Here is a 143,059-nt window from a genome sequence, read left to right on the forward strand (position 1 = left end):
CACTCTGGTTTTGCCGTCTTTCTTCCTATATATTCCCCTATGGCAGACAGCCTCTCACCCTCTCAAAGTATCCTCCTCTCCCCTGAATCCTCCCTCATAGGGTATCACTGCCTCTAGAAAAACTTCACTCCTTTTTGAGGTCTGGGCAGGGAGCCAGAGCTGGTCCTGGGGGTGCCAGAATCACAGTAGTAGAACATTCTCTCACTTCTCCACCCATCCCCTTCCTTTTCCCTTCATTGTCCACATCTGTTATCTGTGGGGCCCAGTGGCCTTGGCCCCACCACTCCATGTCCTGGCTTCGCTCACCTAGTCAGTTCCGTTCAGTTGCTTAGTTGTGTGCAGCTCTTTGCAACCCCACGGACTGCAACACACCAGGCTCCCTTGTCCATCACCAACTTCCTGAGCTTGCTCAAACTTATGTCCATCGAGTAGGTGATGCCATCAACCATCTCATCGTATGTCATCCCCTTCTCCTCCCACCTTCAATCTTTCCCAGCATCAGGGTCTTTTCCAATGAGTTGGTTCTTCATATCAGGTGGCCAAAGTATTGGAGCTTCAGCTTCAGCATCAGTCCTTCCAATGAATATTCAGGACTGATTTCCTTTAGGATTGACTGGTTTGGTCTCCTTGCAGTCCAAGGGACCCTCAAGAGTCTTCTCCAACACCACAGCCTTCTCCATCACTCAACTAGGGCCAACACAATTGGCCATAGCCCATCACACATGTCCTTGAGTGCCAAGTATCTGGCCCTGGCTACTGGAAAATAATGACAGGTCTCCCACATCCCCCAAATCCTGAGTTGCTAGAATTTTCCTGTTCACCACCCACTTAGCTGTCCTGGAGATGATGTCTGATTGTGTACAGTCAAAAAGAGGTTCATTCACTCATTGATTCATTGAACACTGGTTAGTGCCTGTATTACATCTGGTCCTTTACTGGACACTGGGGTTGCTGAGAAGACAGAGGTACTGGCCCTCAAGGAGTTCACAGGCTTGTGGGGCAGAGATGAATAAGGAAAGTGAGAGAGTGATGTTACCAAATGGAGACATAGTTCACTTCTGACTTTGCTCCTGTCACAAGAACAACTAACAATGATTCAAGAACAAGACACCACTGAGAGGATCCTAGTGAGGCTGAAGCACCCTCCACACCACGGAGAATCAGGGCAGACCACCTTATAAGGGTAAGAAGCAGCTCCACGTAGCCCTCCTCTAGGCCAGCACAGCACCACAGGGAGAGGTCTCCTCTGAGCCTCCAGAGGGAAAAGAGAACCCTGGGGGGAACCAGAGCCTCCTCAGCATTGGGGTCAATTTGGGGGATGTCTTCTTGTTTCACAGCATGGGGACTGCCAGGGAATCTGTGAAGGTTCAACCACTCGGAAACTGACTGCTGGAGAAGGGGGAGGAAGTATTGCATGCCCAATCGCGTCTGAATCTTTGCGATCCCATGGACGGTAGCCCACCAGATTCTTCTGTCCACGGGATTCTCCAGACAAGAACACTGGTGTGGGTTGTCACTTCCTTCTCCAGGGGCTCTTTCCTGGATTGAACCCACATCTCCTATGTCTCCTTTGTTGGCAGTCAGTTTCTTTACCACTGAGCCACCTGGGAAAGGGGGAAGGGGCTTGCAAAAACAGCATGTGGATCTTGGCAGACCAAGTTCATACTTACAACATCCAAGCAGTCATCATAACCAGTGGTCCTGTCCATCTGCAGAACCAAGTTGGGGGTGCACTCTGATGAGGGAACTTGGCCAAGAGCAGTTCTACCTGATTCAAATCCTCAGACAAGGAGTTTTGCTGGTCCTAGAGCTCAGTTTATCCACGTACAGGAAGGGAGGGGAGTCCTAGCCCCACTCGCTGTGGGGAATGTCTTCTGGCCCCATCTGTCCAGAAGGGCTAATGCCAACTCCTGGAAGCTGTGCTGCCCAGCTGGAGCCTAGAGAAGGGCAGGTAGAGCCCAGAGTTTGTAAAGGAAAAGTAGTGACTCTGTTCACTCAGGAAACTTGGGGGTGTGGGTTGGTTTGAATTTAGACAACAAACAAAAAGCTTGACCAGCTTTGGAGCTGCTTCTCCTACTGTACCTGGGCAGTGAATCTAACTGATAGCCCCATTCATTGCTAAACACAGCCTTCAGCCAGTTTAGCTAGGGAATCTACCCAGAGCACACAGGAAGTTGTGTCACCCGTTCAACAGTTCTAAGTACAGGGGTATTTGAAGGGAGCACAGTTCCTGGCTTCCCTTGTTTGCAGAGCAAAACTGATGGCTTCACCTGACCAGGGGACACAGGCTTCCAAACAACAAGCTGTACAGGTACTGGGTCCTGTCCTGCTGCATCTTGTACTATGTACAGTATCAAGTCCTGATCATCTAGTAAGTCTGGCCAGAGAATCCAGGCAACCGTAGAGCCCATCTTACAGCTTCACCAAGATAGGAAATTAAGCCAGCAGTCCTTTACAGCTATCTTCAGGCAGAGGCACATCCCACCCCATCCCCATCCTCAGAGCTCAGTTGACTCACCCCAACCATTAAGCCCAAGGACATCACCAGCACACACACACACCCCAAAAAACAACTGAGCTGACTGGTGAAGAACTGTCTCTGCCAGAGCAAACCTATAAAGTCTGGAAGAGGACTCAAATGTGCAGATTCCAATGTAAGGAATCAAGGATCACACACAGAAAACCAGTGAACTATGATACCATCAAAGGAAACTAATACAGTTCTATAAATGACCCTCAAGAAACGAAGGTCTGTGAACTGTCAGACAAAGAATTCAGAATAAGCCTCTTAAGGATGTTTTATTGTTCAGTTACTCAGTCGTGTTTGACTCTTTGTGACCCCATGGACTGCAGCATGCCAGGCTTCCTTGTCCTTCACCATCTCCTGGAGTTTACTTAAACTCATGTCCACTGAGTCGGTGATGCTATCCAACCATCTCATCCTCTATTATCCCTTTCCCCTCCTGCCTTCAATCTTTTCCAGCATCAGAGTCTTTTCTAATGAGTCTAAGGAAGTTTAGTGAACTATAAGAAAACACAGACAACCAAATGAAATTAAGAAACCAATGCATGAATAAAATGAGAAGTTCAATAAAGAAATTGCAACCATAAACAACAACAACAACAGAAATCCCAGAGTTGAAAATAGAATAATTGAATTGAAAAAAGTCAATGAAAAGTTTCAAAAGTAGATTTAACCATAAGGAAGAAAGAATCAGCAAACAGGAGAATAGGACATTAGCAATTAAGCTAGTCAGAGGAGAAAAAGGAAAAAGAGTGAAGAAATTATTGATCCTTGGGTTGGGAAGATCCCCTGGAGAAGGGAAAGGCTACCCATTCCAGTATTCAGGCCTGGAGAGTTCCATGGACTGTATAGTCCTTGGGGTGGCAAAGAGTCAGACATGACTGAGTGACTTTCACTTTCACTTTCATGGAAATTATGTGACACAATGAAAAGAAATAATATTTTCATTATAGGAATTCCAGAAGGAGAAGAGAAAAAGGACAGAAAGTATATTTAAAGCGATACTAAAACTCCTAAACCTGGGGAAATGGACATCCAGACCCATGAGATCCAAAGAACCCTAAATAGACAGAATCTGAATAGATCTATATGAAGACACTTTATAATTATATCCTCAAAATTCAAAGACAAAGAAAAAATTTTAAGAGCAATAAGAGAAAAAAACCGAAGTTACATACAAGGGAATCCCGTGAGATGACTGGTGGATTTCTCAAAAGAAACCATTCTGACTGAGAGAGAATGAGGTGACATTCAAAATATTGAAAAAAGAACCGTCACCCAAGAATTCTATACCTGGCAAGACTGTCCTTCAGAAACAAACGAGGGATAAAGAAAACAGGAATAAAGTTTCTTGACATGGGTCTTGGTAATGACTTTTGGATGTGATACCTAAAACATAAGCAACAAAGTAAAAAATAAAGAAGGGAACTACATCAAACTAAAAAACTCTTCATAACACCAACAACAGCAAAAACAAACAAACAAAAAAACAGTAAAAGGAAAAGACAAGGCATGCTGTTAAAAAAATATTTACAAACCATATACCTGATAAGGGGTTAATATCTTAAATATATAAAGAATGCAAACAATTCAATAGCAATAAAAGAAAAAACAGCACATGGACGATTTTGTCCACTGCTGTGTCTATAATTACTAGGAGTTTCTTAGCACACAACAGAGGCTCAGTAAATACTTACTGAATGTATACCTGCACGCATGAATGAAAAACCCATTTGAATGGTATACTGCCCAGAATGGTTGTCTAAGCCAACTCAGATATAAAAATTGTGTTCTTATACTGGTTATTCCATACTGACAATAAATGTGTGGTATTTAATGATAAAATATTTTTAGGAAATAATAAAGATGGATCATTTTTTTCAAAACATAGGCTTTTATAATGAGAAGAAAAAAAGAAAAACAACAACACAAGAAATAAAACAAAAAATGGGCAAAAGATCTGAACAGATATTTCTCCAAAGAAGATATGTGAAAGACGAACAGGTACATGAAAAGATGCTCAACATCACTAGCAACTAGGGAAATACAAATTAAAATCACAATGAGATGTCATCTAATGCCTGTTCGAATGACCATCATCAAAATGATGAGATCACAGATGAGGTTGTGGAGAAAGGGGAACCTGTGTGCATTTGGTAAGAATATAAATTGATGTAGCCACTATGGAAAATAGTATGGAAATTCCTCAAATAATTAAAAATAGAACTATCATGTGATCTAGCAGTTCTACTTCTGGGAATAAACCCAAAAGAAATGAAATCACTAACTCAAAAAGATGTCTGCACCCCTGTGTCTATAACAGCATTATTTATAATAGCCAGCACACAGCAACACTTGTGTTCATTGATGGATGAATAAATACATAAGTTATAGTATATATACGCAGTGGAATATCATTTAGTCGTTAAAAACGAGGAAATCCTATTACCTGTGACAACATGGTTGGACCTTGAAGCATTATGACAAGTGAAATAAGTTAGAGAAAGACCTATACTATGCGATCTCACTTATGTGTGGAATCTGACAAACAAAAACACTGAACTCATAGAAAAACAGATCAGACTTATGAATATCAAAGGAGGAGGGTGAAGGAGAGGCAACTGGAAGAAGATGGCCCAAAGACAGGAACTTCCAGTTCTAAAATAAATAAGCACTAGGAATGTATTATACAACATGGTGACTATACCTAACAATGATGTATGATACGTAGGAAAGTTGTTAAGACAACAGATCCTAAGAGTTCTTATCACAAGGAAAATTTTTTCTTTTTTTCTTCTTTTCTTTTTATTGTATATGTATGAGAAGATGAATGTTAGCTGAACTTTTTGTCATAATCATTTCATAACACACACAAATCAAACTGTGGCCTTCAACTTATTTCAGCTGAATGTCAATTACTTCTCAATAAAAATGGAAAAAGGATTTTAAAAGTGTAATGAGATACTCATACTCATATGTAATAACGAGAGCTGACGCTTCCTGAACCCTCTGTCTGTATTGGACAGTAATGACAAGGTAGCTTGTTTAGACCCCCCAGCTGGAAAACACGGTCTCTTATTTTGGGAAACATTGAGGAGTGGCCCCCATTCAGCTGGGACACAACTCCTAAGCAGAGCTGTGGGGCTGAGGAGGATCGAGAAGGTGGAGGGGGAGAAGAAATGGTGGATGGAATAGTGTGCACAGGGTCAAGTGGGTGGCTGCCCAAAAGAAGTCTTGAATTTTGAAACGTTCTTCTATATTTTTTGTGGAAGTTGAAATAGTCACAAAATAGTCACAGAGGAAAACTCTGATCCATCTTCCGTGGCCAACAGGGGAAGAACCAGCTGCGGAGACTGACATCAGATGGAATCTAGTTTTGCCTCTGACCAGCTGTGTGGCCCTGGAGAAGTCACTTTACTTCTCTGAGACTCAGTTGCCACATCTACTCCAAGAACCATTCACTGCATCACTCAGTAGATATCAGAATCTAATGAGATACAGTGTATAAAGATTAAATGTGTGGTTTCTCAACATTGTTTGACAGTAATTCCAGTGGGTAGAGCCTGACTTGTGCTCACTAGTGTCAGACCCTGGAAAAGCACTTTCCACTCATTGACTCATTTAAACCTCACGACAGCACAATAAGGGAGGTTTTATTGTTAATTCTTTTTGGCAGGTGAGAGAACTGTGGTTCCAAGAGTAACTTGCTTGAGATTACACAGCTAGCAAGGGGCAGAGGCCAGGTAAGCCAAGTTCAGCTCTGTCCAACCCCTCACCCTATGCCTTGTCAGCAGCCCTGGCACAGCCTGAACTAAGGTCCGCTTTGCAGAGCTAAGGAGAGATGGTTGAAGTCTCCCGTAGGCAGCCCCAGGGGCTCAAGGGCCCCCCAAGGTGATTTGACCTTGTGAGGCAGCCTTCATCGGGTAGAAAGCTCTTGGGTGGAGTAAGCGCTCTTGCAGGCCTCTGTGTGACCCTGGCCTCTCATAACCCGAGTCTCACAAGAGGATGACGGTGGTTCTTCCCTCACAGAATTGCACACAAAGCACTGAGATGGCTGCTTAGCCAAATGGGCAAAGATTCCCTGGGCCTTTTGGCAGGAAAGTCAGGGGCCCTCCTGGATAAGAGAGGCTGCGGGGACCCTGAGGTGATAGCCTGGATCACTCCTCCAAAGAGGTGATGCAGCATGGAGTAAGGGATGTGGTCCTCTCTCTTCCAGGGCAAAGGGGAAACTGAGGGCTTCCATGTTAGGGAGGAAGAGTGGACTCAAGAGGACCTCATCAGTCCTGCTCAGAAGAGAGCAGGGCCAGGATGATGGGACCTGCTGGGGGCAGGAGAGAGGTGGCTGAGTACTGAGAACCAGGGTGTCACCTCTCTGAGCAAGTGTTCCCAGGGACATGGGTTAAAATTCTAGCCCTGCCACTTGCCACCCTGTAACCTTGATGAATCACTTGTCTTCTGTGAGCCTCAGTTTCCTCATCTGTACAATCAGGGCAAGAGCAATGTCTCCTGGCAGAAGGGTGCTGTGAGGAGGTCATGAGGTCAGGTCTGCTGGGGAAGGCAGCCCTCCATCATGGTGGTGCTGTAGGGAAGCAGAGCGAGGCTGTCTCTACGATACCTCAGGTCACTTTCTTGCCCATCCTGGGCCTCAGTTTTCCTGCTTGTAAGACAAGGAGGTGAGGCTGGATAATCCCCAAACTCCCTTTTAGCTTCAGATCCAGGTCTCTGCTTACCTGGTTGCACATATCCCACATCCCCCAAAATCCCAATGGAAGAATGCAACGGACCATACAGGAGGTGCTGAAAAGGCTTTTTATTGCTGGGGGTGGAGGGTGATGAGCATAGGGTGTCCTGACTATGAGCATGAGTATCCGAGAGTGTCCTTTGACTGGGCTCAGTTGTCATTCCTGGGGGATGGTGGCAGCACCGCCTGTCCCAGAGGGAGACGGTACAGAGATTCAGTCTAGTCCTGGAACCAATCTGGAAAGAGACCCTCGTGCGAGGCATGGACACCCTTGGGACCCTTTCCTGCTGCTGCATTCAGCATGCACAGCTCCCAGAGTACTTCCCCACAAACCCTGTGAGCTCTGAGGCTTGGGGAGGGCCTGGCACCTGTGGTTTGGGGTCTTTCTCTGGCACCTGGCACTGACCCCCCTCATCCCCTCACCCTCCCACCCCCATCACCTTAGCAACAATGGCCAATGTAAAAAGACTGATCAAGGCCCAGAGGAGCCAGGGTTCAGGGCTCAGTGTATGATCAGGATCAGGATCAGACTGAGATGCGATCTGGTCTCTATCTGTGACCAGTGTCAGGGCTCAGTCAACTGCTGGAGTCAAAGCTCAGTCTGGCTGTTCCGGGCTCAGTCAGGGAGCAGAATCAAGCACAATTTGTGTGTCTGATTTAGGGTCAGGAGTTGGTCTGTGACCGAGATCAGGGCTGAGTCTACCACTAGAGAAAGAAGAGAAGCCAAGCTTGTTTCTGCTTCTCCACAGGCCCCTGTGGGGGGTCTCATCCTCTCTCAGCCCAAGGCCCTGGGCCCAGCCCTCACCAGCAGGCGGGCATCCCAGCGGTTTCCTCATCTGCTGCCTTCAGGTTCCTGTTGGGTGGTGTCCTGAGACTCGCCTGAGGGAACACAATTAGTAGCAGTTCTCAGGCTCCAGCACTGGAAAGCCGAATACAAATTAGACACCAGTAACTGCCACCCTCCAGCAGGTCAGACTTGACAGCCACGGGACCTCTTGTGTGTCACTCCATCTATCTGTGCCTCAGCTAGTTCATCTGTAAAATGGGTATGATGACACTACCCATCCCCACAGGGTCGTTGCAAGGATCCAATGAGATAGTATATAAGAAGCACAGATCGATGGCCCAACGAACTGTGTTTGTGGCTATTTTCTAAAAAAACTGCCTCCAGGACCCTGATGCTTCACTCATCCCATTTCTGTTGCCCACAGCCCCAGCAACCCCACCAATGCCAGAGACCCAGGTCAAGGCTGGGGGTGAAACCACACCTCCTCATAAGAAGGGAAATAGAAGGGGCGGTGCTTATCATCAATGCCTACTGGATATTAGGCTTTTCCTGCTTTTTCTTTAAATCCATTCATCAGCTAAGCCATGTTTACAATCTCCTTTCACCTGGGAGGAACCTGAGGCTCAGAGAGGCGGAACCAGTTGACTAGGACTGCACAGTTGCTAAGTAGCAGATCCAGGGTTTGAATCCAGATCTGGCCTGTCCTCTTTATCACATCATTCTGGGCATCAGGTTCTGCCAGTGGGACAAAGGAGGGCAGTAAAGGCTCTCAAAGGCTGACAGAGACCCTCAGTCCGCAGGGACCCCTCCAACCACACTCTCCTGACTTGCTCAGGATGAAGGGTCCTCAGCTTCTCCAGGATCCCCTGACCAGACCTGCTGGTGCTATAAGCATAAAGCAGCATACCATCCCCGGGGAGGCTGCAGAGGGAGCCCCCTCCCCACTTCCCCAGGCTGTGACTTACCAATGAGTTTCTCAACACACTCTGCATCCAGGCTTTCAAGGAGCTCGCGGAATCGTGGGCACAGCTGAGGGTCATACAGAGCCAGCAAAAGAGAGAGAGACACATGCAGAGAGAATTGGAAAGAGGGAAGGAAAGAAAGAAGCCAGGAGGTGAGGAGGGAGAGGAGATATGGGAGAAGGAAGAGGACTGGTTATTACCTGCTACGAGCACCCTGCCTGCCACCCACAGAGATGCTCACTACTTGGGGCCTCAGAACTTCTGACCCTTAGGATTCTAGAACAGTGGAAACCTAGAAGGCCCATATCTGAGATCCAGAGGACACTAGAACCCTAAAAACCTCAGAACACTATAATCCCAGTACCTTAAGTATCTAGACTGTAAGCATCCTATATCCCTGTGCTTTTAGAAACCTTGTCCTTTGGACTCTGAAACCTCAAGGGTCAAATGGGGCCCTGGGAACCATAGAGAAGTGTTTCTCACAATTTTGTGTGCATACAATTCCTCGAGGATCTCTTTAAAAGGCAACTTAATGAGCAGCAGGTCTGGAGTGGGACCTAAGGGTCTGCATTCTAAAAAATGCCCAGGGAAGGTCAGTGCTGCTGGTCTGACAACCATAGTTTTAGCAGTGACCCTCCAGTTCAGTAAATCTCAGGGCCTCCTGGAGGATTTGAAAAAGAAAACAAAAAAAACAAAAAACCCAGATTGCAAGCCCCCTTCCAGAGTGACTAATTTAGAATCTTTGGAATTTAGGGCGCATGGTACATATGATTTTGTATATGATACATAGGAATCTGACCTGTGGCACGTACAGATTTTGTATTTAAATAAATTAAATAAAGTTGTACTGAAATAAGAAAAATATTAGCTAAAAGGCCTATTGGCAGTCCATGGGTATGGCAAATGGTTCAAGTGTGGGACCCAGTGATTTCAGCTCATGTTGGGCCCCTCTTCTCCTCCCCAGGCCAGGCTGAGTGAAGCAGGGTGGGGCGGGGGGAGTAGCAACTGACAACTCAAAGGGAAGTTGTCCCCTCAGAAAGGAAGGTGCCCAGAGAGTACAGCCCACCCATGGAATATCACACCTGCCCCCACCAGGTGTGACTCTATACCCCCAGGAGTGGGTGACTTACCTCGCCCTCCACTACAGAGGACACCACCCTTCTCGCAAGGTTGACTCCAATGTCCACGACATCGTTGAGCAGTCCAAAGCGGCTGGAGAAGAGAGGAAATTGATAAAGGTCAGTGAAGTTGGCAGAGCGGCCAAGAAGGAGCAGTGGGAAAGAGGGTGGAATATGGTGGAGCTCCTTGAAATCAGGTGACTTGAGCCTCTACCCAGGGGGATCATCACTTAGAACCCCATGGTTGACCAGCAGCTCACCCCAGTAGCTCATGAGCATCTCATCACAATCCTGAGAGCTCATCCATCCATCCATCCATTCTTTATCCATCCATCCATCTAGCCATCCATTCATTTATTCATCAGTACATATTTATAAAACACCAACTATATGCTGGGAACCAAGCCTGACTAGAACCAATACCAGACCACCTGACCGGCCTCTTGAGAAACCTATATGCAGGTCAGGAAGCAACAGTTAGAACTGGACATGGAACAACAGACTGGTTCCAAATAGGAAAAGGAGTACGTCAAGGCTGTATATTGTCACCCTGCTTATTTAACTTATATGCAGAGTACATCATAAGAAATGCTGGGATGGAGGAAGCACAGGCTGGAATCAAGATTGCTGGAAGAAATATCAGTAACCTCAGATATGCAGATGACACCACTCTTATGGCAGAAAGTGAAGAAGAACTAAAGAGCCTCTTGATGAAAGTGAAAGAGGAGAGTGAAAAAGTTGGCTTAAAACTCAACATTCAGAAAACGAAGATCATGGCATCTGGTCCCATCACTTCATGGGAAATAGATGGGGAAACAGTGGAAACAGTGTCAGACTTTATTTTGGGGGGGCTCCAAAATCACTGCAGATGGTGACTGCAGCCATGAAATTAAAAGATGCTTACTCCTTGGAAGGCAAGTTATGACCAACCTAGATAGCATATTCAAAAGCAGAGACATTACTTTGCCAACAAAGGTCTGTCTAGTCAAGGCTATGGTTTTTCCTGTGGTCATGTATGGATGTGAGAGTTGGACTGTGAAGAAAGCTGAGCACTGAAGAATTGATGCTTTTGAAGTGTGGTGTTGGAGAAGACTCTTGAGAGTCCCTTGGATTGCAAGGAGATCCAACCAGTCCATCCTAAAGGAGATCAGTCCTGGGTGTTCATTGGAAGGACTGATGCTGAAGCTGAAACTCCAATACTTTGGTCACCTTATGTGAAGAGTTGACTCATTGGAAAAGACCCTGATGCTGGGAGGGGTTGGGGGCAGAAGGAGAAGGGGATGACAGAGGATGAGATGGCTGGATGGCATCACCGACTCGATGGACATGAGTTGGGTAAACTCTGGTAGTTGGTGATGGACAGGGAGGCTTGGTGTGCTGTGATTCATAGGGTCGCAAAGAGTCAGACACGACTGAGCTACTGAACTGAACTGAGCAGGGTTTACTCTTCTTGCCTGCTCCTAACTAGAGGCAAGAAGGTAAACACAATATATTATTATTGTTATTATCATTATTTGAGGGACATTATATAATAAGAGAAGGGTCAGTTCTTCAAGTAGATGTAACAATGCTAAATGTGCATGCAACAGAGTTTCAAAAACCTTGAAGCAAAAACAAATAAAGATGAAAGGTGAAATACACAAATTCACAGCTATGGTTTGAGAGGTCAACACTCCCGTGTTGGTAATGGGAAGACCCGAGAGACAGAAAATAAGGATAGATATTACTATTACTGAAAGCTTAGTATGTGCTTGGCCAAATATTCTCCGAGTATGCTATGTATTTTCTCATTTGGTCAACATAGTAACCTATGAGTTAGGTAATGTTACCAACCTTAGTTTAAAGATGTGATAGCTAAAGCTTCTATAGGCTAAATTGATTACAAAGACCCAAGTGAGTAGCAAAGCTAGCTTGACTCCAGAGTCTGAACTTTTTTTTTTTTTTTTTAACAATACTCTGCTCCCTCCCAGGTAAGGAATAGGGCTGAAACTATGGGTCCCAGCTCCTCTGGAATTCCTTGCTCTGCTGAGATGTGTTGGGCTGACCTGTGCAGCACCGTGAGTGAGATGCTTTCTGGGTTGTTGGTGCATTCTCCCACGACCACCTGGGGGTCTTCAGTATCAGTTTCAATGCTGACAGTAGTTTGGAGGTCCACATTGAGGTCCAGGTCGACAATCTCACCCAAAAAAGGCCTACAGGGAATAAGATTCACAGTGAACAGAGGTGGAGAAGTCTCTTCATGTTGCTCACATGAGTCTCTCTAGATGGCCATTGCATGGGATATCTATGGATATAGTCAATAGTGTGTAAATTTTTTATGAAATCTACATTCTTACATTAGGTAATACTTTTCTGGCCCCATGGGTTTGGCTCGTATGAAATTTTTATGCAGTATCACACCGATAAAATAAAAATAATAGTTAACATTTCTTGAGCACAAACTGTGTTAAGTATTTCACAAAGTTTTTTACTTGAATTAAGTGATTTAATCTTGACAGCAGTACCATGAGGGAAAAATACTATCCTTATCTCTATTTTCAGACTGAGGAAATGTTTGGTATAGAGATGTTAAGTAACTATCCCAAGATCTCACATCCAATGAATGATGAAATTGCAGTACACTTAATTTATAAAGACTCTTCTACACATCTGCATTTTCCTTTCTCTTTGTATTTAAAAAGTAATTAAAATACTTAGAAATTATTGTTTCTAATATAACTTATATAATTAATGAATTAATAAAATTCCTAATATAATTATAGTTTCCATATAATTTCACATGCCCTTCATTACATACTGTACACTACTATATGGCCATACTGGTCACTGCTACTTAAAGAGAATCTTGAGAGATAAAATGATGCTGGAAGAAACTTTGCCTAAGAGTTATAAATGTTCATGTCTTCTCAATTTTCAGCTATTATGATTAGATAAGTTTTATGATTTTCGAAATATATTTCATGGAGGATTTTTTAAAAAAGAGATTTGGTTCTGGGCAGTGTTTCTTAGAACATGTTAAAGGTTAGGATTTAGGAGTTGCAAAGGCCTCCTTATTTTACTGATTGGGAGACCAAGGCAGCAGGGTGGAAAAGTGCCTGATTCCAGATTGGAGACCTATTGGCCATACCTCACTGCCTCTCCCAACCCTCAGATTCCAAGGCTACTCACAGGCTCACAGTGACGTCAGCAGTGATGGGGATCAACACGTTAGCACTGTTTTCAGAAGTCGCTTCGAATGTGATATCCGGGACCTGGACGTTCCTGATTCTCACCCTGTGTAAAAACCACAGTTCACACCTGTCACTCCTGACAGCCATTGCTTGGCTCTTCTCTGTGCCAGCTTTGTGCTGAGTTTTGAGCCTCATGGACTTTGCCTGCTTTGGTCTTCATGAGAGCCCTGCTCAGAGGCTGAATTCTCTCCATTGGATGGCGTGGCAGACTGAGGATCGGACAGCTGTGATTTCCTCAAGAGGCCAAGGGTGAATATGTGCCAGAGCCAGTATTTGCTTTTTCGTTTTTCTTTTTAGTTGAAGTATAGTTGCTCTACAATGTTGTGTTAGTTTCAGGTGGGCAGCAGAGTGATTCAGGTAGAGATATGTATATTTATAGAGGTATCTTTATTTCAGATTCTTCTACCTCATAGGCTATTACAGAATATTGAGTATAGTTCCCTGTGCTATATAGTAGATCCTTGTTGGTTGTTTTGTGTCTGTGTGTATGTATACATATATAGTTTGTATATGTTAATGCCTGGAGTAGGAAATGGCAGCCCATTCCAGTATTCTTGCCTGCACAGTCCCATGGACAGAGGAGCCTGGCGGGCTATGGTCCACAGGGTTGTAAGGAGTTGGACATGACTGAAGCAACTTAGCAATGTTAATGCCAAACTCCTAATTTCTCCCCCACATTGCTTTCCCTTCTGGTAACCATGAGTTTGTTTTTATGCTCACGAATCTGTTTTGTATAAGATCTTTTGTATCATATTTTAGATTCCACATATAAGTGGTATCATATGGTACTTGTTTGTCCTCTGTCTGACTTACTTCATTTAGTATAATAACCTCTGTGTCCATCCTTTTGTTGCTGCAGACAGCATTATTTCATTCTTTTTATGCAGAGACAGATTTTGAACCCAGAACTGCCTGACTCCAAGATGTTATGTGTGGAGCCACCTATGTGGTGTGAATTCTAGTTTTCTCTCTCCTGAGGCCATTCAGACTTTTATACTCAGCTATATTCAGAGAAGAAAAGTCTTATTCCTTAGAAAAGGGACTTTAGGCATCAGCAAACAGATAGAGGTGAGGAAGAAGAGAATCTTCATTGTGACCCTGAAATCACAGAATGAGAAGGTCCAGACCCATGAGATGCTCACAGGCCCTGCAGCCCTGACTCTAATTTCCCCAAGATCTGGCAGAGCTGGCCTCAGACCGCTTCTGCTCTGCAAAAACACACAAGGTTTATTCATCTTTCTTTCTTTTATATTAAACTTACCTCCCCAAAGATATGTATTCTCTTTTCTGGGAACAAAGATCTCCAAGATGAAGCATCAACTCACCCTGTAAGCCTGCTCACTACTTGAAAAATTCTAGAAATGAGTTGTTCCAAGAAATTCTCAGTTTCCTGTTGCTCCACAACCTCGTCTGAACACCTGGATTCCAATTCAGTCTTCAAATTCTGAAAGATAACTGCAAAAACAATCTCCGTTTAGTGTGGTACACAACTTAAGAAGCAGCTCCTAGGCACCAGGTACTAATGAGACTACTTTCCTAGGTTATTTTATTTCATCTTATAACACCTTCATAAAGTAGGTATTACTATTATCTGTGCTTTCAGATGAGGAAATAAAGGATCAAAAGATTAAGAAATGGGCCAAAGTCACACAGCTAGGAGACCTTGTTCCTAGTATGCTGCCTTCATGCTAATATATGCTCATCATTTCAACAAAGCAATCAATCCACTATTGAGCAGGCAATAGATATTGATTGTACATCAGATTCTAGTAGTGAAGATTAAGGAGATGCTCATACAAACTGAGAATAAAATAAGAAATGGAAAATGTAGAATCAAAGAAAAAACATGGCTCCAAATTATTAAAGTGGCAAGTAGGAGCCCTAGATAAGAGGCCTAGAAAGCAGTGATTCATTCAGGAGCAGGAGGACAGAGAGTCCTAACAGAGGGTCTTTCAGAGAAAAGAGGGATTTGATAGAGGAAGTGGCATGGCAGATGTAGAATGGCAGTTGAAAAGAGTTCAGAATATACATATAGAAAAGAATTCAAATGAGAAACAGGAAGGCAGCAACGAGCTCAGAAAAAACCACACAAAAGGCTACAGGAAAGGATATGTAATCAGAGTACTCCAGATTGGCTCTGCAATGGACAATATCTACCTAATTATAATGATGGAAACAGAGGCGGAAACTCCGTCTGGTCCTATCGATAATCCAGACACTTCTGCTTCTGAGCTCAGTTTTGTCAGCACTGAAACTGGAAAGTGGGTCCCTCCTATATCTTTGACATTTGCCCAAGCCCTGGCAAGGTTTGAAAGGCCATCATATACAGAAATTAGTTTCTCCTACAAAGAATGTTTCTCAGGGTAATGTTTCCAGAAATTGAAAAGAAGGCCAAGTTCTTTCAAGAAATCAGAATTACAAGGACGTATGATTAACTAGATAGGTAGGTAATTTTAAAGCTACCTAGGCTAGGTAGGCAGAGAAGGTGATGGCACCCCACTGCAGTACTCTTGCCTGGAAAATCCCATGGATGGAGGAGCCTGGTAGGCTGCAGTCCATGGGGTCGCTGAGAGTCAGGACAGGACTGAGCGACTTCACTTTCACTTTTCACTTTCCTGCATTGGAGAAGGAAATGGCAACCCACTCCAGTGTTCTTGCCTGGAGAGTCCCAGGGACTGGGGAGCCTGGTGGGCTGCTGCCTATGGGGTTGCACAGAGTCGGACACGACTGAAGCGACTTAGCAGCAGCAGCAGCAGGCTAGGTAGAAATTCCTTTCCAGTTAATTAATACAAAGTACTAAGAAAATTGAATAGCCCAGCAAAAGAATATGCTACAAATATAAATAAAATATTTAAGTTAAATATGTAAATGACTAATAAAATATGAAAAATACGAGTGAATTCTTTCATAATTAGAGAAAAGCTAAGTGACATGAATTATAACCTTTCATCTGTGAGATTGGCAAAAAATTCAGTTGTCCAAAACAGTGCTGTCAGGGAAGTGGAAAAAAAGGTAATCTCATAGTTTGGAGAAAATATTACCATAGGGTATTATTTGTCAATATCTACTGTAATTTAAAATATGCATACTTTTGAACTTTTGAAATGTCACTTTGAGGAATTTATCCTACGAATATATTAGCAATGTTTACCATGATTTAAGATGTAAAGTGATATTCAGTTAAGTGTTGCTTGTTTCTAGAAAAATAATAAATGGTGACCCAGGAACCAATTAGTCACCTCTCTTAATAAACAACCCATAAAGAGGCCCCGCTACAGCCTCTGGTGATACAGGCAGAGTATTTAGCAGGAAGCTCCCAGGCACCACTGAGCGTCCTTGTTGTTAACTCACTTTCAATTGTACTGTCAAAGGTGTCAAGTCCTCTCTCAAGACCAGATTTCAGCTTCCTCAGAACATCGTTGCCACGAATGTCAGGAAGAGACGCTGAGGTCCCGGCGAGCAGGCCGCACAAGAGAACAAGTTTCCAAAGCTGAACCATCTTGTCCTGACACCTGGACAGTCATGGGAGGAACAGGAGTGAGAATTATCCATAGGGAAAAGGGATCTTGGATGAGCACCTATCACTCTGACACTCAGCGGTGCTTGACGATAGACGTGGTTATCTCCTCTCTTTCAGATGGGCAGCCCAGGTCAGGAAGTTAGAGCAACTTGCCCAGAGAAAAACAACCAGTGAAAGAAGGAGAAACTATTTGAAAAGTCCTGCCTGACTCCAGGTCAGAGCTCTTTACCACATGCTGGCTTCTCTGCCTGGAACATTTCTCTCTTCTTTTCATTTTTACCTGAGTCACTTCCTACTGACTCTGCAAATTCAGTAAGATATCATGTCCTCTAGGAAGATCACTCTAGACTCTCCCCAGCGTCTAGGTTAGGGGGCCCCACTCCACCATCTTGCTGCCTTCATTGTATGACCACAGTCCTGGGTACCAGTTAGGGAAGACTTGGCTGCCTTTCCCATCAGGCTGTGCACAGCTTAGAGGAGGGATTGTGACTTATCTCACTATTGAATTCATCACACATAGTAAAAACCCTGCTCCTCGCTCAGTACAACAAAATAAAGTTTGCTGAATAAAAGTATGAACAAATAAATGGGCACCACATCATGACCCTGCTTTGCTTGTCAGTTTGGCACTTCTCCTAATTGAATCTATTTCTTAATTTGCTCTAATCAAGATAGAAGCTAACTGAATTAGACCAATCCCTCTGCCTCCAGCCCCAAAGCCTTCTGAAGGCCTTAGGTGGGGTGACATTAGGTGGAAAGCCCGTCAGTCACAGGTTTGGAGGAAAATACTTACGAAGTCCTTGCTCGCCTGCACAGCCTCCTGAATTCCGCTGGGTGCTGATGGCCCTTATATCCTCTGGATGGCGATGGGCAGGGAGGCTGACCCCGGAAACAAGCCCTGTGTCCAGAGCCATCCAAGGAGACTCCAATGAAAATAACCCCTGTCCAGAGTGAATAGAGAGAGACTTCCGAAGCAAAGGTCACCCAGGATGACTGAATTGGAATGGGTGGATATGGAGAGGACTTTGTGCCAAGACTAAGAGCAGGTTCTCATGCTGCCAAGACAGCGGCCATTGCAAGTGGGGGCTGGGATAAAGACCAAGAATGGATGAAGTGGAGAATGTTCTGGTAGAAGGACTTATGGTGATCATCCAGCTTCAGTCCATCAGGATTTGGAAACGCAGGCTCAGAGGGAAATTATGATACTATTCGATCAGTATTTGGAAATCAGCTTGAGGTCTTCCAGAAAGACAGGGACAGATATGGGGCTAGAACTGTGGCCCACAGAGTCAGGGTCAGTGACCAGTGAGATCATTCTTCCCAAACTTTCTCTTATGTCTGCTGCTGCTAAGTCGCTTCAGTTGTGTCTGACACTGTGCGATCCTGTAGACGGCAGCCCACCAGGCTCCCCTGTCCCTGGGATTCTCCAGGCCAAGAACACTGGAGTGGATTGCCATTTCCTTCTCCAATGCATGAAAGTGAAAAGTGAAAGTGAAGTCACTCAGTCGTGCCCGACTCTTAGCAACCCCATGGACTGCAGCCTACCAGGCTCGGCCATCCATGGGATTTTCCAGGCAAGTGTACTGGAATGCGGTGCCATTGCCTTCTCCATCTTATGTATGAGTGCTCTCCATAAAATCCCTCACAGTAGAGCCGGCCTTAGGGCAAATGTTTTCAGTTGTTCAGACAACCCTCTTCCCTGTCTGCCTACATCATTTAGTCAATAGAGTTACTTCTGTGAGTGAACAAAATCTGCCTCCACAGGTACCCTCATGTATGCAGGATTCCTATGCACATGTGCCCCTAACCCCTCTGCTCTCAATGCAGCGGCCAGAGGTTGAAGCACTCAGCTTTAAAACAGCAACCCCATCAAGGCCTTGCGGTACTGTTCACTGCCACCCCAAACTCATCTGCCTCTCCTTCCATGGCCCTACTGACTTCCTTCTGTTCCAGATGGATACCAACCCTTTTGCTGCTTTTGACCTCCCCACAAACTGTTCCCTTTTCCCAGAACTCGCCTGCCTAGCTGTCCCTGGCTCTCGACATCCCCTCGCAACCTCTGTGACGGCTCACCTGAGGTGGTCCCTCCCCATCTTCCCCGAGCTCAGCTTCTTGCTGGCTTCTGTCACAGCAGATCATTATCATTTGACTTCTTCCCTTGTTCTCTGCCCTCAGCAAGCTGTTACCACCCTTTCCTCTAGGGCTTTCCTCTCATGTGGGTCCCAAGACCCTGTCCTGGCTCTAGAATGCTCCAAGCATCTCTGTGGCATCTGATAAGGCCGTCCACTCTCTGATAAGTTGGTGAGGGTCCCATCATTAGAGATGCTTGGTAATTTGACCAGATGATTGCTAATGTCCTGTGTGACTTGATGTGACTGTGAGCCATGATTCAAAATTTCCTTGGTCTCTCGTTCGAAGATCACTGTGGCACATTTGTATGACTCTTGCTCCCAGCTTTTTTTTCTCCCTGAGTCTCGCTGCCCCATGGGGATATGGTTCCTTCAGGCTTCCTGCCTCTTTCCTTTTCTCACTATCCTATCTTCCCAAGACCCACATCCACCTGGCCATGGTCTCCTGGAGTCACACTGGCTGGTGCTGGGTAGTTTCTCATCATGGACCACATCCAGGACAAAGTCAGTTTCTTTTTTGTCTTCCGGGGGCAGCAATGAGTGGCAATCATTAGCCAAAATGCCCATCTCCTAGTAGGGGCAGGTGAGTGCCAGGGCCTGGGCTTGGCACTGCAGGTCAACTTTCCCAACTGGTGCTCAGGACAACTCTGTGAGGAGGTTCAGAAAGCCCCATTTTCTGCTGAGGAAAGAGGTTTACGGAAGGGAGGTGACTGGCCAAGATCTCACAAGGAAAGGGCCCAGCATTTGGGTCCCCAGGGAAGGACATTTCACTCAGATCACCTTGAGGCCAGCTGGTAGGGCAAGAGAGTCCTTGGACTTGAATACCCTGTTTATTCCTTGACCTCTGCTGTCTGAGTTGGTTGTAATGCCTGGTGCATTGGTCCCCTGTCAACCCGGAACATCCGGTCCGGGAAGTGCAAATGCATGCCCACTTGGCATTAGGTTGGGAGCACCCGCTAGTCACCCAGGGTCGTCTCTTCCATTTGCCCACCTGCATCTCAGTAGAAACCTGGAACCCTGTCCTGGATATGATAGCAGCCAGGAGAATGTAGGGGTATGTCCAGAGGTTTTGGGAGTTAGATTTCCTCACCCTGACTGTGGTCCTACCATCAAAACACAGGGCAGGTGTCCAAGCTTAAGCCTGGGTCATGGAGAACCCTATCCAGGACAGCCTTGGGCCCATCAACAGACCACCCTCCCAGACTGTCTGTGTCCAGTTCTGCAAATATCTGAGGCCCTTCTTCCCCTGGTTTTGGGCACAGAGCTGAGGGCTGTGCAGAAACCTTGTGCAGAGAATTGTCTCTACTGAGGACACAGCCAAGGGGACTGAGTGTGATATAGTGAGCTCAGACCTGGTGTTGGCCCCAGGCTTCAGCTGGTAAAATAGGTAATCAACCTGTGTTTGGATCCTGGTGGCAAATGGAAATTAAAATGGTACTGAGGTGCTGCTGCTCATACCCTGGCTCCAGTGCTGGGCCAGCTGAGTTTGAATCCTCTCCTCCTGTTACTGGCTGTGCAAGGAGCTTCATCTCCCTGAGCCTCAGGTCCCCTGTGTGTGAAATGGGACTAAAGATGGGATTCTCCTCCAGGTGTGTGGTGAGGATGTGGCGGGATAATGTGTATGAAGGGCTGAGCTTGAAGTAGGTCCCTGTTATGCAGTGACACCAGTGATGAAATGATGATGTCAGTTGCTCCTGTTGTCTGGTCACTTCACTCCCCTCCGGTCTATACGTGGTCCCACCCCAGAGGGTTATGGAGAAGACTAGAGAAGATAAAGCACTCAATATGCTTAGTGCTTAAGCAACGGCTACTGCATTTCTTACTTTTGTGTGCAGCAGAGACTGAAAGAGATAAAATGGGCTCAGGCATCCATATACCAATGTCCACAAGTCCTGGCTCCCTTGGGTGATGCTGTACAGCCCTGACAGGTGTGTGTCCTTGTGTGCTTCCTCATATGCCTGTTTCCCTTCTGGGGCTGAGTTAGTGAAGACAGTACCATGGTCTCAAATATGATCTGATCGAATATAGGGATTCGATGGAACTTTCTGGTAAGAAGTTTTCTCAGGCAGCTCCTGAACTTGGGGGGAAGGATTGATGAGTGATGTCTGACACGACTGAAGCGACTTAGCAGCAGCAGCAGCAGCAGCAGCCACAAGTTCAGGAGGGGAGAGTGGAGGCACTGCGTGTGTGCCACTGTGGGACCAGGTCATATCCAAGAGGCCCTTTAGCCAGCGATGGGCACAGCAACACCACACAGTCATGGACAGTGGGACTCTGGGACCTGCCTGGTGCTGGGAGAAGGAAATGGAGACCTTTATCTAGATTCCAGTCTTGGCCAGTAAATAACCTGCTTTGTGACTCTGAGTAACATGTTCATTTTCTCCCAAGGTCTCCATTGCCTCTAACTGCAGAATGAACAGAGGTTCTCTGCTAGATGGCTGACTCCTCAGGGCTCTAAGAGGTGGTCAGCAACATCTAAGGGATACTTGCTACATTCCCACCTGCCCAGGCACCCCACACTCTTGCTTTGAGCATGAATCCCATCAGCTCCTTGGGCACAGTGATAACCGCCCCCTCTCTGAAGCCATAAGGGCCAAAACCACAGGCTTCATGCCCAGACCCTGACACAGAGTGGATTTTCAATAAATATTTTTTAGAGCTTGCATAAGCATTTCTAATGCTGATTAATTAAAATGTCCCCATCCAGTAATCCATGTGTTTTATTTGTAACAGTACAATAAGCTTGCTCTTAGGTCATCCTTGGTGTACATCCCAGAAGTTTTCCTTGTTGGTGGTGTGACAGCAGGTAAATGTCATAACCTCTCTGAGCCCTGTTTTTTTCCTTTCAACCATGAAAATAAGCACTAGAATATCCTCTACCTTAGGAAGAGCTGCTGGGGGCACTAAATGAGGAAATGTCAGTAGAGAGCCCAACCCAGTCCTGGCTGAGGAAGGTGCTCCATGAATAACAGAGGTCATCATAATTACTATTACTGCAGTACATAGTAGTGAGTGGTGACCTAAGGCAGCATTCAGGAGCCCTGGAAAATAGGGAGGGAGACAAGGGGGAGTGTGCGCAGTTCTTGAAAGTATGATGAGGCTGTAAGCAAAGCAGAGTGCTCCCACTTACTAGCCTTATGATCTTTCCCTCTTCAGTCAGTTCAGTTCAGTCACTCAGTCGTGCCTGACTCTTTGTGACCCCGTGAATCGCAGCACACCAGGCCTCCCTGTCCATCACCAACTTCTGGAGTTCACTCAGATTCACGTCCATCAAGTCAGTGATGCCATCCAACCATGTCATCCTATGTTGTCCCCTTCTCCTCCTGCCCCCAATCCCTCCCAGCATCAGAGTCTTTTCCAACGAGTCAACTCTTTGCACGATGTGGCCAAAGTACTGGAGTTTCGGCTTTAGCATCATTCCTTCCAAAGAAATCCCAGGGCTGATCTCCTTCAGAATGGACTGGTTGGATCTCCTTGCAGTCCAAGGGACTCTCAAGAGTCTTCTCCAACACCACAGTTCAAAAGCATCAGTTCTTCGGCACTCAGCATTCTTCACAGTCCAACTCTCACATCCATACATGACCACTGGAAAAACTATAGCCTTGACTAGATGGACCTTTGTTGGCAAAGTAATGTCTCTGATTTTCAATATGCTATCTAGGTTGGTCATAACTTTCCTTCCAAGGAGTAAGTGTCTTTTAATTTCATGGCTGCAATCACCATCTGCAGTGATTTTGGAGCCCCCCAAAATAAAGTCTGACACTGTTTCCACTGTTTCCCCATCTATTTCCCATGAAGTGATGGGACCGGATGCCATGATCTTCGTTTTCTGAATGTTGAGTTTTAAGCCAACTTTTTCACTCTCCTCTTTCACGTTCATCAAGAGGCTTTTTAGTTCCTCTTCACTTTCTGTCATAAGGGTGGTGTCATCTGCATATCTGAGGTTATTGATATTTCTCCTGGCGATATTGATTCCAGCTTGTGCTTCTTCCAGCCCAGCGTTTCTCATGATGTACTCTGCATATAAGTTAAATAAGCAGGGTGACAATATACAGCCTTGACGTACTCTTTTTCCTATTTTGAACCAGTCTGTTGTTCCATGTCCAGTTCTAACTGTTGCGTCCTGACCTGCATACAAATTTCTCAAGAGGCAGGTCAGGTGGTCTGGTATTCCCATCTCTTTCAGAATTTTCCACAGTTTATTGTTATCCACACATCAAAGGCTTTGGAATAGTCAAAGAAAGTCATAGTCTTTCCCTCTTAGAGACTCAGTTTACTCACCTGTGAATAGGGCAAATGGGTGTACTACACCACTGAACTGGTCTGAAGGGTACACAGTTAACATGCATAAATCTGGACCGCGGTCCCTAAAGATTAGCTCTCTTCCTCATCCACCGGAGAGGGAGCCCCACTAGGCAGGGATCTCGTCTGTTTTGTTCCCTGACATGTCCCCTGTGTCATAACAATGCCTTGTGATCGTAGCTGATGAACACATGCTCCCTGACGTGTTGTTGTCACTGTTATTATAACACACAGATCGGGGACTCTGCCCATGGGTGACCCTGAGGGAGAGTACATTGCTCTGTCTCCAAGTACTTTCTGTGCATGTCTGCCTCTCCCCAGACATGGGGCGCTTCTGCTGCATTAGAACCCACCACCCGCCTTCTCTCTGGCCCCACAGGTGACCACAGGTGTGTGTAGTGGCTAATGGTGTGGGCGGGCTGGCCCAAGATTTCTCTCCTACGTATGTTGCTCCAGCTGGTGGGAATGTAGCAAGTAGCCCCCAGACATTCCTGACCACCTCTCAGAACACCAAGGGGTCAGCTGTGTAGCAGGAGGCCTCTATTCATTTTGCAGTTAGAGGAAATGGAGACCCTGGAGAAAATGAACGTCTTCCTCAGAGTCAGAAAACAGGTTATAAACTGAGCCAAGCCTGGAACCCAGATCAGGGTCCCTCCTCCACCCCACAGCACTAGGCAGGTCCCAGAGTCCCAACCTCTGTGAATATATGTGGTGTCCATGCCCCCATCACTGGCTGGAGGGGCCATTAGAAATGACCTGGTCCTGATCTGGTGAACATGCAGTCATTCCACTCTCCCTTCCTGAACTTGGGGCAGACATCACTAATCAATCCAGCCCTCCAAGTCCAGGAGTGCCTGGGAGGGCTTCTCTGCAGAAAGCTCCATCCAGTCCCTACAATTAATGAGGTGTACTTGTACTTGACATCATATTTCTTGGAATCTTTAACATGGTCCTGACAGGAAGCTGAGGCTTAGTGAGGAACTGTACCTCCCAAAGCTTATACACCAGTCACCAGGGAGCCAGAATTTATAGACACAGGTGTACTGGAAGTCTGAGCCCATCTAGGTCATGTGGTCTTTATAGTGCACAAAATAAGAAATCTGGTTTCCATTGATTAAGGATAAAGCATATTGGATGCTTGATCTCCTCCCTTCGTCCTCTCCATAACCCTGTGCAGTGGGGTCATGTACAGGTGGGACACCTGAGGTGGAAGGGAGCGAAGTGACCGGACACCAGCAATAATTATAATATCATCCTCACTGTTGTAACCATGTATTAGGAGCCTACACACATTATCCCTCCACATCCTCAAGGCACACCTGGGAGGAGACTCCCATACTTAGTCTCATTTTGCACACTAGGGACCTGAGGTTCAGGGGGATGCAGTCCCTAGTCCAGGCCATAAGCCAGCAACAGGAAAAGAGGATTAGGAAGCAGTCTGCCTGAATCCAGAACTGAGGTCTGACCACCATCCCCTTGGTACACTTTTAATCTCCATTTTGCCACGGGGATCCAGATACCAGGTTGTTAACCCATTTACAATGAGGCAGCAGAAACCTGGGGCCAACTCCAGGTCTGAGTTCATTACATCACTCTCCACCCCCTGGGTTGCAGTCTTGAGGTGAGAATAAGTCTCTCCACAAGATTTTCCTCACATCCCTCAGCTCTGTGCCCACAACCAGGGGAAGAGGGACCTCAGGTGTGTATAAATGAGGCTCAGACAGTGTGGAGGGTGGTCTGCTGATGGATCCAAGGCTCTGCTGGATGTGGTCCTTCATGTCCCAGCACCAGGCTTGGGCACCTGGGCTGCTACCTTCTTCCTACTCTGTGCTCTGATGGTGGGACCATAGTTACAGTGAGGAAGGCTAGCTCCTCAAGCCTCTAGCCCTACTTGTACTTTGTCCTAGCTGAGTTCATCAGGTTCCTACTGAGATGCAGGTGGGGGACTGGTGAAGCTGGACACAGGTGACCCAGAGGTCTCTGCTGGTGCTATAAGCCTGATGCCAAGTGGGCACCCATCTGGGCTTCCTGGACCAAGTGTTCCGGATTGACATGGGCACAATGCACCAGGCGTAACAACCAACTCAAACAGCGCATGTCGAGGAATAACATATTCAAGTCCAAGGACTCTCCTGCCCCACTAGCTGGCCTCAATGTGACCTGACTTTTTCTGCGGACGCAAATGCTGGTTTTCTGTACTTGTGAGACCTAGGACAGTCACCTCCCTTCCCTTAACTTCAGTATCCTCAACTGGAAAGTGAGGTTTGCCATGCCTACTAGGTGAGTTGACGTGAGCACCAATGGTGAGAGTGCACCTGCAGTGCCAAGGCGTTTGCCTGGGCCACAGTCTCCCTAGACTTTTCAGCCAAGAGGTGAAAATGATGACCTCTAAGCTCTCCTGTGGCTTTGATATTTGTTGTTCCCAGTGTGGTTGTGTGACCCTCGAGTAGGCATCAGATTGGAGGAGGGAGACATGGTCTACAAATGTGTTGCTAGTTTTGGATCCAGGTATCCGCTGCCCTGATTGCCCATACCTTGCTCTTTCTGAAATCTCAATGGAAGGAATGCAACGGACCACACTGGACGTGCAAAAATGGCCTTTCATTGCTGGGGGTGGAGGGTGATGAGCATAGGGTGTCCTGACTGTGAGGAGGAGTATCTGAGAGGTGTTCTTTGACTGGGTTCAGTTGTCACTCCTAGGGGATGGTGGCAGCATGGACGGTCCTAGAGGGAGACGGTACAGAGATTCAGTCAAGTTCCTGGGAACCAACCTGGAAGACGACCCTGATGTGAGGCACAGAGAGCCTGGGGCCCTTACTGGCTCCTATGTTCATGAGGCACAGCTGCAGGAGTGTTTCCCCCCAAACCCTGCGAGCTCTGAGGATCAGGGAGGGACTGGCACCTGTGATTTGGGGTCTTTCTCTGGCACCTGGCACTGAGCCCTCCTCACACCCTTACCTTAGCAACAATGGCTAATGTGAAAAGAATGACCAAGGACCTTGATGAGTCATGGTTTGGGGCTCAGCGTTTGATCAGGTTCATGGATCAGACTGAGACACAGGTCAGGTCACTATCCATGACCAGTGTCAGAGCTCAGTCAACAATGGAGTCAAAGCTCAGTCTGACTGTTCTAGGCTTAGTCAGTGAGCAGAATCAAGTGCAGTCTGGGTGTGTGATTAAGGGTCAGGACTCGGTCTGTGACCGAGATCAGGGCTCAGTCTGCTACTAGAGACAGAAGAGGAGCCAAGCTATGCTGCTTATCCACAGGCCCCTGTGTGTGTTTCTGGAGGGTCTCATCCTCCGTCAGCCCAGGGCTCAAAGCCTGGCCTTTACCAGCAGGTAGGCATCACAGAGGTTTTCCTCAACTGTTCTATGGATTTTCCAGTTAGAGTTTATAAACTTCCTCTCAAGGAACAAACAGCAGTTCTCAGGCTCCAGCACTGAAAGCTGAATAGAAGTCAGACACCAGTGGCTGAAACTCTCCAGTGGGTCAGACTTGACAGCCATGGGACCTCTTGCATGTCACTTGATCTCTCTGAGCCTCAGTTAGTTCATCTGTAAAATGGGTGTGATAACACTACCCATCCCCACAGGATCATTGCCAGGAGCCAATGAGAGAGTATATGAGAAGAACAGAGCAATCGCCCAAGGAACTGGGTCTGTGGCTATTTTCTAGAACTGCCTCCAGGACCCTAACATTGTTACTCACTCCATTTTGTTGGCCCCAGCCTTGTCAGCCTCAGTCTTTCCAGAGACCCAGGTCAAGGAGAGTCTCCAGGAGCTGGAGGTCAAACCACAGCTCCTCATAAGAAGGGAAAGAGAAGGGGCCATGTTTATTAACAATGCCTACTGGATACCATGCTCTTTCTGCTTTGTTTTTAAATCCACTCATCAGCTTGGCAGTGTTTATAATCTCCTTTCACTTGGGAAGAACCCGAGGCTCAGAGAGGTGGAGCCAGTTGACCCCGAACTCACAGTTGCTAAGAGAATACCCAGGATTTGAGCCCAGATCAGGCCCGTCCTCTTCGTCACATCATTCTGGGCAGCAGGTTCTGCCAGTGTGACAAGGGAGCACAGTAGAAGCTTTCAGAGACTCACAGGCTGCAGGGGCCCCTCCGGCCACAATTTTCTGACTTGCTCACAAGGACTTGCTTACAATTTTCTGACTTGCTCACAAGGGTCTGCAGCTTCTCCAGGATCCCCTGACCAGACCTGCTGGTGCTGCAGGCTAGAGTGTGGTGCCCTCTCCTGTAAGGCTGCAAAGGGAGTCCCCTCACTACTTTCCCAGGCTATGACTTAGCCTTGTGGTTCCTAACATAATCCACATCCAGGCTTTCAAAGTAACTGTGGACTCATGGGCACAGCTGAGGGTCACAAGGAGCCAGGGCAAGAGAGTGACACAGAGAGAAAAACGCAGAGAGGGAAGGAAGGAAACAGTTGAGCAGCTGAGGAGGGAGAGGAGAGACGGAGAAGGAAGACGACTGATTAGTACCTGCTGTGAGCATCCTGTTTGCCACCCACAGAGATGCTCAGTACTGCGGCCTCAGAACTTCTGGCCATTAGGATTCTAGAACAGTGGAAGCCTAGAAGGTCCAAATCTGAGAGCCAGAGGTCACTAGGACCCTAAAACCTCAGACTACTAGAATCCTAGAACCTTAAAGAATCTAGACTTTTAACATTCCAGAACACTATTCCCTTAGAAACCTTGACCTCTTGAGCCTGAAACTTTATAGAGTGAAATGGGGCCCTGGGAACCATAGAGAAGTGTTTTTGTGCTTTTCACAGTTTTGTGTGTCTACAGTTCCCCGAAGGTGCTGTTAAAATGCAAATTAGCAAGCAGGTCTGGGGTAGGACCTAAGAGTCTGCGTTTCTAATGAGTGTCCATGGAAGGTCAGTGCTGCTGGTCTGAGGAACACACTTTGAGCAGTGACTCAAGTTCAGTAAATCACAGAACAACATGGAGGACTTTTTAAAATATAAATCCAGATTCCCAGCCTCCTTCCAGAATGACTAATATAGAATATTTGGAATTTGGGGCACATGGTACATATGGTTTTCTTATATGATACATGTGAATCTGAACTATGATGTGTATAGTTTTTGTATTTAAATGAATTAAAATTGTGTTGAATGAAGGAATATGAGTAAAAATCCTACTGCCAGTCTGTGGTTATGGTAAATGTTTCAAGTGTGGGACCATTGATTTCAGCTAATGTCAGGCCCCTGCTCATCTCCCAGGCCAGGCTGAGTGAAGGGGGGCAGGGAGCAACTGACTGTCCCAAGGAAGATGGCCCCTCAGAAAGGAAGGTCCCTGAGAGTACAGCCCAGCCAGGAAAAGTCACCCCTCCCCCCACCAGGCCTGGCTCTGCACCCCCAGGAGTGGACAATTCACCTCGTGGTGCATTACCAGGGACAACAGCTCATTCACGAGGTTGACTGCAAAGTCCACAACCCCACTGAGCAGTCCAATGCCCCTGGAGAAGAAAGGAAACTGATAAAGGTCGGTGATCTCCCTGGTGCTATAGGCTAGGCAGGGTCCGGCGGGGCCCAGGCATTTGGACTCACATGCCAGTCTTTCCAAGTGCTGGCCAATCTTTTGCTTTGCAGTTCTGTAGGCAAACCTATGGTCAGATTGCTTGTTGAGGCAGGATGCTCTGACCTCTGCTCGTGGCTCAGCCTTGTTCCTTGCCAAGGCCAATCTGCTCCAGCCTTCAGCTTCCAAACCATTTCTCCACTTCCAGCCAGGAGCAGGATCAGCCTTTCTCCTTCCATCCTCTTCCCTGGACTAAACATGTTCTTTCAAGCACACAGTTTAAGATGTAGATTTGGTGGGTTACTGAAGATCAGCAGTTTAAATGGAGAGGATTCAGTTTTCAAGATCTCATTTTTCAAATTTCCCAGTAGGTGGATGATGATTTGGGGACACTTTGCAGGACCTGATCTACCCAGCACGGTGAGAGAGATGCTGTGTTGATCATTCCTGCATTCTTCCACCACCACCTTGGCGATATCAGGCTCTTAATCAGTTTCAATGCTGAAACTATACTGGAGGACCAAGTGGAGGGCCAAGAAGACAATCTCACCCAACACAGGCCTGCAGGGAAATAGATTCACAGTGAACAGAGGTGGAGAAGTCTCTTCACATTTCCCACTTTAGTCTCTCTCTTGTGTGGACGTTTTATGGAATGTCTATGGACAAGGACAGGCCTGGTGTGCTGCGGTCCATGGGGTCACAAAGAGCTGGATAGGACTTTAGTGGCTGAAAAATAAATGGACATTGTGAATACTATCTGTTTTCTTTATGGAATCTACATTCTTACAGTAGGAATTTCTTCTCCTGGCCTCAAGGGTTTGGCTCATGCGACATTTCTATAGATTATCACAGCGATGATTAAAAAAAAAAAAAAAAGAACATTTAAGGTATTTTTCCTGGATTAATCCATTTAATCTCTACAGGAAGACCATTTGAATAAAGTACTATCATTATCTCTGTTTTCAGAATGAAGAAACATGTGGTACAGAGAAGTTAATTAGCTATCTCAAAATCTCATAACTAAAGTGATAAAGTCATAGTGCACTTTAATTAATAAATACTCTTTTACACACCCTCATTTTTCTATCTTGTTGTATTTTCAATGTAACTAAAATACTTAGAAATTGTATTTTCCATATAATTTTCACATGTTTTTCATTAAATACTGTACACTATATGGCCCGTTCTGGTCACTGGTATTTTAAGAGAATCTTGAGAGGAAAAATGATGTTGGAATAAGTGTTCATGTCTTCTCACTTCTCAAGTTTTATAATTACATGTGTTATTATTTTAAATACGGAGGATTCTTTTTAAAGAGAGACTTGATTATGGGAAAAGTTTCTTAGAACATTTTAAAGGTGAGGATTCTAGAGCTGCAAAGGCCTCCTTATTTTACAGATTGGGAGACTAAGGTAGCAGGGTGGAAAAGTGCCTGATTTCAGATTGGAGACCTATTGGCCATACCTCACTGTGCCTCCCAAACCTGATTCTAAGGCTACTCACAGGTTCACGATGCCTTCAGCAGTGATGGGGATCCTCACATTAGCCTTGTTTTCAGAAGTTGCTTCGAATATGATATCCAGAATGTGGAGGTTACTGATACTCACCCTATACAAAACCCACAATTCACCCTTGTCGTTCCTCCTGACAGCCATTGCTGGGCTCTTCTCTATGCCAGCCTCGTGCTCAGCATTTGAGCCTCATGGACCTTGCCTGCTTTGGTCTCATGAGAGCCATGCTCAGGGGTTGGATTCTCTCCATTGGATGGCATGGCCGACTGAGGATCAGACAGCTGTGATTTCCCTCAAGACGCTAAGGGTGAATATGTGCCAGAACCAGAATTTGTTTTTTTTTTTTAATTGATATATATAGTTGCTTGACAATGTTATGTAGGTTCAGGTGTGGGGCTACCATGGTGGCTCAGAGGTTAAAGAGTCTGCTTGCAGTGCAGGAGACCTGGGTTTAATCCTGGGTTTGGGAAGATCCCTGGAGAAGGAAATGGCAACCCACTCCAGTATTCTTGCCTAGAGAATTCATGGACAGAGGAGCCTGGTGGGCTACAGTCTGTGGGGTGATAAAGGGTCAGATCAAATGAGCAACTAACACTTCCACTTTTCATTAGGTTCAGGTGTACAGCAAAGTGATATATATCTGAATATATATATATATATATATATATAGAGAGAGAGAGAGAGAGAGAGGTATTTTTATTTCAGATTCTTTACCCTTATAAGTTATTACAAAATATTGAGTTTAGTTCCCTGTGCTATATAGTAGGTCCTTGTTGGTTGTCTATTGTATATATAGTAGAGTGTGCATATTTATGCCAAACTCCTAATTTATCCTCCACACTGCTTTCCCTTTTGGTAAACATGAGTTTGTTTTTTTTTTTCTTTTTCTTTTTTTATGTCCATGAGTCTTTTGTATAAGTTCTTTAGTATCATATTTTAGATTCCATAAATTAGTGCTATCTATGATATTTGTCTTTGTCTGAAATTAAAAGATGCTTACTCCTTGGAAGAAAAGTTATGACCAATCTAGATAGCATATTCAAAAGCAGAGACATTACTTTGCCAACAAAGGTCCGTCCAGTCAAGGCTATGGTTTTTCTAGTGGTCATGTATGGATGTGAGAGTTGGACTGTGAAGAAGGCTGAGCGCCGGAGAATTGATGCTTTTGAACTGTGATGTTGGAGAAGACTCTTGAGAGTCCCTTGGACTGCAAGGAGATCCAACCAGTCCATTCTGAAGGAGATCAGCCCTGGGATTTCTTTGGAGGGAATGATGCTGAAGCTGAAACTCCAGTCCTTTGGCCACATCGTGCGAAGAGTTGACTCATTGGAAAAGACTCTGATGCTGGGAGGGATTGGGGGCAGGAGGAGAAGGGGACGACAGAGGCTGAGATGGCTGGATGGCATCACTGTATCGATGGACATGAGTCTGAGTGAACTCTGGGAGTTGGTGATGGACAGGGAGGCCTGGCATGCTGCGATTCATGGGGTTGCAAGGAGTCGGACATGACAGAGCGACTGAATGGAACTGACCTAGTTCATTTACTATGATTATCTCTACATCCATCCACTTGTTGCTGCAAATGTTATTATTTCATTCTTTTTTTTTTTAACAGAACAAATCCACACTGTTATTTATTTTCAAGAAGTTTAAATTCTCGAAGGGTACAGCATCACACGAATTCTGTGTCCAATGGCCTTAGCAGGAAGGTTGCTTCGGAATTTGGCACAAACCATGCCACTGTTTCCATGAGCTCGAGTTATCTTTCCCCAGATTACTCTGGTTTTGTTAGGTTTTCCACCAGGAGTTTCTGTGTTGTTCTTTGCTTTGTACTCATAAGCACATCTCTTGCCTAAATAGAATTCAGTTTCATCTCGAGCATATACACCTTCAATTTTCAGGAGAGCAGTGTGTTCCCTTTGGTTCTGTAGACCCCGTTTATAGCCAGCAAAAATGGTCTTGGACCACAGCCTTCCAGACATATTTGTCATTTTAGAAGTCCCGTTCCCCGCAGGCCTTCACAGGGTCCAAGATGGCTGAAAGAGCTATTTCATTCTTTTTTATGCAGAGCCAGAATTAGAACCCAGAACTGCTTGATTCCCAGACTTCACGTGTGGGCCACCTACATGGTATGAATTCTAGTTTCCTCTCTCTTGAGGCCATTCAGACTTTTATACTCACTTATATTCAGAGAAGAAAAGTCTTATTCTTGGGGAAGGGGATTTTAGGCACCAGCAAACAGGTAGAGGTAAAGGTGAAGAGAACCTTCATCCTGACCCTGATATCACAGAATAGAAAGCCTAAGCCCGTGAGATACCTGGACAGCCCCCGCAGCCCTCTAATTTTCCCAAGCTCTGGTGGAGTTGGCCTCAGACCACTTCTGCTCTGTAAGAATATGCAAGGTTTATTCATCTTCCCTGGTGGCTCAGTTGGTAAAGAATCCGCCTGTAATGTGGGAGACCTGGGCTTGATCCCTGGGTTGGGAAGATCCCCTGGAAGAGGGCATGGCACACCCCTTCAGTACTCTTGCCTGGAGAATCCCCATGGACAGAGGAGGCTGGCAGGCTACAGGCCATGGGTGTGCAAGAAGTCAGACATGATGAGCAACTAAACACAGCAGAGCACAGCACTCCAAGAAGAACCCTTTGTCTACATGAGTGACTCAACAAACTATGGGCTTCCCTGGTGGCTCAGCTGGTAAAGAATCTGCCTGCAATGTGGGAGACAGAGGGGTTTGTGTTAGGAAGATCCTGTGGGGAAGGGAATGGCTAGGCACTGCAGTATTCTGGCCTGGAAAATTCCATGATCTGTATGGTCTGTGGGGTCGTAAATAATTGGACACAACTAGGTGACTTTCAGTTTCACTTTTTGATCTTTGATATTAAACTTACGTCCCCAAAGAGATGTATTCTCTTTTTTGGGAACAAATATCTCCAAATGAGGCATCAACTCATCCTGTAAGCCTTTAAAAATTCCAGAAATGAGATGCAGTTGGGGGACTGGAGGAGATGGACACAGGTGACTCAGAGGTCTCTGCTGGTGCCAAGTGGGCACCCATTTGGGCTTCCTGGACCAGATGTTCCAGGTTGACAGGGGCCCAATGCACCAGGGCTAACAACCAACTCCAACAGCAGTAGTCGAGGAATAAACATATCCAAGTCCAAGGAACATCTTGCCCCACCAGCTGGCCTCAGTGTGCCCTGACCTTCCCTGCGGATGCAAAGACTGGGCTCCTGTCCTTGTGAGACCTAGGGCAGTCACCGTCCTTCCCTGAACCTCAATATCCTCAACCGGAAAACGAGGTATTCCATACCTATTAAGTGTGTTGTTGTGAGCACCAATGGTGAAGTGCACCTGCAGTGCCAAGCCATTCGTGCGGGCCACAGTCTCCCTAGACTTTCCAGCAAAGAGGATAAAATGATGACCTCTACGCTCTCCTGTGGCTTTGATGTCTGTTATGTTTCCAAAGTGGTTGTGTGACCCTCGTGTAGGCATCAGAATGGAGGACAAAGATATGAGTCTACAAATGTGTTGTCAGGACTCCCTGTGGATTTGAATGGTATAAGCTGACTCACACTGGCTTCAATAAAAATAAAAACAAGAAGTGAGAAATGTATTTGAACTGAAATTTTTGTGGCAAGGAGGACTTCAGGCACACTTGGATCAAGGCATTATAACAATACATTGTCTCATCCCCTTTGTACAGCTTCTTTTTCTAGTGAACTTTGCCAAAATATTTGTATATAAATACTATCTTGAGGACAAAGCAGACCCAGGCAACATGTGAAGACTTAAAGCCCCCTGTGAATCATAAGATCTAGCTAAGGGTTTTTCATTTCTTTTACATTTTCAAAGCACCAATATTAGTTTGGTTAATATTTTCAATTATTTTTCTCTTCTTATTTAATTCACTCCTGCTGTAATCTTTATTGTACTCTTTCAGTGGTAACTTAGGGCTTAGTTATTCTTCTTTTTCTAATCCCTAAGGTACAGAGGTAGGTTGTTTATTTGGGTTTTTCTTGCTTCTTTATGTAGGCATTTATTGCTACTCTTCCTAATATTTTAATACTAGGGGTATAATGTACAACATGATGACTATAGCTAGCAGTGATGTATGCTATATAGAAACTTTGTTAGCAAATTCTAAGAGTTCTCATCACAAGGAAAAATTGTTGTTCTTTTTCCTTTATTTTTTATTGTGTCTATATGAGAACTTGAATGTTAGCTGAACCTATTGTCATAATCACTTCATGGTACACAGAAATCAAACTGTTGGCTTCAACTTATACAGTGATGAATGTCAATTATTTTCTTACCAAAAATATGGGAAAAAGATGACTAAAAAAGTGTAAACCTTTTTTATGAGAGCTGACACTTCCTGAGCCCTCCGTCTGTATGGGACAATGATGACGAGGTAGCTTGGGTAGACCTACCAGCTGGAAAACATGGTCTTTTTGTTGGGGAGACAATGAGGAGTGGCCCCCACTTACCAGGAGACAGCTCCTGAGCAGAGTCTTAGGGCTGAGGAGGATTGAGAAGCTGGAAGGAGGGAAGGAATGATGACCAGGTGGATGGAACAGCCTGGACAAAGGCTCAGCACTGACCCAAGTGGGCTACTGCTCAAGAGAAGTCCTGAATTGTGAGACCTCCTTGTGTACTGTTCTGGGAGTTGGGATTGTCAGAAAATAAGATGGAGAGGAAAACTCTCATCTCTTTGCTATGGCCAGCAGGGGAAGAACCAGCTCTGACTTCAAATGGAATCCAGTTTTGCCTCTGACAGTCTGTGTTGCCCTGGAGAAGTCATTTCACCTCTCTGAGATTCAGTTGTCATGCCTACTCCAAGAACCATTCACTGCATCACTCAGTAGAAACCAGATTTGAGTGAGATACAGTGTATAAAAATTTAATACAGAATTTCTCAACACCGTGTAGCAGGGATTCCAGTGTGAGAGGCTGACATTCATCTTGTGCTCACTAGTGTCAGACTCTGGTAAAGCACTTTCCACTCATTGACTCATTTAATTCTCACATCAACACAACGGGGGAGGTTTTGCTGTTAACTCCATTGGGCTGGTTTGAGGACTGGTTCTGAGAGGTTAAGTAAGTTGCCTGAGATCACACAGCTGGCAACGGCAGAGACCAAGTCAAGCTCAGCTCTGTCCAACCTTTCACCTCACGTGTGTCAGCAGCCCCGGCACAGCCTGAACTGATGTCTCTTGGGAGAGCTGGTCCAAGGCCCCTCCAGCGGCCCCAGGGGCTCAAGGGCCCCCTATGGTGACTTGACCTTGTGGGGCATCCTTCAGACAGAAGGCCCTTGAGTGAAGCAGCGCTGGTTCAGGCCTCCGTGTGACCCTGGCCTCTCTTAACCAGAGTCTCCCATGAGGACGAGAGCCGGTTCTTCCCTCACAGAATTGCACACAGCACTGAGATGGCTCCTTGGCAACATGGGCAAATGTTCCCTGGCCCTCTTGGCAGGAAAGTCAGATGGCCTCCTGGACAGGAGAGGCGGGGGTCCCTGAGGTGATAGCTTGGGTCCATCTTCCGCAGTGGTGACACGGCTGTGAGTAAAGGGCTCTGTGCTCCAGGCTCCAGGGCAAAGGGGAAACTGAGGACTTGCACTTTGAGAAGGGCCCCGAGAGAAAACTCATCAGTCCTTGGTGGGAGAGATCAAGGCCAGGACAGCGGGACCTGCTGGGGGCTGGGGAGAGGTGGCTGAGTAGTGGAAGATGGGTCGTCTCCTCTCTGAGAAAGAGATCCCACACCCATGGGTTTAAAACCTAGTCCTGCCAGTTGTTACCCTGTAACCTCAATATCTCACTTGTCCTTATGAGCCTCAGTTTCCTCATCTGTCCAGTGGGGACAAGATTGGTGTCTCCTGCAGAAGGGTCCTTATGAGGAGGTCATGAGGTCAGGTGTGCTGGTGAAGGCAGCCCTCCATCATGGTGGTGGTGTTAGCAGAAGCAGAGTGAGGCTGTCTTCATGTGACCTTGGGTCACCTTCTTGCCCATCCTGGGCCTCAGTGTTCCTATTTTTTAAGACATGGAAGAGGGGTTGCATTATGCCCAAATTTCCTTCCAGCTACGGATCCAGGCCTCTGCTGCCCTTATTGCCCATACCTTGCCTTCCCTGAAATCCTAGTGGAAGGAGTGCAATGGGCCACACAGGATGCAGAAATGGCTCTTTATTGCTGGGGATGGAGGATGATGAGCATAGTGTGTTCTGATTGTAGGGAGGAGTATCTGAGAGTGTCCTTTGACTGGGCTCAGTTGTCACTCCTGGGGGATGGTGGCATCACCAACCATCTCAGAGAGAGACGGTACAGAGATTCAGCCACGTCCCCGGGGACCAATCTGGAAGGAGACCCTGGTGTGAGACATGGACATCCCAGGGACCTTACCGGCTCATGTGTTCACCAGACACAGTTGCAGGAGTGGTTCCACACAAGCCCTGCGAGCTCTGAGGCTCGGGGAGGGGCTGGCACCTGTGGTTTGGAGTCTCCCTCTGGCGCCTGGCACTGAGCCCTCCTCATCCCCTCACCCTCCCACCCCCTCACCTTAGCAACAATGGCCGATGTGAAAAGACTGAGCAAGGCTCAGAGGAGCCTGGGTTCAGAGCTCAATGTATGATCAGGATCAGGGGTCAGACTGAGATGCAGGTCAGCGCTCTATCCATGACCAGTGGATAGAGGCTCAATCAGGGCTCAGTCAGCAACTGGAGTGAAAGCTATGTCTGACTGTGTTCTAGGCTCAGTCAGAGAGCAGAATCAAATGCAGTCTGGGTGTGTGTCAAGAGTCAGGACTCGGTCTGTGACCAAGATCAGGGCTCAGTCTGCTAGAGAAGGAAAAGAAGCCAAACTTTGCTTCTGCTTCTCCACAGACCCCTGTGTGTGTGTCCGTGTGTCTGGCGGGGCGGGAGGAGGGGGTTGCTGCTTATCCTCCTTTAGCCCAGGGCCCAGAGCCCGGCCCCCACCAGCAGGCAGGCATCGCAGAGGCTTTCCTCATCTGTGCTCTTTATTTTGCCTCTGGGATTTCATAAAGTTCATCTGAAAGAACAAATAAGTAGCAGGTCTCAGGTTCCAGCACTGGAAGCTGAATAGAAATTAGACACTAAAGGCTGAAACCATCCAGCAGGTCAGACTTGACAGCCATGGGACCTCTCATATGTTACTCTGTCTCTCTGAGCCTCAGTTACTTCATCTGTAAAATGGGTATGATGATATTATGTATCCCTACAGGGTCATTGCAAGGATCCAGTGAGATAGTATATAAGAAGCACAGAGTGATGGCCCAATGAACTGGGTCTGTGGCTATTTTCTAGAAGAACTGCTCCAGGACTCTGACACTGTTACTCACCCCATTTCTGTTGCCCCCCCTCCCCAGCCCCAGTGACCCCAGTGTTGCCAGAGACCCAGGTCAAGAAGAGCTTCCAGGGTTTGGAGGTGAAGCCACAGCTCCTCATAAGAAATAAAAGGTGAGGGGCAGTGTTGATTAACAATGCCTACTGGATATTAAGCTCTTTCTGCTTTTTCTTTAAATCCACTCATCAGCTCGGCATTGTTTATAATCTCCTTTCACTTGGGAGGAACCCGAGGCTCAGAGAGGTGGAGCCAGTTGGCCCCACCACACAGTTGTTAAGAAAATATCCAGGATTTGAACCCAGATCTAGCCTGTCCTCTTTGTCACATCATTCTGGACAGCAGGTTCTGCCAGTGTGACAAAGGAGGGATAGAAGCTCTCAGAGGCCCACAGAGGCCATCAGTCCGCAGGGACACCTCCAGCCACACTTTCCTGACTTGCTCACAACGAAGGGTCCTCAACTTCTCCAGGGTCCCCTGACCAGACCTGCCGGTGCAGCTGGCATAGAGCAGCATGCCCTCCCCTGTAAGGATGCATAGGATGCCCCCTCACCATTTCCCCAAGCTGTGACTTAGTGATGTGGTTCTTAAGATAATCTGCATCCAGGCTTTCAAAAAAACTGCGGACCAGTGGGCACAGCTGAGGGTCACAAGGAGCCAGGGAAAGAGAGAGAGACACAGAAATGCAGGGAGGGAAGGAAAGAAAGAGGTTGGGAGGTGAGATGGGAGAAGGAAGAGGACTGGTTATTATCTGCTGTAAGCACCCTGCCCGCCACCCACAGAGATGCTCAGTACTGGGGGTCTCAGAACTTCTGACCCTTAGGATTCTAGAACAGTGGAAGCCTAGGAGGCCCAAATCTGAGAACCAGAGGACACTAGAATCCTAAAACTTTAGAACATTAGAGGAGATCGGGCGCCTTCAGGCTGATAGGGCCGGAGACAAAACTTTAGAACATTAGAATCCTAGAGCCTTGAAGAATCTAGACTTTTAACATTCCAGAACCCTATGCCCTTAGAAACCTTGACCTCTGGACTCTGAAACTTAATAGAGTTAAATGGGGCCCTGGGAATGATAGAGAAATGGTTTTGTGTTTTTCACACTTTTGTGCACCTACAGTTCCCTGAAGATGTTGTTAAAATGCAAATTACTGAGCAACAGTTCTGTGGTATGATCTGAGTCTCCGTTTCTCATGAATGTCCATGGGAGGTCAGTGCTGCTGGTCTGAGGAACACACGTTGAGCATGACTCAAGTTCAATAAACTGCAGAACAACATGGAGGACTTTTTTTTAAAATTAAGCCAGATTCCCAGCCCCCTTCCAGAGTTGAGTAATATAGAACCTTTCGAATTTTGGGCACATAGTATATATGGTTTCTTTATATGATGCACATGAATCTGAACTATGGTATGTACAGATTTCTTTTTACTTAAATGAATTAAAATTATATTTAATGAAGAAAAATATTAGCTAAAAGGCCTACCGGCAGTCCATGGGTATGGTAAATTGTTCAAGTGTGGACCCAGTGATTTCAGCTCATATCAGGCCCCTGGTCACCTCCTCCCAGGCCAGGCTGAGTGAAGGGGGGCAGGTAGCAACTGATTGCCCCAAGGAAGTTGGCCCCTCAGAAAGGAAGGTGCCCAGAGTACAGTCCAGCCAGGGGAAGTCACACCTGCCCCCACCAGACCTGGATCTGCACCCCAGGAGTGGGGGACTCACCTCGTAATGCGTTACCAGGGACAATACTTCATTCACGAGGTTGATTGCAAAGTCCACAACCTCAGTGAGCAGTCCAATGCGCCTGGAGAAGAGAAGAAACTGATGAAGGTTGGTGAAGTTGGCAGAGCACCCAAGCAAGAGCAGTGGGAAGAGAGTGGAAGATGGTGGGGCACCGTGAAGCCAGGTGACTTGGGCCTCTCCCCAGTGGGATCATTACTTAGAACACCATGGTTGACCAGCAGCCCACTCCGATAGCTCATGAGAGTCTCATCACAACCCTGAGACCTCATTGATCCAAACATCCATTCTTCTATTCATCTACCCATTCTTCCATCCATCCATTCTTCTATCCACCCATCCATCTACCCATTCTTCCATCCATCCATGCGTCTAGTCGTCCATTAATTCATTAACACATATTTAGAGAGCACCAACTCTGTGCTCAAAAGCAAGACTGACTGGTGACATACAGATGAATAAAGCACAAGCAGCTCCTAATGTGGTACCTGAATATTGGGTGGATAAAAGTTTCGTTTGGAGTTTTCTGCAAGAGCTTATGGAAAAACCCAAAAGACTTTTTGGCCTACCCAGTGTTAACAGGTTTTCCTAAGGCTGACTCCTTCCCACCTTCAGCTCTCCGCGTAACTGTCACCTCCTCAGGGCAGCCCTTGTGACTGCTTGCCTAAGGGAGGGCTTTCTGTCATAGCGCCCTGTTTGGTGTTCTGTTCTGCCCAGGGATGATAGCAATCGAACATTTTCCATGTGGGTTCTTTACTGCTGGACTGAATGCTCCCCTGTCTGCTGTTCCTTCCAGAGACTAAGCTCCATGAGAACAAGCACCTTGCCAGCAGTCACCAGTACTTTCTCCTGAGCTCAGGATGGTGCCTGCCTGTATGGAGCAGCTGCTCCACACATTTTTGGCTGAAGGAATAAATGAAGTAAACTTACGATTGAATATTTAATGACAACTTGTGACAAGTAGTGAGAAGGGCAAGAGTAGAATCTTATGAGAGAGAAAGAGAGAAACCTTATTTTAGACCCAAAACGATGAGACAAACACGGAAATGGGATGCGGGAAAGGTGTCCTAGGTGCCTGAGCAACCCGTGCACAGGTCTTGAATGGAAGGAGTTTGTCTGAGGCTCAGACCAAAAGCTAGCGGGTCCAGGGAAGAGTGGGCAAGATGTGGATCCAAATCAAGTAGAGCCTAGATGACCCTGAGAGGGCCTGAGATTGCATCCAAAGTGGAAAGAAGAGCCCCCTGAGAGTTTGGAGCAGCAGAGTGGAATCCCATTTTACAGACAGGGACACTGAGACCCGGAAGGCAGGATGGTTTCCCTGGCTCTACAGGCTACTCAGTGTCCAGTAGGGCTCAGGCATTTGGACTGACATCTCAGTCTTTCCAAGTGCTGATAGGCTGCAGACCTATCCTATCTTTTACTTTGGGGGTCTTTAGGCAAAGCTGTGATCAGACACCTGTTGGGCAGGATGAACTGACCTCTGCTCATGACTCAGCCTTGTTATCTGCTAAGGCCAACTTGCCCCAGCCTTCAACTCCAGACTAGTTCTCTCTCAGCCAGAACCAGGATCAGCCTTTCTCCTTCCACCCTCTTCCCTGGGCTAAACATATTCTTTCAAGCACACAGTTTAAGATGTACATTTGGTAGGTTACTGAAGATCAGTGATTTAAATGGAGATGACACAGTTTTTAAGATGTCATTTTTGAGAATTTTTCAGTAAGTAGAGGATGGTTTGGGGACAATCTGAAATTAGAGTCCATAGTAGACATTTACTATTCATCTTGCCCTCTCCTAGCTAGAGGCAGGAAGGTGAACACAGTGAATTATTATTATTATTGAGGGCCATTATGTAATATGAGATGGGTCAGTTCTTCAAGTAGACATAAGAATGCTAAATGTGCATGTATCTAATGACAGAGCTTCAAAAAGCATGAAGCTAAAACAGATGAAGCTGAAAGGTGAAATATAGCAATTTACAGGTATATTTGGAGAGGTCAGCACTCCGGTCTCAGTAAGGGGAAGAACAAAGAGACTGAAAGTCAGCATGGATATTATTTTTACTGAGAGCTTAGTATGTGCCAGGCTGTATGGTAAACACTTGGTTTTCTCATTTGGCTAACACAGTAGCCTGTGAGTTATGTATTCTTACCATCCTTCGTTTACCGAAGTGAAAACTGAAGCATCTAGAGGCTAAATTGATTACAAAACCGCAAGTTAGTGGCAAACCTAACTTGATTTGAGAGTCTAACCTCTTTTTTCCATACTCTGCTCCCTCCCAGGTAAGGAATAGGGCTGAAATTATGAGTCCCAACTCCTCTGACATCCCCACTCTGCTGAGATGTGTTGACCTGACCTGCCCAGCATGGTGAGTTTGGTGCTCTGTTGATCGCTCCTGCATTCTTCCACGACCACCTTGGAGACTTTAGTCTCTTCATCAGTTTCAACGCTGACACTATACTGGAGGACCAAGTTGAGGGCCAAGTCGACAATCTCACCCAATACAGGCCTGCAGGGAAATAGGTTCACAGTGAACAGAGGTGGAGAAGTCTCTTCACATTGCCCACTTTAGTCTCTCTCTTATGTGGACATTATATGGGATGTCTATGAACAAGTACAGCCCTGGTGTGCGGCGGTCCATGGGGTCACAAAGAGTTAGATAGGACTTAGTTGATGAACAACAAATGGACAATGTAAATACTATCTGTTTTTTTTTTTTTTTTAATGGAATTTACATTCTTACATTAGGAACTTCTTCTCCTGGCCACAAGGATTTGGCTCATGTGAAATTTATATAGAGTATCACACCAATGATTAAAATAAAAATGAGTTAACATTTCCTAAGAAAATACTCGGAGATGACAATGGCACCCCACTCCAGTACTCTTGCCTGGAATATACCATGGATGGAGGAGTCTGGTAGGCTGCAGTCCATGGGGTTGCTAAGAGTCCAACACAGCTGAGCGACTTCATTTTTCACGTTCCTGCATTGGAGAAGGAAATGGCAACCCACTCCAGTGTTCTTGCCTGGAGAATCCCAGGGATGGGGGAGCCTGGTGGGCTGATGTCTATGGGGTCGCACAGAGTCGGACATGACTGAAGGGACTTAGCAGCAGCAGCAGCAAGAAAATACTACGTTCAGATCAGAATACTATGTTAGGTATTTCCAAAAACATATTTTACCTGGATTAATACATTTAATCTCTACAGCAATAGCATTTGTAAAAGTACTATCATTATCTCTGTTTTCAGAATGAGGAAACATGTGGTATAGAGAATTTAAGTAACTATCTCAGGATCTCATAACTAATGAATGATGAAGTCATAGTGTACTTTAATTTATAAAGACTCCTACACATCCTCATTTCCTATATCTCTGTATCTTCAAAGTAATTAAAAGACCTAGAAATCATATTTTCCATATAATTTTCACATGCTTTTCATTACATACTGCACACTGCTCCACAGCCCATACTGGTCACTGCCATTTAACGAGAATCTTGAGAGACAAATGATGCTGGGGTAAACTTTGCCAAGAGTTATAAGTGATCATGTCTTCTCAATTCTCAAGTTTTATAATTAGAAAAGTGTTAAGATTTTGGAAATGTATTTCATAGGGGGATTTTAAAAAAAGAGAGATTTGGTTATGGGAAAAGTTTCTTAGAACATTTTAAATGTTAGGATTCTAGACTTGCAAAGACCTCCTTATTTTACAGATTGAGAGACTAAGGTAGCAGGGTGGAAATTGCCTGTTTTCAAATTGGAGATCTATCGGCCATACTGCACTGCATCTCCCAAACGTCAGATTCCAAGACATACTCACAGGTTCACTTTGACTTCAGCAGTGATGGGGATTTTCAAGGTAGCACCTTTGCCATCAGAAGCTGGTTCTAATGTGATATTCAGGATGTGCAGGTTACTGATATTCACCCTGTGCAAAACCCACAATTCACCCTTGTCATTCCTCTTGACAGCCATTGCTGGGCTCTTGTCTATGCCAGTGTTGTGCTGAGCATTTGAGCCTCATAGACCTTGCCTTTGGTCTCATGAGAGTCCTGCTCAGGGATTGGATTCTCTCCGTTGGATGGCATGGCAGACTGATGATCAGACAGCTGTGATTTCCCTTAAGACTCCAAGGGTGAATATGTGTCAGAGTCAGAATTTGTTCTTTTTTATTAAATTGATATATAGTTGCTTTACAATGTTATGCTAGGTTCAGGTGTGGGGCTTCCGCGGTGGCTCAGAGGGTAAAGAATCTGCCTGCAATGCAGGAAACCTGGGTTTTATCCCTGGCTTGGGAAGATCCCTGGAGAGGGAAACGGCAACCCACTCCAGTATTCTTGCCTAAAGATTTCATGGACAGAGGAGCCTGGTGGGCTACAGTCTGTGGGGTCACAAAGAGTCAGACATAACTGAGTGACTAACACTTTCACTTTTCATTAGGTTCAGGCATAGAGCAAAGTGATTCAAATATAGATACATATAGATGTATTTTTATTTCAGATTCTTTTTCCTTATAAGTTATTACAAAATATTGAGTATAGTTCCCTGTGCTATATAGTCGGTCCTTGTTGGTTGTCTACTGTATATATAGTAGTGTGTATATATTTATGTCAAACTCCTAATTTAGCCTCCACACTGTTTGCCTTTTGGTAACTGTGAGTGTTTTTTTTTTTTTTTTTCCATTGTCAATGAGTCTTTTTATATAAGCTCTCTAATATCATATTATAGATTCTATGTATTAGTGGTATCTATGATATTTGTCTTCTCTGTCTGACCTACTTCATTTAGTATGATTATCTCTACATCCATTTGGTTATTGATGCAAACAGCATTATTTCATTCCTTTCTTTGCAGAGCTAGAATTAGAACTCGGAACTGCTTGATTCCCAGACTTCATGTGTAAGGCTACCTACATGGTGTGAATTCTAGTTTCCTCTCTCTTGAGGCCATTCAGACTTTTATACTCACTTATATTCGGAGAAGAAAAGTCTTACTCTTTGGGAAAGGGATTTTAGGCACCAGCAAACAGGTAGAGGTAAGAGTGAAGAGAACCTTCATCCTGACCCTGATATCACAGAATAGAAAGCCTAAGCCTGTGAGATACCTGGACAGCCCCCGTAGCCCTCTAATTTTCCCAAGCTCTGGTGGAGTTGGCCTCAGACCACTTCTGCTCTGTAAGAATATGCAAGGTTTATTCATCTTCCCTGGTGGCTCAGTTGGTAAAGAATCCACCTGCAATGTGGGAGACCTGGTTTTGATCCCTGGGTTGGGAAGATCCCCTGGAAGAAGGCATGGCACATCCCTCCAGTACTCTTGCCTGGAGAATCCCCACGGACAGAGGAGGCTGGCAGGCTAGAGGCCAAGGGTGTGCAAAAAGTCAGACATGATGAGCAACTAAAGCATAGCAGAGCACAGCATTCTAAGAGGAACCTTTTTCCACATGAGTGACTCAACCAACTATGGGCTTCCTGGTGGCTCAGCTGGTAAAGAATCTGCCTGCAATGTGGGAGACCTGGGTTCAATCCCTGTGGTAGGAAGATCCCCTGGAGAACAGAATGGCAACACACTCCAGTATTCAGGCCTGGAGAGTTCCATGATATTCATAGTCAATGGGGTTACAAAGAGTTGGATGTGACTGAGAAAATTTGACTGTGTAAATCACAACAAACTGTGGAAAATTCTTCACGAGATGGGAATACCAGACCACCTTACCTGCCTCCTGAGAAATTTGTATGCAGGTCAAGATTAAACAGTTAGAACCAGACATGGAACAACAGACTGGTTCCAAATTGGGAAAGGAGTATGTCAAGACTGTATACTGTCACCCTGCATATTTAACTCATATGCAGAGTACATCATTTGAAACGCTGGGCTGGATGAAGCACAAGCTGGACTCAAGATTGCTGGGAGAAATACCAATAACTTCAGATATGCAGATGAGAGTGCCTTTATGGCAGAAAGTGAAGAAGAACTAAAGAGCTTCTTGATGAAAATGAAAGAAGAGACTGAAAAAGCGGGCTTAAAACTCAACATTCAAAAAACAAAGTTCATGGTAACTGGTCCCATCACTTCATGGTAAATAGAAGGGGAAACCATGGAAACAGTGACAGAGTTCATTTTTTGGTCTCCGAAATCACTGCAGATGGTGACTGCAGCCATGAAATTAAAAGATGCATGCACCTTGGAAGAAAAGCTATCACCAACCTAGACAGCATATCAAAAAGCAGAGACATTACTTTGCTGACAAAGGTCCATCTAGTCAAAGCTGTGGCTTTTCCAGTAGTCATGTATGGGTGTGAGAGTTCAACTATAAAGAAAGCTGAGCACTGAAGAATTGATGGTTTTGTACTGTGGTGTTGGAGAAGACTCTTAAGAGTTCCTTGGACTGCAAGAAGATTAAACCAGTCCATCCTAAAGGAAATCAGTCCTGAATATTCATTGGAAGGGCTGATGCTGAAACTGAAACTCCAATACTTTGGCCACATGAGGCAAAGAACTGACTCCGTGGAAAAGACCCTAAGGCTGATAGATTGAAGGCAGGAGGAAAAGGTGATAACAGAGGATGAAATGGTTGGATGGCATCACTGACTCGATGGACATGAGTTTGAGCAAGTTCCTGGAGTTGGTGATGGACAGGGAAACCCTGGCGTGCTGCAGTCCATGGGGTTGCAAAGATTCGGATACAACTGAGTGACGAAACTGAACTGAGCGACTTCCACCTTCACTTTTTATCTTTGATATTAAACTTATGTCCCCAAAGAGATGTATTCTCTTTTCTGGGAACAAAAATCTCCAAATGAAGCATCAACTCACCCCGTAAGCCTGTACACTACTTCAAAAATTCCAGAAATGAGTTGTTCCAACAGGCTCTTAGCTTCTTCAGTCTTCTCTGGGTCCGCCTCAGCAGTCTTCAATTGCTCCAAGATAGCTGCAAAAGCAATCTCCACTTAGTGTGGTACACAACTTATGAAGCGGCTCCTATGCACCAGGTACTAAATGAGAATATTTGCCTATGTTATTTCACTTAATCTTTGTAACAACTGCATAAACTAGGTATTACTAATATCTTCACTTTCAGTAAGGAAATAAAAGATCAAAAGTTTTAGAAATTGATCAAAGTCACACAGCTAGGAGACCTTGCTCTTTTTATGCCACCTTCATGCTAATACATACTCATTATTCATCAACAAAGCAATCACCCCACTGAGCAGACAATAGGTGTTGATTACACATCAGCTTCTAGTAGTGAAGCACTAATGAGCTGCTCATACAAACAAAACAAATGTAGAATAAAGTAAGAAATGGAAAATCTAGAATCAAAGAAAATATATGGATTGTCAAACAGGAGTCTAGGAATGACAGCTTTGCATAAGGCCTAGAAAAGGGTTGACTAAAGAAGAGAACAAGAACAGAGAATCCTAATGGACAGAGGAAAGAGGGATTTGATAGAGGAAGTGACATGGCAGATGTGGAATGGCACATTTGAAAAGTATTAAGAAAATATGTGTAGAGAATAATTCAAATGAGAAACAACGAATAAGAAAAGGCTGCAAGAAAAAGTATGTAATCAAAGTACTGCAACGTGGCTCTGCAGTGGACAGTACCTAGTTATAATGATGCAGCGATGGAAACTACATCTGGTCTTATAACTTACTAGGTGACTTTGATGCAGACACCTCTGCTTCTGTGTTCAGAAGCATTGCTGTTTTATCAGCAATGAAATTGGAAAGTGGGTCCCTCCTGTATCTATAAGGTTGCCTAAGCCCTGGCAAGGTTTGAAGGGCAGTCCTTTACAGAGGTTAGCTTCTCCTACAAAGAACATTTAGCAATGTGCCAGTAATGTTTCCAAAAAGTAAAAAGAAGACCAAGGTCTTTCAAGAAATTAGAATGACAAGGAAATATGATTCACTAGTTCAGTTCAATTCAGTCGCTCAGTCGTGTCTGATTCTTTGCGACCCCATGAATTGCAGCACACCAGGCCTCCCTGTCCATCACCAACTCCTGGAGTTCACCCATGGGGTCCCAAAGAGTAGAGCATGATTGAGGGACTAACACTTTCATTTTCATCCCTATGCCTCTTGTCCCCAAAACCTTCTGTAGGCCTTCATGTCGAGTGACATTAACAGGGAAGCCCAGGAGTCACAGGTTTGAAGAAAAATACTTACAAAGTCCTTGCTCCCCTGCATCAGTTCAGTTCAGTCACTCAGTTGAGTCCGACTCTTTGTGACCCCATGAATCACAGCACGCCAGGCCTCCCTGTCCATCACCATCTCCCGGAGCTCACTCAAACTCACGTCCATCGAGTCGGTGATGCCATCCAGCCATCTCATCGTCTGTCATCCCCTTTTCCTCCTGCCCCAAATCCCTCCCAGCATCAGAGTCTTTTCCAATGAGTCAACTCTTGGCATGAGGTAGCCAAAGTACTGGAGTTTCAGCTTTTAGCATCATTCCTTCCAAAGAAATCCCAGGGCTGATCTCCTTCAGAATGGACTGGTTGGATCTCCTTGCAGTCCAAGGGACTCTCAAGAGTCTTCTCCAACACCACAGTTCAAACCATCAATTCTTCAGCACTCAGCTTTCTTCACAGTCCAACTCTCACATCCATACATGCCCACTGGAAAAACCATAGCCTTGACTTTTGTTGGCAAAGTAATGTCTCTGCTTTTGAATATGCTATCTAGGTTGGTCATAACTTGCCTTCCAAGGAGTAAGTGTCTTTTAATTTCATGGTTGCAATCACCATTTGCAGTGATTTTGGAGCCCAAAAAAATAGTCAGCCACTGTTTCCACTGTTTCCCCATCTATTTGCCATGAAGTGATGGGACCAGATGCCATGATCTTCGTTTTCTGAATGTTGAGCTTTAAGCCAACTTTTTCACTCTCCTCTTTCACTTTCATCAAGAGGCTTTTGAGTTCCTCTTCACTTTCCGCCATAAGGGTGGTGTCATCTGCATATCTGAGGTTATTGATATTTCTCCCGGCAATCTTGATTCCAGCTTGTGCTTCTTCCAGCTCAGCGTTTCTCACAATGTACTCTACATATAAGCTAAATAAGCAGGGTGACAATATACAGCCTTGACGTACTCCTTTTCCTATTTGGAACCAGTCTGTTGTTCCATGTCCAGTTCTAACTGTTGCTTCTTGACCTGCATATAGGTTTCTCAAGAGGCAGGTCAGGTGGTCTGGTATTCCCACCTCTTTCAGAATTTTCCACAGTTTATTGTGATCAAGGTAGGTAATTTTAAAGCTACCCAGGCTAGGTAGAAATTCTTTTCCAGTTGGTTAATACAAATTACTAAGTAAATTGGATGACCCAACAGAAGAATATGCTACCAATATAAGTTAAATATTTAACTTACAATACATAAATGGCTAATAAATATGAAAAAAATGAGTGAATGCTTACATAATTATAGAAATGCTGTGATGAATTATAACCTTTCATCTGTGAGACTGGAAAAAATTTCAGTTGTCCAAACCAGTGCTGTCAAGAGAGTAGAAAAAAGATACTCTCACAAATGACTGGAGAAACTATTAATATACAGGATTATTTGTCCATATGTGCTGTAAATTAAAATATGCAAGCCTTTTGACCTTTTGAAATGTCACATTGATGATTTTATCCTGTGAATATATTAGCAAAGGTTACCGTGATAGAAGATGTAAAGTGATATTCAGCTAAGTATTTCCTGTTTCTAGAAAAATAGTAAACAAATGAACCAGGAAGCAGTTGGTCACCTCTCTCAGTAAAGCACCCATAAGGAGCTGCCCCTGCTGGCAGCCTTTGGTAATACAGGCTTAGTATTTAGAAAGCAAGCTCCCAGGTGCCACTGCCCATCCCTGTTGTTGGCTCACTTACAAGTGTACTGTCAAGGTTGTCAAGTCCTTTCTCAAGACCAGATTTCAGCTTCCTCAGACCATCCTTGCCAAGACTGTCAAGAAGAGACGCTGAGGTCCCAGGGAGCAGGCCGCACAAGAGAACACGTTTCCAAAGCTGAAACATCTTGTCCGGACACCTGGACAGTCACGGGAAGAACAGGAGTGAGAATTACCCACAGGGAAATGACATCATGGATGGGCACTTAGGACTCTGACCCTCAGCAGTCCTTGAAGATAATGTGGTTATCTCCTCTCTTACAGACCAGCAACCCAGGTCAAAAAGCCAGAGAAACTTGCCCAGAGACAACCAACCAGTGAATGAAGGAGCTACTATTTGAAAAGTCTGTTGACTCCAGGTCAGCTCTCTTCACTAGAGGTCCTTTGCACATGCTGGCTTCTCTGCAAGGAACATTTCCCTCTTCTTTTCATTTTTAGCTGTATCACTTCTTACTGACTTTCCAGCTTCAGCAGGACATCATGTCCTCTTGAACTCTCCCCAGAGACTAGGTTAGGTGTCACCACTCCACCATCTTGCTGCTTTTATTCACTGTTAAGAGTCCTGGGTCCCTATTAGTGACCACTTGGCTGCCTTTCCCACCAGGCTGTGAATTCCTTAGAGGAGGGATTGTGACTTATTTCACAAGGAGTTGAATTCCCAGCTCATAGTAAAAAACTGCCGCCAGTAAGCATAACAAAATAAAGTCTGCCAAACAAAAGTATGAACAAATAAGTGGTATCATATCATGATGCTGCATTCATCATCAATTTGACAGTTCTCCTAATTGAATCTATTTCTTGGTTTGCTCCATTCAAAGTTAGCTAATTCAAGTGGCCCCACCCCTCTGCCTCTTGCCCTTAGAGTCTTTGGAAGGGCTTCCCCGGTGCCTCAAGGTAAAGATTGCAATGGATGAGACCCAGATTCCATCTGTGGGTCAGGAAGATCCCCTGGAAAAGGAAATGGCAAACCACTGCAGTATTCTTGCCTGGAGAAATCCATGGACAGAGGAGCCTGATAGGTTACAGTCTATGGGGTCACAAAGAGTCAAACACAACTGAGGGGTTAATTTAATCTCTATGCCTCTTTTCCCCAATGCCTTCTGTAGGCCTCCATGTGGAGTGACATTAAGGTGGAGCCCACCATTCATGGTTTGAGGAAAAATACTTACAAAGTCCTTGCTCCCCTGCGCAGTCTCCTGGAATTTTGCTGGGTGCTGAGGGCTCTTTTATATTAATGGCGATGGGGTAGGAGGCTGCCTCCGGAAACAAGCTCTGCGTCCAGAGCCATCCAAGGAGACTCCAGTGAAAATAAGCTCTGTCCAGAGTGAACAGAGAGACTTCCAAAGCAAAAGTCAGCCAGGATGCTTGAATTGGATGGCTATGGAGAGGACTTTGTTCCAAGACTAAGAGCAGGTTCTCATGGAGCCTCCAGATACCAACATGGTGGCCATGTGGGTTGGGGCTGGGGCTAAAACTGTGAATGGATGAATTGGAGAATATTCTGGCAGAAGGATCCATAGTGATCATCTAGCTTAATTTTATCAGCATTTGCAAACTCAGGCTCAGAGAGGGAAAGCAGTCAGCCTGTAAGAGAGGGACAGAGATGGGGCCAGGCTTGCGGCCCATAGTAGCATCAGGGTCAGTGACCAGTGAAGTCGTTCTTCCCAAACCTTCTCTTGTGTCCAAGTGCTCTCCATAACATCCTTCACAGTAGAACCAGCCTCAGGAAAAACATTTGCAACGACTGTTTGCTCAGGACCCACCCTCCCCCATCTGCCCACTCCATTAAATCAGTAGAGTTTCTCCTGAGAGTGAATATGGTCTGCCTCCATATATATGCCCATATATGCAGTATCCCTCTGCACACTTGCCCCCAACTCCTCTACTCTCAATGCAGCTGCCAGAAGTTAAAGCTCTCACCTTAAACTGAAGTCCCCATCATAGCCCCTGTGTCATCTACTCACTGCCACCCCAAACACGCCTACCTCTCTCTCCATGGCTCTATTGTCTTCCTTCTTTTCCAGAAAAATATCAACATCATTGCTGCCTTGGCCCTCTGCACAGATCATTCCCTCTTTACAGAACTCTCCTCTTGAAGCTAGCGTGAGTTGGGTCCTGCTGTTCAAACTCACAGTAAGTCCTGACTTAACACATTTATAGATTCACATCAACTCCTCCCTTTAGGTGACAACTCCAGGGTCAACTTACCACACTGGAAATGTAACAGACATCAAAGCCACAGGAGACCTTAGAGTTCAATGTAACCTCCTTGCTGGGAAGATTGGGGTACCCATGGTCCAGAGAAGGAGAAGGACTCAGCCAAGGCTAGACGTGAATTGAACCTTACTTATTTTCCTCTTCCATTTCACGTGTTTTAGTTCTGTTGAAGTTTTCCACCTGGGCAATGTATTTTTAAAAGAAAAGATTATCGTTACCATCTTTCTAAATTCCATATATATGTGTTAGTATACTGTATTGGTGTTTTTCTTTCTGGCTTACTTCACTCTGTATAATAGGCTCCAGTTTCATCCACTTCATCAGAACTGATTCAAATGTATTCTTTTTAATGGCTGAGTAATACTCCATTGTGTATATGTACCACAGCTTTCTTATCCACTTATCTGCTGATGGACATCTAGTTTGTTTCCATGTCCTGGCTATTATAAACAGTGCTGCGATGAACATTGGGGAACACGATTCATGTTGATGTATGGCAAAACCAATATAATATTGTAAAGTAATTAACCTCCAATTAAAATAAATAAATTTATATTAAAAAAGAAAAGATTAAATAGAATTATCACATAAGTTTGCTTAAGCTGTAGATGCCCAAGCTCCTCTCTAAGTGGAGGTAACTGGACTAGGGTGGCTCAAAGCTACTTTTGACCTTGAGTTCTAAGAGCTGTGATCCTAGCACTATCCTCTGGACCCCACCTTTGCCTGGACACGACTGCACAGCACTAGGTGCTTATCTTGCTTCACCTTGCTTTTTCATCTCATGAGCAACCAGGGGAAAGTGAGGCTCAGAAGGGAAGGATGACTTGCTCAGGGTGGAATAGATGGGAAGGGGCAGATCTAGAGAGGGCACCCAGTTCTGCATCCTCTCCCATTGAGATCAGCTGTTCCAACTCTCAGCCTCTGGGAGCAGCAGCGAGTCTCACTCTGGCCCCAGTAAGTTCAGGGTAGTACCTGGCCATTTGCTTGGCACTGCAGGACTACTTTCACCATTGGTGCTCAAGACAGCTCGCTAAATAGGTTTGGAAAGCTCCATTTTCTAGTTGAGGAAACTGAGGTTCAGGGAAGGAAGGTGACTGGCCGAAGTCTCCCAAGGACAGGAGCCAGCATTTGCGATCTCAGGGAAGGACCTTTCTCTCAGATCACATTGAGGCCAATTGGTGGGGCAGGAAAGTCCTTGCACTTGAATACCCTGTTTATTCCTTGACCTCTGCTGTTTGAGTTGGTGGTAATGCCTGGTGCATTGAGCACATGTCAACCTGGAACACTCGGTCCAGGGAGCACAGATGAGTGCCCATATGGCATTAGGCTGGGAGCACCAGTAGAGCTCCAGGTCACTCAGGGTAAGTCTCCTCCGATCACCTACTTGCACCTCAGCAGGAACCTGTAACACTTTGACGTGAACACGGCCAGGTCAAAGTAGGGGTAGGACCAGAGGCGTGGGTAGCTAGTGTTCCTCTTGCTGACTATGGTCCCATCATCCGAGCACAGGGCAGCTGCCTAAGCCTGGAGCTGGGACACAGAGGACCCCATCCATCTGAGCCTTGGACTGGTCAGCAGACTCACCTCCCAGGCTGTCTGTGCCTAGTTCTGCAAACGTCCAGGCCCTTACTCCCCAGGTTGTGGGCACAGAGGTGAGGGCTGTGCAGGAATTTTGTGAAGAGAGTTTTCCCACCTCAGGAACACAGCCCAAGGAGCCGGTGTGATGTAGTGAGTCCAGACCTGGTGTTGGCCCCAGGCTTCAGTTGCCTCTTGTAAAATGCAAGACAACTCCATGTCTAGTGGCAAAATGGAAATTACAATACCCCAACTCTGGGGTTGGGCGGACTGGATTCAAATCTTCCTTTTGCCTGTTGCTGGCTGTGTGGCCTGGACAAGGAGCTTCATCTCCCTGAGCTGCAGGTCCCGTAAGTGTGAAATGGGACTAACTATGGGCCTCTCCTCCCAGGGGCGCTGTGAGAAGTGGTGGGATAATGTGTGTAGGCCCCTGACAGACAGTTGCTACAGTGATGTTGATGATTACAATTGTTGCTGGTGTCTGGTCACCTCACTCCCTTCCACCTCAGGTTTCTCATCTGTTTAATACCCCACTGCACAGGGTCATTGAGAGGCTGTAGTGGGTCGATTAAGCAGCTAATATCCTTAATCAATTGCAGCTGCATTCATTATTTTTGTCTTCTGTAAAGATTAAAAAAGCTTGAATGGGCTTATCTACAGGGCACCTATATTCACAAATTCTGCCATGCTTGGGTGCTGATATATAGCCCTTGGCACATATATTTCCTCATTCTGCTCCAGCTTCCCCTCGAGTCCAGTTAGGGAGTCTCAGTAGGATTCTCATTGATTGTAGGGCCTGGATGGAGCTTTCGGCCAAGATGCCCTCCCAGGAAGCCCCTGGGCTTGGAGGGAAGGATTGATTGGTGATGTCTGCCACAAGTTCAGGAGGAGAGAGTGGACACACTGCATGTTTCCCAGTGCAGGATCAAGTCATCTCTAAGGTCCCCGCAGCCAGTGCCAGGTACATCGACAGCACATGTCCAGGGAGGATGGGACCCTGACTTGCCTGGAGCTGGAGGAAGGGAAAGGAGACCCAGATCTGGATTCTAGTCTTGGCTCTGTTAAAAACCTGCTTTGTGAGCCTGAGCAAGACATTAATTTTCTCCCAGGGTCCGTTTCCTCTAGTTACAGAATAAGCAGTGGTTCTCTGCTAGACAGCTCACACTTCAGGGCTCTGAGAGGCGATCAGGAACATCTGGGGCTACCTGCCATACTCCTACCAGATGGCGCACCTGGAGCTCTTGCCTTGCAGGAATCCCAGCAGCTCCTTGGGCACAGAGATAACGGCCTACTCTCTGAGGCCATGAGGACCAGGACCACAGGGCATCATCCCCAGGACCTGACACGCAGATGCTCAACAATTATTTATTACAGCCTGCAGAAGCATTTTTCTTTATTGCTTATTAATAAAGTGTACACATTTAGACATTCATACATTTTGTTTATAATAGCATAGTACACTTGCTCTTAGTCAGCCTTGGGTGTGCATCCCAGACTTTTCCTTTGTTGCTTGTGTGACAGAAGTCAAGTACACTTAACATCTCTGAGCTTTGTTTGTTTTTTAACATGAATCTGGAATAAGAATGTCATCAGTCAGGTCAGTTCAGTCGCTCAGTCGTGTCCGACTCTTTGCGACCCCATGAATCGCAGCACGCCAGGCCTCCCTGTCCATCATCAACTCACGTCCATCAAGTCAGTGATGCCATCCAGCCATCTCATCCTCTGTCATCCCCTTCTCCTTCTGCCCCCAATCCCTCCCAGCATCAGAGTCTTTTCTAATGAGTCAACTCTTCGCATGAGGTGGCCAAAGTACTGGAGTTTCAGCTTTAGCATCATTCCTTCCAAAGAAATCCCAGGGCTGATCTCCTTCAGAATGGACTGGTTGGTTCTCCTTGCAGTCCTAATTACCTTAGAAGAGCTGCTCAGGTATCTGAGGAAATGTCAGTAGAGATCCCAGCCTATCCTTGGCTAGATAAGGTGCTTCATGAATAATAGAGATCATTGTCATTACTATTACTGCAATAAAGAGTACTGAGTGGTGATCAAATGTAGCATTTAGGTGCCCAGGAAAATAGGGAGAATGACAAGAGGCAGTGTGTGCAGTTCTTGAAAGTATGATGGGTCTTGGTTCAAATCCTAGCTCTGCCTTGTGAGCTCTCCCTCTCATAGACTCAGCTTACTCACCTATAAACTGGGCACAATGGATATACCTACATCACTGAACCGGTCTGAAGCGTACACACATTAGCATGTATAAACCTGGACACCTATCCCTAGAAATGTGTTCTCCTTGCTGTTCCACTGGACTGGGAGCCCCACAGGGCAGTGACCTTTTCTCTTTTGTTCCCCGATGTGTCCCCTGTGTCATAACAATGCCTGTGATCTTAGCTGATGAACACATGTTCTGTGACATGTTATTGTTGCTGTTATTATAACACACAGATCGGGGACCCTGCCCACGGGTGACTTCCCTGGAGAGCCATGCTGCTCTGTTTTCAAGTACTTTCCAGGCACATCTGCCTCTCCCCAAACACTGGGAAGTTTTGCTGCATTAAGATCCACCCCTCCCTTCTGTCTGGTCCCTCCCTGTTCAGGTGACCACAGGTATGTGTAGTGGCTAAGGGTGTAGGCTTGGCTGCTGAGGTTTCTCCCCTATGCATGTTGCTCCAGCTGGTGGGAATGTAGCCAGTAGCGCCCATTTATTCCTGACCACCTCTCAAAGTGCCAAGGGGTCAGCTGTCTAGTAGGGAACCACTGTTCATTTTGTAGTTAGAGGAAACCGAGACCCAGGAGATAATGAAACTCTTATTCAGAGTCACAAAGCAGGTTATAAACTGGGCCAAGCCTGAACCCAGATCAGGGTCCCTCCTCCATACCATAGCACTAGGCAGGTCCCAGAGTCTCAACCTCCATGACCATGTGGTGTCCATGTGCCCTCACAGGTACAGGGACCATTAGATATGACCTGGTCCTGCCCTGGTGAACATGCGGTTGTTCCACTTTCCCTTCCTGAACCATGGCAGGCATCACTAACCAATCTTGCCCTCCAAGCCCAGGACTGCCTGGGAGGGCTTCTCTGCAGAAAGCCCCATTCAGTCCCTACAATCAATGAAGTGTATTTGACACCATAGTTCTTAGAGTCTCTAAAGTGGCCTGGAAGGGAAACTGAGGCTTAGTGAAGAACCGCACCTCCCGAAGACTATACACCAGTCACCATGGGAGCCAGAATTTGTAGACAGAGGCCTACTGGAAGTCTGAGCCCATCTAGCTCATGCTGTCTTTATAGCACACAAAATAGGAAATGTAGTTGCCATTGATTAAGCATAAAGCATATGAGATGTTTAATCTCCTCACTTCATTCTCTCCACAACCCTGTGCAGTGGGGTCATGTACACATGGGAGACTTGAAGTAGAGGGGAGTGAAGTGATCAGACACAAGGAATAATTATAATATCATCATCACTGCTGTAGCCGTGTATCAGGGGCCTGCCCACATTATCCAAATGCATTTTCTCAGCATACAATGGAGAAGAATACCAAGTGTGTGAGTGCTAAGTGGCTTCAGTCGTGTCCGATTCTGTGTGACCCTAAGGACTGTAGCCTGCCAGGCTCCTCTGTCCATGGGATTCTCCAGGGAAGAATAGTGGAGTGGATTGCCATGCCCCCTTCCAAGGGATCTTCTCAACCCAGGGATCAAACCCAAATCTCTTATGTCTCATGTGCTGGCAGGCAGGTTCTTCACCATTAATGACACCTGGGAAGCCCGGAGAGTCCGATGCTGCTGCTGCTGCTGCTAAGTCACTTCAGTCGTGTCCGACTCCGTGCGACCCCATAGACGGCAGCCCACCAGGCTCCCCTGTCCCTGGGATTCTCCAGGCAAGAACATTGGAGTGGGTTGCCATTTCCTTCTCCAATGCACGAAAGTGAAAAGTGAAAGTGAAGTGACTCAGTCATGTCCGACTCTTCGCGACCCCATGGACTGCAGCCTACCAGGCTCCTCTGCCCATGGGATTGTCCAGGCAAGAGTACTGGAGTGGGGTGCCATTGCTTTCTCTGGGAGAGTCCCATACTTACTCTCATTTCACAGAGAAGGGACCTGAGACTCAGGGAGAGGAGTCCCATGTTCAGCCCACATATCCAGCAACAGGAAATGAGGGGATTTGAACCCAGTCTGCCCGAACCTAAAGCTGAGATCTGAGTACCACTTCTTCTGTACCTTTTTTCCAGGGGGATCCAGGTACCATGTAGTTTTAGCCAATTTACAGTGGGGAAGCTAAAGCCTGGGGCCTCCAGGGGATCTGAGATCACTCCATCACTCTCCAACCACTGGGCTATGATCCTGAGGCCAAAAATTCTCTTCACCAGATTTTCCCACAGCCCACACCTCTGTCCCCACACCAAGGGAAGGAGGATCCCTGATGCTTGCAGAACTGGGCACAGACAGTGGGGAGGGTGGTCTGCTGACGGTCCAAGGATCTGCTGGGTGGGTCCTCCAGGTCCCAACCCCAGACTTGGGCACCTGGGCTGCCACTTTCTCCCTTCTCTGTGCTCTGAAGTCAGAACCACAGTCAGGGTGAGGAAAGCTAGCTCCTCAAGCCTCCAGCCCCGCACTTATTTTGTCTTGGCAGTGTTCATTGAGTTCCTTCAGATGTAGGAAGGTGACCAGAGGAGATGGACCCTGGATGACCTAGAGCTCTCTACCAGTGCTCCTAGCTGATTCCAAGCGGGCATCCATCTGTGCATCCTGGACCGGGTGTTCCGGGTTGACAGCGGCCCAATGCATCAAGCGTAACAACCAACTCAAACAACAGAGGTCAAGGAATAAACAGGATATTCAAGCCTAGGATTCTCTTGCCCCACCGGGTGGCCTCGATGTGATCTGGATGAAAGGTCCATCCCTTTGGAGCAAAATGTTGGGCCCTGTCCTTGTGAGACCTGGGCCACTCACCTCCTTTTCCTGGACCTCAGTATCCTCAATTGGAAAAAGGGGTTTTTCCCTGCCTCCTTAATGGTGAAAGTGGACCCTCAATGCCAAACCCAGGGCCAGCCATTTGTATGACCCTCCTGGGTGCTGGACTGGGGTCAACAACTGTGACTTACGGTTGCTTCCAAAGGCTGTGAGCTGGAACAGTTGATCTCGATGGGAGAAGATGCAGAACTGGGAGCACTCTCCAGATCTGCCCCTTCCCATCTTTTAACGTTGAGCAATTCATCCTCCCCTTCTGAGCAATACACCCCTCAGCCAAGAAATGAGGACAGTAACACACTCTGCCTGGTTCCTGTTGAGCTGAAACAAGATGAAGATGAGAAGCACACAGGGTTGTGAGGGTCTTGTCTAGGCAGAGTCGAAGTTCAAGAGGAAGGCGGGGGTGGGGGGCGGTCACAGCTCTTAGAAATCAAAGTTGAAAGTACCTTTGGGCCACCTATTCCAGTTGTTTCCATTTCTGGCCAGACACTATGGGACCAGACTATCCAGGCACCCCTGACCCTAAGTATCTAGGAAGAGGCTCAGCATCTAAAGTTTAAGCAAACGTATCAGGTGATATTGCTTAATCTTTATGGTAAAAGGCTATTGCCCAAGTAGATAATTTTAAGAAACCTAACATATGTGAAGAGAAAGAGGAAAATAAGTGGGATTCAAGTCTCGAGCAGCCTTAGATGAGTCCTTCTCCTTCTCTGGGCTACAGTCTCCCTAGACTTTTAAGCAAAGAGGTGAAAATGACGACCTCTAAGCTCTCCTGTGCCTTCGATATCTGTTATGTTTCCAATGTGGTCGTGTGACCCTCGAGTAGATGTCACAATGGAGGAGGAAGACATGAGTCTACACATATGTTGTCAGGACTTCCTGTGGATTTGAATGGCAGGATCCAAGTCAAACTGACTTCAACAAAAATAAAAAATAAGAAGCCAGAATTGTATTTCAATTGGAACATTTCTGGCAAGGAGGGCTTCAGGCACACTTGGATCAAGGCACTAAAGTGATACATTGACTCTTCCCCTTCCTATGGCTTCTTTTTCTAGTGAACTTTGGCATATAATTATGTCTAAATTCTATCTTTGAGGACAAAGCAGAATCAGGAAACATGCGAAGACCTATAGCCCCCTTGTGAGTCATGGGAACCAACCAAGGATTTTTCAATTTTTTTTTCAAAGGACCAATACTAGTTTTATTAATATTTTGGTTAATATTTTATATTCTTTATGTCTTTTTATTTCATTTACTCCTGCTGTAATCTTTATTGTATTCTTTCAATGGTAACTTTGGGCTTAGTTTATTCTTCTTTTTAGTCCCTTAAGGTATAGTTGTAGGTTGTTCATTTGGGTTTTTCTTGCTTCTTAATGTAGGCATTTATTGCTATTCTTCCCATATTTTAGGTTCTAAATAAATGAGTACTGTGGATGTATTGCATAACTTGATGACTATTGCTAACACTTTATGATATATGTGTGTAACATCACACATCTTTTGTATATCATACATCTGTTATGATGTATGATATACAGAAATGTGGTTAAGAGAGCAAATCCTAAAGAATCTAATCACAAGTAAAAAGTGTTATTCTTTTTCATTGTTTTTTATTGCATCTACATGAGAAGATGAATATTAGCTTAACCTATTGTCAAAATAATTTCTTAATACACAGAAATAAAACTTGCCTTTAACATATACAGTGATGAATGTCAATTATTTCTCACAAAAATGGAAAAAAGTGTATTAAAAAAGTGTAAACCATAATCATGAAAGCTGACACTTCCTGCACCCTCTGTCTGTATGGGACAATGATGGCGAGGTAGCTTGGGTAGACCTACCAGCTAGAAAACATGGTCTCATTGTTGGGGGAACATTGAGGAGTGGCCCCCACTTACCAGGAGACAGCTCTTGAGCAGAGTCAGAGGGCTGAGGGGGATTGAGAAGCTGGAGGAAGAGAAGAAATGATGACCAGGGGAATGGAACAGCCTGGACAAAGGCTCAGCCCTGACCCAAGTGGGCTACTGCTCAAGAGAAGTCCTGAATTGTGAGACCTCCTTGTGCACTTTTGTGGGAGTTGGGATTGTCACAAAGTATAGACAGAGAGGAAAACTCTCATCCCTTTGCTATGGCCAGTAGGGGGAGAACCAGCTCTGGAGGAGACTGACTTCAAATGAAATCCAGCTTTGCCTCTGACCAGCTGTGTGGCCCTGGGGAAGTCACGTCACCTTTCTGAGACTCAGTTGCCACACCTCCAAAGACCATTCACAGAGTCACTCAGTAGAAATCAGAATTGATATACAGTGTATAAATATTGAATATGGGATTTCTCAACACCATTTGACAGTAATTCCAGTGTGTTGAGGCTGACATTCATCTTGTACTCACCAGTGTCAGACTCTGGTTAAGCATTTTACACACATTGACTCATTTAATCATCATGACTGTCAACGGGGAGGTTTTGCTTTTAACTCCATGGGGCAGGTGAGAAAACTGCGGTTCTTGTAAATTGCCTGAGATCCCACAGCTGGCAAAGGGCAGAGGCTAAGTCAAGCTCAGCTCTGTCCAACCTCTAACCTCATGCTGTGTCAGCATCCCCGGCACAGCCTGAACTGAGGTCCTCTTGGGAGAGCTCAGGAAGGCTGGTCCAAGGCCCCCATGTGGCCTCAGGGACTGAAGGGCTCCTTGGGGTTACTTGACCTTGCATGGCATCCTTCAGACAGAAGGCCTTTAAAGAAGCAGCCGCTCGTGCAGGCCTCTGTGTGACCCTGGCTTCTCTTAACCTGAGTCTCCCACGAGGACGACAGTGGTTCTTCCCTCACAGAATTGTGCACAGCACTGAGATGGCTCCTTGGCAACATGGGCAAATGTTCCCTGGGCCTCTTGGCAGGAGAGTGAGACGGCCTCCTGGAGAGCAGAGGCCCGGGGTCACTGAAGTGATAGCCTGGGTCAGTCCTCAGCAGAGGTGACACAGCTGTGAGTAAGGGGTGCTGTGCCTCCCACTGCAAGGCAAAAGGGAAACTCAGTGCTTACATGTTGAAGAAACAGAAGGGCCATGAGAGGACCTCATCAGTCCTGAGCAGAAGAGACCAAAGACAGGACAGTGGGACCTGCTGAGGCCTGAGGAGAGGTGGCTGAGTGCTGGGAGATGGGGTCACCTCCCTGAGCAATCAGTCCCATAGATGTGGGTTTAAATCCTAGTCCTGCAAGTGGCTACCCTGGAATTACCCTGCTACTCGATGAATCACTTGTCCTCTATGAGCCTCAGTTTCCTAATGTGTACAATGGGAACAAGAGTGGTGTCTCCTGGTAGCAAGGTGCTGTCAGGAAGTCATGAGGTCAGGTGTGCTGGCAAAGACAACTCTCCAGCATGGTGGTGATGGTAGCAGAAGCAGAGTGAGGCTGTCTCTACATGACCTCGGGTCACTTTCTTGCCCATCCTGGTCCTCAGTTTTCATGTTTGTAAGACAAGGAGGTGGGGCTGGATAATCCCCAAACTCCCTTCCAGCGCTGGATTCAGGTCTCTGCTGCCTTGGTTGCCCATACCTCATCTTCCCTGAAATCCCAATGGAAGGAATGCAATGGACCACACAGGAGGTGCAGAAATGGCTTTTTATTGCTGGGGGTGGAGGGTGACGAGCATCGGGTGTCCAGACTGTGAGGAGGAGTATCCGAGAGTGTCCTTTGACTGGGCTCAGTTGTCACTCCTGGGGGATGGTGGCAGCACCGACCGTCCCAGAGGGAGACGGTACAGAGATTCAGTCCCATCCCCGGGAACCAATCTGGAAGGAGACCCCACTGTGATGCATGGACACCCTGGGGCTCTTACCAGCTCCTGCGTTCACCAGACATGGCTGCAGGAGTACTTTCCCCAAACCCTGTGAGCTCTGAGGCTCGGGGAAGGACTGGCACTGGTGGTTTGGGGGTCTCCTTCTGGCACCTGGCACTGACGCCCCCTCATCCCCTCACCCTCCCACCCCCTCACCTCAGCAACAATGGCCGATGTGAAAAGACTGATCAGGGCCCAGAGGGAAAAGGGTACAGGTCTCAGAATATGATAAGGATCATGGATCAGACTGAGATGTAGGTTGAGTCTCTATTTGTGACCAGTGTCAGGGCTCAGTCAACTACTGGAGTCAAAGCTCAGTCTGACTGTTTTGGGCTCAGTCAGGCAGAAGAACCAGGTGCAGTCTGGGTGTGTGATTAAGGGTGAGGACTCGGTCTGTGACCAAGATCTGGGCTCAGTCTGCCACTAGAGAAAGAAGAGAAGCCAAGCTTGTTTCTGCTTCTCTTCTAGCCCCTGTGTGTGTGTGGGGTCTCATCCTCTCTCAGCCTAGGGCCCTGAGCACAGCCCTCATCAGCAGGCGGACATCGCAGTGGTTTTCCTCATCTGTGCTCTTCACTTTCTCTGTTGGGCTTCCTGAAGTTCATCTGAAAGAATTCAGTAGCAGTTCTCAACTCCAGCTCTGGAAAGTTGAATAGAAATCGGACACCAATGACTGACACCCTCCAGCCAGTCAACTGATTGCCATGGATCTCTTGCATGTCACTCCATCTCTCTGTGCTTCTGTTCAGTTCAGTTCAGTTCAGTCACTCAGTCATGTCCAACTCTTTGAGACCCCATGAACTGCAGCACGCCAGGCCTCCCTGTCCATCACCAACTCCCGGAGTTCACTCAAACTCACGTCCATTGAGTTGGTGATGCCATCCAGCCATCTCATCCTCTGTCGTCCCCTTCTCCTCCTGCCCCCAATCCCTCCAAGCATCAGGGTCTTTTCCAATGAGTCAACTCTTCACATGAGGTGGCCAAAGTATTGGAGTTTCAGCTTTAACATCATTCCTTCCAAAGAAATCCCAGGACTGATCTCCTTTAGAATGGACTGGTTGGATCTCCTTGCAGACTCTCAAGAGTCTTCTCTAACACCACAGTTCAAAAGCATCAATTCTTCAGTGCTCAGCTTTCTTTATAGTCCAACTCTCACATCCATACATGACCACTGGAAAAACCATAGCCTTGACTAGACGGACCTTTGTTGGCAAAGTAATGCCTCTGCTTTTGAATATGCTATCTAGGTTGGTCATAACTTTCCTTCCAAGGAGTTAGCGTCTTTTAATTTCATGGCTGCAATCACCATCTGCAGTGATTTTGGAGCCCCCCAAAATAAAGTCTGACACTGTTTCCACTGTTTCCCCATCTATTCCCCATGAAGTGCTTCCATTAGTTCTTCTGAAAAAATGGGTATGATGCTACTACTCACCCCCACAGGATCATTGCAAGGATCAAATGAAATGGTGTACATGAAGCACAGAGTGGTTGCTCAAGGACCAGGGCCTTTGGCTATTTTCTAGAAGAACTGTCTTCAGGTCTCTAACACTGTCATTCACCCAGCTTCTGTTACCCAGAGCCCCAGCAACCCCAACCATGCCAGAAACCCAGGTCAAGGAAAGCCCCCAAGGGCTGGAGGTAAAGCCACAGTTCCCCATAAGGAGGGAAAGGGAAGGGACATGTTTCTTAACAATACCTACTGGATATTAGGCTTTTTCTGCTTTTTCTTTAAAACCACTCATCATCTCGGCAGCATTTACAATCTCCTTTCATCTAGGAGGGACCCAAGACTCAGAGAGGCGGAGCCAGTTGATGACTCCACAGTTGCCAAGTAGCCAATCCAGGATTTGAACCCAGATCTGGCCCGTCCTCTTTCTCACATCATTCTGGGCAGCAGGTTCTGCAGACTTGACAAAGGAGGGCAGTAGAAGCTCTCAGAGGACCACAGAGGCCATCAGTCTGCAGGGACCACCCCTAGCCACACTGTCCAGACTTGCTCAGGATGAAGGGTCTGCAGCTTCTACAGGGTCCCCTGACCAGACCTGCCAGTGCTAGAGGCGTAGCATGGCATGCGCCCCGCTGTGAGGCTGCAGAGGGAGCCCCCTCCCTGCTTCCCCAGGCTGTGACTTACCGATGTGGTTCTTAACATACTCTGCATCCAGGCTTTCAAGGAGGCTGTGGATTAGTGGGCACAGCTGAGAGTCACAAGGAGGGAAAGAGAGACACACAGAGAGAAATGGAGAGAGGGAAGGAAGGAAAGAGGTTGGAAGGTGAGGAAGGAGAGGAGAGATGGGAAAGGAAGAGGACTGGTTATTACCTGCTATGAGCACCCTGCCCGCCACCCACCGAGATGCTCAGTACTGGAGGTCTCAGAACTTCTGACCCTTAGGATTCTAGAACAGTGGAAACCTAGAAGGTCCAAATCTGAGAACCAGAGGACACTAGAATCCTCAAACCTCAGAGTATTAGAATCCAAGAACCTTGAAGAATCTAGATTTTAATATTCCAGAACCCTATGCCCTTAGAAACCTTGACCTCTGGACTCTGAAACTTTATAGAGTTAAATGGGGCCCTGGGAACCATAGAGAAATAGTTTTGTGTTTTTCACAATTTTGTGTGCCTACAATTCCCTGAGATATTGTTAAAATGTAAATTACTGAGCAGCAGGTCTGGGGTAGGACCCGAGTCTGCTTTTCTAATGAGTGTCCAAGAAAGGTCAGTGATGCTGGTCTGAGGAACACACTTTGAGCGTGACTCAAGTTCAATAAATCACAGAACAACATGGAGGACTTTTTTTTTAAAATAAATCTAGATTCTCAGCCCCCCTTCCAGAGTGACTAATATAGAATCTTTGGAATTTTGGGCACATGGTATATATGGTATTTTTATATGATACAAATGAATCTGAACTATGTTATGTATATGTTTTGTATTTAAATGTGTTAAATTTGTGTTGAATCAAGAAAAGTATTAGCTAAAAGGCCTGCTGGCAGTTCATGTGTATGGCAAATGATTCAAGAGTGGGATCCAGTGATTTCGGCTCAGGTCGGGCCCCTGCTCATCTCCCAAGGCCAGGCTAAGTGAAGGGGGGTAGGTAGCAACTCACAGCCCAAATGGAAATTGGCCCTCCAGAAAGGTAGGTGCCCAGAAAGTGTAGCCTACCCAAGGAAAATCACCCCTCCCCACCACCCGGCCTGGATCTGCACCCCAGGAGTGGGGGACTCACCTCGTAGTCTGTTACCAGGGACAACACCTCATTCACGAGGTTGACTGCAAAGTTCACAACCTCACTGAGCACTCCAATATGCCTAGGAAAGGGAGGGAATTGATAAAGCTTTGTGAAGTTGACTGAGCAGCCAAGCGCGAGCAGTGGGAGGAGGCCAGAAGGTGAAGCACCTTGATGTCAGGTGACTTGAGCCTCTACCCAGGGCGCTCATCACTGAGAACCCCATGGTTGACCAGCAGCCCACACCAATAGCTCATGACAATCCTGAGACCTCATCCATCTATCCATCCATCCAACCATCCTTCCCCCATCCATCCACCTAGTCATCCATTCATTCATCAACACATATTTAGAGAACACCAACTATGTGTCCAGAACCAAGCACAAAGCAACTGTGATAAATTTGTGATAAACAAAGCACAAGCAACTCCTAACGTAGTACCTAGGATATTGGCTAATTATTGGCTTGAAGGTTCGTTTGGAGTTTTCTGTAACAGCTTATAAAAAAACCCCAAAGACTTTTTGGCCAACCCAATATTAACACATTTTCCTAAGCTTGGCTCCTTCCCACCTTCTGCTCTCAGCCTAGCTGTCCCCTCCTCAGGGCAGCCCTCATGACTGCTTGCCTAAGGGGGGGGCTTTGTGTTATAGCACCCTGTTAGGTGTGCTGCTCTGCCCAGGGGTGACTGCAACTGAACAGTTTCCTGTGGGCTTTTTAGTGCTGGACTGAGTGCCTGTCTGTCTGCCCTTCCCTCCAGAGACTAAGCTCCACAAGAACAAGCTCCTTGCCCTCAGTCACTAGTAAGTTCTCCAGAGTTCAGAATGGTAGCTGTGGCAAGGAGCAGATGCTCAAGACACTTTTGGCTGAAGGAATACATGAAGTAAACTTACGATTGAATATATAATGATACCTTGTGACAAGTATTCAGAAGAAGAAGAGTAGAATCTTACGAGAGAGAGGAGAAGGTACCTTGTTTTAGATCCCAAATGATGAGACAAACATGGAAATGGGATTCAGGAAAAGTGTCCCAGTTGCCTGAGGAGCCCGTGCACAGGTCATGAGTAGAAGGAGCTTGCCTGAGGCTCAGAGCAAAAGCTAGCACATCTAGGGCAGAGTGGGCAAGGTGTAGACCCAGACTAGGTAGAGCCTAGATGGCCCTGGGAGGGCCTGAGTTTTCACCCATAGTAGAGAGAAAGCCCCAAGAGTGTTTGGAGAAGCAGAGTGGAATTAGACACTGAGACCAAGAAGGCAGGATGGTTTCCCTGGGACTATAGGCTAGGCAGGGTCCAGCAGGGCTCAGGCATTTGGATTTACATCTCAGTTTTTCCAAGTAATGATAGGCTGCTGCTGCTGTTAAGTCGCTTCAGTTGTGTCCGACTCTGTGAGACCCCATAGATGGCAGCCCACCAGGCTCCCCCGTCCCTGGGATTCTTCAGGCAAGAACACTGGAGTGGGTTGCTATTTCCTTCTCCAATGCATGAAAGTAAAAAGTGGAAGTGAAGTCACTCAGTCATGTCCGACTCTTCACGACCCCGTGGACTTCAGCCTACCAGGCTCCTCCATCCATGGGATTTTCCAGGCAAGAGTACTGGAGTGGTGTGCCATCGCCTTCTCCGATGATAGGCTGCAAAGCCTATCTTTGGTTTGAGGGGTGTCTTAGGCAACCTGTGGTCAGATCCCTTGTTGAGGCAGGATTCACTGATGTCCGCTCATGGTTCTACCTTGTTCTTTGCCAAGGCCAACCTTCCCCAGCCTTCAGCTTCCAGATCACTTCTCCTCTCCCAGCCATGACCAGGATCAGCCTTTCTCCTTCCACCCTCTTGCCTGGGCTAAACATGCTTTTTCAAGCACACAGTTTAAGACATAGATTTGGTGGGTTACCAGAAATAAGTGATTGAAATGGAGAGGATTAAGTTTTCAAGATCTCATTTCAAGAATTTCTCAGTGGTAGAGGATGATTTGGGGACAATCTGAAATTAGAGCCCATGGTAGGCATTTACTACTCTCTTGCCATCTCTTAACTAGAGGCAAGAAGGTAAACACAGTGAATTATTATTATTATTATTGAGGGACATTATGTAATATGAGAAGGGTCAGTTCTTCGAGTGAACATAACAGTGCTAAATGTGCAGGCATCTAACAATGTAACTTCAAAAAAGCATGAAACAAAACACATAAAGTTGAAGGTGAAATACAGCAATTCACAGTCATGGTTGGAGAGGTCAACGCTCCTGTCTCAGTCAGTATGGATATTATCATTACCTGAGAGCTTAGTATGTTGCAGCCTATATGCTAAACACTCATTTTCTCATTTGGCTAACATAGTAGGCTATGAGTTAGGTATTATTACCATCGTCAGTTTACAGATGTGTAAGCTGAAGCAGCTAGAGGCTAAATTGATTACAAAACCATAAGGGAGTGGCAAAGCTAGCTTGACTCCAGAGTCTTCCTCTTCTTTACATTACTATGCTTCCTCCCAGGTAAGGAATAGGGCTGAAATTTTGGGTCCCAGCCCCTCTGAGGTCCCACAGCTCTACTGAGATGTGTGGACCTGACCTGCTCAGCACGGTGAGTGAGATACTGTGTTGATCATTCCTTCATTCGTCCATGACCACCTGGGAGACACCAGTCTCTTCATCAGTTTCAACATGGACACAAAACTCGAGGACCAAATTGACAATCTCACCCAACACAGGCCTGCAGGGAAATAGATTCACAGTGAATGGAGATGGAGAAGTCCCTTCACATTGCCCACTTTAGTCTCTCTTCTATATGGACATTATATGGGATCTCTCTGAACAAGGACAGGGAAGCTTGGTGTACTGAAGTCTGTCAAACAGGACTTAATGACTGAACAACACATGGACAATGTCCGTATTTTCTGTATTCTTTGTGGAATCTATATTCTTGAGTTAGGAGTTTCTTCTCCTGGCCACAAGGGTTTGGCTCATGAAATTTCTATAGTAATCATTTATATACCAATGATTAAAACAAAAATAAGATCTAACATTTCTTGAGAAAAATGCTGCATTAGATATTTCCAAAACAATTGTTTTACCTGAATTAATCCATTTAATCTTGATAGCAATACCATGAGAAGAAAGCACTATTATTATCTCTGTTTTCAGAATGAGGAAACATGTGGTATAGAGAAGTTAAGTCACTATCTCAAGATCTCATAACTAATGAATGATGAAGTCATAGTGCACTTTAATTTATAAAGACTCTTCTACACATCCTCATTTTCCTATCTCTTTGTACCTTCAAAGTAATTAAAATACTTAGAAATTGTATTTCCACATAATTTTCACATGCTCTTCATTACACGCTGTACACTGATTTTTTAAAATATAAATTTATCTATTTTAATTGGAGGCTAATTACTTTACAATATTGTATTGGTTTTGCCATACATCAACATGTATCCGCCACGGGTGTACACGTGTTCCCCATCCTGAACCCCCTTCCCACCTCCCTCCCCATACTATCCCTCTGGGTCACTGATTTTTAAAGAGAATCTTGAGAGACAAAATGATGCTGGAGGAAACTTTGCCAAAGAGTTATAAATGTTCATGTCTCCTCAATTTTCAAATTTTATAATTAGGTAAGTGTTTTGACTTTGGAAATATATTTCAAGGAGGATTTTTCAAAAGAGATTTGTTTATGGGCAAAGTTTCTTTTTTTTTTTTTTTAAATAAAATAATTGGTGCCAGCGCCTTTGTCCATGGGTCCGCACTCGTGCTGGACAGCCAGGAACAGAGCACTTTGCATTATCTCCCTCCCGCTGGGAATGCTGTTCTCTGGGCAAAGTTTCTAAGAACATTTTAAGGGTGAGGATTCTAGAGTTACAAAGTCCTCCTTATTTTACAGATGGGGAGACTAAGGCAGAGGCAAAGAAAAGTGCCTGATTCCAGATTGGAGATTCATTGACCATATCGCACTGCATTACCCAAACCGCAGGTTCTAAGCCATACTCACAGTTTCACGTTGATGTCAGCAGTGATGGGGATCCTCACTTCAGTGTTGTTTCCACAAGTCGCTTCTAATGTGATATCCAGGATGTGCAGGTTACTTATTTTCACCCTGTGCAAAAACCACAATGCACCCTTGTCATTTCTCTTGACTGCCGTTGCTGGGCTCCTCTCTGTGTCAGTGTTGTGCTGAGCATTTGAGCCTCATGGACCTTGTCTGCTTTGGTCTTCATGAGAGCCGTGCTCAGGGGTTGGATTCTCTCCATTGGATGGCATGGCAGACTGAGGATCAGACAGCTGTGATTTTCCTCAAGACTCCAAGGGTGAATATGTGCCAGAGGTGAATTTTCTTTTAAATTGATATATAATTGCTTTACAATGTTGTGCGAGGTTCAGGTGTGGGGCTTCCATGGTGGTTCAGAGGGTAAAGAATCTGCTTGCAATGCAGGAGACCCGGGTTTGATCCCTGATTGGGAAGATCCTCTGGAGAAGGAAATGACAACCCACTCCAGCATTCCTGCCTAGAGAAACATGGGCAGGGGAGCCTGGTGGGCTACAGTCCATGGGGTTGCAAAGAGTCAGACAAGACTGAGTGACTAACACGCTCACTTTTCTTTAAGTTCAGGTGTACAGCAAAGTGATTGAGATGTAGATATATATAGATATAGAGGTATTTTTATTTCAGATTCTTTCCCCTTATAGATTGTTACAAAATATCTCAGTATAGTTCCCTGTGCTATATAGTAGGTCCTTGTTAGTTGTCTATTGTATATACAGCAGTATGTGTATATTTATGCCAAACTCATAATTTATCCTCCACCCTGTTTTCTCTTTTGTTAGCCATGAGTTTTTTGTTTTTTTTTTTTTTTTTTTTTTACTAGAAGTAGTTTATTTTTAATTGGAGGAAAATTACAATATCACATTGGTTTCTAGATTTTTTAAAAAACACATCAATTAATTTCAATCCATTACCTAATGAGGTTACTCTCAATTTCTTCAGCATACCATTTTCTCGATGAACTATAAGCCCTGAAACAGAAACTTTTACAGTAAATCTTTGTCCTGCTCAATTTTTTAAAATTTTATTTTATTTTTAAACTTTACATAATTGTATTAGTTTTGCCAAATATCAAAATGAATCCGCCACAGGTATACATGTGTTCCCCATCCTGAATCCTCCTCCCTCCTCCGTCCCCATACCATCCCTCTGGGTCGTCCCATTGCACTAGCCCCAAGCATCCAATATTGTGCATCGAACCTGGACTGGCATCTCGTTTCATACATGATATTTTACATGTTTCAATGCCATTCTCCCAAATCTTCCCACCCACTCCCTCTCCCATAGAGTCCATAAGACTGTTCTATACATCAGTGTCTCTTTTGCTGTCTCGTACACAAGGTTATTGTTACCATCTTTCTAAATTCCATATATATGCGTTATTATACTGTATTGGTGTTTTTCCTTCTGGCTTACTTCACTCTGTATAATAGGCTCCAGTTTCATCCACCTCATTAGAACTGATTCAAATGTTTTCTTTTTAATGGCTAATACTCCATTGTGTATATGTACCATAGCTTTCTTATCCATTCATCTGCTGATGGACATCTAGGTTGCTTCCATGTCCTGGCTATTATAAACAGTGTTGTGATGAACATTGGGGTACAAGTGTCTCTTTCCCTTCTGGTTTCCTCAGTGTGTATGCCCAGCAGTGGGATTGCTGGATCATAAGGCAGTTCTATTTCCAGTTTTTTAAGGAATCTCCACACTGTTCTCCATAGTGGCTGTACTAGTTTGCATTCCCACCAACAGTGTAAGAGGGTTCCCTTTTCTCCACACCCTCTCCAGCATTTATTATTTGTAGACTTTTGGATCGCAGCCATTCTGACTGGCGTGAAATGGTACCTCATAGTGGTTTTGATTTGCATTTCTCTGATAATGAGTGATGTTGAGCATCTTTTCATGTGTTTGTTAGCCCTCTGTATGTCTTCTTTGGAGAAATGTCTATTTAGTTCTTTGGCCCATTTTTTGATTGGGTCATTTATTTTTCTGGAGTTGAGCTGTAGGAGTTGCTTGTATATTTTTGAGATTAGTTGTTTGTCAGTTGCTTCATTTGCTATTATTTTCTCCCATTCTGAAGGCTGTCTTTTCACCCTGCTAATAGTTTCCTTTGATGTGCAGAAGCTTTTAAGGTTAATTAGGTCCCATTTGTTTATTTTTGCTTTTATTTCCAATATTCTTGGAGGTGGGTCATAGAGGATCCTGCTGTGATGTATGTCAGAGAGTGTTTTGCCTATGTTCTCCTCTAGGAGTTTTATAGTTTCTGGTCTTACGTTTAGATCTTTAATCCATTTTGAGTTTATTTTTGTGTATGGTGTTAAAAAGTGTTCCAGTTTCATTCTTTTACAAGTGGTTGACCAGATTTCCCAGCACCACTTGTTAAAGAGATTGTCTTTAATCCATTGTATATTCTTGCCTCCTTTGTCAAAGATAAGGTGTCCATATGTGCGTGGATTTATCTCTGGGCTTTCTATTTTGTTCCATTGATCTATATTTCTGTCTTTGTGCCAGTACCATACTGTCTTGATAACTGTGGCTTTGTAGTAGAGCCTGAAGTCAGGTAGGTTGATTCCTCCAGTTCCATTCTTCTTTCTCAAGATGGCTTTGGCTATTTGAGGTTTTTTGTATTTCCATACAAATTGTGAAATTATTTGTTCTAGCTCTGTGAAGAATACTGTTGGTAGCTTGATAGGGATTGCATTGAATCTATAAATTGCTTTGGGTAGTATACTCATTTTCACTATATTGATTCTTCCAATCCATGAACACGGTATATTTCTCCATCTATTAGTGTCCTCTTTGATTTCTTTCACCAGTGTTTTATAGTTTTCTATATATAGGTCTTTAGTTTCTTTAGGTAGATATATTCCTAAGTATTTTATTCTTTCCATTGCAATGGTGAATGGAATTGTTTCCTTAATTTCTCTTTCTGTTTTCTCATTATTAGTGTATAGGAATGCAAGGGATTTCTGTGTGTTGATTTTATATCCTGCAACTTTACTATAGTCATTGATTGTGTCTGTTTTGTACAAGTTCTTTTCTATCATATTGTATTTCCAAATATTAGTGGTATCTATGATATTTGTGTTTGTCTGACCTACATCGTTTTGTATGATATCTCTGCTGCTGCTGCTAAGTCGCTTCAGTCGTATCTGACTCTGTGCGACCCCATAGACAGCAGCCCACCAGGCTCCCCCGTCCCTGGGATTCTCCAGGCAAGAACTCTGGAGTGGGTTTCCATTTCCTCCTCCAATGCATGAAAGTGAAAAGTGAAAGTGAAGCTGCTCAGTCGTGTCTGACTCTTCGCGACCCCACGGACTGCAGCCCACCAGGCCCCTCCATCCATGGGATTTTCCAGAAAAGATGATATCTCTACATCTATCCATTTGTTGCTGCAAATGTTATTTTATTTTTTTTTATGCAGAGACAGAATTAGAACCTGGAATGTCTTGACTCCAAACTTCATGTGGGGCTGCCTATGTGGTGTGAATTCTACTTTCTTCTCTCCTGAGACTGTTCAGACTTTTATACTCAGCTATATTCAGAGAAGAAAAGTCTTATTCCTTGGTAATGGGACTTTAGGTACCAGAAAACATGTAGAGGTGGGGGTGAAGAGAATCTTCATCCTGACCCTAAATCACAAAAGGAGAACTCCCAAACTCATGAGATCCAAATGGGGCCTGCAGCCCTGACTCTAATTTTCCCATGCTCTAGTAGAGTTGGCCTCAGACCACTTCTGCTCTGCAAGAACAGGGGATCTTCCCAACCCAGGGATCAAACCCAGGTCTCCTGTGTTGCAGGTGGGTTCTTTACCAGCTGAGCCACCAGAGAAACCAAGAATGCTGGAGTAGGTAGCCTATCCCTTCTCCAGTGGATCTTCCTCACCCAGGAATTGAACTGGGGTCTCCTGCATTGCAGGCAGATTCTTAACCAGCTGAGCTACCAGGGAAGCCTTCTGAGAGAAACACGAGGTGTATTCAACTTTCTGTCTTTCATGTTAAACTTATATCCCCAAAGAGATCTATTCCCTTTCCTGGGAACAAAGATCTCCAAATAAAACATCAACTCACCCGGTAAGTCTGTACACTACTTGAAAAATTCCAGAAATGAGTTGTTCCAATAAGTTCTTAGTTTCCTCAGCCTTCTCCTGGCCCTCCTCAGAAGTATTGGATTCCTGGGGGAGCATGAAATCAGTCTTCAATTGCTGAAAGATAGCTGCAAAACAGTCTCCATTTAGTGTGGTACACAGCTTAAGAAGCAACTCCTAGGCACCAGGTACTAAATGAAACAATTTGCCTATGTTATTTCATTTAATCTTTGTAACAAATCCACAAAGTTGGTATTACCAGGCAATGGCAACCCACTCTAGTACTCTTGCCTGGCAAATCCCATGGACGGGGGAGCCTGGTAGGCTGCAGTCCATGGAGTCGCTAGAAGTCGTACATGACTGAGTGACTTCACTTTCGCTTTTCACTTTCATGCATTGGAGAAGGAAATGGCATCCCACTCCAGTGTTCTTGCCTGGAGGATCCCAGGAATGGGGGAGCCTGGTGGGCTGCCGTCTATGGGGTCACACAGAGTCGGACATGACTGAAGTGACCTAGCAGCAGTTTCAGATGGGGAAATAAAATATCAAAAGTTTAAGAAATGAATCAAACTCACACAGCTAGGAGACCTTGTTCTTTCTACACTGCCTTCACACTAATATATACTTGTTATACATCAACAGAGCAATCAACCCACTGAAGAGGCAATAAGTTTTGATTGCACATCAGGATCTAGCAGTGAAGCACTAATGAGCTGCTCATGCAAACAAAATAAACTTAGAAGAGAATAAGAATTGGAAAATCTAGAATCAAATAAAAAATACAGAGGTAAATCATGAAAGTGGCAAAGATGAGTCCCTGAATGACAGCTTCGCATGAGGCCTAGAAAGAGATGACGCATACAGGAGAACAAGGGCAGAGTCCTAATGGGCAGAGAAAGAGGGATTTGATAGAGCAAGTGACATGGCAGATGTAGAATGGCACATTTCAAAAGTATTAAGAAAATCTCTGTAGAAAATAATTCACATAAGAAACAACAAGGCAACTAGCTGAAAGAATAAGAAAGAGCTGCACGAAAATGTAGGTAATCAAAGCACTGCAATGTGGCTTTGCAATGGGCAGTACTTAGTCATAGTGATGCAGGGATGAAAGCTACCTGGTCCTGTAACCTACTAAGTAAGTTTGATGCAGACACTTTGGCTTCTGAGCTCAGTTTTATCGGTAGAAATTGGAAAGTGGGTCCCTCCTGTATCTTTCAGGTTGTGGCTCAGATGGTAAAGAATCTGCCTCCAGTGGAGATGACCTGGGTTCAGTCCCTGGGTTGGAAAGATCCCTTGGAGAAGGCAATGGCAGTCCAGTCCAGTATTCTTGCCTGGAGAAGGCCATGGACAGTAGAGCCTGGCAGGCTATAGGCTATGGGGTCACAAAGAGTTGGATACAACTGAGCGACTATCACACAGTCCCTCTCAACCCCTGGCAAGTTTTGAAGGGCAGTAATTTTCAGAATTTAGCTTCTCATGTAAAGAATGATTAGCAGTGTGCTAGTAATGTTTCCAAAAAGTGAAAAGAAAACCAAGTTCTTTCAAGAAATCAGAATTACTAGGAAATATACACTAGAAAGTTAGGTAATTCTAAAGCTACCTGGTCTAGGTAGGAATCCTTTTGCAATTAGTTAATACAAATTACTAAGAAAATTGAATGACCCAAAAGAAGAATATGCTACAAATATAATTTAAATATTTAAATTGAAATATATAAATGGCTAATAAACTATGAAAAAAATGAGCTAATTCTTTCATAATTAGAGGAATACGGAAATGAACTATAACCTTTCATCTGTGAGCCTGGAAAAATTTCAGTTGTCCAAACCAGTGCTGTCAAGAGAGTAGAAAAAAAGATACTCTCATAGATAATTAAAGAAACTATTAACATAGGGGATTATTTGTCAATATGTTCAGTTCAGTTCAGTTGCTCAGTCATGTCTGACTCTTTGTGACCCCATGGACTGCTGCACTCCAGGCCTCCCTGTCCATCACCAATTCCCTGAGTTTACTCAAACTCATGTCCATTGAGTCAGTGATGCCATCCAACCATCTTATCCTCTGTCATCCCCTTCTCCTTTAGCCATCAATCTTTCTTAGCATCAGGGTCTTTTCAAATGAGTCAGCTCTTCGCATCAGGTGGCCAAAGTATTGGAGTTTCAGCTTTAACATCAGTCCTTCCAATGAATATTGAGGACTGCTTTCTTTTAGGATGGACTGGTTGGATTTCCTGGGAGACCAAAAGACTCTCAAGAGTCTTCTTCAACACCACAGTTCAAAGCATCAATTCTTTGGCACTCAGCTTTCTTTATAGTCCAACTCTCACAAGAATACATGACTACTGCAAAAACCATAGCCTTGACTAGATGGACCTTTGTTGGCTAAGTAATGTCTGTGCTTTTTAATATGCTGTCTAGGTTGGTCATGACTTTGTACTGTATTTTAAAATATGCATACCTTTTGAACTTTTGAAATGTCACCTTTAGGAATTTATCCTATGAATATATTAGCAAAGTTTATCATGATATAAGATGCAAAGTGATATTCAGTTAAGTAATGCCTGTTTCTAGGAACCAGTTAGTCACCTCTCTTGGTAAACCACCCATAAGGTGCACTCCTGCTGGCAGCCTTTGCTAATACAGGCTTAGTGTTTAGGAAGCAAGCTCCCAGGTGCCACTGATCATCCCTGTTGTGACTCACTTTCAAGTGTACTGTCAAGGTTGTCAAGTCCTTTCTTAAGACCAGATTTCAGCTTCCTCAGAACATCCTTGCCAAGACTGTCAAGAAGAGATGCTGAGGTCCCGGAGAGCAGGCCGCACAAGAGAACACGTTTCCAAAGCTGAAACATCTTGTCCAGACACCTGTACAGTCATGGGAGGAACAGGAGTGAGAATTTTCCACAGTGAAACAGGATCTCGGATGAGCACCTATCACTCTTACACTCAACAGTCCTTGAAGATAGACGTGGCTATCTGCTCTCTTACAGACGGGCAGCCCAGGTCAAAAAGCCAGAGAAACTTTCTTGCCCAGAGATAACCAACCAGTGAATGAAGGAGCTGTGATGTGAAAAGTCAGGTCAATTCTCTTCACTGAAGGTCCTTTGCACATGCTGGCTTCTCTGCCTGGAACATTTTCCTCTTCTTTTCATTTTTAGCTGAGTCATTTCTTACTGACTTTTCAGCTTCAGAAGGCCGTCATGTCCTCTAGACCCCTCACCAGAGTCTATGATAGGGGGCCCCACTCCACCATCTTGCTGCCTTCATTCACTGTGCAGAGTCCTGGGTACCAATTAGTGACAAATTGCCTGCCTTCCCTACCAGGCTGTGACTTCCTTAGAGGAGGGATTGTGACTTATTTCATGGTTGAAATCCCAATTTACAGTAAAAAACCTGCACCTACAACAGTGTTAATGTTGGTCACTGAGTCGTGTCCAACTCTTTGTGACCCCATGGATTGTATCCTGCCAGGCTCCTCAAACCGTAGGATTCTCCAGGCAAGAATACTGGAGTGGGTGGTGTGCCCTCCTTGAGGGGATCTTCCCATCCCAGGGACCAAACCCTCATCTCTTTTGTCCCCTGCATTGGCAGGCAATTTCTTTACCAAGTACCTAGTACAGTACAACATAGTAAATTTTGCCAAATAAAAGTATGAGCAAATAAGTGCGTACCACATCATGACATTGCATTCCTCATCAATTTGACACTTCTCCTCATTGAATCTATTTATTAATTTGCTCTATTCAAAATATTAGTGAACTCAAGTGGCCCCACCCCTCTGCCTCTTGCCCCCAGAACCTTCTGAAGGGCTTCCCTGGTGGCTCAGATGGTAAGGACTGCAATGCAGGGGAAGCAGATTCAATCCCTGGGTCGGGAAGATCTCCTAGAGAAGGAAATGGCAAATGGCTCCAGTGTTCTTGCCTGGAGAAATTCATGGACAGAGGAGCCTGGTGGGCTACTGGCCATGGGGTTGCAAGGAGTTGATCACAACTGAAAAACTAACACTTTCACTTTCATCCCTATGCCTCTTACCAAAGACTTCAGTAGGCCTCCATGTGGGGTGACATTAAGGGGGAAACCCAGCAGTCACGGGTTTGAAGAAAAATACTTACAAAGTCCTTGCTCCTCTGCACAGCCTCCTGGAATTCTGCTGGGTGCTGAGGGCCCTCATATTGATGGTGATGGGAAGGCTGTCCCCAGAAACGAGCTCTGCGTCCAGAGCCATCCAAGAAGACTCCAGTGAAAATAAGCCCTGTCCAGAGTGAACAGAGAGACTTCCAAAACAAAGGTCACCAAGGATGCTTGAATTAGATGGCTATGGAGAGGACTTTGTTCCAAGACTAAGAGCAGGTTCTCATGGAGCCTCCAGCTACGAACATGGTGGCCATGCTGGTGGGGGGCTGGGGTAAAAACTGAGATGAATTGGAGAATATTCTGGTAGAAGGATCCATAGTGATCATCCAGCTTAATTTTATCAGAGTTTGGAAACTCAGCTCAGAGAGGGAAAGCAGCCAGCCTGTAAGAGAGGGACAGAGATGGGGCTAGACTTGTGGCCCATAGCATCAGGGTCAGTGACCTGTGAGGTCATTCTTCCCAGACCTTCTCTTGTGTCTGAGTGCTCTCCATAACATCCCTCATAGTGGAACCAGCTTCAGGAAAAATGTTTGCAATGACAGGTTGCTCAGGACCCGTCCTCCCCATCTGCCCACTCCATTGAGTCAGTAGAGTTTCTCCTGAGGGTGAATATGGTCTGCCTCCATATATATCCCCATATATGCAGTATCCCTCTGCACACTTGCCCCCAACTCCTCTACTCTCAATGCAGCTGCAAGAAGTTAAAACACTGACCTTAAACCAAAGTCCCCATCATGGCCCCTGTGTCATCTACTCACTGCCACCCCAAACTCATCTGCCTCCTTCTCCGTGGCCCTATTGTCTTCCTTCTTTTCCAGAAAAATACCAACATCATTGCTGCCTTGGCCCTCTGCACAGACCATTCCCTCTTTCCAGAACTCTCCTCCTGAAGCCAGTGTGAGTTGTTTCCTGCCATTCAAACTCACAGTCAGTCCTTATTTAATACATTTGTATACTCACATCACCTCCTGCCTTTAGATGACAACTCCCAGTTCCAATAACCACACTGGAAACATAACAGACATAATCGCCACAGGAAAGCTTAGCATTCAACTTAACCTCCTTGCTGGGACAACTGAGGACCCATGGTCCAGAGAAGGAGAAGGATGAATCCATAGCCACACATGAATTGACCCCAACTTATTTTCCTCTTCCATTTCATATCTTTTTCATTTGTTGAAATTTTCTGCTTGGGTAATCACTTTTTAAGACAAAAGATTAAATAATTTTTAAATAAATTATTTTATTTTAATTGAAAGCTAATTACTTTACAATATTGTGGCGGTTTTTACCATATTGACATGAATAAGCCACAGGTGTACATGTGTTCCCCCGTTCTGAATCCCCTTCCCATTTCCCATCCTATCCCATCCCTCTGGGTTGTCTCAGAGCACTGGCTTTGAGTGCCCTGCTTCATGCATCGAACTTGCACTGGTCGTCTATTTCACATATGGTAATATACAGGTTTCAATGCTATTCTCTCAAATCATCCCACCCTCGCCTTCTCCCACAGAGTCCAAAATCTGTTCTTTACATCTGTATCTATTTTGCTGTATTGCATATAGGATGGTCATTACTATGTTTCTAAATTCCATATACATGCCTTAATATACTGTATTGGTGTTTTTCTTTCTGACTTACTTCACTCTGTATAATAGGCTCCAATTTCATCCACCTCATTAGAACTGACTTAAGTGCCTTGTTTTTTATAGCTGAATGATATTCCATTGTGTATATGCACCACAACTTTCTTATCCATTTGTCTGCCGATGGATATCAAGGTTACTTTCATGTCCTAGCTATTGTAAACGGTACTACAATGATTTTGGTGTGCACATGTCATTTTCAATTCTGGTTTCCTCGGTGTATATACCCAGCAGTGGGATTTCTGGGTCATATGGCAGTTCTGTTTCCAGTTTTTCTAAAAAGTTTGTTTAAACAATAGATCCCTGAGTTCCTCCCTAGATACTTAGGGTCAGGAACTCAGGGGTGGCTGGCCAGAATTGGAAGTAACTGGACTAGGGTGGCTCACAGGTACTTTACCTTGTGTTCTAAGAGCTGTGATCCCCACAGCATCCTCCGGAGCCCCACCTCTGCCTAGACATGACTGCACAACCCTAGGGGCTTATCCTGCTTCATCTTGTGTCACCTCATCAGCAACCAGGCAGGGATGTTACTGTCTTCATCTTGACTTTGGGGCGTGAGGCTCAGAAGGGGAGGATGACTTCCTCAAGGCCACACAGATAGGAAGGGGCAGAGCTGGCGAGTGCACCCAGTTCTGCATCCTCTCCCACTGAGATCAGCTGTTCTGACTCTCAGTCTCTGGGGGCTGCAGCAAGTCTCACTCTTTGGCCCCAGTATCCAGAATCCAGTAGGTCAAGGGCAGTACCCGGGCCGTGGGCTTGGCACTGCAGGTCTCCTTTCACCATTGGTGCTCATGACAACCCCCTAAGGAGATTTGGAAAACCCCATTTTCCAATTCAGGGTACTGATGTTCAGGGAAAGGAGGTGAGTGGCCCAGGTTTCACAAGGACATGAACCCAGCATTTGACTCCCCAGGAAGGACCTTTGACTCAGATCACACTGAGGTCGGATGGTGGGGCAGGAAAGTCCTTGCACTTGAATGCCCTGTTTATTCCTTGACCTGTGCTGTTTTAGTTGGTGGTAATGCCTGGTGCATTTGGGCGTATGCCAACCTGGAACTCCCAGGCCAGGAAGCACAGACGGGTGCCCACGTGGCAGTAGGCTGGGAGCGCTGGTAGCTCCAGGTCAGCCAAGGTCAGTCTTGTCCTTTCACCCACCGGCACCTCAGCAGGAAACTGGAACCCTGTCCTAAGGTGAACGTGGCCAGGACAAAGTAGGGGTAGGATCGGAGGCTTGGGTAGCTAGTGTTCTTCATGCTAACTGTGATCCCGTCATCAGAGCACAGGGCAAGTGCCCAGTTCTGGGGCTGGGACACAGAGGATCCCATCCAGCAGAGCCTTGGACTGGTCAGCAGACTCACCTCCCAGGCTGTCTGTGCCCAGTTCTGCAAACATCTGAGGCCCTGCTTCTCCTTGTTGTGGGCACAGAGCTGAGGGTTGTACAGAAATCTTGAGCAGAGAGTTATCCTGAATCAGGAACACAGCCCAGGGGCCCAAGTGTGATGGCCCCAGGCTACAGCTGCCTCATTGGAAAATGGTGAGACAACTCCATGCCTAGTGGCAAAATGGAAATTATAATACCCCAATTCTGAGGTTGGGCAGACTGGGTTAGAACCTTCTTTTTGCCTGTTGTTGGCTGTGTGGCCTGGACAAGGAGTTTCATCTTCTTGAACCTCAGGTCCCCTAAGTGTGAAATGAGACTAACTATGGGCCTCTTCTCCCAGGGGTGCTGTGAGGAAGTGTGGGATATTCTGTGTCTGCCCCGATAGGCAGTTACTACAGTGATGTTGATGATTACAATTGTTGCTGGTGTCTGGTCACCTCACTCCCCTCCGCCTCCGGTTTCTCATCTGTTTATGGAAAATATTGAAAGAGATGGGAATACCAGACCACCTGACCTGCCTCTTGAGAAAACCATGCAGGTCAGGAAGCAACAGTTAGAGCTGGACATGGAACAACAGACTGGTTCCAAATAGAAAAAGGAGTACATCAAGACTGTATATTGTCACCCTGCTTATTTAACTTATATGCAGAGTACATCATGAGAAACGCTGGGCTGGAGGAAGCACAGGCTGGAATCAAGATTGCCAGGAGAAATATCAATAACCTCAGATATGCAGATGACACTGCCTTATGGCAGAAAGTGAAGAACTAAAAGGCCTCTTGATGAAAGTGAAAGAGGAGAGTGAAAAAGTTGGCTTAAAGCTCAACATTCAGAAAACGAAGATCATGGCATCTGGTCCCATCACTTCATGGTAAATAGAAGGGGAAACAGTGGAAACAGTGTCAGACTTTATTTGGGGGGGCTCCAAAATCACTGCAGGTGGTGATTGCAGCCATGAAATTAAAAGACGCTTACTCCTTGGAAGGAAAGTTATGACCAACCTAGATAGCATATTAAAAAGCAGAGACATTACTTTGCCAACAAAGGTCCGTCTAGTCAAGGCTATGGTTTTTCCAGGGGTCAGGTATAGATGTGAGAGTTGGACTATAAGGAAAGCTGAGCACCGAAGAATTGATGCTTTTGAACTGTGGTGTTGGAGAAGACTCTTGAGAGTCCCTTGGACTGCAAGGAGATCCAACCAGTCCATTCTAAAGGAAATCAGTCCTGAATATTCATTGGAAGGACTGATGCTGAAGCTGAAACTCCAACACTTTGGCCACCTGATGCGAAGAGCTGACTCATTGGAAAAGACCCTGAGGCTGGGAAAGATTAAGGGCAGGAGGAGACGGGGATGGCAGAGGATGAGATGCTTGGATGGCATCACTGACTCAATGGACATGGGTTTGGGTAGACTCCTGGAGTTGTTGATGGACAGGGAGGTCTGGCGTGCTGCTATTCATGGGGTCGCAAAAAGTTGGACACGACTGAGCGACTGACCTGAATTGAACTATGACCCCACTGCACAGGGTAATGGAGAGGCTGTAGTGGGTAGATTAAGCAGCCAATATGCTAAACCAATTGCAACTGCATTTCTTATTTTTGGATTCAGTAAAGACTAAATGAGCTTAAATGGTCTTAGATCTACAGTATACCTATGTTCACAAACTGTAGCACCCTTATGTGCTGATATATAACCTTTGGCACAGATGATTCCTCGTTCTGCCCCAGTTTCCCTTCTGGGGTCAAGTTAGGGAGTCTCAAGTAGGACTCTGATTGTAGGGCCTGGATGGCATGTTGTGCCAAAATGCCTTCCCACGAAGCTCCTGGGCTTGGAGGGAAAGATTGATTAGTGGTGTCTTCCAGAGGTTCTGGAGGAGAGATTGGAGACACTACATGTTTGCCAATGCAGAACTAAGTCATCTCTAAGGTCCCTGCAGCCAGTGATGGGCACATGTTCATGGAGGGTGGGACCCTGGGATCTTTCTCCTCTGGTGCAGGAGAAAGGAGGAGACCCTGATCTCGTTCCAGTATTGGCTCTGTTAATACCTTTCTTTGTGACTCTTACCAAGACATTCACTTTCTTCCAGGATCTCCGTTTCCTCTAACTACAAAATGAACAGTGGTTCTCTGCTAGACCGCTGACACTTCAGGGTTCTGAGAGGGGATCAGGAATACCTGGGGCTACCTGCCACATCCACCAGATGGCGCACTCTTGCTTTGCAGGCATCCCTCCCGCTCCTTGGGCACAGTGATAACTGCCCACTCTCTGAGGCCATGAGGGCCAGGACCACAGGGCATCATCCCCAGGACCTGACACACAGATGCTTAATAATTATTTATTACAGCCTGCAGAAGCATTTTTCTTTAACACTGATTAATTAAAGTGTACACATGGAGAAATTCATGCATTTTATTTATAACAGCACAATAAGCTTGCTCTTAGAGTCAGCCTTGGGTGTGCATCGCAGACTTTTCCCTTGTTGATTGTGTGACAGCAGGCAAATGCCCTAACTTATCTGAGTTTTGCTTTTTTTTTTTTTCTTTTAAACATGAAGCCAGAAATGGAATGTCCTAGGATATTCAGTTACTTTAGAAGAGCTGCTCAGGGAACTAACTGAAGGAAATGTCATTAGAGAGCCCAGCCTAACCTTGGCTAGCTAAGGTGATCCATGAATAATAGCGATCATTATCGTTACTATTACTGCAATAAACAGTAGTGAGTGGTGAACAAAGACAGCATTTAGGAGCCCAGGAAAATAGGGAGTGTGACAGGAGGCAGTGTGTGCAGTTCTTGGGACTGGGTTCAAATCCTAGCTCTGCCTTGTGAGCTTTGCCTCTTGTAACTCAGCTAACTCACCTGGAATGTGGGCAGCGTGGGTGTACCTACCTCAGTGAATCAGTCTGAAGGGTACACAAGTTAACATGTATAAACCTGGACACACAGTCCCTAGAACCGTGCTCTCCTTGCTCTTCCACTGGACTGGGAGCTCCATGAGGCAGGGATCTCGTCTGTTTTGTTCCCTGACGTGTCCCCTGTGTCATAACAATGCCTTGTGATCGCAGCTGATGGACACACGCTCCCTGACATGTTGTTGGTGTTCCTATAGCACACAGGTCAGCTGCCCACTGACGACTTCCCTGTGGGAAAGCCACGATGCTCTGTTTTCAAGTACTTTCCATGCACGTCTGCCTCTCCCCACTGGGCGCTTCTGCTGTGTTAGGACCCACCCCTCCCTTCTCTCTGGTCCCTCTCTGTTCAGGTGACCACACATATATGTAGTGCTTTAGCAGGTGAGCCTGGCTAGCCCAAAGTCTCTCCCCTATGGGCATTGCTCCAGCTGATGAGAATGTAGCAAGTAGCTCCCATTTGTTCCTGTTCAGTTCAGTTCAGTCGCCCAATTGTGTCCAGCTCTTTGCAACCCCATGGACTGCAGACGCCAGGCTTCCCTGTCTATCATCAACTCTTGGAACTTACTCACACTCAAGACCATCGAGTTGGTGATGCTATCCAACCATCTCATCCTATGTCATCCCCTTCTCCTCCCGCTTTCAATCTTCCCCAGCATCAGGGTCTTTTCTAATGAGTCAGTTCTTTGCATCAGGTGGCCAAAATATTGGAGTTTCAGCTTCAGCATCAGTCCTTCCAATGAGTATTCAGGACTGATTACCTTTAGGATTCACAGGTTGGATCTCCTTGCAGTCCAAGGGACTCTCAAGAGTCTTCTCCAACACCACAGTTCAAAAGCATCAATACTTTGGTGCTCAGCTTTCTTTATAGTCCAACTCTCACATCCATACATGACTACTCTGAAAATACAGCTTTGACTAGATGAACCTTTATCGGCAATGTAATGTCTCTGCTTTTTAATATGCTGTCTAGGTTGGCCATTGGAGAAGGCAATGGCACCCCACTCCAGTACTCTTGCCTGGAAATCCCATGGATGGAGGAGCCTGGTGGGCTGCAGTCCATGGGGTCGCTAAGAGTCGGACACGACTGAGCGACTTCACTTTCACTTTTCACTTTCACACATTGGAGAAGGAAATGGCAACCCACTCCAGTGTTCTTGCCTGGAGAATCCCAGGGATGGGGGAGCCTGATGGGCTGCCATCTCTGGGGTCGCACAGAGTCGGACACGACTGAAGCGACTTAGCAGCAGCAGCAGGTTGGCCATAACTTTCCTTCCAAGGAGTAAGCGTCTTTTAATTTCATGGCTAAAGTCACCATCTGCAGTAATTTTGGAGCCCTAGAAAATAAAGTCTCTCACTGTTTCCATTGTTTTCCCCTCTATTTGCCGTGAAGTGATGGGACCAGATGCCTTGATCTTAGTTTTCTGAATGTTTAATTTTAACCCAGCTTTTCCACTCTCTTTCACTTTCATCAAGAGGCTTTTTAGTTCTTCTTCACTTTCTGCCATAAGGGTGGTATCATCTGCATATCTGAGGTTACTGATATTTCTCCTGGCAATCTTGATTCCAGCCTGTGCTTCATGCAGCCCAGCATATCACATAATGTACTCTGCATAGAAGTTAAATAACCAGGATGACAATATATAGTCTTGACATACTCCTTTCCCAATTTGGAACCAATCTGTTTTTCTATGTCCCATTCTTACTGTTGCTTCTTGACATGCATACAGATTTATCAGGAGGCAGGTCTGCTGGTCTGGTATTCCCATCTCTTTAAGAATTTTCCACCATTTCTTGTGATCCACACAGTGAAAGGCTTTGGCGTAGTCAATAAAGCAGAAGTAGATGTTTTCCTGGAACCCTCTCATTTTTTCGATGATCCAGTGGATCTTGGGGACTTGATCTCTGCTTCCTCTGCTTTTTCTAAATCCATCTTGAACATCTGGAAGTTCCTGGTTCATATAATGTTGAAGCTTCGCTTGGAGAATTTTGAGCATTACATTGCTAGTGTGTGAGATGAGTGCAATTGTGCGGTAGTTTGAACATTCTTTGGGATTGCCTTTCTTTGGGATTGGAATGAAAACTAACCTTTTCCAGTCCTGTGGCCACTGCCGTGTTTTCCAAATTTAATGGCATAATGAGTACCATATTTTCACAGCATCATCTTTGAGGATTTGAAATAGCTCAACTGGAATTCCATCACCTCCACTAGCTTTTTTCGTAGTGATGCTTCCTAAGGCTCACTTGACTTCGCATTCCAGGATGTCTGGCTCTAGATGAGTGATCACACCATTGTGGTTATCTGGGTCATGAAGATCTTTTTTGTATAAGTCTTCTGTATATTCTTGCCACCCACTAAAAATGGGGGGAAAAGATTATTTAAAAAAATGCAACCATAATCATGAGAGCTGACCCTTCTTGCCCCCTCTGTCTCTATGGGACAATGATGACAAGGTAGCTTGGGTAGACCTACCAGCTGGAAAAACAGTCTCTTTGTTGGGGCAACATTGAAGAGTGGCCCCCACTTACCGGGAGAGAGATCCTGAGCAGAGTTGTAGGGCTGAGGAGAATTGAGAAGCTGCACGGAGGCAAGCAATTATGTTCCAGGTGGACAGAATTACCTGGACAAACGCTCAGCACTGACCGAAGCGGGCTACTGCTCAAGAGAAGTCCTGAATTGTGAGACCTCCTTGTGTACAGTTGTAGGAGTTGAGATTGTCACAAAAATTAGACAGAGAGAAAAACTCTCATCCTTTTGCTATGGCCAGCAGGGGAAGAAAAATCTCTGGAGGAGGGCAACTTCACATGAAACTTAGCTTTGCCTCTGACCAGGTGTGTGACCCTGGAGAAGTTATTTCACCTCTCCTCTTGGAGATTCACTTGCCACACATTCCCCAAGAACCATTCACTGCATCACTCAGTAAAAATGAGAATCTAATGAGATACAGTGTATAAAGATTTAATACATGGTTTCTCAACACTGTTTGACAGTAATTCCAGAGCCTGACTCGTGTAGAGCCTGACTTGTGCTCAGCAGTGTCAGACCCTGGTTAAGCACTTTCCAGTCATTGGCTCATTTAAACCTCACACCAGTGTACTAAGGAAGTTTGGCTGTTCATTCTATTTGGCAGGTGAGAGAACTGTGGTTCTCAGAGTAACTTGCTTGAGATTAAACAGCTAGCAAGGGGTAGAGGCCAAGTAAGTCAAATTCACCTTTGGCCAACCCTTCACCCTATGCCTTGTCTTTAGCCCCAGCACAGCCTGACCTAAGGTCCGCTCGGCAGAGCTGAGGAGAGCTGGTTGAAGGCCCCGGACATAACCCCAGGGGCTCAAGGGTTCCCTGACGTGAGTTGACCTTGTGAGGCAGCCTTCATCAAGTAGAAAGCCCTTGGGTGAAGTAGCTGCTGGTGCAGGCCTCTGTGTGACCCTGACCTCTCCTCACCTGAGTCCCCAAGGAGGATAACAGTGGTCCTTCTCTTACAGAATGGCACAAAAACTGAGATGGTTCTATGGCACAATGGACAAAGTTTCTCTGGGTCTTTTGTCAGGAAAACCAGATGGTTTTCTGGAAATAGGAAGCCCAGGGACCCTGATGTGACAGCCTGGGTCAATCCTCTGCGCACATGATGCAGCTGTGAGTAATGGGTGCCTTGCTGCCCACTCCAGGGCAAAGGGGAAATTGAAGGCTTCCATTTTAGGGAGGAAGGGCGGACTCAAGAGGACCTCATCAGTCCTGCTCAGAAGAGAGCAGGGCCAGGATGATGGGACCTGCTGGGGGCAGGGGAGAGGTGGCTGAGTACTGAGAACCAGGGTGTCACCTCTCTGAGCAAGTGTTCCCAGGGCCATGGGTTAAAATTCTAGCCCTGCCACTTGCCACCCTGTAACCTCGATGAATCACTTATCTTCTGTGAGCCTCAGTTTCCTCATCTGTACAGTGGGGGCAAGAGCAATGTCTCCTGGCATAAGGGTGCTGTGAGGAGGTCATGTGGTCAGGTGTGCTGAGGAAGGCAGCCCTCCATCATGGCGGTGCTGTAGCGGAAGCAGAGTGAGGCTGTCTCTACATTACCTCAGGTCACTTTCTTGACCATCCTGGGCCTCAGGTTTTCCTTTTGTAAGAGAAGTTGCGGCTGGATAATCCCAAATGTTCCTTCCCTCTTCGGATCCAGGTCTCTGATGCCCTGATTGCCCGTACCTCACCTCCCCCGAAATCCCAATGGAAGGAATGCCATGGGCCACACAGAAGGTGCAGAAATGCCTTTTTATTGCTGGGGGTGGAGGGCGAGTAGCATAGGGTATCCTGACTGTGAGGAGGCGTATCTGAGAGTGTCCTTGACTGGGCTCAGTTGTCACTCCTGGGGGATGGTGGCAGCACCGACCGTCCCAGAGGGAGATGGTACAGAGATTCAGTCAAGTCCCCGGGGACCAATCTGGAAGGAGACCCCAGTGTGAGGCATAGACACCCCGTGGCCCTTACCAACTCCTGCGTTCAGCAGGCACAGTTGCCAGAGTGCTTCCCCACAAACCCTGCAAGCTCTGAGGCTTGGGGGTGGCGGACTGGCACCTGTGGTTTGGGGTCTTTCTCTGGCACCTGGCACTGACCTCTTTTCATCCCCTCACCTTCCCACCCCCTCACCTTCCCACCCCCTCACCTTAGCAACAGTGGCCGATGTGAAAAGACTGATTAGGGCCCAGAGGAGCCAGGGTTCAGGGCTCAATGTATGATCAGGATCAGGGATCAGACTGAGATGCTGGTCGTGTGTCTATCTGTGGCCAGTGTCGGGGCTCAGTCAACAACTTGAGTTAAAGTTCAACCTGACTGCATTCCAGGCTCAGTCAAGGACCAGAATCAAGCACAATCTGGGTATGATTAAGGGTCAGGACTCAGGCTGTGACCAAGATCAGGGCTAAGTCTGCTACTAGAGAAAGAAGAGAAGCCAAGACTCGCTTCTGCTTCTCCACAGGCCCCTGTGGGGAGGTCTCATCCTCCTTTAGCCCAGGGCCCCGAGTCGGATCCTCACCAGCAGGCGGGCATCACTGTGGTTTTTCTCATCTGTTCTCTTCAGTTTACAATTTGTTGTGCGGTTTTCTGAAGTATATCTGAGGGAACAAAATCAGTAGCATTTCTCCAGATCTGGATATAGCTGAATAGAAACTAGATCCCAGTGGCTGCCACCCTCCAGCAGGTCAGACTTGGCAACCAAGGGATCTCTTGCATGTCACTCTGTCTCTCTGAGCCTCAGTTTGTTCATCTGTAAAATGGGTGCACTACCCACTGCACAGTGTTTTTGAAAGAATTCAGTGAGATGCTGTATACGAAGCACAGAGCTATGGCCCAGGTAACTGGGCCTGTGGCTATTTTCTAGAAGGACCACCTCCAGGACCCTGACACTGTTACTTATGCCATTTCTGTTGCCCTACAGCCTCAGCAACCCCAGTCATGCCAGAGACCCAGATCAAGAAAAACCCCAAGGGGCTGGGGGTGAAGCCACAACTCCTGATAAGAAGGGAAAGGGAAGGGGGAGTATTCAGTAGCAATGAGTATGGGATATTAGGCTCTTTCTGTTTTTTCTTTAAATCCGCTCATCAGCTTGGCAGTGTTACAATCTTTCATTTCTGAGGAACCCAAGGATCAGAGAGGTGGAACCAGTTGACCAAGACCCCACAGTTGCTAAGAGCAAATGCAGGATTTGAACTCAGATCTGGCCTGTCCTCTTTCTTGCATCACTCTGTGCAGCTGGTTCTGCAGGTTTAAGAAAGGAGGGCAATAGAAGCCTTCAGTCTGCAGGGACACCATTCCCCCAGCCACACTCTCCTGACTTGCTCAGGACAAAGGATCCTGAACTTCTCCAAGGTCCCCTGACAGTCCTGGCTGTCGAGCAGGCGTAGAGCAGGGCGCCTGCCCCTTGGCAGGCTGCAGAGGGAACCCCCACCGCTTCCCCAGGCTGTGACTTACCGTTGAGGTTATTAACCAAATTCTCATTCAAGGAGCTGATGATGGTGCCAATTCGTGGGCACAGCTGAGGGTCACAGGAAACCAGGGAGAGACACAGCGGGAGATGGAGAGAGGAAGACAGGAATGATGTTGGGATGGAGATCGGGGAGAGGAGAGACACGAGAGAAAGAGGACTGATCATTATCCACTGGAAGCACCCTGCAAACCACCTGCAGAGGTGCTCCCTACTCGGGACCTCAGAACTTCTGACTCTTAGGAATCTATAATGATGGAAACCTAGAAGACATAAATCTGAGAGCCAGAGAATGCTAGAGTCCTAAAACTTCAGATTAAAACCTTAAAATCTAGACTTTTAACATTCCAGAATGCTATGCTCTTAGAAACCTTGACCTTTGGAACACTGGAATTCTAAGCAGTCAAATGAGGCCCTGGGAACCATCGAGAAGTGTTTCCAATGATTTTGTGTGTATACCATCCACACGGATCTCGTGAAAATGCAAATTATTGAGTCAGCAGATCTGGGGTAGGACCTGAGAGTCTGCATCTCTAACAAGTGTCCAGATGAGGTCAGTGTTGCTATTCTGAGAACCACAGCTTGAGCAGTGGCCCTCCAGTTTAGTAAGTCACAGAGCCTTCTGGAGGAATTTTTCCCCCATAAACCGTGGTCCCCAGCCAAATTCCAGAGTGACTAATTTAGAATCATTTCTGGCACGTGGTGCATGTGGTTTGCATATGAGGCACAGGAATCTTACAGTATGTGTACTTTTTATATTTAAATAAATTAAATAAAATTGTATTCAATAAAGAAGAACATTGCTAAAAGGCCTCCTGGCAGTACATGGGTATGGTATATGATTCAAGTTGGAACCCAGTGATTTCTGCTAATATCAGATCCCTCCTCCCTTTCTCCCCACATGAGGCTGAGTGAAGGAGGGGAACAGCAGCTGACAGCCCAAAGGAAGTGGGCGCCTCAGAAGGGAAGTTGCCCAAAGAGTACAGCCCACCCAGGGAATGTCACACCTGCTCCCCACCTGGCCTGGCTCTGAGCTGCCAGAAGTGGGGTACTCACCACATACTTCACTATGTAGGTCTCCACCAGATTCACGAGTGTGGTCACAGTCTTTCTGATATTGCTCATCAGTCCAGTGAGGCTGGAGACAGAACTGATAAAGACCAGTGAAGTTGGCAGAGCAGCCAAGGAGGAGTGATGGGAAGGGTGCGGGATGTGGTGGAGCACCTTGAAGTCAGGTGACTTGAGCTTCTACTCAGGGGGATCATCACCTAGAACCACATGACTGACCAGCAGCTCATGAGAGTCCCATCACAAACATGAGACCTCATCCATCCATCTATCCATCCTTCCATTCATTCATTCAGCACATATTTATACAGCAACAACCATATATGCCAGGAACCAAGCCAGACTAGGGACACAGGGATAAACAAAGCACAAGCAGCTCCCAGTCTGGTAACTAAATACAAAGTACATGTGGCTAAGGCTGGCTCCTTCCCACCTTCAGCCCCCAGCAAAACTGTCACTTCTTCAGGGCAGCCCTGCATGACTGCTGTGTAAGGGAGGGCTTTGTATCATTACTGTTAAGTGTGCTGCTCTGCCCAGGGATGGTTGCCATCTGACATTTGCCTCGTGTGCTGTTTATTGTTGGACTGAATGCTTGTTTGTCATTCCCTTAAGAGAATAAGCTCCAGGAGAGCAACTTTTTTGCCTGAAATCACGGATACATTCTCCAGAGCTCAGAATGGTGACTGCCTGGCATGGAGGATATGCTCAGCACATTTTTGGCTGAGGGAATAAATGAAGTAAACCTGCAATTAAATATATAATGACAACTTGCAGAAGGTATTCAGAAGGGCAAGAGCAGATTCTTACAAGAGCGAAGAGGAGGAACATTGTTTTAGACCCTGAGTGATGGGATGTACATTGAAATAGGATCGGGGATAAGTGTACTTGGCATCCAGAACAGCCTCTGCACAGGTCTCGAGGTGGAAGGAGTTTGTTTGAGTCTCAGAGCAAAAGCCAGTGTGTCTAGGGCAGAGTGGCAAGGGGATAGGCACAGTGAAATGAGGGTGGGTCCAGATCAGGTAGTCTGGATGGCCCTGAGGAGGGCTTGGGATTTTACCCAAAGTGGAGAGAAAAGCCCCCAGAGGGTTTGGAGCAGCAGAGTGGAATGCCATTTTACAGACACGGTCACTGAGACCCAGAAGGCAGGATGATTTCTCTGGTGCTATAGGCGAGGCAGTGTCCAGCAGGGCTCAGGCATTTGGACTTACATCTCAGTTTTTCCAAGTGATGGTAGGCTTCAGGGCCTATTTTTGGTTCTGGGGATCTGTAGGCAACCTGTGATCAGATCCCTTGCTGAGGCAGTATGGACTGACCGGTGCTCATGGCTCAGCCTGGTTCCTTGCCAAGGCCAACCTGCCCCAGCTGTCGGCATCCAGACTATTTCTCCTCACCCAACCATGACCAGGGTCAGCCCTTCTCCCTCCACCTTCTTCCCTGGGCTAAACATGGTCTTTCAAGCACACAATATAAGCTGCAGGTTTGGTGTGTTACCAGAAATCAGTGATTTAAGAGGAGAGGATTCAGTTTTCAAGATCTTATTTTGGGAATTTCCCAGTGTGTGGAGGATGATTTGGGGACAATCTGAAATTAGAGCCCATGGTAGGCATTTACTACTCCTCTTGCCCCTCGTAAATAGAGGCAAGAAGGTAAACACAGTGAATTATTATTATTATTGAGGGACATTATATAATATGAGAAGGGTCAGTTCTTCAAATAGACATAGCAATTTAAATGTGCAAGCATCTAACAAGAGAGCTTCAAAAAGCATGAAGCAAAAACAGATAAAGCTGAAAGGTGAAATATACAAATTCACAACACTCCTGTCTCAGTTAGGGGAAGAACTGAGAGACAGAAAGTCAACATGGAAATTATTATTACTGAGAGCATAGTGCCAGGCTGCATGCTAAACCCTGGCATTTTCTCATTTGGTCAACAGAGAAGCCTATGAATTAGGTATTACTACCATCCTCAGTTTAAAAATGAACACTGGAGCTCCTAGAGCTAAAATGATGATAAAAGCATAAGTTAGTGGCAAAGCTAGCTTGTCTCCAGAGTTTCATCTCTTTTTCACCATATTCTGCTCCCTCCCAGATATAGGAATAGGGCTGAAATTAGGGATTCCAACTCCTCTGGGGGTCCCGCTCTGCTGAGATATCTGGGCCTGACCTGTTCACGAAGGGGAGTGATATCTTGGCTGGTGTGTAGGTGCATTCTCCCAGGACCACCATTAAGGTACCAGCTTCATCAATTTTAAAGCTGATACTTCTCTGTAGGACAAAGTTGAGGGTCAAGTCAATGACCGCACCCAACAGAGGCCTGTAGGGAATAAGATGCACAGTTAACAGAGGTGGAGAAATCCTTTCTTGTGGCTCACTTGAGTCCCCTTCTCTGTGGACATTACATGGGGTGTCTATGGACAATGTCAATATTGTCTGCATTCTTTACAGAATCTACATTCTTATATTAGGTTTTTCTTCTCCTGGCCACAAGGGTTTCTCTCATGTGAAATTTCTATGCAGTATTACACTGATGATTAAAATAAATATAATAGTCAACATTTCTTTAGCACAAATTCTGTGTTAGGTATTTCAAACAAAAATATTTTACCTGGATTAATCCATTTAATCATGACAGCAGTACCATGACAGAAAATTACTATCTCTATTTTCAGAATGTGGAAACACAGAATGTGGAAACATTTGGTATAGAGGTTAAGTAACTATCCCCCAAGATCTCATAGCTAATAAATGATGAAATCATAGTGCATTAATTGATAAAGACTCTTCTACACATCTTCATTTTATCTCTTTGTATCTTTAAAGTAATTAAAACACTTAGAAATTATAGTTTCCATATAATTTCATATGCTCTTCATTACATACTGACAATACTATGTGGTCCATACTGGTCACCGTCATTTAAAGAGAATCTTGAGAGACAAAGTGATGCTGCAGGAAACTTTATCAAAGAGTTATAAATGTTTGATCTTCTCAGTTTTCAAGTTTTATAATTAGATAAGCATGATGATTTTGGGCATATATTTCATGGAGGATTTTTTAACAAAAAGCTTAATTATGGCCGGTGTTTCTTAGAACATTTTAAATGTTAAGATTTCAGGTGTGTTTGGCTCTTTGCAAGCCCATGGACCGTAACCCACCAGGCTCCTCTGTCCATGGAATCCTCCAGGAAAGAATACTGGAGTTGGTAGCCACTCCCTTTTCCAGGGGATCCACCCTCTGAGCCACCAGGGAAGCCCAAGAATGCTGGAGTGGGTAGCCATTTCCTTCTCAAGGGGATCCTTCCAACCCAGGGGTTGAACCCAGGTCTTCCACGTTGCAGGCAGATTCTTTACCATACGGAGCCACCAAGGAAGCCCATAGACCTGGAAAGGTCTCCTTCTTTTACAGACTGGGAGACCAAGTCAGAAGCATGGAAAGGTACCTGATGCCAGATTGGAGATCTATTGGCATACCGCACTGCATCTCTCAAACCTCAGATTCTAACCAATACTCACAGGGTCAGGGTGACCTTAGCAGTGATGGAGATACTCAGGTTAATGCTTGTGCCTCCAGGAGTCACTTGGAATGTGATATTCCCGATGCTGATGCTCCTGATTGTCAACCTGTGCAAAAACCACAATTCACCCTTGTCATTCCTCATGCAGCCATTGCTGAGCTCTTCTCTATGCCAGTCTCATGCTTAGTGTTAGAGCCTGACTGACTTTGCCTGCTTTGGTCTTCATGACAGCCCAGTTCAGAGGTTGGATTCTCTCCACTGGATGGCATGGAAGGAGACAACTCTAATTCCCCAAGACTCCAGAGTGAATATGTGCCAGAGTCAGAATTTGGTTTCTTAAAAATTAAAGTATAGTTGCTTTACAATGTTGTGTTAGTTACAGGTGTACAGCAAAGTGATTCAGATGTATATGGACAGATAGATTTGTGTGTGCTAGTCACTCTAGTCATGTCTGACTCTTTTCGACCCTACAGACTGTAGCCCATCAGGCTCCTCTGTCCACCAGGCTCCTCTTGATTCTCCAGGCAAGACTACTTGAGTGGGTTGCCTTTTCCTTCTCCAATAGATGGATGTAGATATAGGTATATATAGGTAGAGATAGAGATACTTTTCATTCCACATTTTTCCCCTTATAGGTGGTTACAAAATATTGAGCATAGTTCCCTGTGTTGTATAGTAGGTCTTTGTTGGTTGTCTACTTCATATACAGCAGTGTATATGTGTTAATGCCGGACTCCTAAGTTATCTCCCATCCTGCTTTCCCTTTTGGTGGCCATAGGTTGTTGTTTTTTGCCCACCAGTCTGTTTCTGTTCTGTGTAAGTTCATAGCATCATCTTTTAGATTCCACATGTAAGTGACATCACTTGATATTTGTCTTTCTCTGGATTCACTTAGTATGATCAGCTCTACATCCTTCCATTTGTTGCTGCCAACGGCATTATTTCATTCTTTTTTAGCAGAGCCAGATTTTGAACCCGTAACTGCTTGGCTCCCAGACTTCATGTATGGGGCCACCTATGTGGTATGAATTCTAGTTTTCTCTGTCCTGAGGTCATTCAAATTTTTACACTCAGCTATATTCAGGGAAGAAAAGTTTTATTCCTTGGAAAAGCAACTTTACACACCAGCAAATAGGTAGAGACGAGAATGAAGGGAACCTTCATCCTGAACCTGAAATCACATGAGAAGAAAGCCTAGACCTTTAAGTCCCTTGATAGGTCCTGCAGCCCTGCCTCTAATTTTCCCAAACTCTAGAAGAGCTGGCCTCACACCAGTTGCACTCTCAGGGATGCACAAGGGTTTTTTTTTGGTTTTGTTTTTTTTTACTTTTCTGTCTTTGATCTTAAACTTACCTCCCCAAAGACATGTATTCTCTTTTGGGACAAAGACCTTCAATGTGAACTCAACATCAACTCACCGTAAACACCTGACAAGTAGCTGACGATTGTTACTCTTGTCCTTGTCCAACACGATCTCAGCATCCTGGATCTTCTCGGGAAGTACCTCCTTCACAGCCATCATCTCCAAACATGTGAAATCCTGGAGCAACTCAAAATCAGCCTTCACTTTCTCAAGGACAGCTGCAAAAGCAATCTCCATTTAGTGTGATACACAACTTACGAAGCAGCTCCTGTGCACAGGCGCTAAATGAGACTGTTTGCCTCTGTTATTTCATTCAGTCTTTACAGCTCCATAAAGTTGGTGTTCCTTTTATCTGCACTTTCATATGAGGAAATAAAAGATCAAAAGGTTAAGATATGGGCCTCAAGTCCCACAGCTAGGAGACCTTGTTTCTTCTATGCTGGCTTCATACTCATGTATACTCACCATTCATCAACAAAACAATCAATCCACTTTGTAGGCAATAGATATTGATTGAACACCAGCTTCTCATAGTGAAGCTCTAATAAGATACTCAAACAAATGAAATAAATTTGGAATAAACTAAGAAATGGAAAATCTAGAATCAAGGAAAAATTATGGCTCCAACTCTTGAAAGTGGCAAATAGGACTCCCTGGAACAGTCTTGCAGCAGGCCTAGAAAGAAGTGACTCGTACAGGAGAAGAAGGACAGCGTGTCCTAAGGGGGGCCCTTCAGGGAAAAAGGGATTTGACAGAGTGATGGTAGATGTAGAATGGCACATTTGGAAAGAATTAAGAATATATGTTTCAAGAGTAAGTCAAATGAGAAACAAGGCAATAGCTAGCTCAAGGGAAAACAAAAGGCTACAGGAAAAGATATGTAATCATAGTAGTGCTACTTGGCTCTGCAACACAGAATCACCTAATGATAATGGTGCAGACAGAGATGGAAACTACATCTGGTCCTGTAACCTACTAGGTGACCTTGATTCAGACCCTCTGTTTCCGAGATCAGTTCTATCAGCAATGAAACTGGAAAGTATATTTTTGAAGGTTGCCTAAGTCCTGGAAAGGTTTAAAAGGCAGTCATTTTCAGAAGTTAGTTTCTCCTATAAAGAATGTTTGTCAGTGTGCTGGTAATGTTTCCAGGAAATGAGAAGGCCAAGTTCTCTTAAGAAATCAGAATTAAAAAGTGATATGACTACCTGGAAAAGTGGGGAGTTTTAAGCCTACTTAGGTTTGGTAGGGATTAATTTCCAATTAGATAATACAAATTATCAAGAAGATTGAATGACCCAACAGAAGAGTATGCTTCAAATATAAATAAAATATTTAATTTAAATAATGTAGATGACAAATAAAAGATGAAAAATTGAATTTTTTCAAAATTAGAGAAACAGGTGCCTCTGGTCATCCCGCTTTCTGACTCACGTTTAGATGCACTGTCATCCGTCTCGAGCTCCTTTCTAAGAGCAGATTGCAGCTCTCTCACAACGTTGTTGTCAAGAAGAGACGCTGACGTCCCAGTGAGCAGGCCACACAAGAGAACAAGTCTCCAAAGTGGAAGCATATTGTCCTGGACAGTCACGGGAGGAACAGGAGTGAGAGTCACCCACAGGGAAGTGGGATCTTTAATGAGCACCTATCAGTCTTACACTCAGCAGTCCTTGAAGGTAGACGTGGCTATCTGCTCTCTGACAGGTGGGCAGCCCAGGTCAGGAAGCTAGAGCAGCTTGCACAAAGATACACAACCACTGAGTAGAGGAGGTACTATTTGAAAAGTCACGCTTGACTCCAGGTCAATGCTCTTTACACAGAGGTCATTTGCATTTTCTGGCTTCTCTGCCTGGAACATTTCCCTCTTCTTTGCATTTTTGCATGAGTCACTTCTTCTTGAGTCTCCAGCTTCAGTAAGACATCATATCCTCTACAAAGCCCACTCTAGGCCCCTTCCCGGGGTCTAGGTCAGGGGACCCCCCTCTACCATCTTGTTGCTTTCATTCTCTGATCAGAGTCCTTGGTACAGTTAGTGATGACTTGTCTCCTTTCTCACCAGGCTGTAAACTCCTTAGATATGGACTGTGACTTTGTGAATTCCCAACTGAGAGTAAAAAACCTGCACCTAATACAGTACAACAAAATAAAAGTTTGCAGAATAAAAGTATAAACACATAAACGGGCACCACATCATGACCCCACATTGCTCACCAGTTTGAGACTTCTCCTAATGTAACTGATTTCTTAATTTGCTATACTGACAATATTAGCTAATTCACGTGGCCCTATCCCTCTGCCTCTTGACCCCAGAGCCTTCTGAAGCTCTCCATGTGGGGTCACATTTAGGGGGAAGCCCACCATTCACAGGTTTGGAGGAGAATACTTACAAAATCCTTGCTCCACTGAGCAGTCTCCTGGAATTCTGGGTGCTGATGGCCCTTATATTGTGGTGATGGGTGGGAGGCTGCCCCTGGCAACAGGCCCTGGGTCCAGGGCCATCCAAGGAGACTCCAAAGAAAATAATCCTTGTCTAGAATGAACAGAGAGAGACTTCCAGTGCAAAGGTCACCCAGGACGCTTGAATTGAAATGGGTGGATATGGAGAGGACTCTGTGCCAAGATTAAGAGTAGGTTCTCACGGAAATTCCAGCTGCCAAGATAGTGGCCACTGTAGGTGGGGTTTGGGGTAAAGACTGAGAATGGATGAATTGGAGAATGTTGTGATAGGAGGACCCATAGTGATCATCCAGCCTAATTTTGTCATCATTTGGAAACTCAGTTCAAGAGAAGGAGAGCAACCAGCTTGAGGTCACCCAGTAAGACATGGACAGAGATGTGCTAGAATTATGCCCCATGGAGTCAGGGTCAGGGACTAGTGAGGTAATTTTTTCCAACTCTTCTCTGATTTTTGAGTGCTCTCCACCACATCCTTCACAGTGGAGCCAGCCTCAGGGCAGATGTTTGTAATGATGCATTGCTCAATACCATCCTCTGAAGTCTGCCTACTCATTTAATTGGCAGAGTCCCCCCTGAGAGACAACAATATCTGCCTGCAAAATACCTTCTTATATGCGGTCTCCCTCTGCACACCTGCCCTCAGTCCCTCTACCCTCAACGCAGCAGCCAGAGGGGTCTCATTCGGTGTAAAACCGAAGTCCCCATCATGGTCCCTGTGTCATCTGCTCACTGCTACTCCAAACCATCTCCCTCTCCTTCCATGGCCCCTACTGTCTTCCTTCTGTTCTAGAAAGATTCAAGCCTCTTTGCTGCCTTGGGACTCTGCACAGACCATTCCATCTTCCAAGAACTCTCCTCCCTGACTGTCACTGGCTCTCGACATCACCTCACGAATTCTGTGACTGTTCACCTGAGGTGGTCCCTCCCTTTCCCCCTGACTCATCTTCTGGTTGGCTTTTCACAGGAAATTATCATCATTTGACTTTTTCCTCTTGTTCTCTGCCCTCAGCAACTTGTTACCATCCTTTGCTCTGTGGCTTTCCTCTCACATGGGTCCCCCAAACCTTGACCTGCCCATAGAATGCTCCAAGCCTCTCTGGAACATCCTATAAAGTCATCTACTCCCTGGGAAGATGGTAAGGGTCCCATCACCAGAAATGCTCAGGATCTTGACCAGATGGCTGCTAAGATCCTGTGTGACTTGATGTAACTGTGAGCCATGATTCTAAACTTCCTCAGTCTCTGCTAAACCACTGTTACACATTTGTATGACTCTTCTTCCCAGATTTTTTTTTCTCCCTGAGTCTGGCTCAGGGAGAGCTGTGGTTCTGAGCTATGGGAACATGGAGCTATGGTTCCCTCAGGCTTCCTGCCTCTTTCTTTTTCTCAACCTCCCTGCAGTCACAGTGGCTGGTGCTGTTTCTCATCATGGACCACACCCAGGACAAAGCCAGCTTCTGGCACTGATATCAGCCTCCTCTCATGGCTGAGCTTTGAGGTGAAATGATCTTCATGCTTGATCCTTGATGGTGAGTCTGGGGCTGGCACACAAGTTTCTACTTTCTAAGGAGCCATGTTCTCATGGCGACTCACTGCTTTAGTGGTTGCTGGCTCTAATTCACATGAAGACAGAACTTCACCATAATCAATGTCCCCATCTGCTAAAGCATTTGGGGGACTCCCTGGTCTAGTGCACACTAAGCTAAATCTACCAAAGTGGAGAGAAACCATGTCTTCCTTCTTTCTGAGGTCCTCTATCCTCTGCTCCCTACAGTGTGTTTGGAACTCTTGAAGAACCATATTCATACTTACACATGTGAACATTCAACATGCATGCATGCATACCTGCGAGACAAGACAGCATCATTAGATTCAAGGAGAAAACACCTAAATTATCCCCCTATTTTAGGGGCACTTTTACAGAATCATGGAGTCCATGTTACCAGAGTTCTGGTGAAAAAGCTCAGTACGCACAAAAGGGGCTATGGGTCTCCACAGATTGCCTGGGTTTGTTTTTGTCCTTAGAGATACAGTTAAGATACAATTCTCTGACAGAGTTCACTAGAAAATGAAGCCATACAAAGGGAAACGAGACACTGTATCCTTTCAGTGCCTGGGTCCAGCTGTGCCTGATGTCCTCTGTGCCCTAGATTTTCCAGTGCAAATACATTTCTCCCTCCCTATCTTTTTTGTTTGAAGTCAGTGTGAATTGGGTTCTGCTATTCAAACCCATAGTAAGTCCTGGCTCGGCACACTTGTAGACTCACATCTGCTTCCTCCCTTCTGATGACTACTAGAGGGTGACATGACCACACTGGAAACATAACAGACTTCAAAGCCTCAGCAGATCTTAGAATTCATCAGTTTAACCTCTTTGCTGAAAAGTCTTGGGAGCTGTGGCCCAGAGAAGGAGAAAGACTCATCCAAGACTACATCCAAGGGTTCAAAGTGATTTGAACCCCACTTACTTTCCTCTTTCATTTCATCTCTTTTGGTTTTGATGACATTTTCTACTTTGGGCATTAACTTAGGGGAAAAAAGAAAAAGATTAACCAGAATCACCTAGTAAGTTTTTTTAAATTATAGATGCCTGGGCCCCTCCCTAGGTACTTAGGCTCAGGGGCTCCATGGTGGCTGACCAGAAATGGAAGTAACTGGACTAGACGGCTCGAAGGTACTTTCTACCTTGAGTTCTATGAGCTGTGACCCCCATGCCATTCTCTGGAACCTCAGCTCTGCCTAGACATGACCCTCACAACCCAATATGCTAATGCGGCTTCATCTTCTTTCCTCTTCTCAGCAACCATGTAGAGGGTGTTACTGCCCCATTTCCCAGCTGAGAAACGTGAGGTTTAGGAGGGCAGGATGACTTGTTCAAAGTCACACAGATGGGAAGGGGCAGAGCGGATAGTGACCCAGTTTTGTGCCTTCTCCCATTGAGGTCGGCTGTTCCAGCTCCCATCCTCTGGGGGCAGCAGCGAGTTGCATTCTTTGGCCCAGATGTCCAGCACCCAGAAAGGCCACGGGTGAATGGCTGACCCTGGGCTTGGCCCCACAGGTCTGCTTTCGCCATTGGTGCTCACAACCCCATGAGGAGACTTGGAGCCCCATTTTCCAGTTGAGGAAACTGAGGCTCAGGGAAGAGAGGTGACTCACACAGGTCTCACATGGACAGGGCCCAGCATTTGAGTCACCAGGGAAAGACCTTTCACCCAGATCACATTGAGGGCAACTGGTTTGGCAAGGGCATCTTTGGGCTTGAATACCTTGTTTATTCCTCGAACTCTGCTGTTTGATTTGGTTGTAACGCCTGGTGCATTGGGCCTGTGTCAACCTGGAACACCCGGTCCAGGAAGCACAGATGGGCGCCCACTTGACATCAGACTGGGAGCACCGGCAGAGATCTCTGGGTCATCCAGGGTTTGCTCCTCCGTTCTTCCACCTGCTTCTCAGTAGGAACCTGTAAGTCTGTCCTGGATATGACTATGGCCAGGGCCGAATAGGGGTAGGGCTGGAGGCTTGGGGAGCTAGTGTTCCTCACGCTGACTGTGATCCCGCCATCAGAGCACAGAGCAGGTGCCTAAGCTTGGAGTTCGGATGTTGAGGAACTCATCCAGCAGAACCTTGGGCCCGTCAGCAGACCACCCTCCCAGACTGTCTGTGTCCAGTTCTGCAAACACTGGGGTCCCTCTTCCCCTGGTTGTGGGCACAGAGCAGAGGGCTGTGCTAAAATCTTGTGAAGAGAGTTTTCCCAACTCAGGAACACAGGCCAAGGGCCTGAGTGTGATGTAGTGAATTCAACCCGGTTTTTGCCCCAGGCTTCACCTTTTAAAATGGGAAAACAACTCTGTGCTTGGATTCTGGCGGCAAAAGGAAATTAAGAGCACGCGGAGGGGGCGGTGCTCATGCCCGGCCTTCAGTGCTAGGCCAGCTGTGTTTGAATCCTCTCTCTTCAGTTGTTACAGGCTGTGCAGCCTGGACAAGGAGCTTCATCTCCCTGAGCCTCAGGTCCCCTGTGTGTGAAACGGGACTAAAGATGGGATTCTCCTCCAGGTGTGTGGTGCGGAGGCGGTGGGATAATGTGCATGAAGGGCGGAGCATGACGTAGGTCCCTGATATGCAGTGACACCAGTGCTGAATGATGATGACAGTTGCTCCTGTTGTCTGGTCACTTCAGTCCCCTCCACCTCAAGTCTCCCATCTACACTTGGCCCTACCCCAGGGGGTTATAGGAAAGATCAAGTGAGAAGATAAAGGATCCAGTATGCTCAATGCTTAATCAGTGGCTAATGCACCTCTTATTTTCGAGTGCTGGATAAGATAAAATGGTCTCAGGTCACCAGTATACCAGTGTCCACAAATTCCAGCTCCCTTGGGTGATGGTGTATCACCTTCCTTGGCAGGTGCGCTTCCTCATAAGCCTCAGTTTCCCTTCTGGGGCTGAGTTAGCAATGACAGTACTATGGTCCCAAATACGATCTGATTGAGTATGGGAGCTCAATGAAGCTTTCTGGTAAGAATTCCTCGCAGGCAGCTCCTGGACTTGGAGGGAAGGATTGATTAGTGATGCCTGCCACAGGTCAGGAGGGGAGCACGGAGGCAGTGTGTCTTTGCCACTGCTCAGTTCAGTTCAGTTCAGTTCAGTCGTTCAGTCGTGTCCGACTCTTTGCGACTCCATGAATCGCCACTGTTGGCCCAGGTCATATCCAAGAGGCCCTTTATCCAGCGATGGGCACACCAACACCACATGTTCATGGAGGGTGGGACTCTGAGACCTGCCTGAACTGGCAGAGGAGAAGGAGACCCCTATCTGGGTTCCAGTCTTGGCTCTGTTGGTAAGCTGCTTTGTGACTCTGAGTGTGATGTTTGTTTTCTCTCAGCGTCTCTGTTTCCTCTAACTGCAAAATGAACAGAGGTTTTCTGCTAGACGACTGACCCCTCAGGGCTTTGAGAGGTGTTCAGGAACACCTGGTGGCTACTCGCTACATTCCCACCAGCTGGGGCACCCCACGCTCTTGCCCTGAGCATGAATCCCACCAGCCCCTGGGCACAGTGATTACAACCCATTCTCTCAAGCCATGAGTCAAGACCACCATCTTCATGCCCAGGGCCTGACATAGAGTAGACAGTCAAATATTTATTATAGCTTGCAGAAGCATTTTTCTTTAATGCTGATTAATTAAAATGTATACATTTAGAAACCATGCATTTCCTTATAATAAGACAGAAGCTTTGGCTAGAGTCAGCCTTGGGTGTGCATCCCAGATTTCTCCCTTGTTGACTGTGTGACAGCAGGCAAGTGACCTAACATCTCAGCATTTTTTTAACTACGAAATTAGAACTAGAGCGTCCTCTAACTTAGAAGAGCTGCTGGGGGCACTAAATAAGGAAATGTCAGAAGAGAGCCCACGGCAGTCCTGGCTGGAGAAGGTGCTCCATGAGTAACAGTGATCTTCATCACTGCTGGTATTGCGATACATAGTAGTGAGGTGACCTAAGCAGCATTAGGAGCCCAGGAAAACGGGGAGGGTGACATGGGGCAGTGCGTGCAGTTCTTAAAAGTGTGATAGGCCTGGGCTCAAGTCATGGCATTGCCACTTACTAGCCTTGTGAGCTTTCCCTCTCAGAGACTCAACTTACTCACCTGTACTTTACAGGGCACAGTGGGTTCACCCGAACCGGTCTGAAGTGTACACAGTTAGCACGTGTAAGCCTGGACGCGCATCCCTAAAGATGTGCTTTCTTCCTCTTCCACGGGAGTGGGGGCCTCACAAGGCAGGGATCTTATCTGTTTTGTGCCCTGACATGTCCCCTGTGTCATAACGATGTGATCGTCGCTGATGAACGTGTCTCCTGACATGTTGCATTTGCTGTTATTATAGCACATAGACCAGGGACCCTGCCCATGGGTGACTTCCCTGAGGGAAAGCACATTGCTCTGTTTTCAAGTACTTTCCATGTCTGCCTTTCCACAGACACTGGGACTTCTATTGCATTGAGACCCACCCCTACCTTCTCTCTGGGCCATCCCTGTTCAGATGACCACAGGTATTTGCAGTGGCCAAAGGTGTGGGCCTGACTGGCCCGAGGTTTCTCCCCTACACATGTTACTTCAACTAGTGGGGATGTAGCCAGTAGTCCGCAGATATTCCTGACCACCTCTCAGAGCCCTGAGGGTTCAGCTGTGTAGGAGGAAATCTCTGTTCATTTTCTCATTAGAGCAAATGGAGACTCTGGAGAAAATAAACATCTTACTCAGAGTCACAAAGCAGGTTATAAACTGAGCCAAGACTGGAACCCAGATCAGGGTCCCTCCTCCATCCCACAGCACTAGGCAGGTCCCAGAGTCCCACCCTCTATGAACGTGTGGTGTCCACATGCCCATCACTGGTCAGAGGGGCCATTAGGGATGACCGGTCATGCCCTGGCAAGCATGTAGTCATTCCACTCTTCCCTCTGAACTTGTGGCAGACATCACTAATCAATCCTGCCCTCCAAGCCCAGGAGTGCCTAGGAGAGCTTCTCTGCAGAAAGCTCCATCCAGTGTCTACAATCGATGAGGTGTACTTGACACCATAGTTCTTAGAGTCTCTAACATGGTCCTGGATGGGAAGATGAGGCTTAGTGAAGCCTACACTTTCCAACAAAGGGAGTCAGAATTTCTAGACACTGGTCTATACACCAGTCAGCAAGGGAGTCAGAATTTGTAGATGCAAGTCTACTGGAAGTCTGAGCCCATCTAGCTCATGTGGTCTTTATAGCACACAAATATAAGAAATGTAGTTGCCTTTGATTAAGCGTAAAGCATATTGGATGCCTGATCTTCTCACCTCATCCTCTCCATAACCCTGTGCAGTGGGGTCATTGCAGATAGGGGATCTGAGGTGGGAGGGAGTGAAGTGACCAGACACCAGAGATAATTACAGTCATCATCACTGTTGTAACCATGTATCAGGGCCTACACACATGATCCCTCCACATCCTCAAGCACACCTGGGAGGACAGTCCCATAGTTAGCTCCATTTCACACTAGGGGACCTGAGGCTAAGGGAGATGAAGTCCCTAGTCCAGGTACCACAGCCGGCAACAGGCAAAGAGAAGATTCAAACCCAGTCTGCCTGACCCCAAAGCTGGGTCTGACAACCACGCCCTCGGTATGCATTTTATTTACATTTTGCCACCAGGATCCAGGCACAAGGTTTTACTCATTTACTTACTCACATTTTACAATGGGGCAGCTGAAGCCTGGGCCAACACTGTGTCTGAATTCACTCAGACAGTTCCACTCAGAGAGTTGAACTCAGTCAACTCAGAGAGTTCACACTCTCTCTGGAACCCCTGGGCCATGGTTCTGAGGTGAGAAAAAGTCTCTTCACAAGATTTTGGCACAACCCTCAGCTCTGTGCCCACAACCAGGGAAAGAAGGACCTCTGGTATTTGCAGAACTGGGTACAGACACTGAAGAGGGTGGTCTGCTGACAGGTTCAAAGCTCTGCTGGATGGGGTCCTCCATGTCCCAGGCCCAGGCTTGGGCACCTGGCCTGCCACCATCTCCCTGCTCTGTGCTCTGATGGCAGGACCACAATCAGAGTGAGGAAGGCTAGACTCTCAAGCCTCCAGCCCAGCTCCTACTTTGTCCTGGTGGCGTTCATCCAGACCCTGTGAGATGCAGCTGGGGGACCCGAGGTGATGGGCCCTGGATGACCTGGAACTTTCCACCTGTGCTCCCAGCCTGTGCCAAGTGGGCACCCCTCTGGGCTTCCTGGATTGGATGTTCCGGTTGACAGGGGCCCAATGCATCAGGTGTAACAACCAACTCAAACAGAAGTGGTCAAGGAATAAACAAGATATTCAAGTCCATGGATGATCCTGCCCCACCAGCTGGCCTCAATGTGATCTGGGTGAAAGGTCCTTCCCCTTGAGCCCCAATTCTGGATTCCTGTCCTTGTAAGACCTGAGCGAGTCACCTTCCTTCCCTGAAACTCAGTTTCCTCAATTGGAAAATGAGGTCTTCCAAACCTTATAAGGTTGTGGTGAGCATCAGTGGCAAAAATGGATGAGCAGTGTCAAGCCTAGAGCCATGCATTCACCTGCACCTCCTGAGCGCTGGACACTGGGGCCAACAACGGGGACTTCTGCTGCCCCCAGAGATGGAAGAGCTGACCCCGATGGGAGAGGGTGCAGAAGTGGGTGCACTCTCCAGCTCCGCCCCTTCCCATCATGTGGCTGTCAGCAAGTCATCCTGCCCTTCTGAGCCCCACGTTCCTCAGCTGGGAAATGCGGCAGTAGCACCCCCCTCATGGTTGCTGAGAAGATGAAGCAGGACAAGCATGTAGGTTGTGAGGGGCATGTCTAGGCAGAGGTGGGGCTTAGAGGAAGGAGTGGCATCTCAAGCTCTTAGAACTTAAGGCAGAAAGTACCTTTGGTCCATCCAGTCCAGTTGTTGCCATTTCTGGCCAGACACCCCAGGGCAGCCTGTCTGGGAGCTGGTAACCCTAAGTATCTAAGAAGTGGCTCAGGTATCTATCATTTAAACAGACTTATTAGATAACTTTGTTGATCTCTTTTCTTTTTTTAAAAGCAAAGCTTAACATATGTGAACAGAAGAAGATAAGTGGGGTTAAAGTCACGTGTACTAGTCACGTGTACTTTGAACCCTTCTCTGGGCCATAGTCTCCCTAGACCTTCCAGCAAAGAGGTTAAAATGATGATCTCTAAGCTTTCCTATGGCTTTCATGTCTGTTATGTTTCCAGTGTGGTCGTGTGACCCTTGAGTAAGTTTCAGAATGGAGAAGAAAGATGTGAGTCTATAAATGTGCTAAGTCAGGATCTACTTACTTGGCTCCCGAATGGCAGGATCCAACCCAAACTGACTTCAACAAAAATAAAAAATAGGAAGGGAGAAATGTATTTTAACTGGAAAGTTTAGGGCATGGAGGACTTCAGGCACACTTGGATCAAGGCACTGAAGGAATACATTCTCTCATGCCCTTGGTATAGGTTCTTTTCTAGTGAATTTTGCCAAGTAATTGTGTCTAAATTCTATCTTTGAGGACAAAAGCAGACCCAGGCAATATGTGAAGACCTAAAGCTCCGTTCATGTGTCATGGGATCTAGCTAAGGGCTTTTCAATTTCTTTTACATTTTCAAACAATAAACAAAAAGCTTTACCAGCAGTAGAGCAACTTCCCCCACTGTGCTGGCACAGGAAAGCTAATTGCTGAGTGCAGCCTGTAGCCTGTTCAACTACAGAACTTAACCAGAGCACATGGGAAGCTGTGTAGCCCATTCAACAGTCTTAAGTACTGAAGCCCTTGAAGACAGCACAGCCAGTGACTTCGCTTGTTTGCAAAGCAAAACTCATTGCTTCATGGCATGGAATTCAGGATACTCAAGCTTTCAAAGAATAAATCTAGAGGTTGTGGGTCCAGTCCTGCAACATATTGTACTGCATATAACATCACGTCCCTGAATATCTAATAAGTCTGGCCAGAGAATCCAGGCAACTGCAGAGCTCATTCTACAGCCTCACCTAATTAGGGACTCAAGCCAACGTTTGGATCCAAATGTCTTCAGGCAGAGGCACACCCCTATCCTCATTCTCAGAGCTCAAACCATTGCCTCACCGGGCTCCTCTATCCACGGGGATTCTCCAGGCCAGAATACTAGAGTGGGTTGCCATGCCCTTCTCCAGGGGATCTTCCTGACCCAGGAATCAAACTGGGTCTCCTGCATGGCAGGAAGATTCTTTACCAACTGAGTTACCCGGGAAGTCCCCATTTGGCCTATAATGTTGTTCAAATCCTCTGTTTCCTTATAGATTCTCTATCTGAATGATCTACCCCGTTTTGAGAGTGGGATAGTAAAGTCCCTAGCTGCCACCGCATTGCTGTTTATTTCTCCTTGTAGCTCTATTTACTTTTGCTTCATATAGTTAGGTGTTCTAATGTTAAGCACACTAACATTTGCTATTGCTAAATCTTCCTGGTGTATTGACCCCTTTATCACTTTATAATGAGTCTCTTTGTTTCTTTTTATCATTTTTAATTTAAAGTCTATGTTGTCTGTTTTAAGTATGGCTAACCCTGCTGTTGATTTATTTGTTAACATTTTCTTGAAATGTCTTTTTCTATCCCTTTACACTCAAACTCTGTGGGTACTTAGTGTTAAAGTGAATCTCTGGTGGGCAGTATATTTTTGGACCTTGCCTTTTATTTATTAAGCCATGCTATGTATTTTAATATGATAATTTAATCCGTTCCCATTTAACTTAATTTTTGATTGGTAAGGACTTACCATTGCCGTTTTGTTAATTGTGCTTTTTTGTGGATCCATTGTTTCTTATTTCTTGTCCTGCTGTCTCTTTTTGTGTGTGTTTTAGTATCCTTTTGTTTCAGTATGATTTAAATTCTTTATGTGTTTTTTTATGTAACAACTGCAGGGCTTTCTCCTGTGATTGTTATTGTTCAATGGCTCAGTTGTGTCTGACTCTTTGCGACCCCAGGGACTGCAGACTGCCAGGTGATGATGAAGGACAGGGAAGCCTGGTGTGCTGCAGAATTCTATAAGTGGTGAAGCACAAGCTGTCCTTCAGAACCAAAGAAGGGATAAAACTATTCTGAACAAGTAGAAGCTGAGAGAGTTCATTCTTTGTCTGGCAGTTCATAGATCTCCATTTCTTGAGGATCAGTTATTAGAGCTTCTGTAGTTTCCTTTGGTGGTATCATAGTTCACTTCTGTTGTGTGATCCTTGATTCCTTATACTGGAATCGCACATTTGAGTAATCAGGCTCCTCTTCCAGATTTACAGGTTTCCTTTGGCAGAGACAGTTTTTCACCAGTCAGCTCAACTTCGTATTCTGGGTGTGTCTCTGGTGATGTGCTTGGCCAGATGGAACCTGCTATTTCGGTCTATTTGGAGGTGAGGCAATGGTTTGAGCTCTGAGAATGAGGATAGGGGTGTGTCTCTGCCTGAAGACATTTGGATCCAAATGCTGGCTTGAGTTCCTACTTAGGTGAGGCTGTAGAATGAGCTCTGCAGTTGCCTGGATTCTCTGGCCAGACTTATTAGATATTCAGGGACGTGATGTTATATGCAGTACAATATGTTGCAGGACTGGACCCACAACCTCTAGATTTATTCTTTGAAAGCTTGAGTATCCTGAATCCCATGCCATGAAGCAATGAGTTTTGCTTTGCAAACAAGCGAAGTCACTGGCTGTGCTGTCTTCAAGGGCTACAGTACTTAAGACTGTTGAATGGGCTACACAGCTTCCCATGTGCTCTGGTTAAGTTCTGTAGTTGAACAGGTTACAGGCTGCACTCAGCAATTAGCTTTCCTGTGCCAGCACAGTGGGGGAAGTTGCTCTACTGCTGGTAAAGCTTTTTGTTTATTGTTTTAATTGAAACTGACTCACACCCCAAGTTTCCTGGGTGAGTAGTCCTTAGCTTTGCTTTGCGAACTTTGGGCTCTGCCTGCTTTTTTCTTGTTTTGTGCTTGGTAAACATAGTTTCCAATAGTTGCCACCAGCCCTTCTGGTTAGATGAAACCACAAGACATTCTTCTTGGGGGAGGAAGCTGGGACTCCCCTCCCTGACTGTTCATGGACAAACTGAGCTCTAGGGCCAGTAAACTCCTTGTTTGAGGATGTGGGTCAAACAGACTTGCTTCCCACCAAGTTCTCTGCTCAGCGTGCACCCCCAGTTCAGTTCTGCAACTGGGTGAAGGCACTGGTTGTGATTACTACTTGATCGCTGCAGGTATGAACTTGGTCTGCCAACACATCCATGTGTTGCTTGTTGCAAGCCCCTCCTTCTCTGTCATTGTCAGTATCCCAGTGGTGAGCCCTCACAGGTTCCCTGGCAGTCCCTATGCTGTGAGATCATAATCGGGGCATCCCACAAATTGATCACAATGCCAAAGGTGCTCTGATTGCCTCCCAGGGTTCTCTTCTCTCTCTGGAGGATCAGAGGAAGCCTCTCCTCATGGTGCTGTACTGGCCTAGAGGAGTGACATGTGGAGCTTCTTTCTTACCCTTCTAAGGTGGTCTGTTCTGGTTCTCTGTGTTGAGGGGGATGCTTCAGTTTCACCCTTGTATTCTAGGATCCTCTCTGTGGTGTTTTGTTCTAATAATCATTAGCTGTTCTTACCAGGGGAGCAAAGTCAGGAAGGATCTTAGTCTCCATCTTGGTCACAGCACTCCCTTAATTTTCTTACCATCTCTGCCCCACCAGCTTGTGAGGTCCTTGAGGGCTGGCACCTCCCTCTTCTAAGAAACCCCATTACCAAGCAGAGGACCAGATGCAATACAGGCACTAACTGGTGTGGAATGGATGAACGCACTTCTTTTTGACTGTACACAATGAGACTGTATTCTCAGGATAGCTGAATGGGTGGTGAACTGCAAAACGCTAGCAAGGAGATTCCTTGTACCCTGGAGGTGAAGGAAGAGGCGGGATGCCCAAGGAGGAGGGAAGAGGGGGTGCGAGGCTTGATTGCTTCTCTTTCTGGGATTATATGGACAAACCAGCCTGTCTCAGATAGCCACAGAGTGTACTAACGGCCCCACACAATGCCAGCACCATCTGTGTGCCCCTTGTACACAGGCCCTGCAGGGTTTGAAGAGTTGAATCACTCAGCATGGTGCCAGGCCAGGCTGGGTTCTTCTTACCCAATGTTACAGCAGAATAGAGGAGCCTGAGACTCACAGTAATATCCAGAGTGGCTGTGTAGGGGCTGTGAGTGAGGCCTTGGCAGGCTGAGGGCTTTTCTGCTCAGCTGTGGGCCACTCTGAGCCAGTTGCTTCTCTGCTCTGGATTCTAATGCCTTGCTCAGTGCACGTGGGGTGCATCAACACCCTTGCCTGCCCGAACACTCTCCAAAACTGGAAGAGTCTGGGTTAGAGGGACATGCAAAGGGCAGGGAGCTTGGTACCCTTGGACAAGAACCAGTTAGGTGTGTCAAGGTCACCCATAGATTAGTGAACTACAAGAAAACATGGACAAGTTAAATAAAATTAGGAAAACAAGACATGAATAAAATTAGAAGTTCAACCAAGAAATAGCATTCGTAAAAAAAAAGCAAACAGATCCCACATTGAAACTACAATGCCTGAACTGAAGAACTCAATGGAAAGTTTCAAAAGTTTTAATCGACTTGACCATACAGAAGATAGAACTATCTACCTGGATGATAGGACATTAGAAACTACCCAGTCAGAAAAGCAAAAACAAAAAGAGTAAAGAAAGCCTATGGGAATTTTATGGGACAGGATGAAAAGAAATAATATTCATTATGGGAATTCCAGAAAGAGAAAACAACAAAAAGTATAATTAAAGCAACGATGGCTAAAATCATCCCAAACCTGGGAAGAAATGTACATCCAGATCCATGAGGTCCAAAAAACCCCAAATAGATTGAATCTGAATAGGTCTGCACCAAGACACATCATTATTATCTTCTCAAGAGTCAAAGAAAAAGAAAGAATTGTAAGAGCAGCAAAAGGAAAAAGAGAAGTTGCATACAAGGGGACCCTGTAAGATTATTGGTTGAGTTCTCAACAGAAACTGTTCTGACCAGCAGACAATGGAATGAGATATTCAAAATACTGAAAGAATATAACTATCAACCAAGAATTCTACAGCTGGTGAAGCACAAGCAGTCCTTCAGAAACAAAGAAGGGATAAAGATTTTATGAACAAGTAAAATCAGAGAGAGTTCATTACCATCAGACCTGACTTATAAGAAATGCTAAAGGAAGTTCTTTGAGTAGAATAAAAGTAGGCTAATTAATAGCATAAGAACATTAAAAGTAGCATAAATTTCACTGGTAGTGGTAAGTATATAGTCATAGTTAGATTCCAATATGGCAATATTGGTGCATAACTCACACAAGTTTAATTAAAAGTTAAGAAAAGAAAGAAGAAAGATAGTCATAACTATAATAATCTATTACTAGTTTTATGATATGAAAACATGTACATTGTAAAAATAACCTAAAATGTGAGGAAAAGATGAAGTAAAAGCATAAAATTTATTGATTCTACTGAAGTTGAGTTGTGATCAGTTTAAAATAGGATATTTCAAGCATAAAATGTTTTATGTTATCCTCACAGTAGCTGGAAGAGTTATTACATAAAAATAACAAGAGTTATTACATAAAAACCCTGTAGTTATTACATAAAAGAACACGGAAAGAATTCAAAGCATATGTAAGAGTTATTACATAAAAACCCTGTAGTTATTACATAAAAGAACACGGAAAGAATTCAAAGCATATGTAAGAGTTATTGCATAAAAACCCTGTAGTTATTACATAAAAGAACACGGGAAGAATTCAAAGCATACTGAAACCAAAAGACACTAAAATACACACAGAAAAGATAGCAGGATAAGAAATAAGGAGCATTAAATCTAGAGAGGAGCAGAAAACCATTCACACAATGGGGATAGTAAGTTCTTTCCAATCAATAGTTACTTTCAATGTAAATGGATCAAATTCTCCAATCAAAATACTTAGAATGGCTAAATAAATTTAAAAAACAAGATTCAAAAATGCATTTCCAAGGGAGTGGATCCAGATGGTGGAGGATTAGGACAAATTCTCACCTTTTCCCACAAATTCATCACAATACATCTACATGTGGAACACTTCTTGCAGAAAACTACTGATCTCTGGAGGAAGACCTCAGAGTGAAAGAAGAACAAGAAAATCTCTATATATCTGGGTGGTGGTGGTGGTTTAGTTGCTAAGTCGTGTCCGACTCTTGCCACCCCATGGACTGTAGCCTGCCAGGTTCCTCTGTCCATGGGATTCTCCAGGTAAGAATACTGGAGTGGGTTGCCATTTCCTTGTCCAGGGGATCTTCCCAACTCAGGAATCAAACCCGGGTCTCCTACACTGCAGAAGATTCTTCACCAACTGAGCTGTGAGAGAAACCCATTATCTGGGTAGGACAAAGCAAAAAAGAAAAAGAAAGAGAGAGAAAGGAGTGGGAATGGAACCTGTGCCCCCGGAGGGAGCTGTGAAAGAGGAGAGGTTTCCACACACTGGGAAGTCCCACCATTGGCAGGGAGATCAGCCAGGACAGAGCGGGAGCTTTGAAGCCTCAGAGGAGAACATGGCCATTGGTTTCTGGAGGGTCAGTTGGAAAGAGACCTGCACAGGTGGTTGTCATTGCTGCCAGACTCCCCAGCCTGAGATGCTCCTCTGTCAGCATGGGCGAGGGCTAGCTGCTGAGGTTTGGGCTTCAGAAGTCAGCTTGGAGAATGGACATAGATTAGGCGCCTAGAGACAGCCTGAGGGGACAAGGGTGTGGTTCTCCACAACCAAGGGGGTATGGGAAGAAGGGAAGAAGCCTGGGCCCCAATGAGGCGAGGCCCCATTGTTGGGAGGCCTTGAGGAGGGCGGTGGGATTGCCTCAGGACCTTCTTTCTCCATGAGTGTGCCCCTCAGGTGGCAGGGCACCAGCCCCGTGAACTCCGGGGGTGGGTGCAAGCCACTGCTTCCATCTCAGTCTCCAGAGGTGGGTGCGGACTGCTGATGCCATGAGGATCCCATGATTGGGCACCAGCTGCGGCCCCCACCTCCCCAGGCACTCACCCTGTCAAGGGAATAACGGCCAACATATGCTGAGGAAAGAGACAGCAAGCATCCAACCTCCAAACGTCCCTTAGGCCAAGGAAAGTTAGGCTCACACAAGCTGCACAGGGACACTCCCGTATATAAACAGTACGGGAGTGTATATAAACATTTCAAAGTCTTGCAACCTAGAATACTCTACCCAATAAGATTAGCATGTAGAAAGAGAGAGAAATAAATAGTTTCTCAGGGGAGCGAAAACTAAAAGAACATAACAGTACTAAACCTATCTGAAAAGAAATATTGAAAGATCTTCTCAAAGTAGAAAAGAAGCAAGAAGGTACAGGAGGTAGGAAATCAAAATCGGAAGTTAAATCACTTTAAAAAGCCAGTATACAGACCAAAAATAAAAATGAAACTATTTGTGAAAGCGAAGATAAACTAAGCTCAAAGTTAACAGAAGAAAGAACCTAATAAAGATCAGAACTGGAGTAAATGAAACAGCGAAGAGAAAAATTATAGAAAATATTAACCAAACTGGTAGTTGGTTCTTTGAAAAGGTAAATGAAGTTGATAAACTCTTGCTAGACTAACCAGGAAAAAAGAGAAATGACACAAATGAACAGAATTACAGGACAGGAAGGGAAGGGGATGACAGAGGATGAGATGGTTGGATGGCATCATCGACTCTATGGACATGAGTTTGAGCAAGCTCTGGGAGCTGGTGATGGACAGAGAAGCCTGAAGTGCTGGGGTCCATGGGGTCACAAAGAGTTGGACATGACTGAGCGACTGAACTGAGCTGAAGGACCTACTGTATAATACAGGGAGCTATACTCAATACTCTGTATGACCCATATGGGAGAAGAATCTAAAAAAGAGTGGGGGTGTGTATAAGTGTAACTGATTCACTTTGCTGCACAGCAAAACTAGCACTGTAAATCAATTATACTCCAATACATTAAAAAAAAATTTTAAGCGAAAAAGGAGACATTACAAGAGATTCTATAGAGATTCAAAGAATCCTAAGAGGCTACTATGAACAGCCATAATCTTAACAAACCGGACAACCTGAAAGAAATAGAAAAGTTCTTAGAAACATACAATTTTCCATGACTGAATCAGGGAAGAATAGAAAATGTGAGTAAACTGATTACTAGTAAGGAGATTGAATCAGCAATGAAAACTCTCCCAACTAACAGCCCAAAGCCATATGATTCAGCAATTTTATCAATACTTCTGGAAATACTTCCAAAATAAATGAAATCACGGACTCAGAAAGATCTCTGCGCCCCTATGTTTATAGCAGTATACTTGGAAACACTTAAATATACATTGATGGATGAATGGATAAAGAAATTATGGTATATATAATCTATCTATCTATATATATGTATATATATATATACACACATATATACACACACACACAGAGAATATTATTTAGTCATTAAAAATGATGAAATCTTACTTTTTGTGACTACATGGCTGGCTCTTAAAGGCATTATCCTAAATAAAGTAAGTTAGAAAAAGACCTATACTGTGTGATCTCATTTATAATTAGAAACTAAAAACAAAAACAAATTCATAGAAAAAGAAATCAGATGTGATAACCAGAGGTGGAGAGTAGGAGAAGAGGGAATTGGAAGAAGATGGTCAAAAGTACAAACTTACAATTCTGAACATATGAATACTGGGGATGTAATGTACAACATGACAGCTAGAGCTAACAGTGATGCATGATATACAGAAATGTTGCTGACAGCAAATCCTAGGAGGTCTCATCACAATGAAAAAATGTTTTTCTTTTTTTCTGAATTTTTTATTGTACCTATAAGAGAAGATAAATGTTAGCTGAACCTATTGTCATAATCATTTCATAATACAGAGAAATCAAACCAATGCCTTCAATTTATATAGTGATGAATGTCAATTATTTCTCACTAAAAATGGGGAAAAAAAGATTGTTAAAATGTGTAAACCATTATTATGAGAGCTGACACTTCCTGCACCCTCTGTCTGTATGAGACAATGATGACAAGGTAGCTTGGGTAGACCTACCAGCTGGAAAACATGGTCTCTTAGTTGGGGAAATGTTGAGGAGTGGCCCCCACTTACCAGGAGACAGCTCCTGAGCAGAGTTGTAGGGCTGAGGATTGAAACAGATGGAGGGAGAGAAGGAGTGATGTTCCAGCTGGTGGAACAGCCTGGACAAAGGCTCAGCACTGACCCAAGTGGGTTACTGCTCAAGAGAAGTTCTGAATTGTGAGACCTCCTTGTGCACTTTTGTGGGAGTTAGTTCAGTTCAGTTGCTCAGTCATGTCTGATTCTGTGACCCCATGAACCGCAGCACGCCAGGCTTTCCTGTCCATCACCAACTGCTGGGGTCTACCCAAACCCATGTCCATTGAGTTGGTGATGCCATCCAACCATCTCATCCTCTGTCATCCTCTTCTCCTCATTCCCTCAATCTTTCCCAGCATCAGGGTCTTTGCAAATGATTCAGCTCTTCGCATCAGGTGGCCAAAGTATTGGAGTTTTGCTTCAACATCAGACCTTCCAATGAACACCCAGGACTGATCTCCTTTAGGATGGACTGGTTGGATCTCCTTGCAGTCCAAGGGACTCTCAAGAGTCATCTCCAACACCACACTTCAAAAGCATCAATTCTTCAGTACTCAGCTCTCTTTATAGTCCAACTCTCACATCCAGTATGACCACTGGAAAAACCATAGCCTTGACTAGACGGACCTTTGTGACAAAGTAATGTCTCTGCTTTTTAATATGCTTTCTAGGTTGGTCATAACTTTCCTTCCAAGGAGTAAGCGTCTTTTAATTTCATGGCTGCAATCACCATCCACAGTGATTTTGGAGCCCCCCAAAATAAAGTCTGACACTGTTCCCACTGTTTCCCCATCTATTTGCCATGAAGTGATGGGACCGGATGCCATGATCTTAGTTGGTGGGAGTTAGGATTGTCGCAAAATATAGACTGAGAGGAAAACTCTCATCCCTTTGCTATGGCCAGCAGGGGGAAAACCAGCTCTGGAGAAGGCTGACTTCAAATGGAATCCAGCTTTGCCTCTGACCAGCTGTGTGGCCCTGGAGAAGTCACTTCACCTCTCTGAGACTCAGTTGCCACATCTACTCCAAGAACAATTCACTGCATCACTCAGTAGAAATCAGAATCGAGTGAGATAGAGTGTGTAAAGATTGAATATGGGATTTCTCAACACTGTTTGACAGTAATTCCAGTGTGTTGAGGCTGACATTCATCTTGTGCTCACCAGGTCTCAGACTCTGCTTAAGCATTTTCCACACATTGATTCATTCAATCATCACAACAGTGCAACAGGGAGGTTTTCCTGTTAAGTCCATTGGGGAGGTGAGAGAAGTGTGGTTCTAGTAAGTTGCCTGAGATCACACATCGGGACCTGCAGTGGCTGGGGAGAGGTGGCTGAGTACTGGAAGATGGGACATCACTGCTCTGAGCAAGTGATCCCATAGCCACGGCTTTAAATACTAGTCCTGCCACTTGCTACCCTGTAACCTCGGTATGTCACTTGTCCTCTATGAGCCTCAGTTTCCTCATCTGTACAATGGGGACAAGAGCAGAAGTGTGCTGTGAGGAGGTCATGTGGTCAGGTGTGCTGGGGAAGGCAGCCCTCCATCATGGTGGTGCTGTAGGGAAGCAGAGTGAGGCTGTCTCTATGACACCTCAGGTCACTTTCTAGCCCATCCTGGGCCTTAGTTTTCCTGCTTGTAAGACAAGGAGGTGAGGCTGGATAATCCCCAAACTCCCTTCCAACTTCGGATCCAGGTCTCTGCTTACCTGGTTGCACATATCCCACATCCCCCAAAATCCCAATGGAAGAATGCAACGGACCATACAGGAGGTGCTGAAAAGGCTCTTTATTGCTGGGGGTGGAGGGTGACGAGCATAGGTTGTCCTGACTGTGAGCACGAGTGTGTGAGAGTGTCCTTTGACTGGGCTCAGTTGTCACTCCTGGGGGATGGTGGCAGCACCGACCGTCCCAGAGGAAGACGGTACAGAGATTCAGTCACATCCTGGAACCAGTCTGGAAGGAGACCCTGGTGTGAGGCATGGACACCCCAGGACCCTCACCTGCTCTTGGGTTCACCAGACATGGCTGCAAGAGTACCTTCCCCAAACCCTGGGAGCTCTGAGGCTTGGGGAGGGACTGGCACCTGTGTTTGGGGTCCTTCTCTGGCATCTGGCACTGAGCCCCATTCATCCCCTCACCTTCCCACCTCCCTCACCTTAGCAAAATGGCCAATGTGAAAAGACTGATCAGGGCCCAGAGGAGCCAGGGTTCAGGGCTTAGTGTATGATCAGGATCAGGGATCAGACTGAGATGTGATCTGGTCTCTATCTGTGACCAGTATCAGGGCTCAATCAACAACTGGAGTTCAAGTTCAGTCTGACTGTTCTGGGCTCAGTCAGGGAGCAGCATCAAGCACAATCTGTGTGTCTGATTAAGGGTCAGGAGTTGGTCTGTGACCGAGATCAGGGCTCAGTCTACCACTAGAGAAAGAGGAGAAGCCAAGCTTGTTTCTGCTTCTCCACAGGCCCCTGTGGGGGGTCTCATCCTCTCTCAGCCCAGGGCCCTGGGCCCAGCCCTCACCAGCAGGCGGGCATCCCAGCGGTTTCCTCATCTGTGCACTTCAGATTTCCTGTTGGGTGGTGACCTGAGGTTCACCTGAGGGAACACAATTAGTAGCAGTTCTCAGGCTCCAGCACTAGAGAGCTGACTACAAATCAGACACCAGTGACTTCCACCCTCCAGCAGGTCAGACTTGACAGCCACGGGACCTCTTGTGTGTCACTCTATCTCTCTGAGCCTCAGCTAGTTCATCTGTAAAATGGGTATGATGACACTACCCATCCCCACAGGGTCGTTGCAAGGATCCAGTGAGATAATATATAAGAAGCATAGAGCGATGGCCCAATGAACTAGGTCTGTGGCTATTTTCTAGAAGAACTGCCTCCAGGACCCTGATGCTTCACTCATCCCATTTCTGTTGCCCACAGGCCCAGCAACCCCAGCGATGCCAGAGACCCAGGTCCAGGCTGGGGATGAAACCACATCTCCTCATAAGAAGGGAAATGGAAGGGGCGGTGTTTATCATCAATGCCTACTGGATATTAGGCTTTTTCTTTAACTATTCATCAGCTAAGCTGTGTTCATAATCTCCTTTCACCTTGGAGGAACCTGCGGCTCAGAGAGGTGGAGCCAGTTGACCAGGACTGCACAGTTGCTAAGTAGCAGATCCAGATCTGGCCCGTCCTCTTTCTCACATCATTCTGGGCAGCAGGTTCTGCCAGTGGGACAAAGGAGGGCAGTTGAAGCTCTCGAAGACTGACAGAGACCCTCAGTCTGCAGGGACCCCTTCAACCACACTCCTCCAGGGTCCCCTGGCCAGACCTGCTGGTGCTGTAGGCATAGAGTGGCATACCAGCCCCTGTGAGGCTGCAGAGGGAGCTGCTTCCCCAGGCTGTGGCTTACCAATGAGTTTCTTAATACACTCTGTATCCAGGCTTTCAAGGAGTTCACGGATTCGTGGGCACAGCTGAGGGTCACACAGAGCCAGGGTCACACAGAGAGAAATGGAAAGAGGGAAGAAAAGAAACAGGTGAGGAGGTGAGGAGGGAGAAGAGAGATGGGAGAAGTTAGAGGACTGGTTATTACCTGCTATGAGCACCCTGCCCGCCACCCATGCTCACTACTTGGGGCCTCAGAACTTCTGACCCTTAGGAGTCTGCTGCTGCTGCTAAGTCGCTTCAGTCGTGTCCAACTCTAGAGCCATGAAAACTTAGAAGGCCCATATCTGAGATCCAGAGGACACTAGAATCCTAAAAACCTCAGAACATTAGAATCCCAGTACCTTAAGTATCTAGACTATAAGCATCCCAGATCCCTGTGCTCTTAGAAACTTTGTCCTTTGGACTCTGAAACCTCAAGGGTCAAATGGGGCCCTGGGTACCGTAGAGAAGTGTTTTTCACAATTTTGTGTGTATACAACTCCTCAAGGATCTTGTTAAAATGCATTAATGAGCAGCAGGTCTGGAGTGGGACCTAAGGGTCTGCATTCTAAAAAATGCCCAGGGAAGGTCAGTGCTGCTGGTCTGACACCCACAGTTTGAGCAGTGATCCTCCAGTTCAGTAAATCTCAGGGCCTCCTGGAGGATAAAAAAAAAAAAAGCAACACAACAACCCAGATTCCTAGCCCCCTTCCAGAGTAAATAATCTAGAGTCTTTGGAATTTAGGGCACATGGTACATACAGTTTTGTATATGATACATAGGATCTGACCTATGGTGTATGTAGTTTTGGTATTTAAATAAATTAAGTAAAGTTGTACTGAAATAAGAAAAATATTAGCTAAAAGGCCTACTGGCAGTCCATGGATATGGCAAATGGTTCAAGTGTGGGACCCAGTGATTTCAGCTCATGCTGGGCCCTCTTCTCCTCCCCAGGCCAGGCTGAGCGAAGCAGGGTGGGGGGAATGGGTAACAACTGACAACTCAAAGGGAAGTTGGCCCCTCAGAAAGGAAGGTGCCCAGAGAGTACAGCCCACCCATGGAATGTCACAGCTGCCACCACCAGGCCTGACTCTGCAGCCCCAAGAGTGGGGGACTCACCTCGTGCTGCACTACAGAGGACACCAACTGTCTTACAAGGTTGACTCCAAAGTCCACAACATCGTTGAGCAGTCCAGGGCGCCTGGAGAAGAGAGGAAATTGATAAAGGTTGGTGAATGGTAGAGCACCTTGAAGTCAGGTGACTTGAGCCTCTACCCAGGGGGATCATCACTTAGAACTCCATGGTTGACCAGCAGCCCACCCAGTAGCTCATTAGAGTCTCATCACACACCTCATCCTTCCATCCATCTAGCCATCCATCCATTCTTTTATCCATCCATCCATCTAGCCATCCATTCATTTATTCCTCAGCACATATTTACAGAATACCAAATGTGCTGGGAACCCAGCCTGACTGGGCACAGTGATGAACGAAGCACAAGCAGCTCTATTGTGATACCTAAATATTAGAGCCCAAAATGCTCGTTCTGAGTTTCCTGTAACATCTTATGGAGAACCCCAAATAAATTTTTTGGCCAACCCCATATTAAACAAGCTTCCCTAAGGCTGGCTCCTTCCTACCTCAGCATACCTCTCACCACCTGAGGGCAGGCCTCCCTGACTGCTTGCCTAAGGAAGGACTTTGCAACACTTTGTACTATAGCATTCTGTTAAGCGTGCTGCACTACTCAGGGATCTTTGCCATCTGAAATTCCCCGTGTGAGCCCTTTATTGCTGTACTGAATGCTCTCCTGTCTGCCTTCCCCTCAAGAGACTAAGCTCCACGAGAACAAGCTCCTTGCCTGCAGTCACCAACAAATTCCTCAGAGCTCAGAATGGCGGCTGCCTCACGTGGAGCAGCTGCTCCACACATTTTTGGCTGGAAGAATAAATGAAGTAAACATATGATTGAATATATAATGACAACTTGTGACAGGTATTCAGAAGGGGGAGAGTAGATCTGGAAAGAGAAAATAGGAGGAACCTAGTTTTAGACCCTGAATGATGAGATGTACATAGAGATGGATGGGGGATAGGTGTTCTAGGTGCCAGAGCAGCCCATCAGAGGTCTTGAGTGGAAGGAGTTTTTCTGAGACTCAGAGCAAAACTAGCGTGTTTAGGGCAGAGTGGCCAAGAGGGAGAGCACAGTGATATGAGGGTGGACCCCGATCAGGCAGAGCCTAGATGGCCCTGGGAAGGCCTGAGATTCCACCCAAAGTGGAGAGAAAGGCCCCCTGAGGGTTTGGAGCAGCAGAGTGGAATGCCATTTCAGAGATACGGTCACTGAGACCCAGAAGGATATGATTTCCTTGGTGCTGCAGGCTGGGCAGTGTCCAGCAGAGCTCAGGCATTTGGACTTACAGTCTTTCCAAGTGATGGCAGGCTGCAGAGCCTATCTTTGGTTTTGGAGGGTTTCTAGGCAATCTATGATCAGACCCCTTCTTAGAGCAGGATGGACTGACCTCTACTCATGGCTCAATCTTGACACCTGCCAAGGCCAACCTGCCCCAGTCTTCAGCTTCCAGACCACTTCTCCTCTCCCTGCCAGGACCAGGATCGGCCCTTTTCTCTCTACCTTCACCCCTGGACTAAGCCTGCTCTTTCAAGCACACAGTTTAAGATCTAGATTTTGTTGGTTACTGGAGAGCAGTGATTTAAATGGAGAGAATTAATTTTTCACCATCTCATTTTGGGAATCTTCCATTGAGTGGAAGATGATTAGGGCAGTCTGAAATTAGAGCCCAAGGCAGAGATTACTCTTCTTGCCCACTCTTAACTAGAGGCAAGAAGGTAAACACAGTATATTATCATTATTATTTTTTGAGGGACAGTGTATAATAAGAGAAGGGTCAGTTCTTCAAGTAGATGTAACAATGCTAAATGTGCATGCAAAGAGTATCAAAAACCATGAAGCAAAACAAATAAAGCTGAAAGGTGAAATACACAAATTCATAGAAATGGTTTGAGAGGTCGACACTCCTGTCTTAGTAATGGGAAGAACCAAGTGACAGAAAATCAGGATGGATATTATTATTACTGAAAGCTTAGTATGTGCTTGGCCATATATTCTCTGAGTATGCTAAACACTTGCATTTTCTCATTTGGTCAACATAGTAGCCTATGAGTTAGGTAATGTTGCCAACTTTAGTATACAGATGTGATCCCTGAAGCTTCTATAGGCTAAATTGATTACAAAGACCCACGTGAGTGGGGAAGGAAATGGCAACCCACTCCAGTGTTCTTGCCTGGAGAATCCCAGGGACGGGGGAGCCTGGTGGGCTGCCGTCTATGGGGTCGCACAGAGTCGGACACGACTGAAGCGACTTAGCAGCAGCAAGTGAGTGGCAAAGCTAGCTTGACTCCAGAGCCTGAACTCTCTCCTTTTTTTTTTTTTTTAACCATACTCTGCTCCTTCCAAGGTTAGAAATAAAGCTGAAATTATGGGTCCCAGCTCCTCTGGAATTCCTTGCTCTGCTGAGATGTGTGGGCCTCACCTGTGCAGCACCGTGAGTGAGATGCTTTCTGGGTTGTTGGGGCATTCTCCCACGACCACCCTGGAGTCACCAGTCTCAGCATCTGTTTCAATGCTGACACTAGTTTGGAGGTCCACATTGAGGTCCAGTTTGACAATCTCACCCAACAGAGGCCTACAGGGAATAAGATTCACAGTGAACAGAGGTGAAGTCTCTTCACATTGCCCACATGAGTCTCTCTCTCTAGATGGCCATTGCATGGGATGTCTATGGATAAAGTCAATAGTGTGTACATTTTTTATGGATCCTGCATTCTTACATTAGGTATTACTTCTCCTGGCCACATGGGTTTGGCTTGTATGAAATTTCTATACAGTATCACACCAATAAATAAAATAAAAATAATAGTTTACATTTCTTGAGCACAAACCCTGTGTTAGTATTTCACAAAACTATTTCACCTCGATTAAGGCTGTTAATCTTGAGTGCAGAACCATGAGAGAGAAACACTATCATTATCTCTACTTTCAGCGTGAGGAAACGTTTGGTATAGAGAGGTTAAGTAACTATTCCAAGATCTCATATGATAGTTAAATGATGAAATCACAGTGCACTTAATTTATAAAGACTCTTCTACACATCTGCATTTTCCTTTCTCTTTCTATTTATAAAGTAATTAAAATACTTGGAAATTATAGTTTCCATATAATTTTCTCATGCCCTTCATTACGACCTGTACACTACTATATGGCCCATACTGGTCACTGCTACTTAAAGAGAATCTTGAGAGGAAAAAATGATGCTAGAGGAAACTTTGCTGAAGTGTTAAAAATGTTCATGTCTTCTCAAATTTTCAACTTTTATCATTAGATTAAGTTTTATGATTTTGGAAATATATTTCCAAAAAAATATATTCCAAAAAATATTCCAAAAAAAAATGGAGGATTTTTTAAAAAAGATTTCATTCTGGGCAATGTTTCTTAGAACAATTTAAAGGTTAGGATTTAGGAGTTGCAAAGGCCTCCTTATTTTACTGATTGGGAGACCAAGGCAGCAGGGTGGAAAAGTGCCCGATTCCAGATTGGACCTATTGGCCATACCTCACTGCCTCTCCCAACCCTCAGATGCCAAGGCTACTCACAGGCTCACGGTGACGTCAGCGGTGATGGGGATCGACACGTTAGCACTGTTTTCAGAAGTCGCTTCGAATGTGATATCCGGGACCTGGACGTTCCTGATTCGCACCCTGTGTAAAAACCAGAGTTCACACCTGTCACTCCTGCTGACCACCTTTGCTGGGCTCTTCTCTGCCAGCGTTGTGCTGAGTTTTGAGCCTCATGGACCTTGCCTGCTTTGGTCTTCATGAGAGCCCTGCCCAGGGGTTGGATTCTTTCCAACCCCTGGATGGATGGCGTGGCAGACTGAGGCTCAAACGGCTGTGATTTCCCTCACAACGCCAAGAGTAAACGTGAGGCAGAGCCAGAATTTTTTTTTGATTGGCGTATAGTTGCTTTAGAATGTTGTGTTAGTTTCAGGTGGGCAGCAGAGTGATTCAGATAGAGCGACGTATATTTATAGAGGTAATTTTATTTCAGGTTCTTTTCCCTTATAGGTTATTACAAAATACTGAGTATGGTTCCCTGTGCTATATAGTCGGTCCCTGTTGGTTGTTTACTGTATATAGAGTAGTGTGTATATGTTAATGCCTGGAGTAGGAAATGGCAGCCCATTCCAGGATTCTTGCCTGCACAGTCCTGTGGACAGAGGAGCCTGGCGGGCTATGGTCCATAGGGTTGTAAGGAGTTGGACATGACTGAAGCAACTTAGCAATGTTAATGCCAAACTCCTAATTTCTCCCCCACATTGCTTTCCCTTCTGGTAACCATGAGTTTGTTTTTATGTCCACGAGTCTGTTTTATATAAGATCTTTTGTATCATATTTTAGATTCCACATATAAGTGGTATCATATGGTACTTGTTTTTCCTTTGTCTGACTTACTTCATTTAGTATGATAACCTCTATGTCCATCTTTTTGTTGCTGCAGATAGCCTTATTTCATTCTTTTTATGCAGAGACAGATTTTCAACCCAGAACTGCCTGACTTTAAGACATTATGTGTGGAGCCACCTCTGTGGTGTGAATTCTAGTTTTCTCTCTGCTGAGGCCATTCAGACTTTTATACGCAGCTATATTCAGAGAAGAAAAGTCTTATTCCTTAGAAAAGGAACTTTAGGCATCAGCAAACAGATAGAGGTGAGAGAGAAGAGAACCTTCACCCTGACTCTGAAATCACAGAATGGGAGGGTCCAGACCCATGAGATGCTCACAGGCCCTGCAGCCCTGACTCTAATTTTCCCAGGCTCTGGTAGAGCTTGCCTCAGACTGCTTCTGCTCTGCAAGAACACACAAGGTTTATTCATCTTTCTTTCTTTTATATTAAACTTACCTCCCCAGAGATATGTATTCTCTTTTCTGGGAACAAAGATCTCCAACATGAAGCATCAACTCACCCTGTAAGCCTGTTCACTACTTGAAAAATTCTAGAAATGAGTCCTTCCAACGAATTCTCAGTTTGCTGGGTCTCCTCCACAACATCGTTCAAACACCTGGATTCCAATTCAGTCTTCAAATTCTGAAAGATAACTGCAAAAGCAATCTCCATTTAGCGTAGTATACAACTTAAGAAGCAGCTCCTGGGCAACAGGCACTAAACGAGACTACTTGCCTATGTTATTTCATCTTATAACACCTCCATAAAATAGATATTACTATTATCTGCACTTTCAGATGAGGAAATAAAGGATCAAAAGATTAAGAAATGGACCAAAGTCACACAGCTAGGAGACCTTGCTCCTGGTATGCTACCTTCATGCTAATATATGCTCATCATTTCAACAAAGCAATCAATCCACTATTGAGCAGGCAATAGATATTGATTGCACATCAGCTTCTAGTAGTGAAGATTAAGGAGATGCTCATACAAACAGAATAAACTGAGAATAAAATAAGAAATGGAAAATGTAGAGTCAAAGAAAAAACATGGCTCTAAATTATTAAAGTGGCAAGTAGGAGCCCTGGATAACAGGCCTAGAAAGCAGTGATTCATTCAGGAGCAGGAGGACAGAGTCCTAACAGAGGGTCTTTCAGAGAAAAGAGGGATTTGATAGAGGAAGTGGCATGGCAGATGTAGAATGGCACAGTTGAAAAGAGTTCAGAATATACGTGTAGAAAGGAATTCAAATGAGAAACAGGAAGGCAGCAACGAGCTCAGAAAAAACCACACAAAAGGCTACAGGAAAGGATATGTAATCAGAGTACTTCAGATTGGCTCTGCAATGGACAATATCTACCTAATTATAATGATGGAAACAGAGGCGGAAACTCCGTCTGGTCCTATAGATAATCCAGACACTTCTGCTTCTGAGCTCAGTTTTGTCAGCACTGAAACTGGAAAGCGGGTCCCTCCTATATCTTTGACATTTGCCCAAGCCCTGGCAAGGTTTGAAAGGCTGTCATATGCAGAAATTAGTTTCTCCTATAAAGCATGTTTGTCAGGGTGCTGGGAATGTTTCCAGAAATTGAAAAGAAGGCCAAGTTTTTTCAAGAAATCAGAATTACAAGGAAATGTGATTAATTAGAAAGGTAGGTAATTTTACAGCTATCTAGGCTAGGTAGGAATCCTTTTCCAATTAGTTAATACGAAGTACTAAGTAAATTGAATGGCCCAGCAAAAGAATATGGTATAAATATAAGTAAAATATTTAAGTAATTAGCCATAATTATGAAATTATGAAAAAAAATGAATGAATTCTTTCAGAATTAGAGAAAAGTTAACTGACATGAATTCTAACCTTTCATCTGTGAGACTGGCAAAAAATTCAGTTGTTCAAACCAGTGCTGTCAGGGAAGTAGAAAAAAAGGTAATCTCATAGGCTATTGGAGAAAATGTTAGCATCGGGTATTATTATTTGTCAATATCTGCTGTAACTTCAAATATGCATAGTTTTGAACTTTTGAAATGTCACTTTTAAGAATTTATCCTATGAACATATTAGGAAAGTTTACTGTGATAGAAGATGGCATCACCGACTCAATGGACATGAGTTTGTGTAAACTCCGGGAGTTGGTGATGGACAGGGAGGCCTGGCATGCTGCAGTTCACGGGGTCGCAAAGAGTCGGACACGACTGAGCGACTGAACTGAACTGAACTGAAGATGTAAAGTGATATTCAGTTAATCTTTGCTTGTTTCTAGAAAAATAATAAACAATGACCCAGGCACCAATTAGTCATCTCTCTTAGTAAACAACCGATAAAGAGAGGCCCTGCTACAGCCTCTGGTGATATAGGCACAGTATTTAGCAGGAAGCTCCCAGGCGCCACTGACCGTCCCTGTTGTTAACTCACTTTCAATTGTACTGTCAAAGGTACCAAGTCCTCTCTCAAGACCAGATATCAGCCTCCTCAGAACATCGTTGCCACGAATGTCAAGAAGAGATTCTGAGGTCCCAGCGAGCAGGCCGCACAAGAGAACAAGTTTCCAAAGCTGAACCATCTTGTCCTGACACCTGGACAGTCATGGGAGGAACAGGAGTGAGAATTATCCATAGGGAAACGGGATCTTGGATGAGCACCTTTGACTCTTACACTCAGTGCTTGGGTTGTTTCCTCTCTTTCAGATGGGCAAACCAGGTCAGAAAGCTAGAGCAACTCACCCAGAGATAAACGACTAGTGAATGAAAGAGCTACTATTTGAAAAATGATGCCTGACTCCAGGTCAGAGCTCTTTACCACATGCTGGCTTCTCTGCCTGGAACATTTCTCTCTTCTTTTCATTTTTACCTGAGTCACTTCCTACTGACTCTGCAAATTCAGTAAGATATCATGTCCTCTAGGAAGATCACTCTAGACTCTCCCCAGCGTCTAGGTTAGGGGCCCCCACTCCACCATCTTGCTGCCTTCATTGTCTGACCACATCCTGGGTACCAGTTAGGGAAGACTTGGCTGCCTTTCCCATCAGGCTGTGCACCCCTTAGAGGAGGGATTGTGACTTATATCACTATTGAATTCATTACACATAGTAAAAACCCTGCTCCTCGCTCAACACAACAAAATAAGTTAGCTGAATAAAAGTATGAACACATAAACGGACACCACATCATGAGTCAGCTTTTCATGTCAGTTTGGCACTTCTCCTAGTTGAATCCATTTTTCAATTGACGCTAGTCAAGATAATTGAGTTAGACCGATCCCTCTGCCTCCAGCCCCCAAAGCCTTCTGAAGGCCTTAGGTGGGGTGACATTAGGTGGAAAGCCCGCCAGTCACAGGTTTGGAGGAAAGTACTTACAGAGTCCTTGCTCCCCTGCACAGCCTCCTGAATTCCGCTGGGTGCTGAGGCCCTTATATCTCCCGATGGCGGTGGGGTGGGAGGCTGCCCCTGGAAACAAGCCCTGCATCCAGAGCCATCCAAGGAGACTCCAATGAAAATAACCCCTGTCCAGAGTGAATAGAGAGAGACTTCCGAAGCAAAGGCCACCCAGGATGATTGAATTGGAATAAGTGGATATGGAGAGGACTTTGTGCCAAGACTAAGAGCATATTCTTGTGCTGCCAAGAAGGCAGCCATTGTAAGTGGGGGCTGGGATAAAGACCGAGAATGGATGAAGTGGAGAATGTTCTGGTAGAAGGACTTATGGTGATCATCCAGCTTCAGTCCATCAGGATTTGGAAACGCAGGCTCAGAGGGAAATTATGATACTATTCGATCAGTATTTGGAAACCAGCTTGAGGTCCCCCAGTAAGACAGGGATAGATATGGGGCTAGAATTGTGGCCCACAGAGTCAGGGTTGGTGACCAGTGAGGTCATTCTTCCCAAACCTTCTCTTATGTCTGAGTGCTCTCCATAAAATCCCTCACAGTGGAGCCAGCTTTGGAGCAAATGTTTTCAGTTCAGGACCACCCACCGCTGTCTGCCTACTCCATTTAGTCAGTAGAGTTACTCCTGTGAGTGAACAAAATCTGCCTCCATATATACCCTCATGTATGCAGGATTCCTATGCACACTTGCCCCCAACACATCTACTCTCAGTGCAGTGGCCAGAGGTCGAAGCACTCAGCTTCAAAACAACATCCTTATCATGGCCTTGTGGCACTGTTCACTGCCACCCCAGACTCATCCGCCTCTCCTTCCATGGTCTTATTGTCTTCCTTCTGTTCCAGAAAGATGTCCCTTTCTGACTTTGACCTCTACACAAACCATTCCCTTTTCCCAGAACTCGCCTGCTTAGCTGTCCCTGGCTCTCGACATCCCCTCGCAATCTCTGTGACGGCTCACCTGAGGTGGTCCCTCCCCATCTTCCCCGAGCTCCGCTTCTTGCTGGCTTCTGTCACAGCAGATCATTATCATTTGACTTTTCCCCTTGTTCTCTGCCCTCAGCAAGCTGTTACCACCCTTTCCTCTAGGGCTTTCCTCTCATGTGGGTCCCAAGACTCTGTCCTGGCTCTAGAATGCTCCAAGCATCTCTGTAGCATCTTATAAGGCCATCCACTCCCTCATAAGGTGGTGAGGGTCCCATCCTTAGAGATGCTTGGTAATTTGACCAGATGACCGCTAATATCCTATGTGACTTGATGTGACTGTGAGCCATGATTCAAAATTTCCTTGGTCTCTCAATTGAAGATCATTGTGGCACATTTGTATGACTCTTGCTCCTAGCTTTTTTTTCCTCCCTGAGTCTGGCTGCCCCATGGGTATATGGTTCCCTCAGGCTTCCTGCCTCTTTCCTTTTCTCACCAGCCTGTCCTCCCAAGACCCACATCCACCTGGCCATGGACTCCTGGAGTCACACTGGCTGGCACTGGCCAGTTTTCATCACGGACCACACCCAGAACAAAGCCAGCTTTTTTTGTCCTCTGGGGGCAGCAGTAAGTGGCATTCATCAGCCATGATGCCCAGCTCCCAGTAGGGGCAGGTGAGTGCCAGGCCTGGGCTTGGCACTGCAGGTCCACTTTCCCAACTGGTGCTCAGGACAACTCTGTGAGGAGGTTCAGAAAGCCCAACTTTCCAGTTGAGGAAACAGAGGTTTAGGGAAAGGAGGTGACTGGCCCAGGTCTCAGGGCCCAGCATTTGGGTCCCCAGGGAAGGACATTTCACACACATCACATTGAGGCCAGCTGGTGGGTCCTTGGACTTGAATACCCTGTTTATTCTTTGACCTCTGCTGTTTGAGTTGGTTGTAATGCCTGGTGCATGGGGCCCCTGTCAACCTGGAACACCTCGTCTGGGAAGTGCAAATGCATGCCCACTTGGCATTAGGTTGGGAGCACCTGCTAGTCACCCAGGGTCATCTCCTCCATTTGCCCACCTGCATCTCAGTAGAAACCTGGAACCCTGTCCTGGACATGATAGCAGCCAGGAGAATGTAGGGGTAAGTCCAGAGGTTTTGGGAGTTAGCTTTCCTCACCCTGACTCTGGTCCCACCATCAAAGCACAGGGCAGGTGCCCAAGCCTAAGCCTGGGTCATGGAGAACCCTATCCAGCAGAGCCTAGGGCCCGTCAACAGACCACCCTCCCAGACTGTCTGTGCCCAGTTCTGCAAATATCTGAGGCCCCTCTTCTCCTGGTTGTGGGCACAGAGCTGAGAGCTGTGCAGAAACCCTGTGCAGAGAGTTGTCCCTGCTCAGGACACAGCCCAGGGGACTGAGTGTGATATAGTGAGCTCAGACCTGGTGTTGGCCCCAGGCTTCAGCTGGTAAAATAGGTAATCAACTTGCGTTTGGATCCTGGTGGCAAATGGAAATTAAAAGGGTAGCAAAGGGCTGCTGCTCATACCCCGGCTCCAGTGCTGGGCCAGCTGAGTTTGAATCCTCTCCTCCTGTTACTGGCTGTGCAGCCTGGACAAGGAGCTTCATCTCCCTGAGCCTCAGGTCCCCTGTGTGTGAAATGGGACTAAAGATGGGATTCTCTTCCAGGTGTGTGGTGAGGATGTGGTGGGATAATGTGTATGAAGGGCTGAGCTTGAAGTAGGTACCTGATATGCAGTAACACCAATGATGAAATGATGATGAGAGTTGCTCCTGTTGTCTGGTCACTTCACTCCCTCCACCTTAAGTCTCCCATCTATATGTGGTCTAACCCCAGAGGATTATGGAAGAGACTAGGTGAGAAAATAAAGCCCTCAATACGCTTAATCTTAAGCAATGGCTACTGCATTTCTTGGGCTTCCCTGATAGCTCAGACGGTAAAGCTTCTGCCTGCAATGCAGGGGACCTGGGTTTGATCCCCAGGTCGGGGAGATCCTCTGGAGAAGGAAATGGCAACCCACTCCAGTACTCTTGCCTGGAAAATTCCATGGATGGAGGAGGATGGAGGTTACAGTCCATGGGATCACAAAGAGTCAGACACGACTGAGCAACTTCACTGACTGCATTTCTTATTTTTGTGTGCAATAAAGACTGAATGAGATAAAATAGGCTCAGGTCTCCAGTATACAAGTCTCCACAAATTCTGGCTCCCTTGGGTGATTGTGTATAGCTCTTGGCAGATGTGCTTCCTCTTAAACCTAAGTTTCCCTTCTGGGGCTAAGATAGCAGAGACAGTACTATGGTCTCAAATACGATCTGATTGAATATAGGGATTGGATGGGGCTTTATGTTAAGAAGCCTGCAGGGTGGGAGACCTGGGTTCGATCCCTAGGTCGGGAAGATCTGCTGGAGAAGGAAATGGCAACCCACTCCGGTATTCTTGCCTGGAGAATCCCATGGACGGAGGAGCTTGGTGGGCTACAGTCCACAGGTCGCGAAGAGTCAGACACGACTGAGCGACTTCACTTTCACTTTATGTTAAGAAGCCCTCGTTGGCAGCTCCTGAACTTGGAGGGAAGGATTGATTAGTGATGTCTGCCACAAGTTCAGGAGGGGAGAGTGGAGGCATTGTGTGTCTGCCACTGTCATATGACCTGTGTTGGCCCAGGTCATATCCAAGAGGCCCTTTAGCCAGCAATGGGCACACAAACACCACACGTTCATGGAGGGTGGGACTCTGGGACCTGCCTGGTGCTGGGAGAAGGAGATGAAGACCCTTATCTAGGTTCCAGTCTTGGCCAGTAAATAACCTGCTTTGTGACTTTGAGTAACATGTTCATTTTCTCCAAAGGTCTTAGTTGCTTCTAACTACAAAATGAACAGAGGTTCCCTGCTACATGGCTGACTCCTTGGGGCTCTGAGAGGTGGTCAGGAACATCTAAGGGATACTTGCTACATACCCACTTGCCTGGGCACCCCACACTCTTGTTTTGAGCATGAATTCCACCAACTCCTTGGGCACAGTGATAACCGCCCCCTCTCTGAAGCCATAAGGGCCAAAACCACTGGCTTCATGCCCAGGCTCTGACACAGAGTGGATTTGCAATAAATATTTATTAGAGCTTGCATAAGCATTTTTAATGCTGATTAATTAAAATGTCCCCACCCAGTAATCCGTGCTTTTTATTTGTAATAGTACAATAAGCTTGCTCTTAGGTCATCCTTGGGTGTGCATCCCAGAAGTTTTCCTTGTTGGTGGTGTGACAGCAGGTAAATGTCATAACCTCTCTGAGCCCTGTTTTTTTCCTTTCAACCATGAAAACGAGCACTAGAATATCCTCTACCTTAGAAGAGCTGCTGGGGGCACTAAATGAGGAAATGTCAGTAGAGAGCCCAACCCAGCCCTGGCTGAGGAAGTTGGTCCATGAATAACAGAGGTCATCATAATTACTATTTCGGCAGTACATGGTAGTGAGTGGTGACCTAAGGCAGCATTCAGGAGCCCTGGAAAATAGGGAGGGAGACAAGGGGGAGTGTGCGCAGTTCTTGAAAGTATGATGAGGCTGTAGGCAAAGCAGAGTGCTCCCACTTACTAGCCTTATGATCTTTCCCTCTTAGAGACTCAGTTTACTCACCTGTGAATAGGGCAAATGGGTGTACTACACCACTGAACTGGTCTGAAGGGTACACAGTTAACATGCATAAATCTGGACCGCGGTCCCTAAAGATTAGCTCTCTTCCTCATCCACCGGAGAGGGAGCCCCACTAGGCAGGGATCTCGTCTGTTTTGTTCCCTCACGTGTCCCCTGTGTCATAACAATGCCTTGTGATTGTAGCTGATGAACACATGCTCCCTGACGTGTTGTTGTCACTGTTATTATAACACACAGATCGGGGACCCTGGCCATGGGTGACCCTGAGGGAGAGCACGTTGCTCTGTTTCCAAGTACTTTCTATGCACGTCTGCCTCTCCCCAGACATGGGGCGCTTCTGCTGCATTAAAACCACCCCCCCCTTCTCTCTGGCCCCACAGGTGACCACAGGTGACCACAGGTATGTGTATTGGCTAATGGTGTGGGCGGGCTGCCCCAAGATTTCTCTCCTACGTATGTTGCTCCAGCTGGTGGGAATGTAGCAAGTAGCCCCCAGACATTCCTGACCACCTCTCAGAACACCAAGGGGTCAGCTGTGTAGCAGGAGGCCTCTATTCATTTTGTAGTTAGAGGAAATGGAGACCCTAGAGAAAATGAATGTCTTTCTCAGAGTCACAAAACAGGTTATAAACTGAGCCAAGCCTGGAATCCAGATCAGGGTCCCTCCTCTACCCCACAGCACTAGGCAGGTCCCAGAGGCCCAACCTCCATGAACATGTGGTGTCCATGCCCCCATCACTGGCTGGAGGGGCCATTAGAGATGACCTGGTCCTGATCTGGCAAACATGCAGTCGTTCCACTCTCCCCTCTGAACTCGGGGCAGACATCACTAATCAATCCAGCCCTCCAAGCCCAGGAGTGCCTGGGAGGGCTTCTCTGCAGAAAGCTCCATCCAGTCCCTACAATTAATGAGGTGTACTTGATACCATAGTTCTTGGAATCTCTAACATGGTCCTGACAGGAAGCTGAGGCTTAGTGAGGAACTGCACCTCCCAAAGCTTATACACCAGTCACCGGGGAGCCAGAATTTATAGACACAGGTGTACTGGAGTCTGAGCCCATCTAGGTCATGTGGTCTTTATAGTGCACAAAATAAGAAATCTGGTTTCCATTGATTGAGGATAAAGCATATTGGATGCTTGATCTCCTCCCTTCGTCCTCTCCATACCCTGTGCAGTGGGGTCATGTACAGGTGGGACACCTGAGGTGGAGGGGAGCGAAGTGACCGGACACCAGCAATAATTATAATATCATCATCACTGTTGTAACCATGGATTAGGAGCCTACACACATCATCCCTCCACATCCTGAAGGCACACCTGGGAGGAGAATCCTATACTTAGTCTCATTTTGTACACTAGGGACCTGAGGTTCAGGGAGATGAAGCCTCTTGCCCAGGCCATAAGCCAGCAACAGGAAAAGAGAGGATTAGAAAGCAGTCTGCCCGAATCCAGAACTGAGATCTGACCACCATCCCCTTCAGTTCAGTTCAGTCGCTCAGTCATGTCCGACTCTTTGCGACCCCATGAATTGAAGCACGCCAGGCCTCCCTGTCCATCACCAACTCCCGGAGTTCAATCAAACTCATGTCCATCAAGTAGGTAATGCCATCCAGCCATCTCATCCTCTGTCGTCCCCTTCTCCTCCTGCCCCCAATCCCTCCCAGTATCAGAGTCTTTTTCAATGAGTCAACTCTTCGCATGAGGTGGCCAAAATATTGGAGTTTCAGCTTTAGCTTCAGTCCTTCCAATGAACATCCAGGACTGATCTCCTTTAGAATAGACTGGTTGGTTCTCCCTGTAGTCCAAGGGACTCTCAAGAGTCTTCTCCAACACCATAGTTCAAAAGCATCAATTCTTCGGCACTCAGCCTTCTTCGCAGTCCAACTCTCACATCCATACATGACCACTGGAAAAACCATAGCCTTGACTAGATGGACCCTTGTTGGCAAAATAATGTCTCTGCTTTTGAATATGCTATCTAAGTTGGTCATAACTTTCCTTCCAAGGAGTAAGCATCTTTTAATTTCATGGCTGCAATCACCATCTGCAGTGATTTTGGAGCCCAAAAAAATAAAGTCTGACACTGTTTACCCATCTATTTGCCATGAAATGATGGGACCAGATGCCATGATCTTCGTCTTCTGAATGTTGAGCTTTAAGCCAACTTTTTCACTCTCCTCTTTCATTTTCATCAAGAGGCTTTGTAATTCCTCTTCACTTTCTGCCATAAGGGTGGTGTCATCTGCATATCTGAGGTTATTGATATTTCTCCCGGAAATCTCGATTCCAGCTTGTGCTTCTTCCAGCCCAGCGTTTCTCATGATGTACTCTGCATATAAGTTAAGTAAGCAGGGTGACCATATACAGCCTTGACGAACTCCTTTTCCTATTTGGAACCAGTCTGTTGTTCTATGTCCAGTTCTAACTGTTGCTTCCTGACCTGCATACAAATTTCTCAAGAGGCAGGTCAGGTGATCTGGTATTCCTATCTCTTTTAGAATTTTCCACAGTTTATTGTGATCCACACAGTCAAAGGCTTTGGCATAGTCAATAAAGCAGAAATAGATGTTTTTCTGGAACTCTCTTGCTTTTTTGATGATCCAGTGGATGTTGGCAATTTGATCTCTGGTTCCTCTGCCTTTTCTATAACCAGCTTGAACATCAGGAAGTTCACGGTTCACGTATTGCTGAAGCCTGGCTTGGAGAATTTTGAGCATCATTTTACTAGTGTGTGAGATGAGTGCTATTGTGAGGTAGTTTGAGCATTCTTTGGCATTGCCTCTCTTTGGGATTGGAATGAAAACTGACCTTTTCCAGTCCTGTGGCCACTGCTGAGTTTTCCAAATGTGCTGACATATTGAGTGCAGCACTTTCACCGCATCATCTTTCAGGATTTGAAATAGCTCCACTGGAATTCCATCACTCCACTAGCTTTGTTCATAGTGATGCTTTCTAAGGCCCACTTGACTTCACATTCCAGGATGTCTGGCTCTAGGTCAGTGATCACACCATCGTGATTATCTGGGTCATGAAGATCTTTTTTGTACAGTTCTTCTGTGTATTCTTGCCACCTCTTCTTAATATCTTCTGCTTCTGTTAGGTCCCTACAATTTCTGTCCTTTATCAAGCCCATCTTTGCATGAAATGTTCCATTGGTATCTCTTATTTTCTTGAAAAGATCTCTAGTCTTTCCCATTCTGTTGTTTTTCTCTATTTCTTTGCATTAATTGCTGAGGAAGGTTTTCTTATCTCTCCTTGCTATTCTTTGGAACTCTGCATTCAGATGCTTATATCTTTCCTTTTCTCCTTTGCTTTTCACTTCTTTTCACAGCTATTTGTAAGGCCTGCACAGATAGTCATTTTGCTTTTTTGCATTTCTTTTCCATGGGGATGGTCTTGATCCCTGTCTCCTGTACAATGTCACGAACCTCCATCCATAGTTCATCAGGCACTGTATCTAACAGATCTAGTCCCTTAAATCTATTTCTCACTTCCACTGTATAATCATAAGTGATTTGATTCAGGTCATACCTGAATGTTCTAGTGGTTTTCCCTACTTTCTTCAATTTAAATTTGAAGTTGGCAATAAGGAGTTCATGATCTGAGCCACAGTCAGCTCCTGGTCTTGTTTTTGCTGACTGTATAGAGCTTCTCCATCTTTGGCTGCAAATAATATAATCAATCTGATTTTGGTGTTGACCATCTGGTGATGTCCATGTGTAGAGTCTTCTCTTGTGTTGTTGGGAGACAGTGTTTGCTATGACCAGTGCATTTTCTTGGCAAAACTCTATTAGACTTTGCCCTGCTTCCTTCTGTATTCCCTTGGTACCCTTTTAATTTCCATTTTGCCACAGGGATCCAGGTACCAGGTCATTTATCCATTTTGCAATGAGGCAGCAGAAGCCTGGGGCCAACTCCAGGTCTGAGTTCATTACATCACTCTCCACCCCCTGGGTTGTAGTCTTGAGGTGAGAACAAGTCTCTCCACAAGATTTTCCTCACATCCCTCAGCTCTGTGCCCACAACCAGGGGAAGAGGGACCTCAGGTGTGTATAAACCAGGCTCAGACAGTGTAGAGGGTGGTCTGCTGATGGATCCAAGGCTCTGCTGGATGTGGTCCTCCATGTCCCAGCACCAGGCTTGGGCACCTGGGCTGCTACCTTCTCCCTACTCTGTGCTCTGATGGTGGGACCATAGTTGCGGTGAGGAAGGCTAGCTCCTCAAGCCTCTAGCCCTACTTGTACTTTGTCCTAGCTGAGTTCATCAGGTTCCTACTGAGATGCAGGAGGGAGAACAGAGGAGATGGACACAGGTGACCCAGAGGACTCTGCTGGTGCTATAAGCCTGTAGCCAAGTGGGCACCCATCTGGGCTTCCTGGACCAAGTGTTCCGGGTTGACATGGGCCCAATGCACCAGGCATAACAACCAACTCAAACAGCAGCAGTCGAGGAATAAGTAGATATTCAAGTCCAAGGTCTTACCCGTCGCACCAGCTGGCCTCAGTGTGACCTGACCTTCCCTGAGGATGCAAATACTGGGTTCCTGTCCTTATAAAGCCTAGGCTAGTCACCTCTCTTCCCTGAACCTCAGTATGCTCAACTGGAAAACGAGGTTTTCCATACCTACTAAGTGTGTTGTCATGAGCACCAATGGTGAAGTGCACCTGCAGCGCCAAGCCATTTGCCCGGGCCACAGTCTCCCTAGACTTTCCAGCAAAGAGGTGAAAATGACGACCTCTAAGCTCTCCTGTGGCTTTGATGTCTGTTATGTTTCCAATGTGGTTGTGTGATCCTCGAGTAGGCATCAGATTGGAGCAGGAAGACTTGAGTCTACAAATGTGTTTTCAGGACTTCTGGAGGATTTGAATGGCAGGAGCTGACTCACACTGGCTTCAATAAAAATAAAAAATAAGAAGCGAGACACATATTTGAACTGGAATTTTTGTGGCAAGGACTTCAGGCATACTTGGATCAAGGCACTATAACGATACATTGTTTTATCCCCTTTGTACAGCTTCTTTTTCTAGTGAGCTTTGCCAAAATATTTGTATATAAATAGTATCTTGAGGACAAAGCAGACCCAGGCAACATGTGAAGACCTAAAGCCCCCTTGTGAGTCATGAGATCTAGCTAAGGGTTTTTCATTTCTTTTACATTATCAAAGCACCAATATTAGTTTGGTTAATATTTTCAATTATTTTTCTCTTCTTATTTAATTTATTCCTGCTGTAATCTTTATTGTAGTCCTTCAGTGGTTACTTAGGGCTTAGTTATTCTTCTTTTGCTAATCCTTTAAGGTACAGAGGTAGATTGTTTATTGGGTTTTTCTTGTTTCTCTATGTAGGCATTTATTGCTATTCTTCCTCACATCTTAGTACTAGGGATATAATGTACAACATGGTGACTATAGCTAGCAGTGATGTATGATATACGGAAACTTTGTTAAGAGAGAAAATTCTAAGAGTTCTGATCACAAGGAAAAACTGTTTTTTTTTTTTTAATTGTTTCTATATGAGAACTTGAATGTTAACTTAACCTATTGCACAGAATCAAACTGCTGTCTTCAACTTATATAGTGATGAAGTGTCAAATTTTTCTGACCAATAAATGGGGAAAAGATTACTAAAAAAAATGTAAACTGTTCTTATGAGAGCTGAAGCTTCCTAAACCCTCTGTCTGTATGGGACAATGATGACAAGATAGCTTGGGTAGAGCTACCAGTTGGAAAACATGGTCTCATTGTTGGGTCAACATTGAGGAGTGGCCCCCACTTACCAGGAGACAGGTCCTGAGCAGAATGTTAGGGCTGAGGAGGCTTGAGAAGCTGGAGGGAGAGAAGGAATAATGACCAGGTAGATGGAACAGCCTGGACAAAGGCTCAGCACTGACCCAAGTGGGCTACTGCTCAAAAGAAGTCCTGAATTGTGAGACCTCCTTGTGTACTATTGTGGGAGTTGGTATTGTCACAAAATATAGACAGAGAGGAAAATTTTCATCCCTTTGCTATGCGAGGAGGGAAAGCGCCAGCTCCGACTTTAAATGGAATCCAGCTTTGCCTCTGACAAGCTATGTGGTCCTAGAGAAGTCACTTCACCTCTCTGAGACTCAGTTGCCACACCTCCTCCAAGAACCATTCACTGCATCACTCAGTAGAAATCAGAATTGAGTGAGATACAGCGTATAAAGACTTAATACAGAATTTTTCAACACTGTTTGACAGTAATTCCAGTGTGTGGAGGCTGACATACATCTTGTGCTCACCAGAGTCAGACTCTGGTAAATCACTTTCCACTCATTGACTCATTTAATTCTCACGTCAACACAATGAGGGAGGCTTTACTGTTAACTCCGCTGGGCTGGATTGAGGACTGTGGTTCTGAGAGGGTAAGTAAATTGGCTGAGATCACACAGCTGGCAACAGCAGAGGCCAGGTCATGCTCAGCTCTGTCCAACCTCTCACCTCACGTGTATCAGCAACCCCGGCACAGCCTAAACTGATGTCTCTTGGGAGAGCTGGTCCAAGGGTCCCCCAAGTTGCCCCAGGGGCTCAAGGGCCCCCTGTGGTGACTTGACCTTGTGGGGCATCCTTCAGACAGAAGGCCCTTGAGTGAAGCAGCGCTGGTTCAGGACTCTGTGTGTTCACGACTCTCCCTTGAGGACGACAGTGGTTCTTCCCTCACAGAATTGCACACAGCACTGAGATGGTTCATGGTAACATGGGCAAATGTTCCCTGGCCATCTTGGCAGGAAAATCAGATGGCCTCCTGGACAGGAGAGGCGGGGGTCCCTGAGGTGATAGCCTGGGTCAGTCCTCTGCAGAGGTGACACAGCTGTGAGTAAAGGGCTCTGTGCTCCAGACTCCAGGGCAAAGGGGAAACTGAGGGCTTGCATGTTGAGAAGGGCCACAAGAGAATCCTCATCAGTCCTTGGTGGGAGAGATCAAGGCCAGGAGAGCGGGACCTACTGGGGGCTGGGGAGAGGTGGCTGAATACTGGGAGATGGGACGTCTCCTCTCTGAGCAAGGGATCCCATACCTGTGGGTTTAAAACCTGGTCCTGCCAGTTGTTACCCTGTAACCTCAATATGTCACTTGTCCTTATGAGCCTCAGTTTCCTCATCTGTCCAATGGGGACAAGATTGGTGTCTCCTGCAGAAGGGTCCTATGAGGAGGTCATGAGGTCAGGTGTGCTGGTGAATGCAGCCCTCCAAGATGGCAGCGGTGTTAGCAGAAGCAGAGTGAGGCTGTCTCCACGTGACCTCGAGTCACCTTCTTGCCCATCCTGGGCCTCAGTGTTCCTATTTCTAAGACACGGAAGTGGGGCTGGATAATCCCAAAATTTCCTTCCACCTATGGATCCAGGTCTCCGCTGCCCTGCTTGCCCATATCTCACCTTCCCTGAAATCCCAATGGAAGGAATGCAACAGGCCACACAGCAGGTGTAGAAATGGCTTTTTATTGCTGGGAGTGGAGGGTGACAAGCATAGGGTGTCCTGACTGCGAGGAGGAGTATCTGAGAGTGTCCTTTGACTGGGCTCAGTTGTCACTCCTGGGGGATGGTGGCAGCACCAACTCTCCCAGAGGGAGACGGGTCAGAGATTCACTCAGGTCTCTGGGAACCAAATCTGGAAGGAGACCCCAGTGTGAGGCATGGACATCCTGGGCCCTTACCTGCTTCTGCATTCACCAGGTACAGCTGCCAGAGTGCTTCCCCCAACACTGGGAGCTCTCAGGCTTGGGGATGGGGGACTGACACCTGTGGTTTGGGGTCTTTCTCTGGCACCTGGCACTGACCCCTCCTCACCCCCTTACCCTCCCACTCCCTCACTAACAACAATGGCTGACGTGAAAAGACTGATCTGGGGCCATGATGAGTCAGGGTTTGGGGCTCAGTATATGATCATGATCATGGATCAGACAGATACAGGACAGGTCTCTATCCATGACCAACATCAGGACTCAGTCAACAACTCGAGTGAAAGCTGTGTCTGACTATGTTCTGGGCTGTCAGGGAGCAGAGTCAAGTGAAGTCTGAGTGTGTGATTAAGGGTCAGGACTTGGTCTGTGACCGAGATCAGGGCTCAGGCTGCTACTAGATAAAGAAGAGAAGCCAAGCTTTGCTTCTGCTTCTCCACAGGCCCGTGTGTGTGTGTGTGTGTGTGTGTGTGTGTGTGTGTGTATGGTGGGGGCGGGGGGGCTGTTCATCCTCCCTCAGCCCAGGGCCCAGAGCCCAGACCTCACCAGCAGGCAGGCTTCACAGCTGTTTTCCTCATCTGTTTTATGGGTTTTCCTGTTGGAGTTTATAAACTTCCTCTGAAAGAACAAATTAGTAGCAGTTCTCAGGCTCCAGCACTGGAAAGCTGAATAGAAATCAGACACAAGTGGCTGCCACCCTCCAGGGGGTCTGACTTGACAGTCATGGGACCTCTTGCATGTCACTCCATCTCTGAGCCTCAGTTAGTTCATCTGTAAAATGGGTATGATGGTACTGCCAATACCCACAGGGCCTTCAAGGATCTAATGACATAGCATGTAGGAAGCACAGAGAAATTGCCCAAGGAACTGAACCTGTGGCTATTTTTAGAAGGCCTGTTTCCAGGACCCTGACACTATTACTCACTCCATTTCTGTTGTCCTGCAGCCCCAGCAACCACAGTCTTGCCAGAGACCCAGGTCAAGGAAAGCCCCCAGAGGCTAGAGGTGAAGCCACATCTCCTCATTAGAAGGGAAGGGGAAGGGGTCATGCTTATAAACAGTGCATACTGTTGCAACAATGCAATCTTTCTGCTCTTTCTTTAAATCCACTCATCAACTTGGCAGCATTTATAATCTCCTTTCACTTTAGAGGAAACTGAGGCTCAGAGAGGTGGAGGCAGTTGTTCCCCACCCACTCTTGTTAAGTAGCACATCCAGGATTTGAGCCCAGATCAGGCCCTTCTTTCTCACATCATTCTGGGCATCACTTTCTGCCAGCATGACAAAGGAGGGCAGTTGAAGCTCTCAGAGGGCCACAGAGGCCATCAGTCTGCAGGGACCCCTCTGGACATCCTCTCATGACTTCCTCAGGACAAAGGGTCCTCACTGAAGCTCTCAGAGGGCCACCACAGAGGCCATCAGTCTGCAGGGACCCCTCTGGACATCCTCTCATGACTTCCTCAGGACAAAGGGTCCTCAGCTTCTCCAGGGTCCCCTGACCAGACCTGCCAGTGTTGCAGGCATAGAGCGGCTTGCGCCCTCCCCCCTCCCTGCCCCCCCCCCCCCCGCTTGAGGCTGCAGAGGGAGCCCCCTCCCCGCTTCCCCAGGCTGTGACTTAACAATACGGTTCTTAACATACTCTGCATCCAGGCTTTCAAGGAGGCTGCGGACTAGTGGGCACTCCTGAGGGTCACAAGGAGTGAAAGAGAGAAACACACAAAGAGAAATGGAGAGAGGGAAGGAAGGAAAGAGGTCAGAAGGTGAGGAGGGAGAGGAGAGATGGAGAAGGAAAGAGGACTGGTTATTATCCACTGTGAGCATCCTGCCTGCCAACCACAGAGATGCTCAATACTGAGGCCTCAGGATTCTGACCCTTAGGACTCTGGAACAGTGGAAATCTAGAAGGCCCAAATCTGAGAACTAGAAGACACTAGGATCCTAAAACCTCAGAAATTTAGAATCCTAGAACCTTGAAGAATCTAGACTTTTAACATTCCAGAACCCTATACCCTTAGAAACCTTGACCTCTGGATCCTGAAATTATAGAGTAAAATAGGGCCCTGGGAATCATAAAGAAGTGTTTTGTGTTTTTCACAATTTTGTGTGCCTACAATTCCCTGAGGATGTTGTTAAAATACAAATTACTGAGCAGCTGGTCTGGGTATGATCTGAGTCTCCATTTCTAATGAATGTCCATGGAGGTCAGTGCTGCTGGCCTGAGGGCCACACTTTGAGCATGACTCAAGTTCAGTAAATCACAGAATAGCATGGAGGATTTTGTTTTAATAAAGCCAGATTCCCACCTTCCTTACAGAGTGACTAATATAGAATATTTGGATTTGGGGGCACACTTATATATGGTTTTTATGTGATGCACATGAATCTGAGCTATGGTGTGTATAGTTTTCATATTTAAATGAATTAAAATTGTGTTTAATGAAGAAAAATATTAGCTAAAAGGCCTCCTGGCAGTTCATGGGTATGCTAAATGGTTCAAGTGTGGGACCCAGTGATTTCAGCTCATGTCGGGCCCCTGCTCACCTCCTACCCAGGCCAGGCTGAGTGAACGGGGGAAGGTAGCAACTGACTGCCCCAAAGAAAGCTGTACCATCAGAAAGGAAGGTTCCAGAGTGTACAGCCCACCCAGGGAAAGTCTCATCTGCCCCACCAGGCCTGGCTGCAGCCCCAGGAATGGGTAACTCACCTCGTAGTGCGTTACGAGGGACAACACCTCATTCATGAGGTTGACCGTAGAGTTTACAACCCTGCTGAGCAAACTGGAGAAGAGAGGAAACTGATAAAAACTTGGTGAAATTGGCAGAGCAGCCAAGCAAGAGCAGTGGGAAGCAGGCAGAAGATGGTGGAGCACCGTAAAGCCAGGTGAGTTGAGCTTCTACTCAGGGTGGTCATCACTTTGAACCCCATGGTTGACCAGCAGCTCATCCCAATAGCTCATGAGAGTCTCATCACAAACCTGAAACCTCATCCATCTATCCATCCATCCATCCATCCATCCTTCCATCCATCCATCCAGTCATCCATTCATTCATCAACACATATTTAGA

The 143,059-nt window shown here is 45.9% G+C and overlaps 4 protein-coding genes and 1 pseudogene across 5 annotated transcripts; all 5 read right to left on the minus strand.

Annotated features, from left to right (window-relative positions):
- Nucleotides 1-7,319: 7,319 nt before the first annotated feature.
- LOC113902785 (short palate, lung and nasal epithelium carcinoma-associated protein 2B) lies at nt 7,320-17,684 on the minus strand. The gene is made up of 9 exons (XM_027558159.1): nt 17,676-17,684; nt 16,714-16,874; nt 14,688-14,817; nt 13,301-13,405; nt 12,178-12,324; nt 10,145-10,226; nt 9,018-9,081; nt 8,071-8,144; nt 7,320-7,514 (listed from the first exon to the last, which is right to left on the minus strand). Exons 2-8 carry the CDS (start codon nt 16,859-16,861, stop codon nt 8,098-8,100), a joined length of 723 nt encoding a protein of 240 aa, XP_027413960.1. The 5' UTR covers nt 16,862-16,874; nt 17,676-17,684; the 3' UTR covers nt 7,320-7,514; nt 8,071-8,097.
- Nucleotides 17,685-31,973: 14,289 nt separating this feature from the next.
- Nucleotides 31,974-32,400, minus strand: LOC113903124 (annotated as a pseudogene). The gene has a single exon (XR_003514028.1). The product of XR_003514028.1 is annotated as a 60S ribosomal protein L35a pseudogene (transcript).
- Nucleotides 32,401-38,035: 5,635 nt separating this feature from the next.
- LOC113902697 (short palate, lung and nasal epithelium carcinoma-associated protein 2A-like) lies at nt 38,036-76,100 on the minus strand. The gene is made up of 6 exons (XM_027558100.1): nt 75,953-76,100; nt 73,236-73,380; nt 69,115-69,219; nt 41,800-41,952; nt 39,429-39,510; nt 38,036-38,059 (listed from the first exon to the last, which is right to left on the minus strand). The coding sequence occupies exons 1-6, from the start codon at nt 76,098-76,100 to the stop codon at nt 38,036-38,038; spliced, it is 657 nt and encodes a 218-aa protein (XP_027413901.1).
- An 11,460-nt stretch (nt 76,101-87,560) lies between these two features.
- LOC113903125 (short palate, lung and nasal epithelium carcinoma-associated protein 2A-like) lies at nt 87,561-97,069 on the minus strand. The gene is made up of 8 exons (XM_027558800.1): nt 96,661-97,069; nt 95,285-95,447; nt 93,865-93,972; nt 92,517-92,666; nt 90,339-90,432; nt 89,270-89,333; nt 88,335-88,413; nt 87,561-87,743 (listed from the first exon to the last, which is right to left on the minus strand). Exons 1-7 carry the CDS (start codon nt 96,797-96,799, stop codon nt 88,376-88,378), a joined length of 756 nt encoding a protein of 251 aa, XP_027414601.1. The 5' UTR covers nt 96,800-97,069; the 3' UTR covers nt 87,561-87,743; nt 88,335-88,375.
- A 20,092-nt stretch (nt 97,070-117,161) lies between these two features.
- LOC113902786 (short palate, lung and nasal epithelium carcinoma-associated protein 2A-like) lies at nt 117,162-126,914 on the minus strand. The gene is made up of 8 exons (XM_027558160.1): nt 126,750-126,914; nt 124,854-124,986; nt 123,484-123,588; nt 122,364-122,516; nt 119,929-120,010; nt 118,793-118,856; nt 117,911-117,985; nt 117,162-117,343 (listed from the first exon to the last, which is right to left on the minus strand). The coding sequence occupies exons 1-7, from the start codon at nt 126,895-126,897 to the stop codon at nt 117,951-117,953; spliced, it is 720 nt and encodes a 239-aa protein (XP_027413961.1). The 5' UTR covers nt 126,898-126,914; the 3' UTR covers nt 117,162-117,343; nt 117,911-117,950.
- Nucleotides 126,915-143,059: the final 16,145 nt, after the last annotated feature.

Source organism: Bos indicus x Bos taurus, chromosome 13, assembly GCF_003369695.1.
Source record: "Bos indicus x Bos taurus breed Angus x Brahman F1 hybrid chromosome 13, Bos_hybrid_MaternalHap_v2.0, whole genome shotgun sequence".
In the NCBI taxonomy this organism is placed as follows: Eukaryota; Metazoa; Chordata; class Mammalia; order Artiodactyla; family Bovidae; genus Bos; species Bos indicus x Bos taurus.

Coding starts and splice junctions, on each gene's coding strand:
- LOC113902786 (XM_027558160.1), bottom strand. CDS start 126,897: ATGGTTCAGCTTTGGAAACTTGTTCTCTTGTGCGGCCTGCTCGCTGGG. Junction 120,011..122,363: donor TCACTCACGGTGCTGCACAG/GTGAGGCCCACA, acceptor TCTCTTCTCCAG/GCGCCCTGGACTGCTCAACG. Junction 118,857..119,928: donor CCTCTGTAGTGCAGCACGAG/GTGAGTCCCCCA, acceptor TGTGACCCTCAG/CTGTGCCCACGAATCCGTGA.
- LOC113903125 (XM_027558800.1), bottom strand. CDS start 96,799: ATGCTTCCACTTTGGAGACTTGTTCTCTTGTGTGGCCTGCTCACTGGG. Junction 89,334..90,338: donor CCTACATAGTGAAGTATGTG/GTGAGTACCCCA, acceptor TGTGACCCTCAG/CTGTGCCCACGAATTGGCAC. Junction 88,414..89,269: donor TTTGGTTAATAACCTCAACG/GTAAGTCACAGC, acceptor TTGTTCCCTCAG/ATATACTTCAGAAAACCGCA.
- LOC113902785 (XM_027558159.1), bottom strand. CDS start 16,861: ATGGTTCAGCTTTGGAAACTTGTTCTCTTGTGCGGCCTGCTCGCCGGG. Junction 13,406..14,687: donor GTAGTGAGCAGGCTTACAGG/GTGAGTTGATGC, acceptor GTTTTTACACAG/GGTGAGAATCAGGAACGTCC. Junction 9,082..10,144: donor CCTCTGTAGTGGAGGGCGAG/GTAAGTCACCCA, acceptor TATGACCCTCAG/CTGTGCCCACGATTCCGCGA.
- LOC113902697 (XM_027558100.1), bottom strand. CDS start 76,100: ATGTTTCAGCTTTGGAAACGTGTTCTCTTGTGCGGCCTGCTCTCCGGG. Junction 73,381..75,952: donor CCTTGACAGTACACTTGAAA/GTGAGTCACAAC, acceptor ACTGTTTTGCAG/CTATCTTTCAGCAATTGAAG. Junction 38,060..39,428: donor CCCTGGTAACGCATTACGAG/GTGAGTCCCCCA, acceptor TCACACTGGCAG/AACCTGCTGTCCAGAATGAT.